General features: G+C 32.6%; 10 protein-coding genes and 2 pseudogenes across 13 annotated transcripts; 5 read left to right on the top strand and 7 right to left on the bottom strand.

The window, feature by feature from the left end:
• Positions 1–234: 234 nt before the first annotated feature.
• LOC112416700 (uncharacterized) lies at positions 235–3,596 on the bottom strand (annotated as a pseudogene). Its single transcript, XR_003007165.2, has 9 exons — positions 3,593–3,596; positions 3,496–3,547; positions 3,324–3,401; positions 2,840–3,018; positions 2,651–2,732; positions 2,462–2,531; positions 2,197–2,364; positions 2,057–2,115; positions 235–1,579 (listed from the first exon to the last, which is right to left on the bottom strand). The product of XR_003007165.2 is annotated as an uncharacterized protein (transcript).
• A 1,207-nt stretch (positions 3,597–4,803) lies between these two features.
• LOC11418097 (alpha-L-arabinofuranosidase 1-like) lies at positions 4,804–10,399 on the bottom strand (annotated as a pseudogene).
• Positions 10,400–14,741: 4,342 nt separating this feature from the next.
• Positions 14,742–22,098, bottom strand: LOC11433786 (alpha-L-arabinofuranosidase 1). Its single transcript, XM_003624814.3, has 17 exons — positions 21,073–22,098; positions 20,857–20,911; positions 20,320–20,516; positions 19,302–19,426; positions 18,965–19,115; positions 18,768–18,837; positions 18,471–18,616; positions 18,332–18,377; positions 18,180–18,232; positions 17,927–18,071; positions 17,290–17,408; positions 17,080–17,157; positions 16,857–16,963; positions 16,029–16,085; positions 15,606–15,804; positions 15,002–15,142; positions 14,742–14,911 (listed from the first exon to the last, which is right to left on the bottom strand). The coding sequence occupies exons 1-17, from the start codon at positions 21,238–21,240 to the stop codon at positions 14,819–14,821; spliced, it is 1,950 nt and encodes a 649-aa protein (XP_003624862.2). The 5' UTR covers positions 21,241–22,098; the 3' UTR covers positions 14,742–14,818.
• A 142-nt stretch (positions 22,099–22,240) lies between these two features.
• On the bottom strand, positions 22,241–28,349 carry LOC11413291 (alpha-L-arabinofuranosidase 1). Its single transcript, XM_003624813.4, has 18 exons — positions 28,154–28,349; positions 27,654–27,859; positions 27,278–27,332; positions 26,956–27,155; positions 26,606–26,727; positions 26,359–26,512; positions 25,738–25,807; positions 25,117–25,262; positions 24,953–24,998; positions 24,805–24,857; positions 24,567–24,711; positions 24,283–24,401; positions 24,093–24,164; positions 23,910–24,013; positions 23,542–23,598; positions 23,185–23,383; positions 22,672–22,818; positions 22,241–22,534 (listed from the first exon to the last, which is right to left on the bottom strand). Exons 2-18 carry the CDS (start codon positions 27,831–27,833, stop codon positions 22,385–22,387), a joined length of 2,019 nt encoding a protein of 672 aa, XP_003624861.1. The 5' UTR covers positions 27,834–27,859; positions 28,154–28,349; the 3' UTR covers positions 22,241–22,384.
• A 7,981-nt stretch (positions 28,350–36,330) lies between these two features.
• Positions 36,331–40,914, top strand: LOC11414786 (histone-lysine N-methyltransferase, H3 lysine-9 specific SUVH1). Its single transcript, XM_003624811.4, has 3 exons — positions 36,331–36,485; positions 36,912–39,170; positions 40,485–40,914. The coding sequence occupies exon 2, from the start codon at positions 37,008–37,010 to the stop codon at positions 39,123–39,125; it is 2,118 nt and encodes a 705-aa protein (XP_003624859.1). The 5' UTR covers positions 36,331–36,485; positions 36,912–37,007; the 3' UTR covers positions 39,126–39,170; positions 40,485–40,914.
• Positions 40,915–44,521: 3,607 nt separating this feature from the next.
• Positions 44,522–46,941, top strand: LOC11411488 (probable protein S-acyltransferase 3). Its single transcript, XM_039827997.1, has 6 exons — positions 44,522–44,530; positions 44,641–44,820; positions 44,922–45,230; positions 45,346–45,567; positions 45,832–46,281; positions 46,534–46,941. The coding sequence occupies exons 1-5, from the start codon at positions 44,522–44,524 to the stop codon at positions 46,240–46,242; spliced, it is 1,131 nt and encodes a 376-aa protein (XP_039683931.1). The 3' UTR covers positions 46,243–46,281; positions 46,534–46,941.
• A 5,994-nt stretch (positions 46,942–52,935) lies between these two features.
• Positions 52,936–58,031, top strand: LOC11408933 (probable protein S-acyltransferase 4). The gene is made up of 6 exons (XM_003624809.4): positions 52,936–53,595; positions 54,407–54,601; positions 54,751–55,059; positions 55,469–55,684; positions 55,808–56,401; positions 57,585–58,031. The coding sequence occupies exons 1-5, from the start codon at positions 53,494–53,496 to the stop codon at positions 56,363–56,365; spliced, it is 1,380 nt and encodes a 459-aa protein (XP_003624857.2). The 5' UTR covers positions 52,936–53,493; the 3' UTR covers positions 56,366–56,401; positions 57,585–58,031.
• A 1,634-nt stretch (positions 58,032–59,665) lies between these two features.
• On the top strand, positions 59,666–62,438 carry LOC11420139 (magnesium-protoporphyrin IX monomethyl ester [oxidative] cyclase, chloroplastic). Its single transcript, XM_003624808.4, has 5 exons — positions 59,666–60,203; positions 60,661–60,725; positions 60,879–61,206; positions 61,650–61,748; positions 61,919–62,438. Exons 1-5 carry the CDS (start codon positions 59,748–59,750, stop codon positions 62,180–62,182), a joined length of 1,212 nt encoding a protein of 403 aa, XP_003624856.1. The 5' UTR covers positions 59,666–59,747; the 3' UTR covers positions 62,183–62,438.
• Positions 62,439–62,818: 380 nt separating this feature from the next.
• LOC11414022 (cytochrome P450 94B3) lies at positions 62,819–64,785 on the bottom strand. Its single transcript, XM_003624807.4, has one exon. It carries the CDS (start codon positions 64,584–64,586, stop codon positions 63,060–63,062), a length of 1,527 nt encoding a protein of 508 aa, XP_003624855.1. The 5' UTR covers positions 64,587–64,785; the 3' UTR covers positions 62,819–63,059.
• A 3,773-nt stretch (positions 64,786–68,558) lies between these two features.
• LOC11422181 (probable aquaporin SIP2-1) lies at positions 68,559–72,586 on the bottom strand. The gene is made up of 3 exons (XM_003624805.4): positions 72,140–72,586; positions 69,033–69,296; positions 68,559–68,935 (listed from the first exon to the last, which is right to left on the bottom strand). Exons 1-3 carry the CDS (start codon positions 72,428–72,430, stop codon positions 68,771–68,773), a joined length of 720 nt encoding a protein of 239 aa, XP_003624853.1. The 5' UTR covers positions 72,431–72,586; the 3' UTR covers positions 68,559–68,770.
• A 4,750-nt stretch (positions 72,587–77,336) lies between these two features.
• LOC11427791 (uncharacterized) lies at positions 77,337–90,753 on the bottom strand. 3 transcript variants are annotated; one of them, XR_005643233.1, is made up of 10 exons: positions 90,644–90,753; positions 89,662–89,724; positions 83,127–85,750; positions 81,802–82,635; positions 81,348–81,704; positions 80,669–81,148; positions 79,615–80,508; positions 78,789–79,523; positions 78,375–78,456; positions 77,337–77,638 (listed from the first exon to the last, which is right to left on the bottom strand). XR_005643233.1 is itself a non-coding variant. In XM_039828289.1 (9 exons), the coding sequence occupies exons 3-8, from the start codon at positions 85,728–85,730 to the stop codon at positions 78,807–78,809; spliced, it is 5,886 nt and encodes a 1,961-aa protein (XP_039684223.1). In that variant the 5' UTR covers positions 85,731–85,750; positions 89,662–89,724; positions 90,644–90,753; the 3' UTR covers positions 77,337–77,638; positions 78,789–78,806. The 3 variants fall into 3 exon arrangements, 1 of the variants encoding a protein (XP_039684223.1); XR_005643234.1 differs by lacking the exon at positions 77,337–77,638 and adding an exon at positions 78,058–78,206; XM_039828289.1 differs by lacking the exon at positions 78,375–78,456.
• An 8,085-nt stretch (positions 90,754–98,838) lies between these two features.
• On the top strand, positions 98,839–101,395 carry LOC120577073 (putative FBD-associated F-box protein At5g56440). The gene is made up of 5 exons (XM_039827996.1): positions 98,839–99,074; positions 99,645–99,730; positions 99,897–100,576; positions 100,667–100,834; positions 101,324–101,395. The coding sequence occupies exons 1-5, from the start codon at positions 98,839–98,841 to the stop codon at positions 101,393–101,395; spliced, it is 1,242 nt and encodes a 413-aa protein (XP_039683930.1).
• Positions 101,396–105,111: the final 3,716 nt, after the last annotated feature.

Raw genomic sequence — 105,111 nt, 5'->3', positions numbered from 1 at the left:
AGCAAACGGAGTTTTCACATTTTTTACTATGAGCCGTACCTCATAGGCTACATTATCTCTTCGTTGTAGCAAACGGTTTCACATTTTTTTTACTATGAGCCGTACCTCATAGGCTACATTATCTCTTCGTTGTAGCAAACGGATTTTCACATTTTTTTACTATTATTTTTTTCTTTGAGCAGGTTACTCATTTCAATTTTTCTTTCAAATAATTTATATAATTATATACATCAATTGTCTTGCTTAGTGTTTTAATGCTAGAACCAATTCACATGATCAATACTGTCATAACATTCATATCATATACAATTTCGTTCACATTATCATGACTTTGCATAACCATTAAAACCTCGATTGTATTGAGTAAAAGTAAATAACATCATTTCAATGACATGATTCAAACTACCCAAAGGGAGAGCTAACTAACTAAGGAACTCACCTTGAAATACTTTTGGAAAAACTTGCAAAGCATCTGATCAACAATCTGCAGCTTTTGCGATCTCCAAACTCCATAATCACTTTTCCAAAACAACTTATGCCCTAGCTTATAGTTTTTACCCTTTTTGAAACATCTCAACTCACTTGTGTTCCCCTCTTACTTCATTGACCAGCATGTACAAAAATTCTCATTTCAGTCTCTGCACCAGAAGTTCACTGTTTGGCCACTTAAGCACTTTTGTCACTAATAAAACAGCTTATCATTTTACCGTTACTCATATACCAATATAATATACCTCCCCTAAGTTGGTCATCACAAAACTATACCTGAAACGGCTCAAATTCCAACTTAAGCTTTTATCCAAACAGCTTAATTAAAAACTTATGGCTTCTATCAAATTAAGTTCGACCCAAACATTAACACAACAGTTCCAAAATGTATAATCATCCCTAAGAATCACTTTTACAGCAAATTGATCAACAGCTTAGTCATTTAAGACAAAATTTCCATAACAGCTTAACTGACAGCTTATGACCTCTAAACAATTCCATTTCAATTCAAATTTTCCAGAATCAAACTAAACATATATACACATCTCCTAGACCACTTACATCGAAATTTAAATTGTTCCACTCAATAATCAATTATAGCAACTATTGGAACAACTCATGGCAACTTAACCACAACTTAAGCTATGAATCACTTATACTTACAGTCAGCCCTTGCTTCAATCTTCTTGCCAAGCCAAACCCTAGCTTCAATATCCTTGTTTCTTGCTCAAGCTTATCTCTAATGCTTCAAACACAACACAAAGCTTCAATTTTCACTACATGATTACCATCTTAGCTCTAACTTCTTCAACCCATGCTAGAATCACTTGAATGAATTTCTTCAAAGAAGAAAAATAGGAGCAGCAAGTTGCTTAAAGGCCCTATGTCTTCCAAAGCTCAAGAAAATAGCAAAGCTTGCAAAAAATCTCATGAAGAAATGATGAATTTTGGTGGATTGGTGAGAAAGAAAGGAAGGGGCGATGGAAGTAGAGAGAGAGAAGGAAGAAAAATCTGATTTTCTTCACAAAAGATTGAACATGTTCAGCTTCATCTACTCCTTTCAAGTACTCACAAAGTTCACCATTTGGATCTATACCCATCAAAAGAACTTACATTAATAAAAGGCTTAAATAGGACTTTCATCCCTGCAAATATAGATCATTTGAATTTTCGTCCCTGAAGTTACTAATTCTTTCAATCTGCCCCTGCAAATATTAATCATTTGACTTTTGGTTCTAATTACATCTGATTAGTAACTTCAGGGACGAAAATTCAAATGACCTATATTTGCAGGGATGAAAGACCTATTTAAGCAAACCACCTCGCCCAATCATCACTTGCCACATGGGCACCACGTCGCTAATGACAGCCCACCTCAGCAAAAAAACCTAAGATCAAAAGTCAAATGATTAATATTTGCAGGGGTAGATTGGAAGGATTAGTAACTTCAAAGACGAAAATTCAAATGACCTATATTTGCAGGGACGAAGGACATATTTAAGCCTTAATAAAATTAAATGCACCAAATATCTAAAATGAATAAAAATACATAAATATATGCTTTCACCAAGTGCATTGTCCTCTGTTCTCTATGTCATATGACTTGACAAAAATTGTTGTATTTGGCTGCAATATGAAGTTATGAAAATTGTTAACATTTGAATAAAAACCATATTATAAAATTAAATAGAATGAACTTTGAATTACCGGATTAAGCTTGTATGGTTTGTCATCAATCATCAAAGTATTAGAAGCAGAATATGGACCTCCTTTCTTGACTTTATTCCACACTTTATTTAGCTCCTTGAAGAAAAGAGGCTTCTCTTTATTCTCCTTTGAATACATGGCAAGAGAATCGGTACAATCACTTTGATCCTATACAAAAAGTTTTTGAAGCACACAAAATAAACGAACAAGATTTATATATACAAATTGCAAAAAGAAAAAAAAGGAACACTTCAAGAAAATGTACCCAAACAAATAGCAGCTTATTTTTGGATTCTTCTCCAATAGCAAAAGTTAAAGCACCGTCAACATTAATCCTGTAGTAAAAGTGTAGTAAAAGTGTTAACAATGTAACAAAACACCATATATATAATCAATCAAATTCATAAAGAAGAAAATTAAAAAGGGAAAAGTGAGAATAATGTTAATTACTCACTTCTTTGCACAAGTCCAAATCCCAACTTCAAATCTTTCTAAGCAGAATTTCATAAATTCTTCACTAAATGGCCTCTTGAAAACTGAATCACACAATTTACAATATAATCATTAAGCATATGATAAAAAGAAATTTCCAAATATCATAATAATGCATGTTTGAGTTTGAGTTTAAGCAAATGTTACTCACGGAGAAAGTTAAGATATATTTGATCAGCTGTTCGAGACTTTAGAATGGGATTAGGACAGCATCCCTGATCTGTGAAACGGAAAGTGTGAATAGATCGGTGGAGCAGAAAACCATTCAGGTTCAATACAAGCAACTTCTTCTTCTTTGGCTTGAGAAAGACTCTCCTCCTCCTCCTCCTCCTTAGATAAGATATATTACATGATAATCATACATATAGTCGGGTGATCTAGTGGTCTTGAAGAACTATCACAATCACAATTTGAGATAATTTGGATATCATGATAAGCACGTCTTATTGCATCATAGAATTTCATGTAGTTTCTTGGTCAGTCAAAAGATTTAACAGAAAAAGAAGGGCATCATATTACTTTGATTCAATTAGAAGAAGAAAAGAACAAAATCCTGAACTTAATTTGAAGTGTTAATATATCTTAGCAAAGAACAATCACATTATCTTCAAAAGAAATACATAAGAAAAACACACATCACAATAATTCTTTTTTCCACAATCACATTTTGAAGTCGGAGCACCTCTCGCAAACTCAAGTCCGTCAAGGGCTTCCTGTCATCAAGATTTCAAGATTCTTAAGCCAACTTTCATTAACAGAAAAAGATAGAGTAATAATATAAATAAAAATGAAGAGAGAGATATGTACTTGCACAAAGGTATGACATAGGATGTACCAATTTCATCATTATTGCTGACACCTACAATGAAACATTTCAATTAGGAAACAGACACAGATTAAATACCCATATTGGTAAAGAACTCAAATCCTCTGATAGCAGTTCAACAACGATAATAGTATATATTATGATAGTTGCATAGCCCAAAATGAGAGCACGTTTAACTAAATATGAACATAAAATCTTCGAAATTAATAGTTGGAAAGAGGCACTTACTTGGAGAAACTCATAATGGCCAAGTCCATCATCAGTCTAGTACTTCCATACATTACCGAAGTGCCCTGGTCTTTCCTGCTAAGGTCTACTGGCCTCTTTCCTTTTGAAATGCATTCCTTAAAATGCAAAGGCTTAGAACTAACTAAGGTTGAGCTACTAAAGGGAAGCTTGTGGATTTTATTTTCTAAACAAAGAAAGCATTTGGAAGATTGCCCATGAAAATCCATGTGGGAGTGCGAGATGGAAAGACTGAGGTGAGTGAAAGGAAGGGAGTTTATAGACATTTCCATCATTCAACCCGCACAACATAACCTCCCCCGTGCTCATATCCTTTACCTCAAAATGCCAAGGAAAAAAAATTCAATAGACACGTTGTTAGATTCACATAATTGTGAAACTGAAACTAAATTTTGTGTGACTTCAAGGACACGCAAGACATTCAATAATTTTAGAGGTTTGCGATTAGTAGGAATAATGATACATCTGAAATGAGATATATGAAGTTTATTACTATTGGCAACATGCAACTGATTAGAACAAGTGTTATCATTCTTGATGAAGAGATTATTTAAGCCATTTGTAATATGGTGAGATGCTTCAGAATCAAAGAGCCATTCCGAAGGAGGAGTACTGATTTGGACAACATTCGCAGTGGATTGTGGTGACTTACACAGATTCCTCTTGAGCTTGTAACATTGCATAGCATTATGACCTCCTGTTACAATATATTTCAAAAGTTTCAAATATATCATGCCTCATAATTTTAAGTTAGAAATAAGTTAGAATATTTTTATTGGAAAAATATTTATTTTTCTTTTATTTATGGTAAATTTGACTTCATCTACTAATATTACTCTCATCTTATTTTAAATTAGTACAAGCCATTATATTTTATAATTTCAAAAGTATCAAAGCAGTTTAATTAAATATGAAACATTGTTATCCTTTTCCACAGTAGTACACATGGTTAACTTAGTGCTTCACTTATTTGCTCTCGTACAGAAGAAAAATAGCAGTTTCATGGGATCAATTTGCGACTAAACGAATTAGAAGGCTGATAACATGAATATAAATGATTCAATTCATTGATGAAATTTCAAAGTACATCAATACTGGAATATGATTTACAATTTGAATTTGAAAACAGAGTAAGGTAACAAACTATGAGAATATTACTCCAACAGATTCAACCCTTATTCTCTGTTTATTTATATCTCAAGGACATTGTTACTTCTCTATTATTTCGGTACAATTTATAAACACCACTATCAAAACATATCAAGTATTGTTAATGACGTTGGTTGGACTATGACATTCATCTCATTGCCAGGATTCTGAAGTGGACTTGTTTGTGGTGCTATCTGCATACATAAACAAACATAACTTGATATTAGATCCATGCGCTAGTCTTTTTATTTTTGTAACAAATATATAACAGAGGAAATATATGAACCTTTTTTGGTTCTGCGAAGCTATTCTCATCAAGTTCATTTCCAGTGAGAACAGTCTTTGTTGACCCTTTTAGGTTTTTGCTCGCAAATCCCTGAATAGAAATCTTGAAATCCACTTGGGTTTTCCGCATGTTTGCAATCTACGAAATCAATTGCGTTGCAGCATCATGAGACAATATTTCATTGTAACAATAAACAAGTAGGGAATCTATTAAGACAATTGTACAAAGCGTATACTAAGAGCGCATTTAAGTTAACTTATTTAAACTTATTTATTTGAGTTTGAGAGAATTTATGGAAATAGGTGGTTGTTTAAGACATGTTCATAAATTTTTGCGCTATTTTCCTAAGCTCTTCAAAATAGCACTTTAGGACATATGTATAATATAACTCTTTAGGACAACAAATTAACAGATAACTATAATAAAGAGTATGAATTTGTTACCTTTATTTTTAAGTAAGTATTTTTATTTTGAGGATCTTTGACAAGAATTGCAGATGCAGCCAGTGTTCCGGGATCTGTTGTTTGAAGTGTTGAGTTGAGAAATGTTGCTCCATTTGACTCTTTAAACAGATATGTCACCCAATAGCTAGGAGTCCCATAAACTTGATTGCTGCTAAAGACAATTGCATCTGGATTCCATCTACAAAAATTGCACATCTCAATGTTATCATTATGCAATAACAATTTTACTTAACTCATAAATACGATGTTTTAAGACACTTAAGAGGAAATTGAAAGACATACACTCTGTCATTCGCGTTTACAAAAAGTGGTGCATAAGCAGCCATTGCAACATGATCACTGCATTAGAAATAGAAAAATATAATGGTAAGTATGAAAGCAAGATTGAAAGCTTGCATCGCAAGGATCAATAGAAAGGTGTAGTCTGACCTGTTTCTTTCTAGTCCAATAAGGAATCCAGCTTCAGATAGACCACCTATAAGGGTTCCGTGCCTAGCTATGTTGGCTCCTATTAGAGCATACTCACTCACAAAAGCCTATATATACGACATTCCAATTTCACAAGCATTAATTCAACAACCAAATTCTTACACAATATAAACAAATAGTTTGATACAAAAAGAGAGCTGCATGAGCATGAATACGAAACCTTTGGTCCATTGCGTGGCGTGTGATCAAAAACTTCAGCATTAGTAAACATCATATGAACATCATCTACAGGATAAATCTGGTAAAAAAAAAAAAATTGAGTATGAGAAAGATTAATGTAAAAATTGGAAACCAAATTAAATACATATTAAGTTTATAATTATTTTAGGACCGAGAGATAGGATATTTACATGATAATCATACAGATCAGCTGGATGATCTAACGGTTTCCGACTAGCATCACAATTTGAAATCATTAGAATATCTGGATAATATTTCCGTATTTCTTTGTGGAAGACTAGGTAATTTCCTAATCAATAAGGAAAATTAAAATGGGGTTAGATTAAAAAAATCATTTATTTATCACTTAACAAATATTGGGGAAAAAATAAACAAATTGGTCATCAACATAAAACTACGAGCATCTCTAACTAGAGTTATTTACAAGGTTCTTAAACTTGAAACATAAGAGTTATTTCCTTCCTCTTCTAATATTTTACTTGTTGAAGAACAAGTAAAATATTTTATTTTATACAAGAAATTGGTTCTTAATACTAAAATATAATCCCATGAGTTGAATTATATTAAGTTATAAGTTTTAAAAGAGATAAATTGTGAGAGAAAAAATATTAGAAGAGGGAGGAAATTAAATAAGAAAATGTTAACTAGCGCATCCGGGACACTAGTTAAGGACGTTAAATAGTAAGATAAAAAGGAATTGAGTGAGAATACCAAGGTAATTTTTCAGCCCACAATCTTCATTACCAATAGCAACATATTTTAGGACAAAAGGTTCTGGGTGTCCCATAGATGCTCTAAGGGATCCCCATTTTGAAGAGGATGGACCTCTAGCAAACTCAATACCATCAAGTGCTTCCTACAAATTCAGGTATGCCAAAATTGAATATACCATTGTTTCAAAAAGAATAGAAAAAACAAACTAGAGTAGGAAAATATACTTGCACAAAAGGTTGGATGTCTTTTGTATCAATTTCATCGGTATGGCTGATGCCTGTATAGTAAAATCAAACCCACATAAAAAGCACATTAAAGAAGTTGTGGCTAAAAAAACCAACCATAGTAGTATCTGGCAGTAAATGTAAAATATACCGTTGTTAAAAACCCATATTGGTGTTGCATTAACGTCCTCAGCTAACTGCACAAGAAAATTGTTTCTTGTAAAAAGGACCGGAGGAAGTATCAATATTGAAATTTACAACAAAATTTAAATGCGATTAAAAGGACCTACTAGAAGACCCTCATAAAAACCAAGTCCATCATCCGTCCAATACTTCCAAATATCATTAAAGTGTCCAGCTCTCTCTTCCCATGGTCCAACACTCTCTTTCCACCGAAATGCATTCCTTAATGTGACTCCTTCAACGAAACAACCACCTTTTGCAACAAAAAAGAAAAAAGAAATTGCATTAATAAAAATATGTTTTCACCTTGATTACTATAACATGCTTAATAAACCAGATTACAATAAAATGTCCTCGTGAGCTTAACTCAGTTGGTTTGGACAATGCATAATATATGTAAGGTCCAGGGTTCAAACCCTGACCACTTAAAAAAAAACAAAAAAAAAACAGATTACAATAAAATGAGAAGTCTTAAAATGTTATGCATACCTGGAAATCTAAGAAAGGCTGGTTTCAACTTTTGAACCATTTCAACCAAGTCGGTTCGAAAACCATGTCCCTATAACAAATTTGAAATAAAAATGAGCATTGCCAATAGTTTATGATTAAAAAACCTAAAAGAGTATGTAGTAGTAGTAGTTAGAAAAGTTTAATAGTTTTTTATATTCAACTCTTATACCTTATATGTGTCTTGAGGCATAGCAGATACTTGGTCTAACCATATGGTTCCTTTTTTAGTTGTTCTTAAGGTAATACCTGCATTTGGACTTGATGCACTGGCTGTTATTATGCTCTCAATTTTTTTCCACTTTGCACCCTTTTTATTAGGTCTGCAAAATCAATATTTTTTAAAGACAAAATTTTATTAATAATCAAATCTTTGCACAAGACGAATAGAGAACTACAAGACAGAAACAATATTGCAAAAAGCGTTGTATATAGGCGGAACATGCAAAAGAAAAGACAATTATTATTTCTATAATCATATATATCTCTAGGATATGGTACTCACTTTATGATATGGCTAGAACCCAATATTGCTCCTCCACCTTGTCCATCTCTGAATGAAACTGTCAAATCTAGTGGTCCTGTTGAACTATAATAGAACACTACCTTGTATTTCTTCCCTTTTACAATATTCTGAAACAATATTTCATCGCTAATCACCATACAAATCATTTAGGATCTTTCCTTCTAAAGTTAGAGTAGAGTTATTGTTGTTTTTAGTGTGTAAGAAAGCATAATTACATCTTCAAAATTTCTAGAAACATGTAAGTGCATTTATTATATCTTAAACTATGTCTAATCTATGGTGTACAAGTCAGATATTTCTTGCATCATGCACATATGTATTTTTTACTATTGAATTAATAAATTTCACGGTTAGATCAAATGAGATTGAATTGAAACAGTGATGCAATGTTATTTTATTTATGCACATTAAACAAATTCCTTTAAACTGTTGTATGGAAGTTCTCTATTTCTTTTAGATTTTAGAAAATCAAGTGCATCAATAAATAATGATTGAATATTATTGAAAATTTAATATCGTAATTGTGATAAAAGAAAAATGTAAATATATAATAAACTGTGTTCAAATTTCCTTGTTGCCTAAATTTTGAAAGATAGTTAAAAAAAGCCCCAATATCAATCACTTTAAATCAAAGGCTTGTTCAGTTTGTCTAACACCAACATGCATCTTACATCCAATCAATTCTATATGTTCAAATTATTCATGTTGTTTATAGTGTTCATATATGTGTCAATACTTAATAGGTCATAATAAAGCATAATTTTTCACAATATCAATGATCCCAAATGTGACACAACCTTAATTATTTCAAGTAGGAGTATGCATTAGTATTTTTTTGTTATTCTCACCATGCCCCAATAACCTGGGTTAGAAATTCCAACACCATCAAATGGACAATTATCACATAGCACATCCATTCTCAATGCAACCTTATTGCGTTCAAAGCAAGAACTAAGCTCAGTTTCTACATGAATAGTTGTTTCTGTTCCAACTATGGTCCAAGGTGCAAAATTTGATGGCATCTTTTTCCCCCCAGCTTCAAACCCTGAAACACAAATTCATATTTGAACACTATACATAATCAAAATCATCAATTTGGTGCAATTAATATGACTTATTTGTTACTCTCTAAGAAGTACCAGTGTCCATTATGTTAAAATAAATACATTGTTTTAAGAGAAGTGCTAAAAAAACTTAGCGAAAAAATCAACCCAAGGAATTCACGATAATGATGTGTTGTTTTAATAAACTGTGAGAATCCTCTAAATATCTATTTTAGTGGAAATCATGGTATTTAGCAGCCAATTAAAACAATTCATGAGACATTCGCTAAAAAATTCTTCGCTGTATTTATCATTTCCCTTGTTTTAATTCTTTAAATTTTCTGTTGTTTTTTTAGAAGATTTAAAGAAAGAGGAAATAATGACCTCTGTTGTTCACAAGTTCAGACCATAATCCACCAGCTCCAGCATGATTGATCTCCTGTAAAATAAAAATGTTGAAGATTATTCTATTCTAACAGCTAGCTTTTGTGTGTCTTGTGCAAGCTATGTTAAAAAAAAAAAAAAAAACTATTCTATTTAACCATGAAGAAATCAATTATTAAAAATGTTTCATAAACCTTAAATTTGCATGAATTTAAAAGCTTTGTTATATTTGTATATATATATATATATTTTTTTTTTTATAGAAAAAGCTGTGTTATATTCAATTTTGAAGATATATATATATATGAGCATAATAATTTCCTACCTCATAAAATACTCCAAAAAGAGTGTCAGGCATTGGCCTTCCTTGAGCAGCATTTACGACTAGAGTTGAAGTTTGGCCACCATCAGCATTACATTGAAATGCTATAAATGACACTATAATTAGGCATAGCCTAAGAAAACTACTACATGATTTTGAGAAAACCATTTGTTTTTCCTTTTTTCCTACCAAACTAAACTAATTCTACAAGCAAACCCTCCAATTTCTTTGTGTTTTTTGTTTCTTTAGAGACTCCAGTTTCTATGTGTTGTGTTGTGTTATTTTTTTCTTGTCTTTTAATTTTGGTTTGTATTTATAAGACACACTTTGTGCTATTAATGTCAAAAAATAGATAAATGTGACTAAAAATAAGCAAAGACCCGAGTCATTAGCACATTTGCTTTCTATGGATCAAAATGTTACAGCTTTATATGGATCATGAAGTTCTATTCTATGGATCATTTTTGCTTTCTATTTACGTTCCTTTCCTTGTTTAGTATTCTTAACTAAAGACTAAGTAATAGATAAATGTGACTAAAAATAAGCAAAGACCCGAGTCATTAGTTTTTCTTAACAGTTTTTACACACTAACTCTTCATCATCCCGTAAAAAAAAGCCTCTTCAACATATATTCTTAAAAATATTTAGTTTACAAACACTCCATATAAATTGATCACTTTTGTATATATCGACTTCTTTGAGAAATAAAAATGTACTGGCTTTAAAAAAAATGAAGAAAAAAAAGAATATAATGTTTTTTGTTACATAAAAAGAAAGTGTTTTAAGAGAAAGTAACTAAAAAATTTCTTACAAATAATGTTATCTTTTGCTTACACCTAAAAATAGTAGGGATTAGTCTTCGCAATTACTCGTGAAGGATACTCTTGGTTTACTCAAAAAAATTAATCTAAGTTGTTGGCCGAAAGCCGTCATTTGCCTGATTTGATGTAGCCGATGTCCGGGTAGACGAACGAAGGTTAAAGAGTTATGAATAGACAAATTCAAGTTAGACTAATCTTTCTCAACTCTACTAAGATCCACGAAGGTTGTGGATCAGTCAGAATCGGTCAAAGACGATGGAACTTGAAAATTCAACAATAATACCTGCTTTCCATAGTTTTAACTCCACAAACTAAAGCAACTATTTTCCTAGAGCAAGATAAGTGGTAGGAACACATGCGGGGATAAGAGGAATGGTAACACGAGATAGGTAGAAGTTCAGTCAAACATAGGACGCCACAAATTCTTTGTAACTGACTGAAACACACACCACTTACGAAATATAGCCCCGAGTAAGGTGAGTCAAGAATAAATTGTATAGGCCACGATGTTTTGACCATTAGGATTAGCATTGCCTATAAATACTCTCGTACATTTTATTTTCATGACACAATAGTGACAACACATGTGTGGATCAGAGGAATGGTAACGCGAGATATGAAGAAGTCCAGTTAAACATGGGACGCCATGTACTCTGAGTAACTGGCAGAAACACACATCACTCACGAAATAAAGCTGCTTAAGGCGAGTCAAGACTAAATTTTTTAGGCCATGGTGTTTTGACCATAAGGAACTCATTTTACATTTTATTTTCGACATACAATCAATCAAACTTGTCATTTTCTCGCAACTTATTATTTTACATTTACTTATATTTTCATTAGTTTAGCCACTCACAAAATTTCGAGGATTATTAGCTAAACCATCGGCTAACTTTGAAATGCAACAACAATTCCAAATTTTAAAAGGGTAGATGTTGGCTTGTTATGTAACTTCTTAAAATTTTCATTAGTTTAGTCACTCACAAAATTCTGAGGATTATTAGCCAAATCATCGGCTAACTTTGAAATGCGACAACAATTCCAAATTTTAAAAGGGTAGATGTTAGCTTGTTATGTAACTTCTTAAATATTAGCTAAAAGAAAAGAATTTCACGTTGAAATGTCATTGGCTATAAAAGCAAATAGGTTTTGATTCTCTATTTTAGAAAGTATAAAGAACCTCGAAACTTCTTGCCTTGCTTCAAGGAAACTGTCCAATGACTCTGTTGAGACCAATTATCGTCCTCCGGACTCGGAACAAATGGAAAAATAAGCTGATGATGGGCTTACCCTGTTTGACGAAAGCCCATCCAGGAGGATATAGTTGCAAAGAAGAAACATTCAAGTGATTTAGTACAACATCCTCAATGTCATTGAAGGTACGAGACATGTTAAGTTCACATAATATGATGCCGTACACGGAAAGACCAAACACTTCATACCGACTACAAACCCTGTTGTCCTCACCAGGAACAGCTACTTCCCAGAAATTCAAGGACTATGCAACGTCCTGAAATGTCGCTTCCAACCAATAGGTAAAACTAAGTAAAGACATGGTCGATAGAATCTCCTCGCTCATCCCGTCACACTCTCCAATGTTTGGAGGGAAATTTGTGGCCACCCGCTTTTCCCTTCCCATATGAGCTTCGTTGTCCAATCAAAGAACAACAAACATAAGATAAACTAAAGGGATAGAAAATACCTTTTCAAAGAAGTTAAGAGTTGGCTGAACAAACTTAGATGAAATTCAAAGATACTCCATAAATGTGGAATTCCAAAGGTGAAAGAGGTAGTACAAATGAAGGAAGGAGGAGAATCACGAAATATCTAAAGATAGTAATCACAAAGGAAACTACTCAAGTGAAACTTCCCTCTCAGCAAGATTTTTAAAAAAAGTTCCCAAAACCAACTACTTCCTCCTTTATACAATTTAAAGACGCGCCAACGATCAAGATCCGTCGAAATAAAAAAAGGTTTAATCCAATGTTCCTAATCACACCTCAAGATTATAATTGTTCTTAAGTGTCCTAGGCATGTCGCCTTTCCCCTACGCGCGTGTGGCACACATGTCAGCAAAGAATGCAGGAAATAGTAGTAGTCCCATTAAAGATGCTTCAGGGCCATCATCTTCAAGATGAACAATTGTACTTCCCCGACTACTTCCTATCTAGACTTCAAGGCCAAATTCATGCTTATTTTTCCTAAAGCTAAAGCTCCTTATATTATGAAGATGGTAAGGGCTTGGGGTCAACTCTTCCAAACTAGGCAGAAACCCATACCGCTACCTCTGGTTCAATATTAGTTTGCCTATTAACCCATATTCTTCTCCAAGAAATCCGCCACAAAAGACCTCATGTACTCCTCACCGTATGGGAGTAATCCCCATCACATCATGGCCGTTAGATCAATCTGAAATGACTTCTCGCACTTTACGTAGAGTTTCTAGGGGAAGGTTACAACGTCTCCAACTATAAAAGTGTGACTCATTGTCACGCTCAAGGTATAATCACAATTCACCATATTTTCACACCCATTTCTTATCTTTCTATGACGTTGACTTGAGCGTCGGAATGCTAACCTATTTTGCAAGTTTCTTTCCCTTCATCCACCGGTCAGGAGAAAAATCTCCTTCACATCATAATCTTTTCTATTTTGCGCTTGGTTCTTTTTGGCACGAGCATTCTCACCAGCACATCTCTATTATGGTATACTCAAGTATAATATACATGTGTGGGCTTCATTCATATGTACTCGTACAAAACAAAATTACCACAATGTGCTTCAACTGTGCCATGATTTCTTTGGTAGAATAACATGCAAAAACTTGATAAAATTTGCTCAAAGTCACAAAATCGTGGCACGATTGTTCTGGACCAGGAACCTTGATTTTCTTGATATTTTCATCTCCAAACTGTCTAAAACTACTTAAGACTTATCGAAAATGCATAAAAAAATTCTAAAACACATCATACAACACGACATAGTGACATCACTCAGGAAGATCATGTTGTATATTTTGGGGGACTCGCACTTATGAGGTGGATAAATCCTCTTAACGGCAGTGACAATGTCACGTCACAATTTTTATAATCATTTTTTATTTTGTAGGTCACATCCGAATTAATGTTGGAGATATTGACCGAGGATGCACCTATGGAAGAAGAGTTGAGTCTTTCCTTCAAAGACATAATCTTGGAGTGTGAGTGACTGGAAGCCACGCATTCTAGTGCATATCATGCATCGCAAGAGGTGCTTGTTGCTTCCATGAAAACACTGGCTTCAGCGTCACACGATCCAAGATGTGCAAAATATAGACTATGAAGAATCCAAATATAATATGAAGAAATCGTAAAGGAGGAGTCACCATCTGGAACAGTTGGTGGTGTGCAGGGTTTGTTACCACTAATATATCCCTCCAAATCTCTTGCAATAAGAAGAGAGTTACATTTCTTGTATGATGCAGGATAATGGATAAAGTCATTTCTTGAGGAAGTCATGGTATCAATTTGCAATTAAAAGAATTAGAAGGTTGATACCATGAATATAAATGATTCAGTTCATTGATTACATTCAAAGTACATCAACATATAGATTACAAAAGTTTAGATAAAATCTACGGTTTGTTACAGTAAACATATTGGATTAGGATTTACAATTTGAATTTGAATTTGAAAATAGATTACAATAACAAACTATGAGAATATTACTCCAAAAAACTCAACCCTTATATTCTCTGCTTATTTATATCTCAAGGGTATCATCATTATTAAAAGATATCAAGTACTGTTAATGAAATTGGAGGGATTATGACATTCATCTCATTGCCAGGATTCTGAAGTGGACTTTGTTGTGGTGCTATCTGCATACATAAACAAATAACTAGATATTAGATCCATGCACTGGTCTTTTTATTTTTGTAACAAATTTATAACAAAGGAAATATATGAACCTTTTTTGGTTCTGTGAAGCTATTCTCATCAAGTATATTTTGAGACGCGAGAACGGTCTTTGTTGACCCAGCTAGGTTTTTGCTCACATATCCTTGAAGAGAAATCTTGAGATTCACTTGGTTGTTCCCTAGGTTTGCAATCTGAAGAATCAATTGTGTTTCACCATCATGAGACAATATTGAATTTGTAACAATTGACAAGTAGGAAATCTACTAAGACAAAAATTTACAAATTATATTCTAAGAGCGTGTTTGGGTTGATTAGTTTGAGCTTATTTATTGGCGTTTGAGAAAACTTATGGAAATAGGTTATTTATGACATGTTTATGACTTGTTTTCACGCTATTTTTCTGAGCTCTTCAAAATAGCTTATGAAAATAGTTTACAGCTTATATGCAAACAATTTAACTTTATTTTATCGTTTGTTAGAGGAATAACGTATACATAAGCCCTTATACGACAAGTGTTCATGCTATAAGTACTAAATGAAGTTTTTAATGCAAACAAGACCTAGTTTTCTCCTGTAAATTTTACATATGTATAATATAACTCCTTAGCAAAACAAATTAACAGATAACTATAGTAAAGAGTATGTATTTGTTACCTTTATTTTTAAGTGAGTGTCATTATTTTGAGGATTTTTGCAAAGAATTGCAGATGCAGCCAGCATTCCGGGATCAGGTGTTTGAAGTTGTGAGTTGATAAAAGTTGCTCCATTTGACTCTTTAAACAGAACCTGCGTCCAATAGCTAGGAGTTCCATACGATTGATCGCTGTCAAAGACAATTGCATCTGGGCTCCAACTACAAAAATTGCACATCTCAATGTTATCATCATGCAATAATAGTTTATCTTAAATCTTATTCATGCAGTTCCCCTTAGCATGTTCATACTTAGGGGTAGGTAAAAAAACCAAAAAACCAAACCGAACTGTTGAACTGAACCAAACCAAACCCTGAATCATACTCCTATATTCAGTTACTTTATGAATGGAACATGACAGTTAAAAGGAAATAGAAAGACATACTTTCTATCATTTGCATTTACCAAAAGTGGTGCATAAGAAGCCATTGCAACATGATCACTGCATTAGAAATGGAAACATATATCGGTGAGTATAAAATTGTACATAATTTAAACAAAAAAAAAAAAAAAAAAGTAATTTACTCTCATAGATGAACCATTCATTGTGCTATTTTTGTAAACATAAACAGCAAGCATGAGCTTTCTTGGAAGAAGTGATTTACTATTCGAGTACATCTGTTTGGGGTGAGAAAATGTGATTTTGATAAAAAAAAAAAAAAAAAAACATTATTAACATTGATTTGGGCATAATTCAGTTACTTTTGGTGTATTGATGTTTTTACTCAAAAAGAAGTTTGACATAAAACATAATGTAACCTCTCAAAAGCTAGTTTCCGTCCCTTCAAAGTTGATGTTGTAAAAAATTTTATCGAGTGAGTTGAATGTAAAGTAATTTATGTTTGGATACATGCACAAATGAATTGAAAGATAAATGTGAGGCAAAAAAAACCATTTGTTGAGGCAAAAGCTTCAAATTTTAACTTCAAATTAAAATCAATTATAGAGTCAAAATCAGTTCTACTAAAGATATCCAAATATGTCAAAATCAATTATATACCTTTAAAATCAATTTGTCTTATTAAATAGATAGACCAAACATATAATGACATTTTCTGAGATATGTAATTCAAATTTCTAAAGTCATTTATAAAATTATTTTTCTCCAACCCATCATCATAGTTTGAGATGCAAAATACATGGTCAATTTCAAAAATTGAAAGCAAGATTAAAAGCTTGCAATGCAAGGATCAATAGAAAGGTGTAGTCTGACCTATTTCTTTCTAATCCAATAAGGAATCCAGCTTCAGCCACACCAGCCAAAATGGTTCCAAACTTAGCTTGCTTGTCTCCTATTAGAGCATATTCACTCACAAAAGCCTATATATAGGACATTCCAATTTTCCAAGCGTTAACTTAACAACCAAATTCTTACACAATATAAACAAATATTTTGATACAAAAAGAAGAGAGCTTCATGAGAATGAATACAAAACCTTTGGTCCATTGCGTGGTGACTTATCAAAATTAACACCAAGATTAAACATAGCTCGAGCATCATCTTTAGGATAATTCTGGTAAGAAATTTAGAGTATTAGAGAGATATATGTAAAAATTGGAAACCAAATTATATACATAATTGTTTATCTAAGAAAGTGAAACATGAAATTGTTAAGGTTATAATTTTTTAGAGATAGGATATTTACTTTATATTCATACAGATCGGCTGGGTGATCTAGCGGCTTCTCATGAGCATCACAATTTGAAATAATTTGAATATCTGGATAAGATTGCCGTATTGCTTTGTGGAAGGCCAAGTAATTTCCTAATCAATAAAGATTTTGTTTTAAAAAAGGTCAGATTAAATATTTGATTTTATTTACCACTTAACAAATATTTGGAGAAATTTTTTTGTCATCAACATAAAATTAAGAAAATCTCTAACCAGGGTTATTTACAAGGTTCTTAAACTTAAGAATCAGTTGTTGAAGATGAAGTCTAGCACGAAGTCACAATAATTTTTTATACAAGCAATTAGTTCTTACTACTAAAATATAACTTCATGAGTTACATTATTTTAAGTTGTAAGTTTTAAAAGAGATGCATTATGACAGAAACAAATTCTGTAGTTGCTGAACTTGATTTGAAATAATAGAGAGAGTCAATAAAAAGGAGTTTAGCAACTACAATTTATAAAAGAAGAAGAAGGAAATTAAAGATGCCCTAATATATTCCTTCAAAAAAAAAAAGATGCCCTAATATATAAAAAAGAAAATAGAAGAAGAAGGAAATTAAATAATTAAATCACATAGTTCCTAGATATGAGGAAAAGAGAAAGAATACCAAGGTAATTTTTCATCCCACAATTATTGCTACCAAGAGCAATATATTTTAGGACAAAAGGCTCTGGGTGTCCCATAGATGCTCTAATGGCTCCCCATTTTGAAGTGGATGGACCTCTAGCAAACTCAATACTATCAAGTGCTTCCTACAAATTCAGTTATGCAAAATTAAATATACTATCAAGTGTTTCAAAAAGAATAGAAAAACCAACATCTTAATGGGATGGGAAACAAATAAGAGTAAGAAAATATACTTGCACAAAAGGTGAGATGGCACTTGTATCAACACTATCAGTCTCACTGAGGCCTGTATAGTAAAATTAAACACACATGAAAGGACAAATTTAACAATCACTTTTTTTAAAACAATTGTAGCAAAAACAAATAGTGATAATGTAAAATATACCGTTGTTGATGACCCATACAGGCGTTGCACCAATGTCCTCAGCTAGCTGCAGAAGAAAAATAGTGTATCAGTATTGAAATCTACAGCAAAATAATTTTATTAATTAAATTTATATTAAAATGTGAATAAATAAACCTACTTGAAGACCCTCGTAATAACCAAATCCCTCGTCTGTCCAATAATTCCAAACATCATTAAAGTGTCCGGGTCTTTGTTCTTGAGGTCCAACCGTATCTTTCCACCGAAATGCGTTCATCAATGCTCCTCCTCGAAGAAAATTACCACCTTTTGAAAAGAAAAAAAATTGCATTATTGGAATTTTGAGTTTATTGAATGATTTAGTAACAACGTGTCAAATTAAATTTGTATTAGTATTAATATGTTTTCTCTTAGATTACTATAGCATGCTTAATAAGCCAGAAAATGTTATACATACCTGGAAATCTAAAAAAGGCTGGTTTCAACTGCATTATCATTTCAACCAAGTCGCTTCGGAAACCATGTCCCTATTTATACCAAGGCAAATTTGAAATTAAAATAAGCATTGCCAATAGTTTCTGATTAAATATTAAAGAGTATAGTAGTGATACCAGTTAGAAAAGTGAAATAGTTTCTAATATTCAACTCATATACCTTATATGTGTCTTGAGGCATAGCTGATACTTGGTCTAACCATATGGTTCCTTTTTTCGTTGTTCTTAAGGTAAGACTTGCATTTGAACTTGATGCACTGGCTGTTATTATGGTCTCCATTTTTTTCCACTTTGCAACCTTTTTATTACGTCTGCAAAATCAATTTTTTTGTTAACGACAAAATTTTATTACTAACCAAATCTTTGCACAAGACGAACAGAGGCCGGCAGAATATAAACAACATCACAAAGAGTGGTGTATATAGGTGGAATACGCAGAAAAAAAAAGACAATTATTATGTCTATGATCATATATCTCTCTAGGATATAGTGCTCACTTTATGATTTGGCTAGAACCCAATATTCCTCCACTTTTTGCATCTCTGAATGAAATTGTCATATCTTGTGGTCCTGACGAACGATAATTGAGTGCTACCTTGTATTGCTTCCCTTGCACAATATTCTGAAACAATGTATCATAATATGAAAAACACACATGTATATGGTGCAATATTATTTTATGGGTTAATAGTGCTTTACCCCTTTGTAATTTAGGTCATTTTTTATTTTCCACCCTGTGAAATTTTTTGTTTGGTTTTCGTCCTTATAATTTGAAGATTTTTTGGTTTTGGACCTTCATGGCAAATTTCGCCCCTAGTAATTTGATAAAATTTTGGTTTACCCCCTTGTAATTTGAGCAAATTTTGGTTTACCCCGTGTTAATTTGAGCAAATTTCGTTTTAACCCCCTGTCATATTGTCAATTTTGTACTATCAAAATTCATGAAGGTCCAAAACCTGAAATCTTCAAATTACAAGGATGAAAATAAAAAAAAATAAAAAAAATTACATAATGAAAAACCCGAAAATGACCTAAATTATAGGGGGTTAAAACACTATTAACCCTTATTTTATTTATGCGTATTAGACAAAGTCCCTTAAACTATGATATAGAAGTTCTCTATTTCTTTTAGATTTTAGAAAATCAAGTGCATCACTAAATAATGATTGAAAATATTAAAATTTTAGTATCGTAATTTTGATAAAAAAAAATGTAAATATATTATAATAAATTATGTTCAAATATCATTGTTGCCTAAATTTTAAAAGATAGTAAAAAAAAAAAAGCCCGAATATCAATCACTTTAAACTAAAGGCTTGTTTAATGTCCGACATAAATATGACACCAATGGATGTTGTTACATTAATCATTTCTATATGTTAAATTATTCATGATGTTTATAATGTTCATGTATGTGTCAACAATACTTGATAGGTCATAATTAAGCATAATTTTTCACGATATCAACGATCCCAAATTAAGGAGTTTGCGTAAGTTTTTTTTTTTAATTCTTACCATGCCCTTAAAACCTGGGTTAGAAATTCCAACACCATCAACTGGGCAATTATCACATAGCACATCAATTCTCAATGCAACCTTATTGCGTTCAAAGCTAGAACTAAGCTCAGTCACTACATGAATATCTGCTTCTGTTCCAACTATGGCCCAAGGGTCAAAATTTGATGGAACCTGAGTTCCTCCGGCTTCAAACCCTAAAACACAAATTCATATATTTGAACACTATGCATAATTAAAATCATCAATTGTGTGAAATTAATGTGACTGATTGGTAACTCTCTAAGAAGTATCGGTGTCCATTATGTTAAAATAAAGGGAAATGCTAACCAGTGTCCCCAAGAACTGGTTCAGGATACTAAAAAAGGAAATTATATAATAGTTATTGCATTAAAAATTGTGTAATCAATCCATTAAAAGTCAAAAAAGTTTCATTTTTTAATAATAACTTAATAAATCTTTAACTACTGCCCTCAGGACACCGGTTAGCATGACCCTTATTTTTTAGAAGTTTTAGAGAAAATGGAAATTAATGACCTCTGTTGCTCACAAGTTCAGACCATATTCCCCCAGTACCAGCACGGTTGACCTCCTGTAAAATAAAAAATATTTAAATACAAATAAACATCTAAATTATTCTATCTAACCATGAAGAAATCAATTATTTAAAATGGTTCATAAACCTTAAATTAGCATGAATTTAAAAGCTTTAGTATATTTAATTTTGAAGATATGAGCATAATAATTTCCTACCTCAAGAGATATTCCAAAAAGGGTGTTAGGAATTGGCCTTCCAGCTGATCCAGCATTTACAACTAGAGTTGAGGTTTGGTTGCCATCAGCATTACATTGAAATGCAACAAATGACACTATAATTAGGCAGAGCCTAAAAAAACTACAACATGATTTTGAGAAAACCATTTGTTTTTCCTTTTTTTCCTACCAAACTAAACAACTAATTCTACAAGTAAACCCTCCAATTTCTGTGTTTTTTTGTTTTTTGTTTTTGAGAGACACCAATTTTATTGTGTTGTGTTGTGGTATTTTTCTTTCTTGTCTTTTAATTTTGGTTTGTATTTATAAGACACACTTTGTGCTATTAATGTCAAAAAATAGATAAATGTGACTAAAAATAAGCGAAGACCCGAGTCATTAGCACATTTGCTTTCTATGGATCAAAATGTTACAGTTTTCTAAGGATCATTTTTTTTTTTTGTTGAAGGATTCTAAGGATCATGTTACAGCCAAGTTCTATTCTAGTAATAGTAAATCAAAAAATTAAAATGCTAACATTGGTAGTAAAAAAATGATAACAACACTTTATTTACACACTAGCTATTCAACATATTCTTTAATTGATCTATATTTAAAAATATATATATTATAGTTTACACGCTCGCCTTATAAATTGACAACTTATGTATATATTGTCTTCTTTAAGAAATAAAAATGTACTGGCTTTTCAAAATGAAAAATTAACTAATAAGTAACAAATAATGTTTTTTGGTACATAAATGATCAAGTATTTTAAAAGAGTATTACTAGAATTCTCTTACGGATGTATCCGTGAGCATAGCTAAATTGATAAGAATATTGCGATATGTATGAGCCGAGGTTCGAACTCATAATTCTCTTATTCAACTTAAAGAGTGAATATCTAGCCATCATGCTACTTTGACAAAAAAAAAAAAAAATCTCCCACCTTTTTTTTTTTAAACACTCTTACAAATATGTTACTTTTAGTTTACACTTAAAAATAATCAATATTGTTAGCCGAAAGTGGTCATTAGCCTAATTAGACTGATTTAGTCGATGTCCAAGTAACTGAATGAAGGTTAGCCGAGTTATCAACAGAAAAATACAAGCTAGATTAATTTTCTTAAGTCTACTAAGATCCACGAAGGTCATAGAAGAGTTAGAATTGGTCAACGACGATGGAACTTGACAACTTCGGAATAATATTAAGAATTTCATATCACAATTCTACATATTATTTACAGGGAGCATTTTTAAATTACATAACCAACTACAACCCTTTATTATGTTGGTTTAATTTATCATCACTTTAAATAGAAGACCATGAGGAAGAATCACTCTCTAACATCTTCAGATTACTGGATTCTTTCAACAAATCAAATGATGTGAATGAATGTGGTGGGACTATTACATTCATGTCCTTCCCAACACTTTGAAGTAGACTCTGGATTGGAATCACCTGTATCAACATTGAAATCAACAAAAGCTTAAGCTAATGTAGCATGGTTCCACAATTTTAAATCTTTGATCCAAAGTAGAGGAACTAATTGGCTCAATTGCAAATTACAAGTTTGGAAAGACTGAAATTTAAGGTACCTTTTTTGGCTGTGAGAAAGAATTCTCATCCATTAAATTTGTAGATGTAAGCACAGTCTTTGTTGAACCAGATGACTGCAATGAATTTGGGTCCAATCCATTGAAAGAAATCTTGAGGTTCACGGCGCTGGTACCGAAGTTCACAGCCTGCAAAAGTTAATTGTTTTAGGGTGATGACAGTGCTAATGAAAGCATTTATGACACAACAAATCTGTTTATTAATCGACAAAAATTAGGCGCAGGTCCTTATCTGCTGATTTTACTGTTCTCCAATCACACATCAACATAAATCACAAATAAACATGGATTATAAATTTATTAAAACCTAACATTTCATAGTAACACCAGCTTACAGAAAAAATATAGGAAACAAATAGTGAGAACAATATAAAACCTTAGTGCAGGCAACTTTATGTCATTAACTATAAAAGAAAATAAAGCTTGATTCTCTATTTCAGAAAGTATATAAGATGACTCAGAAATGTGTAACTAATGCAAAGTTGTTTTTCTTACCTTTATTCTTATGTAATTTTTCTTATCTACAGAATTTTGCCAAGTAATTGCTGATGCGACTAGTGAATTCGAAGCCGTAGTTTGTAGTGATGAATTCAGAAGTGTTGCTCCATTTGACTCTGAGAAAAATAATTGCATCCAGTAGCTAGGAGTTCCATAGAGCTGAAAAGAGTTGAATACAATTGCATCCGGGTTCCACCTTAAGAAATAAATTGACAAAATATTAATTAATTTGGCCATCGAGAAGGTACAATTCTTCCATGATTTACTTACCTATTTAAACGAGAGGGTACTAAATCAAGGTACAGTTTACTTAGAACTTAATAGAAATTTCCAAGTAAAATCAGAAGAAATTACCTCCTATCATTGGCATTTACAAAAAGTGGAGCGTAACTCGCCATATGGACAATATCACTGCACCGAAATGAAAAAAGAAAATATTAAAAGGATGCGTGCCGTGCTTAGTGAACCTTATGAATATCTCATGCCGATATAATCAATTCTGTGATCGAAAACACAAACCATCTTTCTGTTAAATACAATGTGTATTATTTAGAGTATGATATATATATGCCAAGTATGTTGTGGAGATTATAAGGGTTGTAACTGATGTAGCCTAATGTCATAAAAATCTCTTCTAAATGGTTTTCATATTCCACATGGGAAACGGTGTCTACCTCCTGCATAAATAATGAATTAAAAAATTATAAGAAACTGCAGTAAACCTGTTCTTTTCCAGTCCAATAAGGAATCCAGCTTCGGCAAGGGCTGCCAAAAGACTTCCTTGCCCGGCATCATTTCCGGTTACAGCATACTCACTTACAAATGCCTGTAAAGTGTTCAACCAGATTGAGGACAAAAGCAAATGCCAATAAACAATTAAAATAGAGAGGGGTTCAAGATAAAACCTTTGGACCACTTCGTGTTACTCGATTAAATGTTGTAGATCTAGAAAACATGTCATTTGCATTTGTATAAATCTGAAGAAAAAAACGGTGAGATAAGATACTGCAAGTGGATGTGTTCATCTGTATCTGAATTGAAAAACAGTACTCCATTGAAGTCGGTAATCAAAGAAACAGTGATAAGATATATTACATGATAATCATACATATCAGCAGGGTGATCTAGAGGTCTTGAAGAACCATCACAGTTTGAGATAATTTGGATATCTGGATAAGCACGTCTGATTGCATCATAGAATCTCAGGTAGTTTCCTGGTCAGTCAAAAGATTTAACAGAAAAAGAAATGTGTCGTGTTATTATGATTCAATTAGAAGAAGAAAAAACAAAATCCAGAATTTAATCCGAAGTGCTAATGTATGTTAACAAAGAACAGTCACATTATCTTCTAAAGAAATGCATAAGAAAAACATGCATACCACGATAGTTCTTTTTTCCACAATCCTCATTTCCAACGGCAACATATTTTAGGTTAAATGGCTCCGGGTGTCCCATTGCAGCTCTCATGGAACCCCATTTTGAAGTCGGATCACCTCTCGCAAACTCAAGTCCATCAAGGGCTTCCTATAATCAAGATTTCAAGATTCTTAAACCAATTTTCATTAACAGAAAAAGACAGAAATTAATATAGATAAAAATGAAGATTGAGATATGTACTTGTACAAAAGGTAAGACAGCGGACGTATCAACTTCATCGTTATGGCTGACACCTACAATGAAACATCTCAATTAGAAAACAAACACAAATTTACTAATTTACTTTGTTAGAAACAAACTTAGTCAACAGAGTTAAACAGAAACATACCATTATTAAATACCCATATCGGCAAAGCACCCAAATCCTCTGATAACTGTTTAACAACAATAATAATATATATTATGTTACTTGCATAGCACAAACTGAGACCACTTTTAACTACATACGAACATCAGAATCTTCGAAATCAATATTCGGAAAGAGGCACTTACTTGGAGAAACTCATAATAGCCAAGTCCATCATCAGTCCAGTACTTCCATACATCACCGAAGTGCCCTGGTCTCTCCTCCCAAGGTCCAACAGCCGCTTTCCATCGAAATGCATTCCTTAAATAATCTCCTTCGACAAAACAACCACCTAATGCAATGCAAACCAACATTCTAAAAAGTTATCTGATCTGTAAGTAGTCTGCTCATACGAAAACTAGAAGAGTGAACTGGACTACAAGATTACTAAATCGTGTTTACTTTAAAATATGTACTGAAGAATTAAAGGTACATGTTAAAATTTTGTCTAGATTTCAATTGTCTGTGCTTCATTAATAAATAAATAAATAACTATGAGAAATGCCAAATCACAGTTCTAAACAAATAGAAAACATCCATATAACCAGATAAACAGAACATATACTTATAATTTATAGTATAAGGCATAAGTAGTTTAGGAATGTGGAGCCAGCTTAGAAAGTAACAACTAAAACATAACCGAATAAAGTACCACAGAAAACAACAAAACACAAATTCAAATATTAAAAATCCATAATTCCTCAAATAGCTGAAAGTGAAATAAAATCGACATGTTATACTAGAGATAAAAATTACGTTATGCATACCCGGAAATCTGATAAAACTTGGTTTCAAATCTACCAGCATTTGAAGAAGATCACTTCGGAAACCATGTCCCTGTGCCAAGTTAAGGATGAATATTATTAATAAGGATAGGGGAGGACAATGCAGTATTACTAACATTGACATCGGATATCAAAAGTTAATGACATTACATATCCTTGGTTAAAATACTTCATTTGTAAATAAGGTAATTTACAAAGAATAACTTACATAAACTGCTAAGATACAAGTCTTTACAAACAGTATTCTATATCATGAATATTAAAAGATATGCAATCATTGCAAAGTATGAAGACCAAACATGCTATATTTAAGGATAACGTGAACATAAAAATATATACAGAAATAAAGAAGAGACATGAACCAACGAACCAAGAGAACAAATAATTTACCATCCCTACCCTTACCACCACAAGTCCTTTTGAATAAACAAAGTTAATTTTACTAAGAAACATTAATGTTTGTTATTGACAATCTATTTGCACAACTAGCACGGGTGAAAATTAACATTTTATTCAAACTCACGAAGAAAAAATTCTATTAATTTTTGGCTCAAAATATCATGTCATCTGGTAAAAGTAATCAAATTCAAAATATAGGCCAACCTTATATGTGTCCAGTGGCATAGCAGACACTTGGTCCAACCATATCACACCCTTTGTAGTTGTTGTTAATTGAAGTCTCGAGTTTGGATTTGTTGCCTTGGCCTCCAATACAGTCTCCACCTTTGTCCAGTTTGAAAAATCGGATGCAGAACCCCTGCAAGGTCAATTATCAGTATCACTAATTGATGCAAAAGATAATTGGGATTAAAAAAATTACGCGCCATTAGATCCGGTTTGAAGAGCTCACGTGATCACGGTTGAAGCAAGGCTTCCCACACCGTTAGATCCAGTCAACGAAACTTTTAGATTAAGTGGTCCTGTTGAACGAGCATAGAAGACAACTTTGTATTTCTTCCCTTGCTCAATATTCTGAAAGATTATATTAGTAAGCATATCCGCAGCTAAGGACTTAAAAAAAAACTCAAAATGAAAGTGATCAGACAAGGATCTAACAAAATTCATAACCTAATAATTAAAATTAAATGACAGACTTTATGAATTGGATTAATGTTATTCATTATTTAATTTTGAAGTTCAGGAAATACATGCACATTGAATTTAAGATCGAATTGATGCAAGGCTATCAATTAGTCTCACCATGCCCCAGAAACCAGGGTTATAAACGCCAACACCATCAGTGGGGCAGGTACCGTCACATAACACCTCCAATCGAAGTGCAACCTTATTACGTTCAAAGCAGGATGTACGATCGGTTTCAACATTAATATATGTTGCATTTCCAATAATTGACCAAGGATCAATATTCGACGGAATGTTAGGGCCTCCAGCTTCAAATCCTGTCACAAGAATTATCGATGATTCAGTTACACTAGAAAACAGTAAGCTTTAAATCATGAACAGCAAGGTAAACAATAAACCGTTCATTTTCATTTAAAATTTAAGAGAATATGAAAGTGACCTCTGTTGCTCACAAGCTCAGCCCACAATCCCCCAGCTCCAGCATGATTGATCTCCTGTAGATCAAATTCAAGAAATTCGTCATTGTCTGCTATTTCGATTGTGAGGCAGGCCGACTCAAATACAAACATGCACGCCTATAATAAAATCTAATTTTCTATAATACCAAGTTCTATGTTATAGCCTTTTCATTCATATAATAACTTAGTACTCATAAACCATATAACAACTGGGTCAGGCTTTATGTCCCTCCGGTCTTGTAGTCTTATGTACTATTTTCGTTTATTCTAATCTACTTAGAGTGTCGCGGATCCTTCTGCAGCGAATATCATCAACAACATTTCTGAATTGCAAGATACTAATTTTATAATTCTCACCTCAAAAAATATTCCAAAAAGAGTCTCCGGTATTCGTCTTCCAGATGCCTGAGAAGCATCTACAACCAGTGTAGCATTCAAATCAGCCTGCACTTGCACATCAAAGCATTGAACCACAAGGTAAACCACAATCAACAGTTGCAGCATAAAAACACAGCATGAATCCTTTGAAAAACCCATTTCTCTCTTCACAACATTCAATCTATCTGCAGTCACAACAACAAAATGTAATGGAAATTTAAATAGAATACTAAACAAAGTTAAAAGGAAACATATGTAACAAACAAGTTAACTAACACTAGTGTATTATGTGTCACCACCGCTTAATAATGTTACAATATGACAATAATATTAATAACCGACACCTTTTTTTTTGCTATGGTCTATTTTCAGCTGAAATTTCAGTCACAAGGTATGTAAAAGATTGAAACAGGAAAGTTAAGAAAACCATGTAAGAAAAATGAATCATAAATATAATTACTAAGTAGAAAAAGACTCACAAGTATGTATATATTATTATGAGGTGAAAAGTTGAGGGAGTGAGTAATGAATTTGGTTGAATTTATAGAGTAACAAAGATTGAATTGGTGTGAATTATGAAGGAAAAGTGAAGATAAGAGTGATGTTGGGTTTGGATTTGGGTTTGCTTCTACGGTTGGTTGAAAATAGTGAAAGTGAGTTAGGAATGATGAATGTGTTTGGTTTAAGATTTTTTTTCCTTCTTTGTGTTGTGTTTGTGGGACCCATTTTTGTTCTGTTTTTGGCCGTCTAGCTTTGACGCAATCACATTTGTGCGTGTCAGTAACTAAACAGATAAGTACATCAAAATAAACAATTATTTGTGTTTATTTTTTTAGGATAAGTTTTGTTTTTTTCTATATCATTGGAAGTCATGTTAATATTATGATTATATTCAAAAACACCTAAATCAGATGATAATTAAATTAAAAAACACATTGGATGAGATGATAAAATATATGTTTCAACTTAATTTGAGATTTTAACTTTGAATTCAGTTTTGAGAATTTAATAATGTTAGATGTTTTTAAAATGAAATTTTATTACTCATTATTTTTTTTGTAGTGTCCGGAATTCAAATCTCAGATTTTGTATGTATTATGTATTATTCCAATCAACTGAGATAAGTATACAAAGATACTCATTATTATGATATTCACTCTGGTCACATTTATAAGCAAAAAGTAATTTTTTAAGTTCATTCAATAACTAATATATCTGACCTATATATAGACTGAATACATTATTTATTGAATGAACATAGTTTTGAAACCAAACTCTTAAAAAAAAGTTTTAAAATTACTCCATTTGTAGTTTTACACTATCAACACGTCAATTAATCATGTGTGTAATTTTAGATTACGATAAGGAGAGTGTATAAAATCTGTATAAAAATTAAGTATTGATAAACTAAAAGTGGAGTTTGATGCAATTGTTTCCAAAATTGAAACTTACAAGAGTGCTTGTATTGTCTCGTTCTTATAATTGTCGAGTGAACAGTCAATAATTAACACCACGCATGGTACAATGTTTCATTCCTATATAGTAAAAAAAAAATGGTACAAAAGAAGGGTCTTCTTTGAGAGTACTGCAAGTGATCGTAATCCAGCATTAAAAAGATTACAACAATGTATATAGTGTGACTAAAGTTGTTATTTTTTATTGCTTTGAAGGTATGTATATCAAACTTGGACAGACTCCACTCATAAAGCAATGATCTCTCTACGATAAATATAGATAGATATTCCAAAGATGATGAAGTGAAGGTATATATGAACAAGAAAAGATCGAGATCGACGTGAGTATGATATGATAAATTGACCTTTAGCAAATGCCTCTTATTTCACTCTTCATATTTGGATGGTGTGCTTATCCATAGTTGGTGATATGTGACATCACTATGCCTACAATTATATTATTCTTATTTGAAATATAAATAAAAATGAGTTGATTTTTTTTTAAGGAAAATAAAAATGAGTTGATGTATTTGATATAAATAAAAAAAATATAAGCATTAATTAGTTAGTGAAAAAAATATGAGGCAAAAAAATAAATTAAAGAAAATTGATAAATTTGATTTAATTTTAAACTAAATGCATAAATTAATTTATTTACCTGTTTTTGTTTATATTTCGTATAATAATAATATTATTATTATTTCCTTAAAAAATATTTATTATTACTTTTTTTTTAGAGATTAATAATATTATTATTGTTATTAAAATTTGTGTGCCACTATATGATAAATGCATCTCATATAATGATTAAATATTGCATTGACATTTGACATGTTAGACAAAGCTCATAACTTAGACAAAGCCTACTATGTTTTCTAATATCCACGGGGTTTGAGTGTTTAAAGTCTCTTCATACGATCCTATTGAATAAAGGTTGTTGTCACTACTTGGCCTTGCATGATTAGGTGAATTTGTATCTGAGTGACATAAAGCCGTTGGTAGGATGATTACACTCTATGAGAGAATGTTACAATAAAAGTATATTTTAATTCAAGTGTATGTTTGATTGATTTACAACATGATGTAATTACTCTTTATGAGAGGATTTAACATAACTTTTTTCTTTTTATGTGTAGTGTATTGAAGTTAAACATTCACACTCGATCATTTCTTATTCTTTTGTTTTTTCTTAGATTGGTTAAGAAGAGGTGATCAAAAGATGAAAGGTCCACTTGTCAAACGACGCCATGTCTCACGATTTGAATAGTTTCCCTTTTATACAAAGGAGAACATAACTGTTGGAACAAAGATGTTGGAAAACAAGACAAAAGATATTACAAAAAGCCATTGGATAAATTGTATAGATGTAAGAAAATGACATGTATGATAGTACTTGTTGTAATATTTGCTAGTTATCTTCAAATGTGCTGGCTTGATTCCTTTAAACTTTATCAGCAGAGGATGAGAGGATGATCTTTTAATTCTTGAGAGACAAGCTTTAAGAAGTAAGCAATTCAACTATCCAAAGTCTTAAAGACTTCCTCATTGGAGGATATATCTTCAGACTTTCAGAACTTGATTCCACTTGCCAAAGTTTTGCAAAGGATAAGCACTTAGACTTTTATGACTTTATCCTTACTGGATGAACTTCTAGAGGAAGAAGCTATGAAAGCTTTATAACTAGGTCTTTGTCTTATTGATATTTTGCTTAGAGGTCATATGTGTTGAGTAAGTCATCAAAGAAAACTTTGAATTATGTTGACTTCACTCATACATTCTTGACTTATCTTTGAGTCAAATATTTGAGCTAGAAGATTGTTGATTTTCTCTTGCTATCTTACACACTTGAATACATCGTTAGTAGACAAATTGTTCCTTAAATTTGTTATCACTAAAACATTAATTTTGAGATTATGTGGCTAAACCAAATTAGTTCTTACAAGACATTGGAGATTTTTGGTTCGCTTTTGTAGTTTTTCAAAGAAGCTGAAAAATTCATCTTGTGTTATGTTATAATCGTCAATCTAGTCCTCAACTGTTCAATTTGCTAAACTTTGAAGTTTCAAAATCCACCACTTCTACAAATTCAATTAACCGCAAAACTTGCATAAAAACTCAAGCGAACTTAGTTCTCCTCAATTTTATTATCATGAAAAAGTGTTTCACATCAAAAATTAAAGTTTGAATTGTATGGCCTAAGGATGTAACAAAGAGTATGAATTGCTACTGGTTTACTGGCCCTCAACAATTTCAACTTAAGAAATTCATTGTCCTCGTCTGGCTTGTACGTCAAGGCTGATCGATAACAAATGATTATTGTCAAGGTTGTCTTCATGTTTTGTGTAATCTAAAAAGATTAGTAACAAACTCAATTAGAGCCTACAAATAGAGAATAGAATGTGTGTGTGTGTGTGTGTGTGTGTGAGAGAGAGAGAGAGAGAGATCCCAGACAGCAAAAGAAAACTAGGGTTGGAAGAAAGGCATACGGAGAGGGGAGAGAGAGAGAGAGAGAGAGATTCAACGTAAATTTCATTGATTTGCAAAATATCAAGGTAAAAGGTCTTTTATTCAATCTAAGGGTTGTATATTCACGTGGGTAGCGAGAAGTCCTTAACTTTCGGTGTTTTTCTTAATTGTTTTTATGAATCTTTGTTGAATCCAGGTCTTTTATGTTGTTATAACTACTTTTGATAAATCTTTGTTAAATTCATGTTCTTCTAAGTTGTTACAACTACTTTTGTTGAATCTTTGTCAGATTATTGTTCCTTAATGTTGCTATGATTGTGTGTTAATTTTTGATCTATTAAGAGTCCATTTTGGGTCATTGCTCTGATTATGTAACACCAGGGATTGAGGTTTCGTTTATTTTCAGACTTTGTTTTAGAATTCATGTTGAATTCAGTTTCGTTTTTAAGATGATTTTATTATTCTTTGAACTTATTTTCCGCTGCACTATTTTTAATAAATTGAAGTACTTTTGGATGATGAAGATTGTGTAATTATGGTTATCTTTGTGAAATGAAACTATCGGATTTATACGAATTTATAAGTAATTTAGTGTGATTGGTTTTGTACTCATTATTTGCATTAATGTTCCAAAACTGTCTGATTTATAAAGAACTCAGATTGATTGATTTTGTACTTTTTATTGTCTTTACGAGGTCTGTCCGCAAGCACCATTTCCACTTCTCTCGCCCGCTCATTAATGTGCACAATGTAACTGTTCTAGTTGTGTAATTCGTCATCATCCTAAATGTTTGACCTTCCTCCCTCATCCCACCTTGAGCTTCCATTTTCGGAAGCCTTCCATACCTATGCCCTTAATTGCACTCCCATTGTTGGACAACATTGTCATCATCAATAGGAAAAATAAACTTCACATAATTGGTCCATGTGATCCATGATCCCACATGTGTAGCACAAAGTACTCATGAAGGTTCTTGATAAAAGAGAGGATGAATTAGGGTAAATAGAGACAACTACTCATGAAGAGAGAGAAAAACTAACTATAATGTATATCTCACCTGTTATTATACTTATATATTATCCAAATCTCCAAATTCACAAAAGTTACCGCGTTTCTCTAAAATAAGTTTCTCATTCGTGTAACTTTTTTTAAACAAACTAATCTTTATATCTTTTTTTTTTTTTTAAGTTGAAAAAACTACAACAGAGGAACGACCTTGACGATTGATAAGTAAAATTAAAAAAATGAAAAACAATAATATATTGATACAACGAGTTTAATTTATATACAATTTCAGTGTACACAAGTTTTACATACATCCAATGATGTGTTTTTGCATTAATTAATGAGGTATGATAAAATATATGATTTTAACTTATAAAATAATATGGCAACACATCATTAGATGCATGTGTAAAACTTTTATACATTGATTATGTATATAAATTAAACTTTGATGTAATATGTTTTTTTTGGTAGAATGACAAAAGAAAAAGAAGAAAAGAAAAAAAAATCCTAAAATCTGGGCTCAGCATGAGGCATCAAGCCTTAACATTGACTTCAACTCTAACGGGGGAGCCTGCTAAAAAGTCACACCTAATTTCGAAGAACGTCCAAGCTTGGCAAAGAAATTTGTGCAATGGTTGCCCTCTCGAAACACATGTTAGATTTTTTTTTTTTAGCAATATGCTCCTTTAACTAATAAATCTTCTCAAACAGAGAAGGGTATACATGCATACGAGAGTGATTCGAATCTTGAATAAGACAGAGGACTTCTAAAGAATCTGTTTCGCAAATAACTCGTTGCATAAAGTTGCTGATTACCAACATCAAACCATGGTAAACCCCAAATAGCTCATCAAAAAGCGCATCCCATGCCCCTCGTTAGAAGAGAAACCAGCTATCCAATTTTCCTTTTTATCACGAAGTAAACCTTTAGAACCAATGTCGCCAGAAGCACCAAAACTTCCATCAATATTCAACTTAACACATCCATATTAAAGTGTGGTCCATTTAACCATGTGACGATTGATGTGGTGTTTAAAGGAGTGAATATTAAAAGAAGTTAGGTCAGTATGCATTAATGTCTATAAAATGAATGACATTCTGGGTTTTTTCATTGTTTGTTGCAAAGAATATGATTATTTCTGAAACGCCAGATCCACCAAAAAGTTATTGCTAACATGTTACCAAAAGGTCATTTAGACATAGTTTTTAACCATGTTTTCAAGGATGTGAAGCTGAAGTACTATGGATGATTATCACTATATATTATTATGACTTACCAAACTTCCTTCGATGGAGCACAATCCGTAAGGCAGTGAAACACATTTTCATCATGTGTTCCACATCGCTAGCAGACACAAGAAGTTACCAAGTTTTAGTGATGTCGAAGCCTATTAGTTAGGATTGCATTCTGCATGCAAAGCCACATGAAATGTTGCACCTTGGCCGGAATTGACAATTTCCAAATCCAATCACAATTTTCATTATCATTCAACACTCTATAACGTGATAAAAGTCAACTATATGATGTAGAACATGAATACCTTCCAGTTTAAGAAGCTCCTCAAACCCATCTATCCTGAATATCATCATAAAAGGCCAAAGGAGGGGGGATTGATCAATAGTCGTGCTGAGCTCGTTTGGAACCATTGTCATCAGTTTATTCCAATCTCATGATCCAAAATGTTAACAAAATCAACCAAGTAACAAAGTGCTCCTAGCCCGGTCCAGTTATCATACTAGAATGAGGAGGATCCATCACCAATGCGAAATTGAAAGCCTTGTCTCAAGGCTTCCAATGCCTTTAAAATACTTATCCAGATTAGAGAAATGTTTTCTTTAGCTTTAATATTTCAAATGCCACCACCTTTTATATACTTGTGAGATAAAACCCTCACCCAAAGTTTTTGAGGATCATGAAGAAGGTTCCGAACTAACTTCCCAAGAAGAGCAATATTAGATAATCTAGCTTCCCTAATAGCGAGGCCTCCAAATTTCTTAAGGTAAGTAACATTCGACCACTAACTCTATTCCACTTCCTATTACGACCTGTGCCACCCCAAATAAAGCTCTTCAGAACTCAATCGATCGTAAACAGGAAGGTATGCATTGTCGTACAGCAACTTGGTAGCTTCTACGCAATTAAGGTCGTCTTTGTAAAATAAAACTGTTAGATTTATAAGTAATTCAGTGTGATTGGTTTTGTACTCATTATCGGCTTTATGAGGTTTGTCTACAAGCGTCGTATCAGCAATTATCACATTTGCATTAATGTTCCAAAAATGTCGGATTTATAAATAACTCAGTTTGATTGATTTTGTACTTGTTATTGTTTTTACGAGGTTTGTCCGCAAACACCATTTCCACAAATCTCGCCCGCACATTAATGTTCACAATGTAACTGTTCTAGTTGTGTAATTCGTCGTCATCCTAAATGTTTGATCTTCCTCCCTCTTCCCACGTTGACTTGCTATTTTTGGAAGCTTTCGAGACCTTTGCCCTTAACTGCACTCCCATTGCCAGACAACATTGTCATCATCAATAGAAAAACAAACTTCAGATAATTTCTCCACGTGACCCATGATTCCGCATGTGTAGCACAAAGTACTCATGACGGCTCTTCATAAAAAGAGGATGAATTAGGGTAAATAGTGACAACTTTTCATAAAGAGAGAAAAATCTAACTATAATACATATCTCACTTATTATTAATATCATCTAAATCTCCAAATTCACAAAAGTCACACCATTTGTCTAAAATAAGTTTCTCATTCGTGTAATTTTTTTTAACAAACTCATTTTTATATCTTTTTTTTTTAAAGTTGAAAAAACTACAACAAACAAATGACCTTGACGATTAATAAGTAACATTAAGAAAATGAAAAACAAGAAATAATATATTAATATAACAAGTTTAATTTATATACAGTTTCAGTGTATACATGTGTTACACATACATTCAATGATGTGTAGTTACATGAATTAATGAGGTATAATAAAATATATGCTTTGGTAGATCCTTCAAAAAAAAAAAAAACTTATAAAATAATATGACAACACATCATGAGAAAGATGTGTAAAACTTTTATACATGAATTTTGTATATAAATTAAACTCTAATATAATATGTCATATGGACGATAAAATAAAAATATTAAAATTTATACATATGATTCAATTTTAAAATATGAGTCAGAAATTCGATCTTATCCGAACGGTTTTCATAAAAGAAGATAACAATTTTCAATAATATTCCAATTATAGATTCTTTCATACTGCTTTACAACTTTTATTTGAACGGATTTGAATACGAATACATATAATATTAGACATAATTTGCGTATCATCAAAGATAATTTATTATGTTAATTTTTTGACCAACAATTTATTATTTTAATTTTTTAATCAATTAATTTAATTTTTTTGATATTTTTAATATCATTTTTGACTCAATTTATTATTTTAATTTTTCTGACTCAATTATAATATTTTACACTAAAATAAAGAAAAATCTTAGCCGTTGATTTCATTTTCTCTTTTCACCATTCCAACTTCACCCAAAGAACCATTTTGTCCTTTCAATTCATTAATCAACACGTTTTACCATGCAGTACCTTTCTCCACCCATCCAATTAAATTCCGCCACGTCACTTAATGTCTCACTTCCACCATTACTCCGTGTGCTCAATACCACCTGATCATTTCCAAACCAACGTAATAAAAGAACCTTTCTCTTATTTTCTCTCTCATACATTACTCTCCTTCTCTCTCTAAAAACTACAGTGTGTGGAAGAAGATGCTTTGGTTTGAGGGAAGTTTCATGGACTTCAACTCAAACTGAAAAAAGCTCACAAACCCCACTTCAGTTTTCAACACCCATTTCAGGTTTGTTTCATTTCTCATTTTTACACCTTAATTTTTCATTATTAACCACTTAATTTCAAAGCTTATGCCCTAATTTTGTTCTCTGACCCCTCATTTTTTAAACATCTGATCTGATCTATGTACACATGTTTTCATTTCCCTTAGATTAGTCATAAAGTTTGCATTTTTATGTCAATTTTTTCATTTTTCTGTTCCTCAATTTTTGTTTCCAATCTTACGTTGAGTGAAAATGTTATGATTAAGTTATAGACTCATTTTTTTTTTTTTTTTAACATTTTGGTTAAATTTTCCCTCAAAAAAAAAAAAAAACATTTTGGTTAGATTTTGTTGCTGTTATTGTTGTTTTTTTCTATCAATGTTGTTGTTCTATTTTTGTTGTTCCCTAAAATTTCATTTTCTGATTTTGGATTTGTTTGCATGTTACAGGAACTTTGTTGTATTATCCAGTGTTGACTCCACAGCTTGTATCTTGCAGCTACTGTTGTTTTTTTGTGAAAAGTTGTACTGCTTTGAAACTTCTCAATGGATCATAATTTGGGTCAAGAATCTGTTCCTGCTGATAAGTCCAGGGTTTTAAATGTTAAGCCATTGAGGACTCTTGTTCCGGTGTTCCCTTCACCGTCTAACCCTTCATCGTCTTCAAATCCACAAGGTGGTGCTCCTTTTGTTGCTGTTTCTCCTGCTGGTCCTTTCCCTGCTGGTGTTGCACCCTTTTACCCTTTCTTTGTTTCACCGGAGTCTCAGAGGCTTTCTGAACAACATGCACCAAACCCAACTCCTCAACGTGCCACACCAATATCTGCTGCAGTTCCAATTAACTCATTCAAGACTCCAACTGCGGCGACAAATGGAGATGTTGGCTCGTCACGGAGGAAAAGCCGGACTCGTCGTGGACAGCTTACCGAGGAAGAAGGCTACGATAATACTGAGGTAATTGATGTAGATGCTGAAACTGGGGGTGGGAGTTCAAAGCGCAAGAAGAGGGCAAAGGGACGACGAGCTAGTGGTGCTGCTACCGATGGGAGTGGTGTGGCTGCCGTTGATGTTGATCTAGATGCGGTTGCTCATGATATTCTCCAATCAATCAACCCCATGGTTTTTGATGTAATAAATCATCCTGATGGTAGTAGGGACTCGGTGACATATACACTTATGATATACGAAGTGCTCCGAAGAAAGCTTGGACAAATTGAAGAGTCAACAAAGGACCTTCATACTGGAGCAAAGCGACCTGATTTGAAGGCAGGCAATGTTATGATGACTAAAGGGGTTAGGAGTAACAGCAAGAAAAGGATTGGAATCGTGCCTGGTGTTGAAATTGGAGATATTTTCTTTTTCCGATTTGAGATGTGCTTAGTGGGATTACATTCACCTTCTATGGCTGGAATTGATTACCTGACTTCCAAAGCAAGTCAAGAGGAAGAGCCATTAGCTGTTAGTATTGTCTCCTCTGGAGGATATGAAGATGATACAGGCGATGGGGATGTGTTGATTTATAGTGGCCAAGGTGGAGTTAACCGTGAAAAGGGAGCAAGTGATCAAAAGCTTGAAAGGGGTAATCTTGCTTTGGAAAAGAGTATGCATAGAGGTAACGATGTGAGAGTCATTAGGGGTTTGAAGGATGTAATGCATCCATCTGGGAAGGTATATGTCTATGATGGAATTTACAAGATTCAAGATTCATGGGTGGAGAAAGCAAAATCTGGATTCAATGTATTCAAGTATAAATTAGCGAGGGTGCGTGGGCAGCCTGAAGCATATACGATATGGAAATCCATTCAACAATGGACCGATAAGGCGGCTCCAAGAACAGGGGTTATATTGCCCGATCTTACTTCCGGGGCTGAAAAAGTCCCTGTTTGTCTTGTTAACGATGTTGATAACGAGAAGGGCCCTGCATATTTCACTTACATCCCCACTCTCAAGAATTTGAGGGGAGTTGCTCCTGTGGAATCTTCATTTGGTTGTTCTTGTATTGGTGGGTGTCAACCTGGCAATCGTAACTGTCCTTGCATTCAAAAGAATGGAGGTTACCTTCCATATACTGCAGCTGGGTTAGTTGCGGACCTAAAATCCGTGATACATGAGTGTGGTCCTTCTTGTCAGTGCCCTCCTACTTGCCGAAATCGGATTTCCCAAGCTGGCCTAAAATTTCGTTTGGAGGTGTTTAGAACTAGTAACAAAGGTTGGGGCCTAAGATCGTGGGATGCTATTCGTGCTGGTACTTTTATATGTGAGTATGCAGGGGAAGTCATAGATAATGCTAGAGCCGAGATGCTTGGTGCTGAAAACGAAGACGAATACATTTTTGATTCTACTCGCATCTATCAGCAGCTGGAAGTTTTTCCTGCTAATATTGAAGCTCCAAAGATCCCATCTCCGCTTTATATCACAGCAAAGAATGAAGGGAATGTTGCTCGGTTTATGAATCATAGCTGCTCTCCAAATGTGTTGTGGCGTCCGATTGTACGTGAAAATAAGAATGAACCGGATCTCCACATTGCTTTCTTTGCAATTAGACACATCCCTCCTATGATGGAGCTAACTTATGATTATGGGATAAATCTTCCTCTCCAAGCAGGTCAAAGGAAAAAGAATTGCTTATGCGGATCTGTGAAATGCAGAGGTTACTTTTGTTAATTGTCCGACGAGTATTGGACAAAGTGGATAGTACTTAAGGATAAGGTATGCTTCAAATTTTCAAAATTACCTTCTTATACATACTGAATAATTTTCCCTCTTTCTCCATCCCTCCCTCTTTACTCTTGTTGTTTATTTATATCAGTGGCTATTTGTATAACTTGGCTAACTTTAAAACAGAAGCATAGTATTTATATTGCTACTATTCACTCCTTTGCTATTACTGGAATACTTTCTCCTATTTATCATTGCTATATCTCTGGTAATGTTTGGTTAATTATTGTTTTCTAAAATTAGAATATTATAGAAGTGTTTTCCTTGCAAAACTCATTAGTAATAAAATGAAGGGCATTAGTAAATATTATTATTATTATTATTATTATGTTTTCACATGACTACTTTTAGTAGGTTAAAACCTTGAAGAATTTTGTTATATGACATTGGAGTGTTAGTATGAATATGAAATCCAGATTCTTAAATTGTTTGCAAAATGGTGACTGCAAATGAAGTTGAACTGTTGACAGGCTTAAAATATGAAATGTCGCAATACTAATATACTAAAACTGGATATAAGGGTATATAGGATGAGTTGTAGACCAACACCAAATGAAGGATAGTTTAATAGTTAGAGCCTTAGAGGTAAACTTAGAAAACTGTAGAGCAAATCATAAACAGAGATTTTGAGGTAAATGGTCTATCTACGGATCTTGACCGTAGTGAGAAAATGCTTGGTTGTTGTTGTTGTATTCAAAACTAGATATAATGTTCGGCATCTATTTTCATAAAATAATTTCAAAACTGTGGTGGCTATTTTTTGTTGTGAAAATTATCTAAATTTTTAGGTTTGGAAAACGTTTTTTTGGTTATTAACCACTTGCATGAGCTTTTTTGGACTTGGAAGTATAGCCAATATGAACATGCTCACTGTACCTTGTTGTAAGATGCAAACTTTTCCTAACTCATGAATGGGGACATCAAGAATTGAACTTGAACTATTAAACTACTATATGTTGTGGACCAAAACTTGGTAAAGAAGAGTCGATTATTAGTTAATGAGGCTTGTTGGTTTGTTAATACTTAAAAGACTAAGATATATGTTTTTTTTTTCAAAGCTATAAAACAAGTTGTTTGTTCTTATCTAGTTCATACTCATTGTTAAACAATAATTAACTATATTGAATGTTTTTGGCTCTCTGGTGTGGTAATATAAAATAACTGGTCAGATAATTCTGATTACGGTTATAAAACTGCCACCTTTTTTTTTCTTTCTTTTCAATCTGTTGTCTGTTTACAAGATTGGTTAACAAAGTCTGAAAACAAAAAAAATCTCATTTATGTCACTGCTTGTTTCTTTTACAGCTCTAGTGATGTCAGACGGCAGCAGGGAAAGAATTATTTAGAAGGATGGTAGCAGCCCAACTTTTCATTTTGGCAGTTGTAGTGAATTGGCACAAGAAACATTTGGTTTTCTACTTTTGGAAAGTTGACTGTAATTTTGTAAGACTCGTTATGTGTAAGTTGTTTCTTTTTGGCTGTTAGCTTGTCTGCTACTTCTCTTGGGAAGGATTTGAAGCAGATTCTTTTAGTCCATTTGGTAAGGATGAACTTAACATGTAGAATCAGATAGTTAGCTTGCTGTCATCATTTCCAGAATTCATTGTGACATGTTTTTTTTTGTATGTATGGATTATGCATGTTTCTGTTTAAAATTAAGTCTTGAAGCATAGGTCTTGTATGATGGATGGTTCTGAATGGTTCAAGTGGAATTAGATTCAGATTCCTTGATTAAGGTCTTTGATTCAACTCTGAGCATTAAACACATTGGTAATTTCCATCTTGTACCCTCTTCATGACATGGGTCATATTGTCAATCTGTACAAGCGTGTGCGATGTTATTTATGGATGTGGTTGAATGTCGTATACGATAGGCCACCATGTGGAACTCTGAACAGACCAACTGTATGATAACGAAGGTAGGTTGATTAATTCAGGAGGAGACCTTTATCCTTCCTTTGATAGGAAACAATGGCCCCTCATTAGGGTACATAATTTAAACACCTATTACCAACTTTGGCAATACCCACATTCAACTTGATCTTACTCCTCATGTTTGTGGGTGAGAGTGGTATTATACAAATATACGAGCACATGTTGAATGGTTTATTGGCGCGCTATCTTGGTGCTACTCCCTCGTTTTTAATCAACTAAACATAGAAAAATCACTTTTAAATATTATCAATTAAATATATTTTCAGTCTTTATAATTATCTCTAATTTTTTATAGTATATGTATCCAGTTTTTAGCTTCTACAAATTACAAAGCTCCATGTTTTCGAATATATAAAACATAAAAAAGGAGTAAGTTTTACAGGAAATAGAAACAAGTGAATGAAGAAATTGGTATTCAAAATTGTAAAAGTTCATTTAAAATGGTTCATTATTATCCTCTATTGTTTGAGACTTTGATTTGTAGAAGTTCAATTAAAATGGTTCATTATTATCCCACATCATAAATATTGTAGAACTTCTATTGTTAGAGACTTTGACGTGACACAATAAACATGTCAGTGTCACATTGCATAAATATCCCACATCAATTTCAACTCTAAATGAAATAATTTGGCTATGACTTTTACGTCATGTTAGAGACAAATTTATTAGTAATTTTGCAGGGACTAATTATCAATAAATTAGGGCACAAGAGACATACCTTTTATCGACAAATTAGAATTTGTTACAGTGGCATTGATGTTGAGATCAACTTGGAGATGTCACATATTAAGTTAATATTTCACGCCATAGTTGCTAATGACAAAAAATAATAGAGAGACTATTTTGACTATAACACATTGCAATTAGAGATATAATTATATTAAAATTTAAACGAGACTCAAAATTTTCAACATACTTTTTCTTATTAGTTGAAATTTAGGACTCAAAATTTATGTGAGATCCATTCATTTTAGTGGGTACAGTCTAAATTTCATCCTATAAAGTATAAACTATATGAATGATCAATCGTATCAAAGATATATGTAAATGTGTGAAAAATGCAATGAAAAAAGAACTTGAAATGCCAAGTCATATCTACACATGAAAAAAAAAACAATTGTTACCAAATCTAGATATCTTTTCCAAAATAGTTGTACCTGCGACAAAACCGGTGGAATGAAAAAGATTGTTAGAGCAAAGCTAGTTTCATGGAAGGAGAGAGAGAGAGATCAGGAAGAGAGAGAGGGTGTTGGAGAAAAAAAAATGACATTGTAATAAAAAAAAACAAAGAAAAAAAAATAAGAAAGTGAGAAGGGAAATTGAATTCCCTTCTTCTTCTTCATCAACCACGGCCAATTAATCTCTCACCTAAAAGGGTGAGGGAAGAAATAACAAGAAAGCAAAAATCTTAATGCCAAGAACAACATTAACAACATATGTGGGTTTTTGCAAATTATAGGAGACATCATTGCAGAAGGAACATATAGTCAATAGTTTTATATATTATAGGCCATTATGAGCACCAAACATAATCATTTGGCCTCCTCTCCCTCCTCTTCTGTGGCTGCCTCAGTGGAAACTTCCAATCTTAAAAACAGAAGGCTCTATCAAGTTTGGAAAGGAAACAATGTACACTTCTTTTTCTTTTTATTGTTATTTTTTTCACCTTTATTTTTATTGACCATTTTTGGCATTTATGCTTTTCTTTGATCAATATCAATATCTTGTGTGAATTGGTTCTTTTCCCATGCCAGAAAAGATTGAGGGAAAAAATGAAAAAACAATTAGTGTTTTTGAGGTTATTGGTTGGCATAGGCACATTTTGAGGTATTTGATGGTGTATGGGGTGCAAAAATGAAACCTTTGAAGATTTTGGTATTTAATATGCACTCTTAGTGAATATAGTGTTAGATTATTAGATGTTTTGAGTTTATATTATTGTTGCTAATGCATTATGAGTTTGAGGGAAGGTGTTAGATTATAGGTTATATTATAATTAATTAGGGTTAGGTAGTTTAGTCTATTTATATTTCACTACATACTCTTAATTAGAGTAACATTTATATTCTAAAGTTTCGTTCATTATAATGAAACCCTAGACACTTTTATTTTTTGTTCTCTATTCTCTCTGATTCTCTATATTGTTAACACATAGAAATGCATTTGTGCCCTAATTTCTTAAAACTTGAGTTTTTAGGGGTGAGTGAAGATTTTAGTTCTTAGAGATAATTTTTCTATCGTTGATCAGAATAATAAAAGGGTTTTGGAGAGATATGGATAAGTGAAAGATGTTGGATTATGTATGAGGATGATAAGTTGATGCAGATGAAGAGAGAAAGTTCAGAATTTGTTTCTAGGAAGGGCTCAGAGCATTTTCAATGTTGAAATGCCTTGACAATAGGTACAAGTGTGCTGAAAACTGCTTATTTACCTTGTGGAAGGAGTAGCAAAATGATTAGAAAGCTTGGAAATTTACTTTCTCTAGGAATAAAGATGAAGTTAGCTCATAGGGTGACATTTGAATCATTATAAGGATTTAAGTTTAAATGGTCTGCTATTAGACAATTTGGCATGCTTTGATCTATATAGTTAGCTTCAACTATTAAGAAAGGGCTTTGGTTGATAATTAGCTTATGCTTATAAGAAACCCATTTAGTGGGGGAAAGAAAAGGCTTATCGATCCTTTTTCTGCAACTAGATTCTGTTTGCTTTAGAATATTAAGTGTTCATAAAAAATCAATACTCAGTTTCACTTTTTTCTTGCCTAGAACTATCGAACAACTTGAAAGGTGAGTTGATCACTCGCCTGGAATTGCATAGCTTTTAAGGGAATATTGCAATACACAATGATGAACGATTAGGCCATAATGTATAAGAGGTGACATTCAAAAGTGTAGTGACTTTTCATGAATGTAGACTGAGGAATATTCTGCTGATTCCTTTTTAGTTTTTATGGCAGTTGAATGGTCAAATCTCTTCTTGGATTAGACCGTTACTTGAGGCCTAAGCAAAGGGAATTTCAGAACAAAAGAAAGCAAGATATAATGGCAGTTGATATGAGAAAGCTATCTTTTTCTCCCTTCCTTTCATACCCTAATAATCTTCGTCTGTTTTTCTTCTGTTGGGCAGGGTTCATGTATTTAAACACAAATTGTAATCTGTAAACCCTAAGCTTGAATAATAGAAAGGTATTGCAGTCGCTATGTCGCTATGCAATCACTTTATCAGGAATAAAATCATTAGATGCACTTCACCTACCCCTTCCTTTATTAGTCTTCCACAAGAAACTAATAAACCTCATATAAGATATGGTCTGAATTTTTTTCTTTTGCTTCAGTTTTTATATATCAAAGACATTGAATTTGTTAATTTAAAAGTAACTGTCATTTTGAAAATAAGATAACATGTCACTTGTGAATGCATCAATTTTTATTTAGGATCCAGTCTATAGGGCATTAGACTCAACAGAACAATTGAACTATCATGTAAACTTATTTCTGATATTGCTTATTTTTCATGTCAGAAATTTCTATTTGGTGGAAGAGTAGTCTTTGGTCAGGATGCATCATCTCTTTTTTTGACAACGTTCCTGATCGGAGGTCCGGCAATAACATTCTGCATAAGAATGTTATTAATAATGAAGGAGGAAGACACTCTTTATAACCACCTTGTACTTTTCGGAGGAGTGTTCCTCACAATTTTGGTTGGTAAAGCTATTAAATTTCCTTTACCAATAATAATAGGTACTTGTAGTTTTCTTATGATATTTTAAACGCGAGGTTTCATTTCACTGATTGAATGCAGGATTTTACGTTTCTCTTCATGACATCTGGTAGAGATCCAGGAATTATCCCTAGGAATTCACAACTACCTGAATCAGATGAATCATGTCACACAAATTCACAATCTATGGAATGGGTGAACAATAAAACTCCTAACCTCAAACTACCTAGAGTGAAGGATGTGATGGTCAATGGTCATACAGTGAAGGTGAAGTTCTGCGATACTTGCTTGCTATATCGTCCACCACGCGCTTCTCATTGCTCTATTTGCAATAACTGTGTTCAAAAGTTTGATCATCATTGCCCTTGGGTTGGTCAATGTATTGGATCAGTAAGTTCGATCAACATTGCTATGTCTGCGTTTTTCGTATATGTTTACTTTTGAACCAGGTTTGCTGATCTAAGAAAATCTAACACAGTTCCTCCTCCTATCATGTTTCTTTCAGCGAAACTATCCATTCTTCATAATGTTCATATCATCGTCAACCTTGTTGTGCATATACGTCTTCTCATTTTCTTGGGTTAATCTTCTTGGACAACAAGGTAGATTGTGGGCATCCATGTCAGAAGATGTCCTATCGGTTGCTCTCATTACATATTGCTTCATAGCCGTTTGGTTTGTCGGTGGCCTAACAGTGTTCCATCTTTACTTGATTTCCACCAACCAAGTATATTCTCATTCTTTTTAATGTTTTAGCTCACTTGTTTCTATAAGCTATGGCTGGGAAAGAGTTATTAGGATTTAAAAGATGAATCTAAAAAGCCTTTTTATACGAGAATTTCTTTTTGTATTCGTTTATTCTCCATTTTACGTGCTTAGTTTATACGTGCCTTTAAATTAGACCTTACATGTGTGTCTTCTCGTGTAAAGTTCCAAATGATATATCAAAACTATACTCACTTTTTTCTTTTGGAATTTTCTTTTGCTATAGACAACTTATGAGAATTTCCGGTACCGCTACGATAAGAAGGAAAATCCATATACAAAAGGAATAGTGGCAAATTTCAAAGAACTTTCCTGTTCAAAGATTCCAAATCCACTGATCAATTTCAGAGAATGGGTTGCAGAAGAGGATGATATGCAAGATGAATCCTTTACTTCAGATCTCGAAAAAGGTTTTATAAGCTCGAAACAAAAGTTCGACATGGACATGGGAGTATATGGCAAGGAGGGTAAGAAAGTACCCAATATTTTACAAAATTTGGATTACAATGGCATTGATGATCATCTGAAGAAAAAGAAGAATGCTCCATTTGAAATTTTTGTTCCTGTTGATCACGATCTAACATTTTCCCAATGGAGATCCAAAGTCGGAGTCGATGGTCCAGATGTGAAGCCATAGCTCCTTCAGATAGCATTTGCTGGTTCTTTAGAGACTAAGGTACCATTTTGATGTTTGTTTTGGTCTCTATGTACATACAAAACAACTTATGACTTGTATGTCCTAAATAATCAATGAACAAAAACTTCTGTAAATATTTACATATCTGTGTCATGCTTTGATTTTTGAAATACACAAGAAATAGAAACAAATCAGAAATTTATTGAACTCTTTAGTCACATCACAGAAACTTGAGGACTTGTGAGATTCAGACAATGATTCCTACAATGTCTAAACTATTTTTTGGTGCAGATCCATTTGGCATGCTGTTTTCGCTAACGAATGAGGTGACTTGAGAAAAGGGTAAGGGTAGTGATTTGATTTATAATGGAAGTTGTAAAGGGAAACAAACAAATGGTATGTCTCACAAGGAAAACTCAGATATTCATATCACAAAGTGGAGAAAAAGTTGACAAGTTACAAAATTTGGGACATGTTTCACTTATCATTACAGGCATACAAATGAGTGAAGGAACTGAATTAATGTATGATAGTAAATGCTTGTTCTTTCTTTCTCATAGTTTTTAGTGTGGATTGTAGTTCTTGTTTGGTCTGCAATTCTAACTACGTCGTTATTTTAGGTAAAATTCCTTCTATATATCATGCTTGCTCCTTCAATTTTTGTGGAAAACGCTTATTAGAAGATGTTAATATTAAAGCCCTCACCCGGGGACAATGCTTCTCTCGCTCATTTGTTTTCTTCTCCCCTTCTCATTTTCCTCGTTTAATGTCATACTTACCGAAAAATGTAAATACATTTGATGCAGTCAAAACTTTCTGTAGCCACTGCATCTCCACCGTTGAATGAACATTGAATGGTTCGTTCCAAGTTTTAATTTAGTGAAGTTGGAATATCAACCATCCGATTTTCATCCAAGTATGAAATGCAATGACCGCATACATCTTTTAATGCGCAGAATCCGGATCTTGACAAATATACTATGATTGCACTAGCATATAATCATATCAGAAATTCAGATTCCCAACAATCAAGAGTTAAAGTAAAACAAGATGCTCATTAGCCAAAAAACTCCATTTGGCTTGTTAAAATAAAATAAGATATAAAAACTAAATTAAATAAAGTTATCAAAAGATGTTACATTAAACATACAAATCCAGTCGTGAATCCTTATGGTTTTTGTATCAAGCTGTCTCGAATAGAATTTCTAAAAGAACAATGCTTCAAATTGTCTTATATTCAATTCAATGCCAAATGCTGGCTGGCCATTTAAATTATTGGTTATTTTGTCTAAAGTTATGCATCCTAATGAGACATTACTCTAATATTATTAATTAAATTTTCTAGTATAGTATCTTTTCTTGAGCCAACTACCTTAAGTTTAAAGGATAATAACACAACAAAAAGAGACAAGAAGAAGAAAGATGTTTACGGATTTATGAGTTGTAAATTGAAGGTTAAACTTGAATGAAAGAGAAAGTGTAGGTTTTTATTTGCATGTCACGTTGAGCCAAATGCCAGCTTTGAAGCAGCATATTTAGTTAGATAAGCATATATAATATATATCTGGTTCCAGCATTTCGTCAACTAAGTTATGATTTTTAGTTTAATTAAGAGAGAATATTCTAAACATACTCGAAGTTAGGTGCTGACTTAATACAATTTAAACGAATATTGTTTAAATGAGATGACACACATATATTATTTTATCGAAGTTTTAGATTCAAATTCAGTTTTAAAAATACAATAACGTTAAGAGTTTATCGTCTATTTACATCTGATAAGATTCGAAAGACGCGGTATACATTAAACAAATCTAATACAATTTTTTGTATTAATTTGGACTCGAGCACATTCATGCGCACCCACCCACTAAATATGCGCGTGCATGTCTGTCTGTATAATGCGCAGCACAATCACAAAACTATGCATGTGACAGATGTGTTAACTTTCTATTCATAATCATTTCCAAATTTTAAAATCATGTTTCTATGCATAAAATCATTTTTTCTATAAATGCCATAAATCATTTTATAAAAAAAAAAAGCTTAAAATCATGTTAAAAAACATAATGAGATGAATTTATATGTATCGGCGGAGTAAAACTTTTTTACACATATAATCACATCATAATACCACTTTTTTTATACCATTAGTTCCTAAAATATATCCATAAAAAGTGACATGATTTAATTGGATGCATGTGTAAATATATTTTACACTATCCAACATACAAATATATAATGAATAACGTTTGATATATTCTTTCCTTAAAAAAACGTTTGATATATTTTTGTAAAAAAACCGTTCAATATATACATGAAAATTTGAAATAGTAAAAACTCATAATATGCTTTTTGCAAAATAAAAATTTAAATATAAAATTTTATTCAAAAAAATTAAAATTAAAATATCTTTTCTTGCTTTAATTATATTAAACTTTTTATATTTATAAAAATATAATTATTTTCTTTATGTCTTTATTATTTGGTTTTACTTGTATAATAATATTATTCGTTTATGTTTTTTTTTAAAAGGTTTTATGTATTTTTTTTTAAAGGCTTGCTTGTTTATGATGAAATTAACGTATGTAATATATCGATTAAAATGAATATTTTAGTCCTTTTATATGCTTGAGAAATTAAAATTATGCTTACTAGGGTTTAAACCCGGTCTGTGTATTTCTTTTACAGCACCAACACATGTAAATTATTAACAATATTTTTTTTATAGAATTTTGATTTTGATTAAAATTTATGTAATGATGCTTGTGGCTTTTAAATGGTAACAAACTATGTTTATCTTTTTTCAATAATATAATAAAAATTCTATCTTTTCAATAACACTAATATAATTAGGGGTGTACATGAGTCGGTTTGATCAAACACAAGACCCGAACCATATAAGATATTCTGATTTGGGTGAGGTAAAATAACCACCCTACTAATAATATAACATTTTTTTTTGACAAATAATAATATAACATTTTTAAAACCAAATTTGTTTAAGGATGTAAAAGAAATAATAAAAAATTCAGCCTAATTTTTTTCTATATTCCCATTATATATTGTTATAGATATTTCTAACACTGATCTGAACATATATTATTCATTACATGAACTAATCCAGTCAAAATTTACATGAACTAAAAAAAATAGTAAAGAAAAGGGATATAATATAATAATACTATGTTTAATTCTAAATTATATATAGATAGATATTTTCATTATTTTTTAAATGAAATCTCTTATTTATTAAAGTTAACCTGGACGCTAACTATTGTCCAAATTTTAACCTAAATTCTATGCTTACATTTATTATATTACCCCTGTTTAATTAAACTTATTTAATTTAGTTAATTTAATCAAAATCTTATTTTCAAACGGAGAGATCTCTTATCTCTTATTTATTAAAGTTAACTCGGACGTTAACTGTTGCCCTAATTTTAACCTAAATTCTATGCTTACTTTTACTGTATTAACTCTGTTTAATTAAACCTATTTAATTTAGTTAATTTAATCAAAACTTATGTTCAAACGGAGAGATCTCTTATCTCTTCTCTTATTTATTAAAGTTAACCTAGACGTTAACTGTTGCCCTAATTTTAACATAAATTTTATGTTTACTTTTATTGTATTACCCCTGTTTAATTAAACCTATTTAATTTAGTTAATTTAATCAAAATCTTATTTTCAAACGGAGATATCTTATCTCTTATTAATTAAAGTTAACCCGAACGTTAACTGTTGCCCTAATTTTAACCTAAATTATAGCTTACTTTTACTGTATTACCCTGTTTAATTAAACCTATTGAATCTCTTATGAATTAAAGTTAACCCGGACGTTAACTGTTGCCCTAGTTTTAACCTAAATTATAACTTACTTTTACTGTATTACCCCTGTTTAATTAAACCTATTGAATTTAGTTAATTTAATCAAAATCTTATTTTCAAACGGAGAGATGTCTTATATCTTATTTATTAAAGTTAACCCGGAAGCTAACTGTTTCATCCTATAACCGTTGCTCCTATTTTCAACTCATCGTTGCTACTTTGTTTTTACTAAACGGAGTCCATCCTATAACAATTTCCTCCTATTTTGTCTCCCTGCTCCTACTTTGTTTGCAAGATAAACAATATCAAATATATACTACTAAATCTTGAGGTGTGGCGGTACTTGAAATTTTTATAAATTGGAACTTTAGAATATAATTGTTCTTGAATGTATGATTTAGGGTATCTCTCTCACCCCTAATTTCCCAAACGTTGTTAGCTTCTACTTGAAAATAGGAATAAAATTTAGTAGACTGATCAATTTAATATGCTATAAAAAGATATGAGTGGTATCAGAGCAGAGCTCTCCCAGTACGGTGTGGTTCGGGGACGAACCAAGCGGAAGCTGGTGGGCATGTAACACCCAAGGCTGACGAGGGCGGGGAGTGGTCGCCGGTGCACAAGGCACGACAATGAGCGGCTCCCGACAGCTTCTAGAGGAACCGAATCACACCGGAATGAGAGGGATCCTAAGGCCTTGTAGGTATGGGACTACATGGTTGAAGGAAGGCTTATAAGAATTGTTGGGTACTACCTATATCAACAGGATGCATCTTCTTTTCGGTAGCTCATTCCATAAGAACTCCACAGTTAAGCGTGCTTGACTTGGAGCAATTTTGGGATGGGTGACCTACCGGGAAGTTTCCCGGTAAGCGTGCGAGTGAGGACAAAACACGCTGAAAAGACCCGTGTTGATTTGTGGGGTCAGTCGACAATCCTAAAAGTTGTCTAGGATGTTACAGATGGTAAGAAAAAAGAGAACATGAGTGGACGTTTAATTAAAAAAAAAAAAATTTAGTATAAGTGAACCAAGTGGATATGAAATCATGGGTGGAGAACAGTTTATATGCACATGAGTCCTATAGGGGTCCTATATATTTCATGGGTGGCGGCTGCCCCTTTTCATTAGTACCTAGCTTCGTCCTTGTACTTAACCTATAATGTTACGTTACGGTATCAAGGACGATGTCGAAAAGTTATGTAATGGTACAGTACCAACGTCTATGCTTCTTAATATTATGAAATACTATATGACAATCATGACATTCATTTAAACTATTTTGTTACTTATTACCGTCAAATATTACCTTCCATATTACCCGTACGTTAGCACGAATCGATGGTCTAGTATTTGTAATTAGTGTCACACCTTTATCCGTTCCCCCTAAAAAAAAAACCTTAGTTTCTATTATTTTTTATGGGAGGTTTCTAATTTCATTGACTTCTTGATGTAATTTATAAAGGTTACCAGACGGTTCATCAAAATCATCCCATTATAATAACAAAAAAAACCACAATTTTATTTTTTACTAAACCCATTATTTTCTATCCGGTAAGAACAATGCATTAATACATGTAAGGTCGGGGTTTAAACCTTAACCACTATCAAAAAACTAAATTTTAAAATATCTATCAGAACGGACTAAATTTTAAAGGCTTAAGTGCACTTTTGAACCCTTATCTTTCCAAAAGTTGCGGTTATGGACCCCTAACTAATTTAAATACAAAACAGCCCCTATGTTTTGATTCTTTGGCAGTTTTGGACCCCAAGGCAAAAAAAAAAATTGACACGTGGCACCTCACTTAGGGTGCCACGTCAGAGTTGACCGAGTCAACAATGGACTGGGGGTCCAAAACTGCTAAATAATCAAAACATAGGGGGTTATTTTGTATTTAAATTAGTTAGGGGTCCATAACCGCAATTTTTGGAAAGATAGGGGTCTAAAAGTGCAATTAAGCCAATTTTAAAATACCAGTCTTGTGAGTTCTTTGACTTTGCCAGAAATATTTAGCATTTTCTTGAAAAAAATAAATATATAAACGTATAGTTTTTATACATTTTTTAAATTTACCCAAATAAGGATGTGTAAGGAATTTGTTATAATTTTTTTGAGAGGAATTTGCTATAATTTTTCTTATTACCATTATTTACTGTACATTTGAGTCAACAATTTAATTAAAATTTTATTTTAGGAATAAACAAAGAAATAAGTTGTTTTTATTCGAAAAAAATGTTTGCATTAACATGCCAAATGTCAAAAATTGCTCTTATGTATACTCATATATCATTATTAAGGTAGTGATGAAGACTTTTTTTTTTTTTTTGAGAAAAGAACCATACCATTTATATTAATCATTTTATCTTATATTACATGACTTTCTACATTAATATTGTCACCTTTTATTTTTATGCAGAAAATGATTGACTGAATTACGTTCGATGATAAAACGAATTTAATTTTTTAAGCACCTTATCATTAGTAGAAAATAAAAGACGTCAATATGTACGACCTTGAATTTCAACTTGAGACTCGTCAACTTCTCCATATTTAAAATATTTCAGTCAAATCATCTTATTATTTTATAAAAAGTAAATAAATATTAAAGTGTATTTTTGACTGAATTATTACAAGTGTATTTATTTATTTATGATAAGATAAACTCAAACATTTTACCAAAAAAACAAAAGAGAAAGAGAAAAGAAAAAAGAAAAAGTGAAACATGTCTTAATAAAGGGTCGGATTAATTTGTGCTCTTAAAGTATATGTTAAACAACCTAAAATGAACAATTTTACATTGGAAAACTATATCACAACTTTTAACAATTTATAATATATGTATTTCTATAATATGTGTCATTGAGGGAGGGCATAAAACAAGTGAAACATTTTTGTTGTTGTGACAGAGAAAAAGAAACATTAGGCGCGTAAAAGGCGCAAAGAATTGGAAGATCCGCCCAGGAGGAACAAACATCATCATAAGCTGACAGCATTTTGGATTGGATCCTTAAAGAAGAGAGAGAAAAACAACAACATTTTTAGAGAGAGAAAGAGAAAAACAAGAACAACAATTAAGATTTTTTTGTTTTTTTTTTTGGAAAGTTTGAGGAATTTTTTTGATTATTACAAAACAGGGACATGGAGATTCTCGTCCTCCTATGATCCCTTCCTTCCTTGTATATTTGGTTTCACAGCTTCATTCTCCATTGCTGTGATCCCATTCCCTTCTTTCTCTCTCCTCTTTCATCTGCATTTTCCATTTTGGTGAAAGAGGATATATAATAATAATAATTGAAGGAACCCCAGAAGAAAATTTTTGATTTTTAAGAGGAATTTGATTCTGGGTCATTTGGGTTTTTTTATGGGTTTTGGGGAATTTAAGAGGTAAATTTTGGTGACACACACGTGTGGTGGTGGTGCCATGATTAGGAGTAGAAATTCTCAAATTGGGTCTTCTCCTTCTGGAGGTGGGGCCCATGATATGAAACCAAGGAGGCTTTATCAAGTTTGGAGGGGTGGCAATGTTAGTTCTTTTTTGCTCTTTCTCTTTTTGTTTTAATTGTTAGTTCTTAATTATGATGTAAAAATTGGTTTTTGTAAATGGCGTTGATTGTTTGTGTTTGATATGAATGCCATCTCACTTTGAAGTTGAACTTTTTTGCCTTTGTTTTGATTATTATGTTGTATTGAAAGTTTTGTTTTTGTTTTTTTCTTCTTCCTTTTGTGTTAATAATAATATGTTATGTTTTAGCATGAATGTTGTTGCTTACTTGCTTTCATTGCATAATTGTTGTCTGTCCAATGTTTGTTTGCAATGATAAGTATATGTTTGATTTTGCGGCACGTTCAACAAAACCACACTTAGTTTAGGAGCTTTGATGAATCAAAGTGGAAATAGTCTATGACGCAAGTTTGAAGACTCTAACGCGAAACCAAACATATACTATGTTTGTTCTTGTAGTAAATTACAAACATATACTATGTTTGTTCTTGTAGTAAATTACAAACGCTGACTAATGCTTGCTATTGCAAATATTTTGTAATTAAACTTTTGTGGATGTTGTTTCCTTTCCCTTACGTCCATTCTCGTGCATATTTAAGTTCAAAATCCATGATGTTTTGATATACCAGTGCCACTTAAATTGGAACACTTTTCTTATGGTCAATTTTTTATTTCAATGAATAAATTTTTGTCATGGCTGTGGACTTTTAGGTTTTATATGCTTACCATTTGAATGTTTTTGTTTTACGTTGTTGTATTGGATTGGAGATAAGTGACTTTCTGCATGTTATTCTTTATTAATTCCTTGTTTTTTTTTGTTCCCTTCATTCAGAAATTTCTCTGTGGTGGGAGACTGGTTTTTGGTCCTGACGTAGCTTCCTTGTTTCTTACAACATTCCTAATTGCTGCACCTGCAATTGCATTTTGTGTTAAGATGTATCTTAAAGCAAAGCATGAGAAGGCCAATAATGGTGATCATCTTTTTTGGTGTCCTGTAGTGATTGTGGGTTCAGTTCTCACTATTCTGGTAAACACCCTCGACAATTTCTCATTTTACCGAAACTAGTCGAAGCTATGCATTATCTTTTTCATTATATAATTTCCTCGTAGCTTACGATTTGAGCACCTTTCTCTTTTGAAAATTAAAACTGATATATAAGGCAAACTCATGTGCAGGATTTCCTATTCCTTCTCTTGACTTCTGGGAGAGATCCTGGAATTATCCCGAGAAATTCAACACCTCCAGACTATGATGACGCGTTTAATATACCTACTCCTTCTATGGAGTGGATTAATGGTTCGACCCCTCATTTAAAACTACCTCGAACTAAAGATGTACTTGTGAATGGTCATACGGTGAAAGTGAAGTTCTGTGATACATGCTTGCTATATCGACCGCCTCGTACTTCTCATTGTTCTATATGCAACAACTGTGTCCAGAGATTTGATCATCACTGCCCCTGGGTTGGCCAGTGCATCGGAAGAGTAAGTCAACTTCGCTGCAAAAAAAATTGAAGTTTAGAAACATTTGTGGAGATAGTATTCCATGTTTTAATGCAACAAAAAATATATTTTTTTACTATTTGGTAATAAGTTTTAAAAAATTATATAGCAAATCTGAAAGCAGATACAGTTGATCTTCTGATTCTATATTTATGAATTACGACTACAATTTACCTCTTGACTGAAGTTGGTAATTTTTCTTGTATTGCAGTGACAAAATTACTGCAATGTATAATATCTTTATTAACTTCTTTTAAGTGTCTTCTTCGATGTTTGTTTGAGTTGGTTTTATTGGTCAAAAACAGAAATGTGAATTATTTGTTTTTTGTTGTGTCCATATCTTCTCCATTTCATTTCCCACAAGAACTAACAGTTGTCTTACATGCTGCAGCGAAACTATCGGTACTTCTTCATGTTTATTTCAACATCAACCATTTTGTGCCTATATGTCTTTGTGTTCTCTTGTATCAATCTTTCGCAGAAAGATTTTTGGGATGGAATCTCACATGATTATGTATCGGATTTTCTCATTATATACTGCTTCATTGCTGTCTGGTTTGTTGGTGGGCTCACAGCTTTCCATTTCTATCTCATTTGTACAAATCAGGTGACTAATTTTACTTCTCAAAATGCAAAAAATATCTTAATCATTTCGGATTCTTTATTCATCTCCATCACATGCTGTTTTATTAGTTCAAACTTACAGTTTTTTACTTTTGTTATTGTCCAGACAACTTACGAGAACTTCCGGTACCAATATGATAAAAAAGGGAACCCATACAATAAGGGATCACTAAGAAATATTGGAGAAACGCTTTGTTCCAGTATTCCTGCTTCAATGAATAATTTCCGATCGTTTGTACAACAGGATGAACATACGATGGTTGGGTGTTTGACTCCGAATCTTGCGGATGGGATTTTGACTCCAAAGGAGAAAATTGATGTTGAAATGGGATCTAGGCGTGCAGACGACGGTGGTTTTCCAATTCCCGAACTTCTGCGAAATTTTGATTTTGATAGTTTTGAGGATGACATGAAGTTTGAAGACGAGGAGGGACAACATTCATTTGATCCATTCTACAGTGTTGAGGAAGACGTAAAAGATTCGAGCCGAACATCTAATGCTACAGTTTTAAATTTCCATAGTATCGCAATCGAAGATTCAACGGAAGAGTCTGTTTGTAGCTCCCATGCTGGATTCGAAGTCACAGAATCTGATCAAAGGCTTGTTACTGTTGATGAAATAAATGCAACTAAAGCAACTGATGACAGAAATGACTCATGTTAAGCTATAATGCCAACTTTTGCTCTTTAATGCATAGAGGTTTTCTTCTCACTCTTCATACATTTTTGTTGTTGAAAATTTTGCGTATTAGCTGTCTAGAATTTTCGAACCAATGAAACCATATGAAGCACCGACACAAACACCAAACACGACACCAACACTGATAATAATTTGAGAAAATGTAAATGATTGAATGTAATCATATGTGTGGGTGTCGTGTCAGTGTTGAACACTGGACACACCTTCAATCTGAAATGTTGGTGCTACATTATGCCCGTAAATTTTTGTGGGTTGCTTAAGTTGGATCATTGGCAGCGACAATTGCTTATTCTGACAGTAACATTTGCTCAACATATCATGCTCGAATTTGGATTAGATACTGTAATGCCGAATGTACTGCAAAAAGGGAGGAAAAAGAAATTAAGAAACTGTTTTGTTTGAGAATTCATTTTCTGTTCTTATTTTTTCAGTTTTCACTTTAATTGCAAAGCCATTTTCACAATTTTATGTACAAGTATTTGTAAACAGAAACCAAAAGGACAATATTGCAATTAAAAAAGAAAATAAGAGTAGAAAATGTTTTATCAAACCAAGCAATCTCTAAGGTTATGTTTGGGAGTTGAGTTTTTGAGGGGAATGTTCTGGAGAACGTCTATATGTTGACATATATATGATTTTTTTTTTTTGAAGGAATGATATGATATATGATCATATAATATTTCATTCACCCTCTCAATCGATTTTAGACACATTTTATACTTTATTTAATTTATAAATGTAAAATAAGTCTCCCCCTCCCTTTCCCTCTAAAACTCAATTGCCAAACATAAGCTATGTAAAATACTTTATTTAGTTTCCATCATATGGTTTTGTTTGCAAGTTTGGAGGAGGAAGGGAGGGGAGGACTTTGGAAAAAAGGAAGAAGCAAGAGGAAGAAATGGAAAACTTTGATAGGGGAGGGCTTTGAGGGGTTCATTTTTCCTTATAATACAAAATCCCTATCATTTGGGGGGAACTCAAAAATTGCATTGGAGGACTTTGAAGGGTTTTTATGAATTCTTCAAATTCAATCCACGTTGTTATAATATTCTTAAACAAAGCCTTAGAGTGTGTTTGGATGGGGGAATGTTTTGAGGGAATGTAATGTTTTGAGGTGAATTCAACTACTTTGAGGTTTCATTCTTAAGCCATTTCCTTGACTGATCTTTATTTATTGTTGCAGGTCCTCTCTTTGATTACCTGTTTGCCTATGGAGGATAGTCCTTCCATACCACATTGGTTTGCAGCAGTTGGTGGTTTGTAAGAATTCTGAATATGCAGGATTCATGCAAAATTCATTGATGCTATAAAGGAGGGGCTGACGTTGCACTTCCTCTCTCATTTTGGTATAAAACTTTGGCAAGTGTTTGTTGTATGATGTGTAAACTCCACTTGCATTCAAAATAATGCAGAAAAGATTGTCTGGCTAAGTTTTATGATAGGTACTGTGCTAGATGTGTCTGTCTACTCCACTTAGTCCCTTGTTAAATTCTAGATTGGTTGATTTTTTTATTTACTAGTGGATATTTAGAACTTCTGTAAGTAGTACATTGATACTGATTTTTCTCTTCTGTATGATTCAATTTATCTGTCCCTCTCATCAGGTCCTTTGCTTGTGAAGCATGCAATATCTAAGTGTCACCTTAATGTTTTTGATGTGGGAAAGTACCACTCAACTTGATTGAAACTAAAGATAGGATTAGAAAAGCGAAATAGATCCCATCATGTTTAATTTTCACTAGAAGAAAAAGTGTGATCTCCCATCATTCAAAAGAGAGAAAAGGCTTGAGATGTTGAAATGTGATCAGTTTGAATTGTGAGAGATTACATTTGACTTGTTGGAAAACTATTGGTAATAACTCTTCTTGCTAATGAGTATCTCTGGGACACTCTTTAAAAATTTTAAATCAAGATATTATTTTTTAAAAAGGTCAAATACTTCAATTTTCAATGCATTGAAAACACAAATTTTTATAAAATTTATCATTTAAAGTCTTTAAAGAAAACACCGGGGGATCTCGTTAGTATTTTCATAACTTTTTATGGGTATAAAGTTGATAACCTCCGACACAATTTGATAGATTAATCCTTTGAGCTAGATAGGAATTGAATTTTAGGTCGGTAAAACTTTTGCATTCTTAAGGTTGAATTTGAACTTAAACTACATGAATAAGTCACCTGAGACCTAAACTACCTCATCTAAATGCTTTTGGTTAACTTAGTTGATAAAAACTAATTACATTTGTATCTTTAAATAATCTTATTTTATGAAATAAATAATAACACATGAATAATTTTTATGGTCAAACAAATTTATGTTCTTCCTTTTGAAAAGATAGAGAGCTAAATCCATGAGGGAAATACACAATATTATTCATTTGAAACATCTCATTCATTTTTACTCTAATGTTGCAATCTTTTAAGAAATTATGATGATTCTCATAAACTTACCCAACATATTGTTAAGAACCGTATTGGTTCATCAAACAATCATCTTCACAACTCACCGCCACATCAATCTTTTCTAACGATGGCAGTCTTAAAATAAAAGTTCATGATAAGAAATATCCTTAGACATTTATATATTTGATAAAAATTCAAAAAAATAAAACAATAAATAAATTTTATGTGAAAAAAATTGTTTTTTAAAATTTTAATGTGTTGAATACACTATTTTTAAAATAAAATTGTTCATTTTAGATTTCTTAACAAGCGTTCTTAGGACATTTGTTATCAAATGTTTTATCGAATCAAGCTTAAAAGATTTCTAATTTCATAGAGACTACAAAACTATTTAGTATATGTTTGGATTGACGTCGAATTTGTACAGAATTGCGATGAAAACCACAACAATTAAAAAAAAAAAAAAAAAAAATTAGATTGATATACTAGCTTCAAAATTTTCACTGCAATTATGTATTGAAATTGGATTGGCAAACGTGTATCCAAACACACACTTAACCTTTTAAAAATAAAAAAAATCAAAAAATTAACTTATTAATTCAGCACACAAACTAATCTAAAACAAACAAATCTAGCAATCTGAAACAAACCAATCTTAAACAAAAATCAATACTGTAACAAGTATCCAATGAGAGCAAAAGAAAGCCACAAGTTCTCATCAACAACATGTAATCACCACAACCAATCATGTTACAAGCAGAAACATACAACAAATGCCACGTGTCATCTTTCAATTAACGTTCAAAGATTTCATTGGATGAGATTCTATCACACAAACTCAATCTAAATTATAGTACTTTGTCTCTCAAAAAACATCTTCAAACTTCAAAGCTTTTTAGTTCACTCACTTCACAGACCCCCATCAAAGTTTTTTGCTCCAATTATGGCAGCAGAAATGGCTCTTGTGAAACCAATTTCAAAATTCACACCAAAATTCAGCAACATTCCTAGAAGAACAGTTTCATCATATTCCATAAGAATGTCTGCTACTCCAACAGCAACACCAACTTCAACAAAACCAAGCAAGAAACCAAACAAAACTGCCATCAAAGAGACCCTTTTGACACCAAGATTCTACACAACTGATTTTGATGAAATGGAGACCCTTTTCAACACTGAGATTAACAAGAACCTTAATGAAGATGAGTTTGAAGCTTTGCTTCAGGAATTTAAGACTGATTACAATCAAACTCATTTTGTTAGGAACAAGGAGTTTAAGGAAGCTGCTGATAAACTTGATGGCCCTCTTAGACAGATCTTTGTTGAGTTTCTTGAGAGGTCTTGTACTGCTGAATTCTCTGGTTTTCTTCTCTACAAAGAGCTTGGAAGGAGACTTAAGGTTTGTTTTTTTTCTTTATTTCTTTATAAACCTTATTCAACATTCATTTTAGCATAATTGATGATGAGTATATCATAAATTTAGCAAGTTGGTTCATGAAGCTAATAAATTTTGAAATAGGACTAATATGATTGTAAATTTGCAAATTCAAGGGTTATTTTGAAATATTAATAATTTCAGGGACTGAATTGACAACATCATGCAATCTTAATGAAAAACAGTTCTTTGAACTTTTTTATGGTCTGAAAAGTATTTTTGGGGACATGCAAAGTAAAAAATCATCATTTAGACAACTTTGTTTGCAACACTACGTACTAGGATTTTGGTTTTATGACATTTGGGTAGTTTAATGTAATTTTGCTACATTTAATGTCTTGTTAGATGCTGTTGTTCTTTATACACTTTTTTTTGTCTTCTATTCATGGTCTGATATATTGCATGGGATTTGATATGGCAGAAAACCAACCCTGTGGTGGCTGAGATTTTCTCTCTGATGTCCAGGGATGAAGCTAGGCATGCAGGGTAAGGAAACATCTTGTGCTTTTACTTGTCTATATGTCTAGTATTGAGAATCATGCAACGCATGGGGAGAAATCGTTAAAAGAATATACATTAGTTACGGTTTACGATTTATTGCGTGCAGTTATTGAGCTTATTCTTTTGATTTATATGCAGGTTTTTGAATAAGGGTTTATCTGATTTCAATTTGGCATTGGACTTGGGATTCTTGACAAAGGCTAGAAAGTACACATTTTTCAAGCCCAAATTTATTTTCTATGCTACATATTTGTCTGAGAAAATTGGATACTGGAGATACATAACCATATACAGACATCTCAAACAAAATCCCGAGTACCAATGTTATCCCATTTTTAAGTACTTTGAGAACTGGTGCCAAGATGAGAACAGGCATGGAGATTTCTTCTCTGCTTTGATGAAAGCACAGCCACAATTTCTCAATGACTGGAAGGCGAAGTTGTGGTCACGCTTCTTCTGTCTATCGGTATCTTTTCTTTCTTTTGCATACACATTTTTGCTCTTCCTTTAAGATTCTTAAGTTGAAACCTCAATAGCTAGTTCCAATTGGTGCCGAGTTACATAATACTTTACAAACCTTAACTGAGAATGCACATCGAGGACAAGCTTTGTAGCACCGACACTTCAGGTTGAAGACATATCAAGTGTCTGACATCTATACGACACCGACACGTGTGGTTAGATTCAATCACTTCTATTTTCTTAAATTAGTACTTGGTCCGTGTCTGTGTTGGTTGTGTCGGTGCTTCATAGATGACAAGTATATCCAACATGGAGAATCAGATTTTCCTTGGCATTCCTTTGTATTCTAGCCAAAGAGATCACATTTTTCCTGTCTTCCATTATAATTTTGTGGTCATTATATTTTATTAGCCCTAGTTAAACATAGTTATCAAATTTGTGTTGCAGGTTTATGTCACCATGTATCTGAATGATTGCCAACGCACAGATTTCTATGAAGGAATTGGACTTAACACAAAAGAGTTTGACATGCATGTCATAATCGAGGTTAGTTTGTGTTTGCATATTCGCTATAATCTCTGTCAAATTAAAGTAGTGGAGCTTTGAGTTAACGTTATAAACACTTATGATAAGCGAGAGTTGATTAACTAAGAATAAATGATGAACTTTTAAATCACAAGCAGTTACTTAAGCTTCATTTTGGGTTGTTTTTGCAGACAAACCGAACAACTGCAAGGATTTTCCCAGCTGTACTTGATGTTGAGAACCCAGAGTTTAAGAGAAAGTTGGACCGGATGGTGGTGATAAACCAGAAGATTCTTGCTATTGGCGAGACTGATGACAATTCAGTAGTGAAGAACTTTAAGAGGATTCCACTGATTGCTGCCCTGGTATCTGAGCTTTTGGCTGCGTATCTGATGAAACCAATTGAGTCAGGATCCGTAGATTTCCCCGAGTTTGAACGGGGGCTTGTGTACTGAAGTTGTGTATAAATTCCTTATTTCCTTTTGATCCCTATGTAATGTTCATCTTGAGTGCTACTAGTACTGCTGCCACAAAACAGTGTGGAAACATTTACCATGATGAGATACTTGTTAGTTTAAATCACATTTTCTCATTTTTGTATCTCATTTTCTTCTTTAGAAGTTTATTAGAAATGTTCACATTATGAGTTACTTATCAAGAGATGATTCTTTCCTCACTCTTATATTCCAATTGGAAGGTATCTCTAGCAAAGTTTGCTGTACCTCAAATACTGTTTTTTAGCTGTTGATTTTTTAAATTTTAAATGTACTAAAATTGCATGTAAACTTCTATTTTTGGGATTGCAGATTGTGTGACATTGGTATCACATATTTGGTGTTTTGGGGTTAGTTTGTTGGTAGAGCAGATCCTAAAATTGGGGGTTGGTGTAATTGTCCTGTTTGGTGTTAGCCTTGTTTTAATCTATTTAGATTTGTAATGCTAATATGGATTATAATACTCTTGTATTCATTAGTATTAATATATATTTTGATTATAAAAAAGAAATCATCAAGGTTTATAAAGCTCCAGAAAGTAGTTCCATTGTTCTGGCAGAATAAAAAAAGCATGATGTTACCATTGGCCAACAAATATTGAAAGGAGACCATAAACTGTGGTTACACAATATTGAAGATGCACATAATTTGGTCCCTTGATGGAAAAATAACAGCCATACATATACAAAGTTGAAATGCAAATCCTTATGATCCTAAACATCCATTTTAGATCAGCAATTGTGTGATTTGTGTACATCTACAATCTACACATCAACTATCCACTTACAGCAGACTACATTTCACAACTTTACACCTTCAAACCTTCGTACACTTTCCTTTACCTTAGACTGACATTCACAGGCAACCCATTTTTCATCCTCAAAGTCAAAGACAAAACATGTTCAGGACAAGTATCTTTCTCCAAAGCAACAATCTCAAACCTTTCCATAACCGAAGCCGCAATAGACTTCATCTGAATATAAGCCATTTCCTTCCCTAAACACATCCTAGGACCCGCATGAAACACCGGAAACCTAAACGGACTCTCACTTCTACACACACTCGCACCATCTTTATCATTTTCTAACCACCTTTCTGGTTTAAACTCATTACAATCTTTTCCCCACACACTCTCCATTCTCCCCATAGCATAAGTATGATAAGAAATAAACCAACCTTTCATAATCCTAGTTCCATCTGGTAAGACATCGTCATTTAAACACGCTTTTGTATCAACCGGCACCGGAGGATACAGTCTCATTGCCTCGGTTATAGCTGCATGCAAATAATGCATCTCCTTCAACTCTTCATATCCAAACATCGTCGTTGCACATCCACTCTTTAAACGTATAGTTTCAATTTCTTCGATTATTTTTTCCTTAACATCATTTCTTGAAGATAAAATCCAAAAAAACCAACTCAAAGCAGACGATGTAGTATCGCGTCCAGCGAGAATAAAGCTTATTACAATATCACGTAAAAACTCCGGTGAAGCTTCTTCTGTTCCGATGAAGCGAGATAATAAATCTTCACCTTTTGTGGGAGACTCTTTAGCTTCCATTCTTGACCTTATGATCTCATCAGCAAACTCATGAACGGTTGTGATTGATTCTTTCAATCTCCATTCTGATCCCACGTTGAAAATCTTCTTCATTTTCCACAAGAATGGAAAAAGAGTCATGAACCTTCCAGAACTTAACAAGGCGGCGTCTTCAAACGCCGCCATGAAGGCAGCGGCTCCGGTAGTGCCGTTGCCTCCAAGACATCCAGGATCAACATTAAAAGCGAGTTTACAAACGTTGTCGAATGCAAACCGTTCTAAAACATCCTGCAAGTCAATGATCTCATTTTTCTCAGTTGCTTTTGAGAGAATTGGAATGAGTCTGGTTTCTGTTTCAACTGTTACATTTTGGACGATGAAATTACGTAGAGATTTCGTGTTAAATTCGTAGCTGGCGGTTTTTCTCTGAAGCTTCCAAAGATCACCATCAGAGTTGAAGATTCCTCTACCAAGAAAATCTTGAAGAAGGTTGATGAACCTTTCGCCTTTCGGATAGTTTTCGAATTTGGTTTTGAGAATGTGTTGTATGTTTTCAGGGTTGGCTGTTATGATGCCATGGATTTTGCCAGGGCGAACAAAGACCGCGGTGTTAGTAGGGCAGTTGCGGAGGACTTGTGTTGTCCATTCAAGGAAACGGTGGCGGTTTAATATGAATTCAGGTAAGGCTCCAAGTAGAGGGTAGATTTTGAAGCCATATTTGATGTGGTTTTTTGAGGTGGTGTAGAAATGAAAGTAGAGATAGAGAAAGAGAAAGGAGATGATGAGGATGAGATATGATTCAGGTGAGAAGCAGAAGAGTTGCATGGTTTCAGGTGATTTGTTGATGGAGTCGGTTTGATTGAGGTGAGTTGATAAAGTGATAAGGTGTGTGTCAAGAGATATTGGTTCAACAAATTTGATGGCCTGGAATATACTTGTGATTCTTTGATGTTTTGTGATTTTTGAAGATATAATATTAGTGAAGGAAATAAAGCACAAATGCACAATTACTAATGATTGAGTTAGAGATGAACTCAATCATGCATCAGATCAATCAGGATTGTATGGTCTAGATTCAATGTGTCTGTATAATTTTTTTAATCAGCAAATATTATTAAACGTCATCCCCGCAGGACGCAGGGTATGGACGAAACAAGATACAAATAATGCCGCATATAGACGATACACCATAACCACCAAACAAAGCCCCTGAAGATAAACCCACCAAAACACATCACCACCTAAGACGAACACCTTAATAGAAACAAAACACTCTAAACACAGTATTGATGGGATAAAACCGCAAGTGCACGGTCTTACCGAAGTAGTAATGAAAAGAGTATCGTTCTGACAGAGAGTTGTTTAATTTAATTAACTTTAGTTAGTGATTAGAGGAGAATCAAGTTGCAAGATTGTTGTTTTCAAATGGTTGAAAGAGAAAATAATAATAATAAGAGAGCCTTGGGATTGTTGGTCCGTCATACGCGACAAATCATTCACAAGCCAAGCCATTAAACCTAAAACCTTATTTTAGACCTAGTTTCTAAAGACGAGTTTCTCTTAAGCCTATCACATCTCCTATCGGTCTCAGTGAGTGTGTTCCTCTAGCAAGCACGCCTATTTTCATGGTTGATTACTATTAGAATCCTTGAAGTTCGAAACTCTATATGTCTCAAGGTTCACTAGACTATTTTCATGTTTCGCAATCCTTGTCTAAATTCACTTGATCAAATATTAAAACTCCACTATCGTTTTATGAATTAACATTTGGAATAATGGATTAACGATTATCAAACCCTCCACTTTCGTTTCCACAGTTTGATAATATTTAATCCATGTTAAAACGGTGAATTTAGAAGAGAAACTAGGGTTACATAATATTAAGGTTTAAGGCTTGGCTTGATTAGGATTATGTCATTAGACTTATCCAACAATCCCAAGACAAAAGAAGTCTACTCACTCATGTTCATCGTAGACATGGAGAAGAAGATAGAAAGCATAAAAGTAAATAAAGTAAAGGAAAAGAAAAGAACTTTTATTCAAAAGAAAATTGTCACTTATTGAATTCCAAAGAAAAGATGAATATTTGTGATGGCTAGCTACTCTATTTATAGGTTACATTCGACTTAAAATCTAAGCAATTACATCACTAGAATGTTCGACAAGCAAAGGGCTTTGTGGTAAAACCAAATAGAGTAGCTTAGAATCTAAGCAAAAGCAGCAAAAGGTTGTCTGGGAGGTGGCACGGCCGTGCCAAGCTTCTGACTTGAGGGAAATATATTTTTGTCTCCGAATCTTCGTATTTTCGTACCGAATCAGCTCCAAAACCCCTTTCTTTTGCTCCAAGACTCAATCCATCAAATATTCATTCATGAAATATAATAATATGCAATTGAAGTAAAATAGCTCAAAAAGAAAATAATATTAAAATAAAATAAAATAAATCTAATTAAAGCGAAACTAAATATTAAACTAAAACATCTAATTATTGACTCATCAAGTATCCGCAACCACCCATCGTCACTACTCATCCCCAAAGAACACCCCTCAAAATAAAACTCCCAGACTACAACACCCAAGTTGAGCCACATTTGAAAAGCTCCTAATCGAATGAACATGCAGCTTCCACAACCTCTCGACCTCCGATCCACCGAAAGAGCACAAAATAAAAGCCCAAAAACCAACTTAAGCCAAAGAGCTGACTCCCGATCTCGAATCAAAAGTGATCGGCCCACCAGACTTTAAAACCAAATCAGCAGGGCACTCCTCACCCCCAGTACACCAGAGAACACCATATCAAGTCAAAACATGATTGCAACTAGACACCAACTTCTGATCTCGAAGCAAAAATAACTGGCCCATCAGACACCAGCACACAATATGTACGACGATAGACATGATATGCGATTGGTGCAAACAACAAGCAAATGAAAAGGAAAAGGCCCATCGCAACGAACACGCACCCTCCAAACAACCTAAACACCTTAACAACCCAACAAAAAAAAAACGAGAGCTAGTGACGACGAACAATGACCCGAGCAACAGAGTCAGCTCCAAAAGGAATCACCCCCACAAACACCCACCCCCTTATATCGCTCACATCCACAAACCGCTCCGACACCAAAACTCACCAATACAGCCCCACAATCCCTCAAGCTAAGCCACCCCCACCACCACCACAACACAACCAGAAAGTATGCCACCAAACAAGCACAATTCGAAGCACCACGACCACCGACGTGAACAACCACAACCATCACGATCCTTACGACGACAAACGATCCGGAAGTTTGTTGAAGGAGGATTAATCATGAATGGAAGATAAAACGCCACACCTACAGCCGCCGAAAACAAATTACACATATCGGCCCCACAGATGACCCCCTCCACTCCACCCACCACCACCACACAAACAAATAGTAGCGAACCGGACCACCACCACCAAATCTCCACGGACCACTACTGCCAGTCATGGGCGATTTCACCGCCCGGCGACCCCGGGCGGTCGCCCGGGCTCGATCGATAATTTTTGCACATTAGACCCAACCCAAAAGCTAATTAACACACTTACAAAAAGAAAAATTTGGGCAATCTGAAAATTCTCACACGCAAATAGGTCTCGGAATTTTATTTAGCACATTATCGACGGGTTCATCTCTCTTATTTTAACGGGTTAATTGTTCAAATTAACCCTGTAATATACCTTATGTCTGAAAAACGACCCTTAAAAATATAAAACATATATTCTAGCATTGTAACTTGAATTTCTTCTTATTGTTGATCACCCTGTAATATACATGTAGTCTAAAAATGTGACCTACATGTTGAATTTTTTCATTCTTTTTTTCATACATGATTAGCACGTTAAAATATAGCTTTACATAAAAAATTAAATTTCTTCGATCAGAGATAAATTAATTATGAATTTCTTAAACAATTTATAATTAATTTGTATCTCGTTTAAAGACTACAAAATTTCACTGTGAAGGTTCTTATCATGTTCCAGTCATGCCTACAAAATTAGGGAACTAAATTTGACTTGTGAATATATGCTTACGCGGAACAAAATTTCAATTTTGCACGCGGAAAATAAAATAAAATAAAAATCTGCACTAAATATGAAACTTCCAACTTCGATCCAATGATTACGGTTGAGCCAACTGCATGATTGCGACAATTTTTTTTACTAGAAATCCTAATTCCTTACAAATGGGGCAATGGTATGGAGTAACTACGTTACAAATATAAAGTATTTATTCTCATGCATAACGGCAAGGTACGAAGTCCTTAGAGTGTGTTTGAATGATGGAATGTTTTGAGGGAATGTAATATTTTGAGGGAATTCAACTACTTTGAGGTGAGTTCAAACAATGGAATTCACCTTAAAGTAGTTGAATTCTCTCAGAACATTACTTTTCCTCAAAATATTTCCCCATCCAAACACACTCTTAGACTAAATAATGAGAGCTTCTAGATTACCTCACAAATTGTAATTAACAATTAACTATGTTGGCTTAATTTGTTCACTGAGTACATGTTGGCTAGTGAATTGTCTCTATCACGAGCAATAAGATCCTCTTTTGCCTTTACATAAAGAAAGATTGATTCGCTCCATTTGCAAAAAAAATCTCTTTAATAATGAACGATGTAAAGTAATAGATCAATAAGAGTGTCCTGAAACACTCGTTAACATTTCCCAAAGTAATAAGAGCAATAAAAGAATGGTCCGGCGATCATGGTCCTTTGGTCTAATGAAATTCAGAATTATGATTAATTGTATAAATAATAGACGATGGATGAGTTTGTGACATATTATATTATAAATTATGTTTAACCAATAATCATTTATCCATAAGAAACTATACACTTTGCTTCTTTAAGCATGTCAATCATAAGAAACTATACACTTTGCTTGTTAATACATTTATCCAACCACCTACACTACACAAATAATCATGGAACGCCAGATAGAATCAAGCTTCAAACTTTTATCAGAAAATGATTTTTTTTCAATCTGATTTAGTTTTTGAGACTGCTTTCTGTTCTATAACAGGTCGGACAATAAATTTGAATGTCCACACTGCGAAAATAGTTGCCTCTATAGGGGCAAGCCAGTAAACAAGGATGTGTTCCTTTGTTATGTGATCCCCTCGAGCATAAGCCCATCCCATTACCTAAACATGTCAATACAGATCTATTAGAAAAACGTTAATGACCAAAGCTAATGATACCAAAGTAACTACATATAAACTCAGATACAGCAGTACTTACAGCTGCGGGGTTCATACAACCACCGGTCAGATCAGAACCAAGTATATGAAGTGTTAACTTGGAGAGGCTAGAAATCCAAGTCTTCATGAAGAAATTTCCATAAATTTTTGTTGTGGCAAGCCCTAGTGAAATGCTTACAATTGCAAATGTTAGTAATCCTTCTGTTAATGCTCCCTGATGAATGTCAACATTCAAACGCGGTCCCTGTCCTACTTCGGGAATGGTATCAATAAGAAGTTTAACTCCAACAATAGATCCAAACACCTGATGGGATTAATACCATGCATATTAGAATGAGTTTGAGACATTCAGGTCTTTGGTTGAGATGCATAAAAAGTAGTTCATCTATATACTAAAACTCGATGTAAAACAAGATTATGCACCCCTGGTTCCTCTCAATCCACCACATATACACTGGTGCTATGGGGTATCTCATACCTAAGCATTACTGTGATTCTATATCCTGTTGATGCATGCCAGACCAAGGATGGTTGAAGCTTCATGTATGATAAGATCTCAAATAAAATATCCAGCCATGCCAAGGAGAGAGGTTTCACTAGAATCAAATGCATGATACAAATATTTCTTAGAAAACCAATGTCCAGATTTTGACTGTTAAAACTACGATAGCCAAAATCGAGATTTTAGTTAGGATTGGGAAGGGGAGTCAAGATCGTAAATTGTACTATGAATCATAAAATTCATTGAAGTACAACTCATGTGAGTGCACGTGCTCAAATTAATTCATATATATGCATCTAAAGCAGCACAAACAACGAAAAACACCCTTTAAATCACTACAAATAGCTGATTAAACATGAACTCAAAATTCATAAGAATGTCGCGCATAATTCATAAATCGCAAATTAAAAACTTAAGCTAGAGTATTAACAAATACACCTTAACAACTCCAGAGAGGAAAATAAAGCACCAATTTTTAAACAAATGCGGAGACATATACACCAAAATTAGGCAGTTAAATTCTAGAGACCTAATCTAGAAGTTAAAATAACCAATCTCATCAATCCCACCAAAACATAGACAAATCGATAGATATAACAGGTACGATTGATCATCAATGGCAAGCAATCCTACAGGATTGCAATTCTGCCTGTCATTGGGATTGCACAAGTCCTCAAATAACTTTAGATTGCAATTTTGATTACTTTGCTTTAAACAAGCAGTCTCATGCTTTGCAGCAAACCTTTTTAATAAACTTGCAAAAATTTGCAAAAGACCAGTGGCATTAATCCCGTGTGACAGTACAATCTCATAGTTATAATGTCATTAAAATTTTCCTATTCCATGCATCTTTTGGGATATAGTAGAGGTCAGGAGAAAATAAAATATTGAGTAAAACTACACCACCAGTTTGACAATACACTGGCCAATATCAGTCTTTCAAAAATCTAGTAGTATATTTAATTCTACCACCCTTCTCTCTGTCTTTGGTGTACATACATGGGAGGTAGGGTCGGGACTGGACAAAAAGGAAAAAATACTTTCGTTTGGGACAGAAACACAATGCAGCTTAACAGGTTGATTGGTAAGTGAGATCTGATAAAAAAAAAAAAGCAGAAACATATCTCAGAAAAATTATGGGAATAGGGGAGGAAAGAGAATGAAAAATCTGATTCATTAAACATGCACCAACCAGGGTGGACAATGCCTCAACTTAGATAGATACCTCCAGAAAATATCTGGCAATCAATTTAAATCCAATTCATGATAGAATAATTCACAGGTACCGTGATTTTTGTGGAAACTTTGAAATTCAATCTAGTGCTTCTTAAATATCCAAAACTAATTGGTACCCTTGTAGCATAGGCCACAAATATTCCACAAACAATATAAATATTCCAATTGCAATTACTGCATTAACAAATGCGCATACATGCAAGTGCGAATCGGTATGTATGTGAAAGCATGTGAGCCTGTGACCCTGAACGTGTAATTGTTAATAAGAGAGAGAAGCAACTAGAAAGCAACTGGTATCTAAGCACATAAATTAATCAATCATAAAGCAATGAATCTCTCAGTCAGTAAACCACTGATCAGAACATCAAGCAAATGATGCATCTTTCCTCGTATGTATTTTTCAGAAATCATGTTTAATTTTCTAGTCCTCCTAGACAATGCCATGTGATATTGAGACATGTAAAACCAAACATGACCAAAGTATGCAGCAGAAATCTTCAGAGAAATTTTGAAACCCAAATATTAAATAGATGCCTACAAAGAATTAAGTCATCTTCTGCAAGTGAATCTCAAATGTTCCATTTAACCCAAGAGAAGATTAAGTTAAATTGATACCAGTGCCAGAGAATTGGGTGCATCATTATAGTGGGAGGGAACATGCTCAATCAGACCCCAGAACCTATTCAAAGATATCAACAACACTCAAATTTTTCCCCACTAGGAATCAACTACATGAATCAAATGACATCATTTAATTTCAAATCTCTTTCAATTTATTTGACGATTCTCGACATGATTTATCTCTTCATCGATGCTTTTGCACATATTATCCACACATGGTCAAACCAGCTAAGACCAGACTCTATCATCCTTACTACAACTAGAACCACTCCTACAATATCTCAAATGATTTCATCCTATACTGTCTTATAACCCATACCAATCCAATCCAATCCAAACCTATTCAAAGATTTAAAAATAATTTCATAGAGTAATATACAACATGAGACAAAATTAATCCATCAACCAAGTTATATATCAAAGTGAAAAGAAGAATATTTGAAGCAATATACCCCCTCAACTCCTTCTTTTATAAAACTAAGGAAGAACATTAAAAAAATCAATTTATTAAAAAAAAAAAACAGCCAAAGTACTCATCAAATGAATTCGTTTAATTTTTTTTTTAAACTCGATATTCAGTCCTAGGAACGACTAATCCGGGGACCAATTCCACCGCCCACTAGAGGCTCAATTGAAGCTAGTACTATGTGCAGGAATAATGATTTCTTGGAGCATAGAAATACTCTTGACCAGTCAAAATAAAAAAACAATTAATACAAATAAATATTCAATTATAAAAATGTGAAAATAAATAAATTGTTTCTTACAAAGAGAAGGAGAAGAATTACCTGTGCAGGAATTCTGAAAGCAACACAGAAAAGGAAATTAAGAACACCACGAGAGATAGCATCAGCCAAAACAGTGAGAGGATTGTAGACCCCACCACGAGAAACTTTGGCAAGGAAAGCAAACAAGAACATGTTGAGGATGGAAAATAAAATCTTTACAATCTCACCGATAGGGGTATGAGAAAATCCAAGAATTTTGAAGACGAATAATCGAACGAGAACACCAGACCATACCCACATGAAAGATAGAACAAAATCTGACACTAAAACCAAACTACTTTGTCTTTCCATCTTCAACGACGATAACAAGAACAACAAGTTCTATGAATTTGAGGATGTTTTTGTGTTTGGAATCTAAAAAAAAAAAACATAAAAGCAGAAGAATCTATGTCTATGAATAGGTATGCTTGATTGGTTGGTGGCATTGTCGTGTGGACAAACAAATTACTAGGATGTTTGTCAAACAAAATTATAACACTTTTTTTATCCAAAAAAATAAAAATAACAAAATTAATTAAGTTTTTTTTAGCAAGTTTTTATTTCCAAATATATTTTTATCACAACTATTAGTTTATATTAATTTATAGATAAACTCATCTTTTTTTCTTCTTCTTTTGGTACAATAGATAAACTCATCTTTACTTCTCACGTTTTTAATAGATATAAATGTTTAGAATATTGTAACAACCCCTCGATAAAAATGTGAATATTTTTTACTCATTAAAAACTTAAAAATTTATATTTAATTCATTCGTCATTAACAAAACAAAGGATTTAAATCCTCTAACCCAATTAGGTTATTGTTAACTTGATATCTTGGAGGTGTCATTCTCTCGAAGTTTCATATTCGATTCTTCATGGTATCAATTTTAGTGGACTAATTTGACTTCTTAAATAGAAAGGATTTGAATCCTCTAAATTGAATAAAGTTTAAAATGAGAAAAATCAAATATTGTCATTGTAACAAACTCATGATTTGTTATGATATACACACAATATCTACTTTTAATTTTAATATTAACGATTAATATTACTCACTTTAGACTCTAAAGTGAGTTGTTCACTTTAGAATAATCGGATCTATTTCTATGATATATTAAACATGAGTGCACAAAACAATTTAAAATCGTGCGAGTTTATTTTAAATAAAGAAACGATCGAAAACATTAAGGGACCAATTTTTTTAGAGGAATTAAAACCAAAATTTGAGATATTTTTAAGAATTAAAAGTTATTTAACCCAAAAAAAAAGTTTATTTATTAAGGTTAGAGATGATCCATTTTTCAGCCAAAAAATCTCTCCCTCCCTCCCCTATTAGTTTAATATTTACTGTACTCGTGAGTTTATATCAGTTGGTATGAATAATACATAATATATGCAAGGTTTGAGATTCAAATCTCGGCCACCACGAAAAAAATTTAAGACTGTGCTAGCCATATTACACACTTGGTATTAGATATAAAAAATGAAATAAGTTTGTTTTAGCAGTTCACCAAAGTTTAAACAAAACTCAACGTGATATTTACACATCATTTACCATAAGAAGTAAATATGGTCAACATTTTTCAATGACTCAACCAATATATATCAAGTGTTGATGTTTAGAGGTGAAATTCATGGTTGAATGTTGTTGATAAATGGCGATTGCAGCTTCTCCTCAGAATCACATCAACGAATGATATATTGCTCTTCATCTTCATCTCTTTAAAAAAAAGAGACCAAATTTGAAGCACGGTTCAACAAATTTACGCCAAAATCAATTCATTGTTTCTTTCAAATTGTTTAACAATGATTGTATGGATAGCATAATCATATTCATATATTCCTTAGTTATGTATTGACCACAAAACAAACAAACACCATAGCCAAATTATCATTTCTCAGACAATAGTCTTCAAAAATAAAAGTATATGCATGTATCACTAAGGAAAATGCTAACAAAGAACACTCAACATTATTTAAGAAACTAAAAGAAGTAACTTTTAAATAGAAAATGACATAAATATAATTTTAACAAGTGTTTGACTTGTATTTTTAAGACAAACATTTCTTTTATATTATTCTTTAAACAATACAACGTGGACACTTGTTAGCATAAGAGATCCCTAAAACTTCTCTCTCAAGATAACACATCAACTACAAGGCACTTAAAGAGATTAGCACCAAGTGAAAATCTATATATAATTCATTCATTAAAACCATTAGTTCAAAGATAACATAATAATAGTAAATAATATCAATTTAACCTAAAACATTGTTATACCAACCTAGTGTAATGGTTTTCAACATTAACATATTGGTTAGGATTCAGAACTACAACTGCATCAAGATCCTTATGGACACAAAACTAGCCTAAGCACCACAATTTGTTGAAACCTTCTGCTCGGATTTAGCACCAAAAGTACTAATTGTTTAAAGGAAGCCATTTTCTCTGCGTTAAAGAAAGGACAATGTTAGAGAATAAATCATGAACAGAGGAAAAAAAGGAATAGACATTGTTCATTATCTAATAAAAAATATAACACATTCATATTTGTTATATACTCTTGCATGCAAAAATGAAAGAAGATAGTTATTTCTTATTCCTTTTGATCTAAACACTCCTAACCTTATAATGTTTGGGTTAAATTAAGAATATCAACACTTTCCAAGTAAAGATAGATTACATGCATTATCGAAAACTAATACATCTTTTTGTGGAATAAGAATATCCTTAGGTTTTGTTTGCGAGTTGGATTTTGGAGGAGAGGGGAAGGGAAGGAAAGGTTTATGGAGTGGTAAATCTTTGTTTGCGAGTTTTAAAAAAACAAGGGAAAGGTTTTGGGGGGTTTTGAAGGGCTTCATTTGTCCAATTTTAAAGTTCCCCCAAATTGGAGGGTTTTGGGGGGTTAAACATACAAATTGACAATTTTACCCTCTTAATAATTCAAAATTCCAATTTTAGACATTACTAAAATTATTACAATCTTTTTTAAAAACAACTTATTTATACAAAAAAGCTTAATACTGCCTCATTTTCAAAAACCGCTTATTCAAAACAACTTATTTATACAAAACAGTTTATTACGACATCATTTTCAAAAACTGTTTATTCAAAACAACTTATTTATGCAAAACAACTTATTATGAGGTTGCAATAAGCTGTTTTGCATAAATAACCTGTTTTGAATAAGTTGTTTTTGAAAATGAGGTCGTAATAAGCTGTTTTGTATAAATAAGTTGTTTTGAATAAGCGGTTTTTGAAAATGAGGTCGTATTAAGCTGTTTTGTATAAATAAGCTGTTTTTGAAAAAGAGAACGTATTAAGTTGTTTTGTATAAATAAGCTGTTTTTGAAAAAGAGATCGTATTAAGCTGTTTTTGCATAAATAAGTTGTTTTTGAAAAAGAGGTCGTAATAAACTATTTTGTATAAATAAGTTGTTTTGAGTAAGCGGTTTTTGAAAATGAGGTCGTAATAAGCTATTTTATATAAATAAGCTGTTTTTGTAAAAGTGATTGTATCAAGCTGTTTTGCATAATAAGCTATTTTGAATAAGTTGTTTTTGAAAATGAGGTTATATTAAGCTGTTTTGTATAAATAAGTTGTTTTGAATAAGCGATTTTTGAAAATGAGGTCATAATAAGATGTTTTGTATAAATAAGTTGTTTTGAATAAGCGGTTTTTGAAAATGAGGTCGTAATAAGCTGTTTTGAATAAGCTTTTTTTGAAAAAGAGATCGTATTAAGCTGTTTTGCATAAATAAGTTGTTTTGAATAAGTTGTTTTTGAAAAAGAGATTGTAATAAGTTGTTTTGTATAAATAAGCTGTTTTGAACAAGTTGTTTTTTGAAAAGAGGTCGTAATAAGCTGTTTTGTATACACAAACTGTTTTAGATAAGTTGTTTTTGAAAAAGAGATTGTATTAAGCTGTTTTGAATAAGCTGTTTTTTTTTCTTCTGAAAAGAGGTCATAATCAAGGTAGTCAGGAACGAGTGCTGGCACGTAGGTTCGTCCGTTCCTACGTGCTTACCACAGCAAAACGTGCCTCGAGCTTGCTATGATCCGTTTTCCCCATTTTTGTGGCCAGGAACGAGTTCTTGAAGCAGGAACGTTAAACAAAACGAGCTGGGCTTGGCAAAATTGATTTGGGCTACCCGAACCGGGTCGGGTCAAAATATCTCGGTTTTAATAAATTAATTAAAACCTGGAAATTCAATTTTTCTCAATCTTCCTCACCTAACCCTAAAACACAAGAACGGCGGCCATGGCATTTTTCTGGCGAATTTCTCGCCGTCGTTCTCTTTGTAGCCCGGTTTCCCATCGTTCTCTCTCATTCTTCACTTCCTTTTTCGTTTTCCTCACTTAAACTCTGTTTTCATTTCCTTCACTTCCTTTCCAGTACTCTGTTTCTGTTTCGTTTTCAATCTCTGATTATGACTATTAATTAAGTTTAATGTACTTATGAGTTCTATGTTTTTTTTTTTGTATTATATATTAATATGATTGTGTGTGCGTGTATGAGAAATTACAATTTTGCCCTTGAGTGGGTTCTTACGAACCGTGTTACGTTCCCCGACTTTACGTCCCTTCACCGGCCAATCGAACCTAAGTAGAAACTCGTTCCTGACTACATTGGTCATAATAAACTGTTTTGTATAAATAAGCTATTTTGAATAAGTTGTTTTTTAAAAAAAGATCGTAACAATTTGTTTTTCATAAGATAAGCTATTTTTTAAAAAGAGGCCGTAATAAGTTGTTTTGTATAAGTAAGTTGTTTTTAAAAAGTGATTGTAATAAGTTTTTTTTTTTTTTTTTTTTATAAATAAGTTGTTTTTTAAAAATAGATCGTAATAATTTGTTTTTCATGATATAAGTTGTTTTGAATAAATTAGAAGTTAAATTACAAAGTATAACAATGTATTGATTTTAAGAGGAAAAAGGGTAAAATAGTAAAATTATAACATAAGCCCCCCATCTCCTTTTCTTATTGGATTTTTAACTCCCAAACAAGGGAATGTTTTCCCTCCTTTCTCCCTTCTCTCCCTTTCCTTCCCTTCCCCACCTTAGCCTTTCATTTCCTTCCCCTCAAAACTCGCAAACAAAGCCTTAGAAAACTCAAACTTTCAGTTGATTCACTCACTCAAACTGAACTTTGGATTTGGAACCTTGCTTTTATGCCAAAATGGCTCAGAAGCGAAGAGACAATCCACTCTCAAATAAGAAACTCATAATTTATATAATTCAATGATGTTGATACATGAAGGAAATGACCTTATTTATAGTAATCCTAGAAGCCATGGATACAAATGTAATGAAAATGGAAATGCTGAAAAGTAACCTAAATGCACGAAATAAAACGTCAACAGAAGTTGCTAGGTGGTTGTATGTTAGCTATGATTGCTTGCATGAGGTAAGGATGATGCAAGTGAGAAAAACCTATGCATATTGGGGGTGATGCAACTAAGAGGTTTGTCTGTATGTCTTGATGCGTATCAGTTGTTCAAAGGAAGCCACTTTCTCTGCATCAAAGAAAGGACAAAGTTAGAAAAAAGTAATATGCATTGTTCATTGTCTAATCAAAAGTATACATCTAAGTCTAGCACATTCATACAGCGCATTCAAAAATGAAAGAAGCAACACTTATATTGTTTGGGTATAATTAAGAAAATCAACACTTTCCAAGCAAAGATGGATTACATATATGCATTATCGAAAACTAACACATCTACAAGCACATTTAACGATTCAAAAACTAAAAGGATTTGTTTGGGACTTTTGAAATTTAAAGGACGACTTTGGAAAAAATGAAAAACTTAAAAGGACCTTTAAATGCATTTGACCATAAATAAAAAACTAAGAGTTGTATTTACCTCAAATATTGAATAGTTAGTCTAGGAACCAAAGAGCTTCATCTAGATTTGAACTAGAAACCTGCAGAAACCATACAAAAACTTTATTTAATATCTAATCTACGCTTGATGTTATTATTATACAAGCATCACTGATTACTATGATCAATTTCACATAAGAATGCCACATTCTCTCTAACCACTTCTGAAGAAGCATGTGAAGCGTCCGTCGTCATATCTGAGCATCAATAATATTTTCTCATGAATTAGAAACTCATTCTACTACTTCTCTAACTATATTTAACCATACAATCCCCATATCATCTACTCTAATCTCAAAAATTAAATTCTAAAAACTAATCAAGTATAAATATGCATTAATTAAGTTGTAAATTGATAAATATACCTTCAAAAAGTTTTAATGAGCAACTTTCATCATATGGGTATTCCTCTTCTTTCCCAAAGCACAAACCCTAACCTCAAAATTCCTTCAAATAGAACTTGTATTATGAGATACGTAGCTTGTTTAGATGCATAATATTTCTTAATTATGGGTGATTGATTTGTGGAAGTAATTTGATGATTTGAAGAAGAAGAAAAAAACAGGGAAATATGAGGAACAGAGAGTGACGTAGAATGGGAAGGGAAAATGAATGAAGGAAATAATGTGTAGCTAGCTTCTAGACAGTGCTGTTGTTTTATCATTATTATTATTATTATTTTTAAGTGAAACGGTGTGTTTCATAAAAGAAGTTGCTTGGATAAAAAAATTTGATGTGTGATAGTGTACTAAGAAGGAGAAAGTTGTAATAATTCATACCTCACACCAAACACACAATCATTTATTCTGTCGTTGTATCACTTCATTAACATCTTCATCTATGTCAAATTTGGTATCTTCTACACAAATTCTATAAATACCTGGAGTGTACAAGATTCCATTGTACCAAAAGGTCTTCATCTCTGGACAGTCATTAATTAGTATCCACTCACATGCTGGCATCTCAACGTAGCAATGGAAAGAGCTTTCACTGAAACATTTGAGGCTAGGAAGCTTCTTTAGTTTAATTTTCATCAGCTTTGGGAATTTAATCTTAGCTTTCTGTTGTAAACAATTATTCCCAATGATCTCCTTCATCTTCTCGCATTCAGACACATGAATCGACATCAAACTTGGAAGGCTTGTGACCACGGAAACATCCGGAATCACATATTCCAAATCATTGCACTTCTTGATCCTTATCTCTTGTAAATACCCGAACCTTAAAGTTTGACCATGATTTTTCCAGATGTGCTTCAGTTTTGGAAGACAATACAAATTTAAGACCTCTAGTTCACACTGCAAGATGCTATCATTTGATTCAAATATCTCTACTAAGCACTCACATTCTTTCACTGTTAGAGACTTCACATGTGAGAATAATTGCATCATGTTGGATGGGATGCAATTCAATAGCTTATGACAGTTTACAATCTCAAGCACTATTACTCTTTTGATGTAGCCAAGAAGCTCTTCATCCATATCTCTAAATGTCTCTAATTTTTGCAACTCCGCCTGCACAACACACATAAAACTGATGTAGTCTAAATTTAAAATTAATTGAGTATTTCGAGGTGGAAGACCTCATGCATGTATGTGTTTGTACCTTGTATTTCTCTGAATTATGAAGATAATATATTGTCAAATTTAGGTCTCCAAGTGTTTGCACATATATCCACTCCAACCATAGATGATCAAGGTTGGGTGTGTCTACAATAACATTTCCATGGGGAAAGGTTCTCATATTTGGACACTCATTAGTTGACGACACCATGATATCGTAGTCGTACACTCCTGAACAAAAACACTTGAGCTCTGGTACTTTACTAAGCACTAAATCCTTTAATTGTGGAAATAAAATCAGAACCTTATCATTATTATTGAATTCCTTTTCCACTTCAACAGTGCATAAAGGGATATCATAGTCATAATCTCCTGAACAAACACATTTCAGCTTAGGAAGATATGCAAGTGACAATACCTCCAACTTAGGAAATAATGTCCTGACTTTATTGCCTCCTTCTATATATTCCTCTTCCTTTGTTATTATCTCCTCCATCATTTCACAATCCCAAACTGATATTTCTTGAAGTTGCACAAGGCTTCTACCCATAGAGTGGGAGAACAAACTCTTCAAATTGTGGCAAGCATAAACATCAATTTTTGTAAGCTTCTGGAAGCTTATAACCTCCACAATATCATGTTTCCATATGTGAATCAATTTTGGCAACTGCTGCAATGTCAAATTTTTTAATTGATAATGTGTGTTGACATCCCCTTTTCTTGTACCTTTTCCTCCTCCTGATTCAATCACCTCAACTAGTGAATCACAATAACCTGCAGTGAGTTCCTCCACATGTTGAAGCATTTGTATTTTATTGTAAGGAACAAGATATGGCAGTTCATGACATTCTTTGATACTTATTTTTGAGTTTTTGATAAAGTATCCTTCATTATGCAACATGGTCCAGCTCAACATCTTCGATCCTTGTGATGCCACCTGTGAAACATGCATTTATGTATTTCTCAATTACGAAAGTAACTAGTGAATTAATAATCTAAAATGCTACAATTATGAATTGATGAAGCATATATATTAGATCATCAAGAAAGAAATAATTAGTTTATGAGAAACTTAGACTTTGTAAGATGAGACTTACAAATGCTTTAAATCCTCGTACAATATCATTGATGTCTGTCTTCTGTATATAGCCTCTAATATTGAGTGATGATTGCCTCATTGTGACATCCACAAGCACAGGTGTAGTACAAAATCCTAGTGAAAAAACTTCCATATTGGGACAATCATTAATTTCCATTTTTTGCAATGACGGGAAAAAGACATCACATGAACTTAGGCAAAAGGCTTTAAGGTTGGGTAGCTCCTGAAGAATTAGATGTTTCAACCTATGTAACACAATCTTATTTGAACTTTCTTCTAGAGATGCTATTTCTTGCATGTTCTTGCAATTTCGTACTTCTAGCTTTTCAAGATGCTCAAGACTCCCCAAAGATGAATGAGAGATTAAGATGCTAATTTTGTTGCAAGCTTCTATGAGCAAAGAAGTTAAGTTTGGAAACAAGGAATCATCCATGAGTAGATGACATCTAATACTTTCTTGATCATCCATACATTCATCCTACAAAATTAAGATAAATCATTTTGCTAATTATGCAATTTATAGTGTGCTATTCACTAATTGTATAAAATACATATCTAAGTAAAATAGTCACTATAATTTTGTTTGACTAGTATGTGTATTAAATCACCCACCTTTAACTTTATGTTCGAGAGAGAAAAAAATATCAAATATAGGGGCAGATAATTTTATCACGCACCTTGTCTATTTGGTTGTTCCATGACTCATATGGTCCACAAATGCTAAACTTCACAAGATGTGGAAGATCTTTCAAGTGAAGTGACACTAACTGAGTAAACGAGTTTGTCACGTCCTTTCTATTTTCTGTGCTAGCAACTATGGTCTTTAACTTCTCACACTTTTCAATTTTGATGGTTTTCAAGTGTGAAGGAACTAAGAAATTGACTTTTTCTTTGTGAAAAAATATAAACTCTAGAAAATCACATTTTCCTATGCACAAGTCTTCTAGAACAGGCATATGACTTTTTCCTTTCTTCATCTTCATTTCAAAACTAGAAGGTATATGATCCTCTGGTGCTCGTGTTATTGATACTTCCTGTTAATACAAGAAATATTATCAATATCTTCTGAATATTATATCAAAGACTACATGCATAACGGTGAAAAATACATGTCATGAAATTGATTATTACCTTGTTAATTCTCTTATTTGCGTTTCCTTTATGAAAGAATTTGGACAGAAAAGGAGTACACCCTGCAGGGGGGCAAGTTGACGAGTTTGAGTTGTTTACTTCAATATTATCATCTTCTTTATTTTTTGAATGTGTGACATTGTTGAGGCTGTCTTGATTTGCATGGATATATGTTGGTGATAGAGATATCTTCAACATTGGACAATCATCAATCTTAAATTCCCTCAAGGATGGATATTCTAACTCAACAGAATCTGAACAAATATTCACAAGCTTTGGAAGTCCAGAAAGAGATAAATAACATAGTTTATTAAACCTAATAGTTGCGGCCACATCTCCTTTAATAGTATCATCCTCTTTACCATCTCTGCTGTAAACTATTATGTTCTCAATCATTTTACAAGAGCTTACTCTCAATTCCTCAAGATTTGTGATTGCTCTAACAATGACAGAAGTAAATACATATTTTAAAGAACCACATGCTTCGATCGTTAGAACTCTCAAATTATGAAAGCCTTGAATATGATATGGAACATTACCCCACACATATAACAAACTATGCATCTGTATTATCTCAACGTTTCTTAGCTGAGGAAACAGAAAATCTTGTGCATTTCCGATCAATTCTGAATATCCTTCCAAGTCAAATACCATCTCTATGGAATTACATTCTAGTAACTCCATTATTTCCAACTTTGGAAAGTGTATGATCCAATTAGATGAAAACAACTTGCCACTAACTGATGAGGGTCTACAACCATCTGGATTTGATCTGGAGGTTTCACCATCCTCGATGTTTGTTGAATCTGTTAATTTAGTTGTAGAACTCAATCCCTAAACATGTGTAACAAAATTTAGATGATATTTGTTAGCCTTAGAATTGTGGTAGAATGTAGTATCTAAGCACAACAAGCTGCAAAACACTACAATTGATCATCACATTTAAATGACACAAATATAGATTTAACTCTTTATTTTATTTTAATCTATAAGTTTTAAACACTTGTTATTTCTTAATTTCAAATTCCTCATGTCCTTCTTAAAAAAAAATTATGATTTTATTTTTAACAACCAATCATTGTATTTTTTTACATTCCCCACTTTACACTAGTTAGCACCACAATACCAAATAATTTGTGAACAAAGCTAGTTATTTATCAAATTGTATCTTTCAAAAAGACTAATGAGTTGAAATTAGAAATAACATTCAATAAAAATGAATTGAAAAATAAAAATAAAAAAGAAATTAGAAAAAACTAATTAGAAATAACATTTAATCATTGAATAAAGAAGAGTAACTAAAAAGTGAATAATAATTCACTCACACTATGAATTAGTTGATGATGCTCGTTCAAAAAACTGAAGTTCATAAAGCCAATCAACTTGTCGAGGAACATCAGCTCCAATTTCTCCAAATTTGAGAATTTGATAATTGCTTTTGTGGTTTCTTGGTCATCAGGTGCATGAATAATTTCTCTCATCTCGGCAAGTTTCGATAAACACAACGACCTGATCAATGGGAATGCAGAGAATGGAGTATTGCAATCTATGACACACTCAAGATGGGGGCATGAAACAAGGGTTAAATCTCTCACACATTGGAGTCCACAATCATCCAATTCAGATATGACATTTTTCAAGTCCTTCACTTCTTCTAATATGAGAATTTCACATTTCTTGAACAGTTGCATGATCATCACACTACTCTTGATAGAGTTGTAATCTAAATCTCTTAATTGTATTCTATTTGGCTCCAAATATCCACAGCGCTCATAAGAATCATTAGAAACAATATAAACCCAAAAAAATTCCAGGTTTTTGAAATCCATATCACATGGTAAAATTTCCATCTTCCTTACTCTGATCTCAAGAACCTTCAACTGTGGAGAAATATTTCTTAACTCATTGAGAACTTCTCTGTTTAGCAACCAAGGAAAGTTTTTTATCCTAAAATAAAACTCTTCCAGACTTGATAACCTTGCTAAGACATTAGGAGAAATAGAATTAAGATAATCACATCCTGTCAAATCCAATAATGTGAGAAACTCCAAATTCCCAATTTCAAGTGGAAGTTCTTCAATATTAGAATTGGCAAAGCTCAGGATTTCTAGTTTATTTAACTCTTTACCAATTATAGATATATCTCCAACATCACATCCTTCTAGCTGCAGCGTGCGAAGGTTGACTGAGGCATGGAAATGAGATAATGTTTTTGGAATGCACACATTTTGAATATATAAAACTTTGAGTTTAGTCATTCCATGGGTAAAGTTCTCTGGCCATATATTCACTTCTCTATTTTCTCTTTGACATAGAACCTGTAAAAGCTCTAGAGTTGGACATTCTAGGCCATTTTCTAACTCAATATCCTCGTCCAAAATAAGGGACATCCTACGCCATTTTGCTAGTTTCTTTTTCACCCTCTTTAATTCTACATTAAACTGCACCAAAATCCCAAGTTCTTCTCTGGATGAAATTTTTAGGACAACATCACGCACAACATCATGCATCTTTACACACCCTGGTTCTTCACTGTCTAACAATAGGAAACATTTTTTCAGACTATTCACCAAATAGTTTATATAATTTCTTGCTTTCCAAACATAATCATCTACCATAAACAACCCCAAGCCCACCCCGTGACGCAACAGGCTTTCTATAGGAATGTCAAAGTCCTCTGGAAACAATCCACAAAGGAAAAGGCATGACTTGTGTTCAACACCCAATATATTGATGCTAAGTTCAATTCGTGAATATACACATTCCTGCATGTTTGAGAAGGATGATGATTGAGCTTGTCTCAGCTGTTGTAGGGCAACCTCCCACATACTTTTTTCCTCGTTGCCAAGTGCTCGTCCAACTGTTGCAATTGCAAGGGGCAAACCACCACATTCCCTTGCAACCTCACTTGCTATTGGATTGATATCAGGTTTGCTTGCAACATTTCCAGCCATTTCTCGAAATAGGCTCCAAGCTTCATCGTGGAGCAACACAGAGACATGTACATTATCTTGGCTTCTATTCTGTTGGCACACCTTTTCATCTCGTGATGTGAATAATATTTTTATACATTTCTGATGGTCTTGAGAAGAAAGTCCTATCAACTCAAAATTAAGTTCTTTCCACACATCATCTAAGACTATTAGCACCTTAACATTCTTCTCTTCAAATTCTTTAAACCTTTGAAATATTTCCCAACCCCTTCCTTCCAAACTCTGCCCTTTTAACTCCAAACCTAAACCATCAGCAATTTGTCTTTGAATCTTCTCGTAATCAGGATTTTGGGATACAACAGCCATCACAACTTTATCAAATAACTTATTTTCTACAGTTTTGATGAGTTCTTTCACAAGTGTGGTTTTCCCCACTCCACCCATCCCACAAATGCCAATCCTTTTGAGTTGACCATCCTTCAACTTCTCTATGAGCACTTGTATAATTTGGTTTCTGGACTCCAAACTCTTGTAATTTTCTATGAAGGTTGATCCAAGTGCTGGTGCATCCTTACGGTAGGATATAAGTGAAAGCTGTTTTCCTTCCTCGTTCAATCTTGTAACAACTTCTATTTTTTCAGTTGCTTGCTTACCCAGTGAGTAATTGAATGCAAAATTTATACACTGGCCCCAAAAGCACTTCTTGTTCTTGTTAACTTTGTTTTCATAGAAACTTTCTAACACAGCTTCAATTTCTGCTTCTTTAGAGAGCCAGTTCAACACGTTACGTGGAATTTCGTTTCCTTTTGTGCTTTCTGCATCCACCCACCCTTGCAATGATTGTCTCAAAGAATCCAAATTATTGTGCTCTTCATTCAAATTGGCAATTATATTTTTGTATTGGATCATATATTTAAATTGCTTTATGATAGACTCCACTCCCATTTCTCCAAGTTTTGAGGCAGCTCCTTTTGGCAGCTCCATACAAAAATCCATCTTTGTTTGCCTTAAAAACCCTAAATTATCACATTGTGCACAATAAGTGAGATGACTCTTTTTTTTTAGATGATCATCCATTTGTGACTAAAAGTCTCACTTTGGATGAAAAAATGGATGTTGAGCTCTCTATATAAGTGAGATTACCCATATACCTAATAACATAAATTTAGGGAAATATATGGTGTCTAATTTCATTGGTGCGGAAGAAAATAAATTCAACTTGTGCAGTTGATGTAACTCATTGTAATAATCCTTCAAACTCCAAGCATAACCCGACATACATCGGGATAAGACATTGGAAATTTTTATAAGTTTCTAATTCCTTTTCACTCTGTTTAAAATACTCGAAAACAAAGAAAATATTTATTACTCATACATATTATTTTTTATCTTCCCTAGAAAACATTATCCAAAACAATGTGAGGGATTCCCCTCTCTTTTCATTCCTCCCTTTTCTCCAATGTCCTCTGCTACATTTTCCTCATAACTCTCGCAAAAAACCTAAAGGTAACAACTTACGCTCAATTTAACTTTAATAGAAAAAATTAACCTTGTTTAGGTTTAGGTTGGAGGGATTAATAATTATCTGAACTCCAAGTTGTGCATGCCTCAATTGTTGCAAAAGTACACTTATCTCAGTAAAATGTAATTTGCGGTTTAATAGATTTCTTATTTCCTATTTTGAATTAAATTTTCTTTGATTACGTGTTTACATTGTCAAGATAGCCTAAGCCAGTAACAATTAAGATCCATGTGTGCCATGCATCTAGGGCAGTGGTGTTAAAAATTTGGGCAGCCTGCTAATCTAGGTTTTACAAATGAGGAAATGGTTATGTGTAGGGTGGCATTTAATATGCACAAGTGTTAAATTTGTGCATCATGAAAAAGTTTACTTTTGTACAATTTTCAGCCATTGATATAATACTATTTTAATTGAATGGTTTAGATCCATTGATGGCAACCTGATAGCAACCTTTTGGTCATAAAGCAACTACAAAAAATGGGACCCCACAAGCAATTATTTAAACATTATAAAGATGATGGGCTTAGTATTTTTCTCTGTGAAATAATAGGCCACGAAACAAGAAAGTAATTAAATATTTTTTTGAATAAAAAATTCATAAAATATTGTTGTTCAAATAAATCAATATTACATATTTTTAATAAAATATAGGTTTTTTTTTTTTTTTTTTGTGGTGGCGCGGTTTGAACCAGATCTTGCATATATTATGCATTGTCCATACTAACTGAACTATGCTCACGAGGACAATAAAATATAGGGTTAAACATGCTTTTAAAGCCTTTAAATACATTTTAGTCTCTAAAAAAAATTGAACTTTGATTTTTTCAAAGTTTGAAGAAATTTTTTAAAGAGATTAAAAATTATTCATGTGTTCTTTAAAGAATCTTCATCTTCACCAAAAAAATTCTTCTTAAAAATTCATATCTTTGGATCTGGAAAACCACAACTACAAGAAAATGTTCATATCTAAAAAACTACCACAATAATACCACATCCTTTTATTAAAGATTTACGAAAGAGCTATTTAAAAAATTACTAAAATAATTTATTAACAAAAGACATTTAAATTAACTAGCAAAACACACATTAATGCCAAAATAATTGATTAACTAAAGACGCATTTAATAACATTTTTTTTTGTAATTTTGATACTTTTAAATTATTATTTTTGGTACATTTAAAAATGATTGAAACAATTTTGCAAACAAAAAGAAAACTACTATAGAGATACATCACACATTTAAAGAACTAAATAATTATTTAATCAACTTTTCATAAATAAAATAATAGTACTACTCCCTCCATTCCTTTCTAACTGTCACTTTTAGAAAGAAAAAAATTGTTCATATTTAACTGTCACTTTCAAAGTTCAATGCAACAATAAATGTTGTTTTACCAATATTACCTTTGAATATTTATTGCGAAGAGAAAAACATATGAAATGAAATATTAAATTAATAAGGTCATTGCAGTAAAAGTAAAAACAATTGTATCAAAAGTAATAATATTATTAATTTTCTTAATTTGTGTAAAATATCAAAAAGTGACAATTAAAAAGGAACTGATGTAGCAATTTTTTTTTAATAAAAAATAATAGTACTACTTATAAGATGTATTAACCTATTTCAAAATAATAATCAATCTAAATAAATGCTGGAACTCGAAATGTTTCGCTTTTTGTTTGTTTCGGTTTCACTTTAACCATTTTTACTGCCAAAAAAAAAAAATTAAACCATACCATTTCACTACAGTACACATTTGTATATTATAAAAAGCTGAATCATCTGCCGTACAACTTTATGTCAGGAAAAAGATTAATATCAAAAAATCGGACGACTGGCTACAGGAGATTTTGGAGGCATTTGTGTATCATGCACAAATTTTATGTTTGTGTAGTGTAAACGCCACCTATATGTAGTGTTACGACATTTTGACTAGACGAGATTGATTCGTTGGTGGCATTTAGGGTGGGCGGGGGAAAGAGTTTTCCAACATGGGAAAGTTATTTTTAGCCATTAGATTAAAGAGGTGTATTAATTTTATCATGGTCTATCTATACAATATTTTTTTCTCTTTCTCTCTCACATTGTCCTTCAACCTCCATGGTATTGATTTTTTCAGAGATCTGGAATTTTAGATGCAAAAGCTCAGTCGACGGTGATTTTAAACGAAATTTGTCAAAAGCCCAAAACATCTTATGTCTCTACTGCAATTTTTTTTCTCAACATGTGCTTTTCTGTTTTCAAATTCTTCATGGTTCATCGATGACTTTTCAATTCCGTGCTCTGAATCTTCTTATTACGTGCTCCTTAGCCGCATCAACTAGGTATGGGTTTCAAAGATAGAAAAAATAAGAGAGAAGAAGAAGGGTTATAAATTTCTGGGTTTTTTTTTTTATTAAAAATAAACTTGGTTAATTTGAAGTATATTCATAACATTGCAGAGAAACAAAACCCACGAACAATGTGTTGAGTAATCTATCAATTTTTTGAGGTTTTATTTTAAAAAAAAAATCCAGAACAATATAAATAGAAAAGGATCTAAGAATTGTTCAAAAAAGAAAAGATCTAAGAATGAATTCTTAATGAAAGGTTCAAGAGAGACTCGATTGAACATTCAATATAAGTTGATTGTAAATTTCTCCACTTATGAATGTAAATTTTCAGATTAAAAATGTAAATATTGATGAGGTTGAAGACAACATGAAAGAGGAAAATTTTGTTCAAAAAACATGAAAGAGGAAAATGATATAGTGTGCACAACCCATGATAAAATCAGTACTCCTCTCTAATCTAATGGTATAAAAAACTTTTCCATAGTGGAAAACTCTTTCCCTCACCCACCCTAAATGCCACCTGATTCGTTGTGTGGATTGGAAATACACGAGAGTCTATGAGACTCGGATTGTAAGCCCGCATAATTTTGCATCTTGATCGTTAACCGGAAATAGGACAGTTCATATTACATTGTTAGTAAAATAATTCTAAATGATCACAATCATTGATTTGACAAGGGACTACCCAAATCTATAACTGCTTCCTGCAGCTACATCAAGGAATCCAAATCCGAGTCCAGGGAGATTGATTTGACTTAGTTTTTAAAATATTCCTATTTCAATTTTGACAAATCTTATTTCAAAATATTATATTATGGGGATCTACTCACATTTTTTGTTACTATTATTATATTGATAAAATTAGATGTAATTCTAAAATTATAATTAAAAAACATAAAACAGTTTATCAATATTTGATAAAGGGAAAAAGAAATAAAATACCAAGTACAGATAATGGATGCTATTATAATGCTAACTACCCTAACTTTCTAATACTTGAAGAAATATATTCAACAACATGTTCAGTAGAAATTAAACATGAGAAGCAAAAAATTGACATAAAATCTTACCTGAAGCAGCCCAGCACTTCAAGATCAGAAATGAGATGCACAAGAAATTACAGTCGTGGACAACTGACATGCACAATAAATTACAAAATTTTAGATTAATCTGGACAGTAGGCTAAGTTTACTACGTACCTGTTTGGTATGGCGTTTTTGCCATTCAAAAGCCAGTTTGAATTGCCAAACAGAGTTTACCTTTTTCAATGATGTTTGGATAAAACAAAAAGCAATTCTAGTATTTCACTTTTCTAAGCTAAACGCGGGTTTGAGAGAAGCAGGAATTTCAAGCTTCAGCGTTTCATGTAATCAATTCTGCAACAAACAAACTTGATTTACCAGTTTTGCCCCTTTCATAGTTATGTGCAGTTATGTAATTTTGAATATATGTATCCCCTGATTCATGTTTTAGGCTGCAGCCATATTTCATTATTTAGGTTAGAGATGAAGCATTAATTGGACATGTTATATTTTCTTACCTAATCCAGTCCATTAGCTTAAGCGAGTTTTTTTTATAATGAGAATAACGTTTTTCTTTAAAAATATGTCAAATGATTTTTTTTTTTAAAAGACTCTCATAAACTGATATTGTTTTAAAATAAATTTGTGAACCAATAAAAATTCATTTATGATTTTAGATAAATTCAAATGATTATCTAAATTAAGAATGAGATATTTAATTTTAAACACAGTTAAAAGGGTAATTTGGTCATTACGCCTTCAAAATCAATTTTTATTCAAACTATCCAAACAACATCAACTCATAAAAATCACTTTTAATAAGCGTATCCAAACATAAATCAATTCACACCCAACTAACTTTTAACTAAAATCAATTCTTTCAAACTCCATTATATCAAAATCAATTCTAGCCACCGCCATACCAAACACACACTACATAATTAGTTTTATATATATATATATATATATATATATATATATATATATATATATATTGAAATTAAATAATTAAATAATAACTAACACTTACCAATAAGAACAGATGCTTCAAAGGAAATAGACTCAAAGAAGGTAATATATTATAGAAATTCAGAACAAAGAATGATACAAAATAGGTGAAGATGATAAGATAAAGTTGGGCTAATATATATATAAACATATAAAAAAGCTTCATCAGAGTCAATACTTTGTTCAACACAGAAGCAAAGTATGACCAAAGAAAAAGATCAGATGCTTTTGTGTAGTCACTCTCTCATTCTTTACTTATGTGTGGAATTCAATAATATGAAATGAAATCAAGTAAAGTTGTTACTTCTTAGCATTTCCTTCACGAAAAGAAATCATATTTTTGTTTCTTTTTTCTATATAAAAAGAAAAGGAAGAAGAATTTATTCTTTTGGTATATATTTGCTTTGTTTTGCAATTTATATATATGCTTTTCTTGACACCAAAACTATGGCATGGGAATCACGAATATTTGATCTACAAGTGACGTGTTTGGGATAGTTTCTGGTGTAAAAAGTCGAAGCATACGATAGCTCCATTTCTCTTTGTATAATACATACACAAAACAGAACAAAAAAATAATGACAAGAAGAAAGATAAGGGTTAGTTTTGATCTAATTTACTCTGACAATGCCCTCTTGCTAACCAACAATACACGTATCCACAATCAGATTCTGATTGAGTTAGAACTCTTGTCTTCAGAAACCTTCATTTTTTTTTATGATGGATGATATTATTCTTAGGGAAGTGTCACACAACTTGTGGAATAACTGAATATATGACAAAATGCTTGTAGGTCAGTTAACACTGAGCCTAATCTAGACAGACAGGGGTTTGATGATGGGAATGTCAAAACTCAATATTTCAATCTTCCATTAGAGTAATATTGAGACAGGTAAAACCAAATGTGACAAAAGAATGCAGTACAAAACTTCAGAGACAAATTCAAATCCAAACTTCATATAGTAGATTGTCTACAAAGAGTTAATTCACCTTTCACTGATGAAGAATTTAACATTAATTCTTTTATCAGCATCTCAAATGCAAATGGTCCACTTAACACAAGAGAAGATTACGTTAAATGGATGCTAGTGACACAAAATCAAGCATAACATTACAAAGACACAACTTAAATAGTAAGTAATCATCTGTGTGACAATATGTTTTTTCCCTTCAGCTGAACTAAAACAGTATTTCAATAGTATAAGCGACACTTCGGATAGAAGGCATGTGTGGTGTCCAAATATGTACCGATATCAAATAGCGATACATGTGATTACATTCAGTTAACTCATTTTTTCAAAATGTTAATTCGTGTAATGTTAGTGCCATGTTTGGTGTTCATGTCTTTGTGAGTGCTCTAATTTTATCTCCCTGTTTCCAATTCTTCCGCGCACCTTGTTCCTTTTCTATCACACCAGCTAGAGGTGTTTGTGATGCTGTTTGGTTTTGAGCTTAAAAATCATCTGAATCGCAAGAGAAAAAACATGTGTTTGCTTTGGTTGACTTTTAAAAAAAAATCAAATCAAACCAATGTGGTTTGGGTTGGTTTCGTTTTTTGCGAGATTTGTACATATTTGTACATATAAAGTTAAATGGAAAAAGAAAAGAAATAAAAAAAGGTTTGAGTGAGTGTTTGGTGGGACGAGTGAGTGTGTGGGTTGAGTGGGTGTTTCTCTAAACCTGCACTTCGGGTTGGATTTGGTTCATGTGGCAAAATAAAAAATAAACTTCAAATCGAACCACACAGTTGAAAGAAAAAGTGGTCAGAACACATCCAAAACAAATGCACTTTTTTGCAAATTTTGATTTGGATTTGTTCCCTTGTTCGATGGCAAATTCTATGGTACACTCAAAAGTTTGAGTGTACCGATACACCAATTTGTTAAAATAATAATTAAATGAGTTGATTTTTGAAGAAAAATAATTATTTTCTGTAATTGACAATTATCAAAATTAAATATTATTTACAAAAGCATCGACAAAATAAAATATAATTTTTCTGAATTTTTATTACTTATAACAAAGAATATTGATTATTTTTAATAAGAAATGTTAAAAATTTAATATTATTTTTATAAAGAATGGAATGATGTTTCTTATTATGAGATGATGTTTTCTAAAATATAAACATTGATAAATATAGCTTTTTATTTCATAAAATAATCGTTAATTTATCAATTTATGAAGCAAGAGTACTGGTACACGTCATTTTGTTAGGTGTACCGTAGAAGTTCCCTCGTTCGATTTGCGATTTTCTATTGAATTGGTTCGGTTTTGAGCATCGCAATCCATGCATTTCAACTTTTTCTATGGGCATGGCACAAATCCACGGCTTAGAGAAATCTACTTGGTGGTTGTACCCCACCTAGACTATACACTTCAATACAATAGTAAACAATCATCTTCCCCTGTGAAACTACATTACCCTAGTGGAGTCGGATCCTCTTCTTCAACGAACTTGGGTATCTCGTAGCTATTTCTCAGTCAAGTCGTATTTGTCGTCCTGCATTCATACTTGCAACATGAGCATTTCATAGCATCTTAGGTCAAAAATGGCGTACTTTATATTTAAGTCTCTTCGGTCCGTCAAATCAAAAATTACATCTTCAAATCTCCGGACGAAGAAACTTAAATAGGGGCATCTGTCATACCCCAATTTTTGACCCAAGACCCCACTGACACGCGTCGTTTGACTGGGATTGATCTCTGATTTCTTCAATAAAAATTTGGCAGAGAAATATTTTAAAATACCTCATTTTGGTTCCGAGTCGGACACTCTTCTCTCTTTAATTTTATTTTTTATTTTTAGTTAAGATTTCCATCTTTTATTCTTTTTTTAAAATCATTTAATTATGTTTAGTCTTATCTATTTATTTAATTATTTCATTTTTTTAGATAAGTCCAAAAGGTCAAGTCTGCATAATCTTTTCTTTTATTATTTTTCTTTTTTATTTTAATTATTATTATTTGATAAAAAAATCCAAGAAAATGATCCTCATGCAAAGAAACTGTCACACGTTTTCTTTTCTTTCCATTCAAATCCAATTCTCAAGCGCCAACAATTTTTCTGCTCCTTTAACAAACCCTAAACCCAAAACACAATTTAAATTGAAACCTACAAAACACAATTGAAACACACAATATGACCTAACAACACAATTTTTCACTCACAATTCCAAAAAACCTAGCCACCGCACAATATTATTCTTTTCAAAAAACCATTCCAATCGTCTTCATTATTTTTACTACCCATTCAAATTCAATTAGAGTCTTTTGTTTTTGCTTTCATGTATGTGCAATTCCATTATCTTCATATTGGTGCATGGCTAACTACTTGTTATTTCAATTTGCCTTACTTGTGCCGTGAACCTTTGTGAATGCTACAATTTGCCTTACTTGTTATTTCAATTTCCATTTAGCCGTGATTCTCCTATTTAATTTCAATTACTATCTCCATTTCATTACTAGCACTATTATTGTTCAATTTCAATTCATGCTACCGCGTTAATTCAATGGAAAATTCTATGGTGAAATTATGAGAATGACTTTTCTAGGAAAGTTAACACTATAGCATCAAAAGTGTTGTGAGTAACACCCCACTGTTTGTACAGTGGCATCAAAGTTCAGTTCTCATAGTATCATCACCCCACTGCACAATGGCATCAAAAGTTCAGTTCTTATAGTATCATCAATTCATCAGGACAATCATGATATCAGCAACTCTCTGTTTGCATGTTAAAAATATCAACGATAAAATAGTATCTGTAAGTCCAAGATATTGCAAACATTACTAGATGAATTACTTTTGATCATTAATCAGTCATTAACAATTTAAAAATGAATCAAACATTAAAGATTTAAAATTAACTTTTTCAAAAAAGTACTGCACCGTTGAAGCTCCCCAATTCAATAGCCTATTTAATTATTTTCTTTAAGTTTCATATTGGTTTCTTTAGTTTCATTCATCTTTGTTATTGGCTGCACCTGCTATTCCATACCTTTTCCCACCATTGCTGCATAATTAAATTCCAAATTTGTTGTTGTCGTGTTCATTGTTGCTGCTGTTTTTATTTCATTGTTGTTGCTTTTTTTTGGTGATAAGGCTAATCAAAAAACAGAAAAAAGAAGGAAACAGCAGGAAACAACAGAAAAACAGAAAGTTTAGGCTCTAGGAAAACAAGTCCCTATAGCATCGTTCCGGAGTAAGACGTGAAGGTCTTGAGGCGGAGATGGATGGATAAAGCAAACATTGTTAGAGGAAGCTCCGAATTTTGCCATGAAATCAGCACATTGGTTTCCTTCCCTGAGGCAATGTTGGATAGAGAAATTGTGCGAGGATAATAAGTCCTTTATGTCTTGGATTAGAACTGCATAGGCATGGTACTTTGAGGCTTGACCTGTAATGAGATTGATGGAGAGAAGAGAGTCAGAGTAGCAAGCCATTTCATTAACTCCCATGTCTGAAGCTATGCTGAAACCTCGGTGGATTGCGGTGAGCTCTGCGAGCAAAATGTCCGTAGAGTCTGCGATGAAACCGGAGAAGCAAGAGAGGTATAGGCCGGCACTGTTTCGAATAATTCCTCCATAACCTGCGCGAGTTGGAATACCGGAACAACTTCCATCTACATTTAGAATGTGACAGAGATGGTTATTACTATTCCATCTAACCATTCGATCATGAGGAGTGGCACTGCTGTTTTGAAAGCTGGATTTTATGGTATCCGCAGAATTCTGAATGTAGAAACTAAGTCGCGTAAGGGACCAAGTATCATTGCTAAGGCACATCATGTTGTGATGCCTCCATGTCCACCATAGACCTGCTAAGAACGTGATAGAGGATGGAGCAGATGAGTTGGTTTTAAGCCAATTATATGCGCTGTTTTGTGAGTAAAATTCAGGATTTGAGAATCCGATCTTCTGCCAGATTGCAGTAGAGAATTTATAGTCATCAATTTTCTATCGCCGTGTTATGTTTCAATATTATATTGGTATAACTTTCAATTGTAGGAGTTGACTTACTCAAATAAAGTTTCCAGAAAATTGCAGGTGTTTGTCGTGCTGTTCTATTCCATTCCAATTGCAAGGTCGTGGCTGCTCTCCAAAGTTAAAGAGATTCCGTGTAAAGAGAACTGCTGACCTCTTACATTTCTTTTCTATTTTTTTTTTCTTTTCATGCATTTTAATTTCTCTTGCGTTTTTTTTATTTCCTCTGCCCTTTATTATTTTTATGTGTATTAGATTAGGTTGCATATTTATCATTCATTCATTTGTGTATATTTATTTTATGTCATTTATCTTTATTGCACATATTTTAGAATGTATCATAGACTTTAATGTAAATCATGCATATGTGCATGTGTGGGTGTATGCGTTATTTTTTATACTTCATAGTTTAGGTTAAAGGTCTTTGTGGTGATCCAACGCCACCCACAAAGTACCTCCGTTAGTTTTAATTTTGGTTTAATTATATTTAAAAACAACAAAAACATGCAAATAGTTCAAAACTCACAAAAAATATTTTTTTCACAATAAACCTTGATTCCAAAAATCAAGTGATCCTTTTTTATTTTATTTTCTTAATCAAATATTAATCAATTTAACCTTACTTTGAGTCATTTTCTTTAATATAAAAAATACAAACAAGGTTATTTCGCCACTTGGCTTTTCATTTTAAAATTTTTTACAAAACAAATAAAAAACACCAAACCAATCAAACGTCAATTTCTACCCCGAATTACAAAGTTTTGATACCTCACGGGTACATAGGCAACGGACCATGTCCTTCCAAATCATAAAAAATGAAGATATATCAGGTCTTTATTTTAATCACTTTAATTCCATTTCTTTTAAACAAAGCAAGTTTATAGCACATAAATTAAATAAAATCAAGAGGTTATCGTAGAGTAATATATTCCCTTTATGTAACTAACCCTCGAACCCTAAATCTTTTCAATATAGGGTAGTTTGAACTTTTTTCCCTTTTCTTAAAAAAATTAAATGTTCAGTCGTGAAATAAATGAGTGAATCAAAAGCTAATCAAATAGCATTGATCTCAAAAAAATGACTCGACAAACATAAATTATCAAAGTATCTAATATTTGTAAGTTAAGTGATCAAAATTAAACCAAAAAACTTGAGGGACTAAATGTCTAACATTTGCAATTTAAGGGACCAAAATAAAACGAAAAATATTTTTTCTTTTGAACAAGCTAAAATGAATTATATTACCACAGACAACGTGATTGGTGCAGCACAAGGTGTGCCAAAACAATCACGAAAATGTCAAAAACCTGTCAAGATTACAAACATGTCAGTCAATGCCCAAAGCAAGAGAGTGGGCTTGACCACCAAATATGCCATATTATTAGCTTTTAACCACCACCAAGAAGATGAATTTACTTTGTCTAACATATGTGGTAAAGAGCTTTGTCTATTTCTAAATATCACGTCATTCCCGTTTGTTCCACAAAACCTTAAGGGGCCAAAGATATAATTTAGCATTTTTAAAAAAAATATATATTAATTGTGAGTAGTTAAGATTAGAATCAAGTCCGAGTTCACCAAATTTCACGAGATAAATTGATCAAGAAAAGGATCGACAAATTGTGGTTGTGAGTACCATATTTCACTAGAATTCATCTTTCACAATCACCTGAAGGTATTCCTCTCAATCTAAATGGACACGCACTTTTTGGTACATGTGATGTACCTCTCTTATGCTTAAGGTTCTTTTAAAGCCTACATTTTTTGCTTCATTCACAACCAAGGATTAGCTTTGTCTTTGTTCCTGGTTTTGATGAGACTATTTTTAGACCTATAGATCACAACAACAACATCATTTTCCTTCGCAACTTTTTTTAGCCCATTGCAACAAGTCACCATGTGTAGCAAACACTTTTATCAGTGATAAGTACAATCGTAGAATGCATTAGTTATGCATTTTCAGATTCCACTTTGTCACTACTAATTGTGCCAACATTTTCTTCTTCGATGGCCATTAGAAAAATAAAAACAATTATTAAATTGACTGAAATTCTTGTAAGTTGTTTTGAAAATGTTGCACATTATCTAAATTCAGGTAGAGTTCGCAGACTGGGTATACTTAAATCATGTAAACTCATGTTCTTCACATACGTACTTAGTAATCATTGAAATATAGCAGCAACAACTTATTTAAATATGTTACATTAGTTGCATTCTAATAAATATATCTTAAATCATGTAAACTCATGTTCTTCACATACGTATTTAGTAATCATTGAAATATAGCAGCAACAACTTATTTAAATATGTTACATTAGTTGCATTCTAGTAAATATATTTTAAATCATGTAAACTCATGTTCTTCACATACGTATTTAGTAATCATTGAAATATAGCAGCAACAACTTATTTAAATATGTTACATTAGTTGCATTCTAATAAATCTATTTTAAATCATGTAAACTCATGTTCTTCACATACGTACTTAGTAATCATTGAAATATAGCAGCAACAACTTATTTAAAGTGGTTGGGACTGATGTACCTTTTTCCCCAGTGATTTCTAAGTCTCGGAAGAAAAAATTGAATAAGAATAAGGCCAATTATCAAACCCGTTCTCGGCGTCCTCTTCCATCGTGATTATTTTCTGGAACACTCGAAGGATCGGTAACAATGATTCCCGAATAGCTTTTCAAGAAATGTGTAGTCAAAGCAATTAATGTTGAGCCTATGCCAGTTTCATTGTCGGTTGATTTTACTAGAGACAGAAATGGGCTTCCTAATTTCATATTCACGTAGCCATTTCTAGTCTTTTTAATTTTTGTTTTGTTTTTCCGTTTCCTTTTTTAGGGTATTGGCCTAGTCCCCCCTCTTTTGTACAGATTTTTCCTTTCTTTAATAATATTATTACGTATTAGTGAGTCGGCAGAGGATGGGAGATAATGTTGGGTGTCAACCTAGTTGGAATGTTTCAGCTTCTCCCTGATGTCTAACCTCTCTATTTTGCCTATATATATATATATATAGTAGTGATACAATGTGTGTATGAAAATGGTGTCTATGAAACATTATCCATATATATATTCCTTAAAAAAAAAATGTATTCTTAATTGGACTTTTGGGCGGAGCAAAGCCCAATACCACATACGTTGATATATATATATATATATATATATATATATATATATATATATATATATATATATATATATATTGCCTCACAACAAATCTAACAATGCTACTAACCCTAACCTCCGTACTTGATAGTGCCAGTACTAGTGTTGGAAAAAGGATGCATCGGAGTAGCATGGAGATGGACTCGTTTTTTGGGAAAATTTCTAAGTACAGCGGGAGTGTCCCTTCCAGGAAAAGGAAGAGAAATTTTGGTTTTCCTTTGAATCGACGAAGCGAGAGTTATGAAGACTGTATCGTTTGCTTTGATGGAGACGACTTTGAACTGTGCGATCGCATGTGAGAATTGATACTGACTGCTATTGCCAACATTAGATTTGTAAATTTTTGTGTTTCAATAAGTTTCTTTCATTAGGGCTGAGTTTTTTATTTTTGCTGTAATATTTCTTTTAGTTGCACGTTATAGTTTTTTTAGACTTACGGGTTCGTTTTTACCTATTCTTAACTGGTTTTATTTTACTTTGATGGCAGTTTTGTAAGCGTTGGGAGGTTTCTTCGTGCACTAGTTTAGTTTGGATAGGACTTGTAATCGGTTTAGACTCAATCTAATTTGGTTTAGCTTTGTAATTTTGTTGATGTGTTAATGTTTTTTCAAGAGATTGTATTTATGTTTTTGAAGTTTTTTGTATTTGGAATTAAAGACTCTTTAAAACCCTAATTTACCTACCCAGAAAGTCTATAAATCGTACCTTAAATTTATAAAATTAGGATTGGCATATATTAATTAGTCATCAATTTTATGTTTAAAATTTGTCACAGAATATATTCGAGATACAAACTGTTTGTATGGACTACAATTGGTATTTACTATTTTGAAAATTCATTGTTTTTTCTTTTTGTGTTTTTCAGGGGATGTCCCAATCCTTACCACCCATCATGTGTTAAACGTGAGAAAGTCTTGGTTCAAGCCAAGGAAAACTTGAATTCTGGTACCGGTAAGTTTTCTTATTCCAACTCTACAATTTCCTTTAACGTGGATTAGTTTTTAATTTTAATTTAGAGGATATGTAGCTTAGTCAAGTGTTTGTTCTTACTTTTTATTACCGTGATAAAATTTACATAAAATTCGGTTTTGATGTGATTCTTGTTGTTCAATTTCAGGGGAAGATAAAATAAGTGCTCTACCTGATTCACTTCTTTATTATATTCTTTCCTTTGTTTCGATTAAAGATGCAGCCACCACAAGTATCCTCTCAAAGAGGTGGAGACCACTTTGGCTCTCACAACTCTTCCTCAACTTGGATGACGAACCATTTCCAGACTCACCGACATTTTGCAATTTTGTATACTCACTCATGGCCATGCGAGATATCACTCTACCCATCCTCTCTTTCCATCTTCAATGTTGGAACGACTACGATTGCAGGGATATCTACAATTTTCTTTATATAGCAATTCAAAGAGGAGTTGAGAACCTCAACATTGACTTCTCTCACTCACTTTTCTCCCAGATGACGCTGCCATCTTTCGTTTTTAGTAGCAAAACATTGTCAATCCTTAAATTGAAACAGATAACCTTAAATGAAGTTCCATTCGTTAATCTTCCATCGCTCAAAGCCCTTTACTTGGACGTTGTCACTTTCACATATTATGAACTTATTTTGAAGCTTTTATCAGGATGTCCCATTCTACAATATTTGGGAACAAATAATTTAGTAGTAGAGTTACCTTATTCAGAGAGACCAGTTATAAGTTTGTCCAATTTGATCAGAGCAAATATTTGTGACATTCATATTGAGTTTGATTGGCTTCAAAACGTAGAGCGTCTGCGTGCAACCGTGGTATGAATATCAATATATATGTCTCTCTTGAATAAGGTACTTTCATAAATAAAGAATTTATGACCAATTTATAATATTTTGTCTTTGCAGCTCATGGAGAAGCTTCCCTATACATTTCAACGCATTGCCATGTTTCACAATTTAACATACATGGAGCTTATCATCAATTATCAACATTTTCCAAGGGCATGGATGTTTAATGGTATGATCAAGTTGCTTGAATATTGTCCCAAACTTCAAAGTCTTATCATTGAAGAGGTTTGTTATGTTAACCATTGTTTTTTTAATTTAAACAAAAAATATCTTTTTAGGTACATTGAATAATTAATATATATATTACACACATACAAATTTAATTTATTCAACTATGTATCATTTTCAGGGTTTTACATTCCACAAATTATATGATGAAGATTGGGAGGAACCAAAAATTATTTTGAAATGCCTTTCATCTCATCTAAGAATATGCTCACTCAGAAACTTCAAAGGCATGAAATGTGGCCTTCACTTTGCAAAATTTATTATGAAGAACTCAAGAGTACTTAGCGTCATGACCATTCAGAGTCCCGAATTTACTGATACAAACGCAAAGCATCGAATGTTAATGGAATTATCTTCGTGTCCCAAGAGTTCAACATGTAAACTTTTATTTGAGTGACAGCAGATAATATGTAGGGCATGTGTGTAATAGTTCCTAATCTTTAGAGAACATCTACATTGTACTCTATAATTATATTCGTTTTGTAGTTGAATAATCTTGTGAGTTATTTACAGCAGCAAGTGTTTCAATTATCGTCTCATTTAGCTATCAATTTGTGATTATTGTCAAGGTTATTTTAATAATTCTAGCAAATGATTTGATATGTTTAAAGTCGGTGATTAATTTTTTTTTAGGGGAGGTAATTAAAATTATTGAAATATTGAGAAAATATTTACGTATATATCCAATTCTAAAGCATAATTGGTTAGTAACCGTGCACAACAAACACATACGGTGGAGTTTTTTTTAGGATTCCATTTAGGGAAAGGAAAAAGCTAAAGTGCACGATATAAAAATTCGTCAAAGTTGCATGAACGTGGTGTTTATTGCAATTTGAGTTCTTTTTTAGTTCTAGTTTAACTCCAAGTGATCGGTGTAGCCAACCATATGTGTTTGTTTATGATAATTTGAGTTTCTCTTTTTTAGTTCTAGTTTATGATAATTCGTCAACCTTCATATTTTTTAATTAGTCTTCACTTTTTGGTCCATGAGACTACCTTGGATTTATAGTAAGTAAAATTAGTCTTGAGCTACTCCAACTCTGGCCCAATCACAAGTTTTTCATTGTTCTTGAAATTTTGCTCTTCCCCCAGCACATTTCGCTCGCGCCTTGCAGTCATTCCTAATATGTCCTTAACGCACCTTATATGCTCTGCGTGACTTAAGTCACGTACCACTGGCCTATGCGCGAGTTAACTCACACACGTTGGCTGGTGATCAGTGTTGAAGAACAAATGTTTTTTGGTCTTTGGTCAGTTTTTACCAAATTTTACACGTTTTTTGACCACATTAATGGTCTTTACAACCTATACTACCATTCTCACCTATAAATACCCCTCCATACTTCCCTAATTCCTCACACCATATCACTTTCTCCCCCTTATCACTCTCTCCCTCTATTTCTCTTCTTTCTTTCTTTTTACAATATTCTCTTTGGGAAAAAAGTGATCAAACTTCTTCGAGGTAAAATAGTGAGTAGCCGACTTGGGGAAGTGATCAACCATTGGGATAAGTTTAAATCTGTTTTTTTACTCCATAAATTTTTACCGTGGGTAAAAAGATTCTTCTTGGGGTATAAAAAAAATCAGATTTAAATTTAGCCCAAAGGTTGATGATGTATTTTCCCCAAGAAGGTTGCTTGCTATTTTACCCCAAGAAGATTGGCCACTTTTTACCCCCAAAAGGGAGAAAATAAGTAGAATAAATTAGTGAATTCGAATGAACTATTGTATCAATTATTGTATTGTATGAATTCTATTAATAAAATAAGATATTGTTATATGCCTCAATTTTGTTCATTCCTTTTTATTTTATATTTGCTTTTATTTTCTAATTTTGTATTTATTGAATAAATATTAATTTAGTTCATTTCATTTTATTTATATTTGTATTTATTTAATGAATAATATTGAATCAATATTTATTTTAAGTGCATAAATAAATTAGAATAAAGTAAATAAAATAATTTAGAATAAAGTAAATAAAATAATTAGAATAAAGTAAATAAAATAATTTAGAATAAAGTAAATAAAATAATTTGAATTAAAAATTCGAATAAAGTCAACAAATAAATTAGAATAAATTTAGCGTGAATTCAAATAAAAATTGCAACAGCGTGTATTGAATAAATTCGAATAAAAAGTCAATAAATAACTTATATGGCTGGTTCTCGGTAATACATGTTCATATCATTACATTACATTCCGGAATGTACCTTTCAACTGCAATAATTATCTTACATTTGAATGGGGTAAATTCAAACTTGCTAAACAGCAGGACTCCAACATACGATCAACATTTTAAATGATGGTATTCAAATGTCAAAAGAATAAGATGCATTTCTTGACACTTGAATACCATCATGACAAATCCGTAAAAAAATTGATAGCAATCAATCCACCAACGAAATCAAATTTCAAAATCACCTAACCCCCAATGTGTATACAGGTTTAAACCGCAAATCTCATCAAATCCGTAAAAAAAAAGTCACAATGTTCAAAAACCAGAACTCACCAAATCCAATAACAAGAGTCAATCGAATCAATCCAATAACAAGAGCATGGTTTAAACCCAAAGAAAGGATAAGAAAAATAATCTAACTACTAAGATTTGTTATTCGAAAAAAAAAAAATGTTTTATAAAGTATAAACACTCAAATCAAATAAAAATTAAATTAAATTGTAGTGAATAAAAATTAATTTAAAAATAAAATATAGACGGTGTATTAAATTAATAAATTTAAGGCTAAAGTGCACTTTTTCACCTCTAATTTTCAAAAACTTTCTATTTTGGTCCCTTAAGTACATAAACTATAATTTTGGCCCTCTAAGATTTAACCTTATTGCAACTTTAATCATTTTGGCCAATTTTGACCGGTCAATGCCTACGTGACACGCCACGTGTGTAATTATTGAATTAAAAAAGTTAAAAAAACATATTATCATTTTTTAAATTAAATAAATGAAAATGAAATTAAAAAAAAATTAAAAATTATAAGGAAAGGAAAAATCGGACCCATAAAAACTCAAAACGCTTATATTGTTAAACCCAACAGCACATCAGTTCATCCGACCTAGAAAAGGGCGACATTTTTTCACCTTCTCCCTCAACCACAGGTAGCATGCATTAGCAGAACAGAACAAACTGAAGAGAGTATCTGCAAGCAAAGCAAGAATAATGAAGAAAAAGAAACGATACTGATTGGGGTTTTGATTCGGCAGCGTTGCGATGACATAAGCTTTGCGACAGAGATGACAACATAAGCTTTGATGACGGCGGCGATAGAACCTCTTTGCACGACGGCAGCGACATAGTATGTGGATGGTGCTAAAAATTTGCACGACGGCTGCGATTGAAGTATCAGTTTCTTCTTCTCTTTTTTTTTTACGAGGTTCAATTGTGTGTGGCTTTTTTTTATGGATGGTGTTAATAACTAGTTTTAAATTGGTTTAATCGTTTTTCAACCGATTTTTATAATTTAGTTTTATATCCAATCCATTTAATTGGTTGCTGATGTATGAAAATCAGCAAATATATTCATAAGGTTGATGATGACCAATTGGTGCTGTTTGAGATTCAATCAGAAAAAGAAAGTGGAGAGAGTAATGGGTTTGAGGTGGTATTTAATGATAGTGGTGGTGGTAATAATAATGATGATGAAGTACTGAGGTTAAGTGAGCATCTGAAATGGTTGGGGTTGGTGTGGAGCAAATGTTGGTGTGGTTTTTGGGTGGTTGTTGCTGTTGGAATTGATGATGGTCAGAGAAAGAGATGGAAGAAGAAGAAGAATAACGGTCAATTGGTGTACATGGATCTCTCATATGCAGGGCCAATTGTTGTTGTTGTTCTTGAGATTGAGAGGAAGAAGAAATAAATGATTAAGATTTGGGTTTTATTTTTAATTTTTTTGATTTTATTTTCATTTATTTAATTTAAAAAAATGATAATATGTTTTTTTAACTTTTTTTAATTCAATAATTACACACGTGGCGTGCCACGTAGGCATTGACCGGTCAAAATTGGTCAAATTAAGGTTGCAATTAGGCTAAATCTTAAGGGGTTAAAATTGTAGTTTCTATACTTGGAGAGCCAAAATTGCAAGTTTTTGAAAGTCAGGGGGAATGCACTTTAGCCTAAATTTAAATTACTAACTTTTATTACTTAAATATTAATTTATATAAATTTTAGTATGAATTAAGAATGTCCTTTTATGTCAATTTACATTTATCAGCTAATTGAACTGCAATTTTACCAAACACTCAATTAGTTTATCAGT

Source organism: Medicago truncatula, chromosome 7 (assembly GCF_003473485.1).
Source record: "Medicago truncatula cultivar Jemalong A17 chromosome 7, MtrunA17r5.0-ANR, whole genome shotgun sequence".
Classification (NCBI taxonomy): Eukaryota; Viridiplantae; Streptophyta; class Magnoliopsida; order Fabales; family Fabaceae; genus Medicago; species Medicago truncatula.
Note: the sequence above shows the minus strand (reverse complement) of the source record. Positions and strands in the feature narration are given on the sequence as shown.

Coding starts and splice junctions, on each gene's coding strand:
- LOC11413291 (XM_003624813.4), bottom strand. CDS start 27,833: ATGGGTTTTTCAAAGGATTCATGCTGTGTTTTTATGCTGCAACTGTTG. Junction 26,728..26,955: donor ACCCTGGTTTCTGGGGCATG/GTGAGACTAATT, acceptor ATAATCTTTCAG/AATATTGAGCAAGGGAAGAA. Junction 25,808..26,358: donor TGCCACTGGACACATATAAG/GTTGGCCTATAT, acceptor AACTTGGCACAG/GGACATGGTTTCCGAAGTGA.
- LOC11414022 (XM_003624807.4), bottom strand. CDS start 64,586: ATGCAACTCTTCTGCTTCTCACCTGAATCATATCTCATCCTCATCATC.
- LOC11420139 (XM_003624808.4), top strand. CDS start 59,748: ATGGCAGCAGAAATGGCTCTTGTGAAACCAATTTCAAAATTCACACCA. Junction 60,204..60,660: donor AGCTTGGAAGGAGACTTAAG/GTTTGTTTTTTT, acceptor TTGATATGGCAG/AAAACCAACCCTGTGGTGGC. Junction 61,749..61,918: donor ACATGCATGTCATAATCGAG/GTTAGTTTGTGT, acceptor TTGTTTTTGCAG/ACAAACCGAACAACTGCAAG.
- LOC11427791 (XM_039828289.1), bottom strand. CDS start 85,730: ATGGATTTTTGTATGGAGCTGCCAAAAGGAGCTGCCTCAAAACTTGGA. Junction 80,509..80,668: donor TACGAGGATTTAAAGCATTT/GTAAGTCTCATC, acceptor CATGTTTCACAG/GTGGCATCACAAGGATCGAA. Junction 79,524..79,614: donor ATAATTCAGAGAAATACAAG/GTACAAACACAT, acceptor TGTGTTGTGCAG/GCGGAGTTGCAAAAATTAGA.
- LOC11411488 (XM_039827997.1), top strand. Junction 44,821..44,921: donor GAGTGTTCCTCACAATTTTG/GTTGGTAAAGCT, acceptor GATTGAATGCAG/GATTTTACGTTTCTCTTCAT. Junction 45,231..45,345: donor TTGGTCAATGTATTGGATCA/GTAAGTTCGATC, acceptor TGTTTCTTTCAG/CGAAACTATCCATTCTTCAT.
- LOC11433786 (XM_003624814.3), bottom strand. CDS start 21,240: ATGGTTTTCTCAAAATCATGTTGTAGTTTTTTTAGGCTCTGCCTAATT. Junction 15,805..16,028: donor GTAAATGCAAATGATAGAAA/GTATGTCTTTCT, acceptor CAATTTTTGTAG/TTGGAGCCCAGATGCAATTG. Junction 14,912..15,001: donor GCTTCACAGAACCAAAAAAG/GTTCATATATTT, acceptor TTATGTATGCAG/ATAGCACCACAACAAAGTCC.
- LOC11408933 (XM_003624809.4), top strand. CDS start 53,494: ATGATTAGGAGTAGAAATTCTCAAATTGGGTCTTCTCCTTCTGGAGGT. Junction 53,596..54,406: donor AAGTTTGGAGGGGTGGCAAT/GTTAGTTCTTTT, acceptor CCCTTCATTCAG/AAATTTCTCTGTGGTGGGAG. Junction 55,060..55,468: donor TTGGCCAGTGCATCGGAAGA/GTAAGTCAACTT, acceptor TACATGCTGCAG/CGAAACTATCGGTACTTCTT.
- LOC11422181 (XM_003624805.4), bottom strand. CDS start 72,430: ATGGAAAGACAAAGTAGTTTGGTTTTAGTGTCAGATTTTGTTCTATCT. Junction 69,297..72,139: donor CTTTCAGAATTCCTGCACAG/GTAATTCTTCTC, acceptor TAATCCCATCAG/GTGTTTGGATCTATTGTTGG. Junction 68,936..69,032: donor GTTGTATGAACCCCGCAGCT/GTAAGTACTGCT, acceptor TGACATGTTTAG/GTAATGGGATGGGCTTATGC.
- LOC120577073 (XM_039827996.1), top strand. CDS start 98,839: ATGCTACTAACCCTAACCTCCGTACTTGATAGTGCCAGTACTAGTGTT. Junction 99,075..99,644: donor TTTGAACTGTGCGATCGCAT/GTGAGAATTGAT, acceptor TGTGTTTTTCAG/GGGATGTCCCAATCCTTACC. Junction 100,577..100,666: donor AGCGTCTGCGTGCAACCGTG/GTATGAATATCA, acceptor TTGTCTTTGCAG/CTCATGGAGAAGCTTCCCTA.
- LOC11414786 (XM_003624811.4), top strand. CDS start 37,008: ATGGATCATAATTTGGGTCAAGAATCTGTTCCTGCTGATAAGTCCAGG.